Here is a 139,248-nt window from a genome sequence, read left to right as displayed (position 1 = left end):
CTTGGCCTTGGGGGGTGTCCTAGTTACCTATCACTGTGTAACAAATGATCCCGAAATTTGATGACTTAAGAGCAAGCCTCTATTTTGCTTACAGATCTGCAAGTGAGGCAGAGCTCGTCGGGGAAGGCATATCCCAGCTTCGGTGGCACTGGCTGGGTCTACTCAATGGGGGGGGGGGGGGGGGTAGCCAGAGAACCCGTTAGCTCTGTTGGGATAAAAGCCAGAGGCCTCTGTTCTGCTCTGGGTGGCCTTTCTGTGGAGCTGGTGGGTCTCCTCACAGCGTGGTGGCCGAGTTCCAAGAGTGAGCATCCTGGGAGGTGGGCTGTGGAAGCTGCCATTTCTCACCACCTGGGTGTGACACTGCATCTCTTCCACCATTTTGCCCAAGCGTCCGCAGAGCCCAGATTCAAGGGAAGGGGACGCGGGGAGTTCCCACTGTGGCTCAGTGGTAATGAACCCATGAGGATGCAGGTTCAATCCCTGGCCTTGCTCAGTGGGTTAAGGATCTGGCATTGCTGGGAGCTGTGGTGTAGGTGGCAGATGCAGCTCGGATCTGGGATGGCTGTGGCTGTGGTGGAGGCAGGCAGTCATAGCTCCAATTTGACCCCTAGCCTGGGAACTTTCATATGCTGCAGGTGCAGCCCTAAAAAACAAAACAAAAAAACCCCACAAAAAACAAAAAACAAAAATGGGGGGAGGAAGACACAGGACCTCCCCACACCTCTCATAAGAAGACAGTTAAATAATGGGGGGGGGGGAGGGCATGTTCTAAGACCCTAGCCCTCGAGGCAGGGCTAGCAGATCAGTCCTTGAGCAGGTGGCCTCGTTTCCTCTGTCCCCACCCTGCCCTCCCCAGTCATACCACCACGCACAGAGGCACCACTGTGTGTGGCTACAGAGGCCCAACTGGCCTGGGACCTCGGCTGGAAAGGGACAGTCTCAGTGACGCAGAGGAGCTGGGCGTCAGGTTGCAGAGGGGCCTCACTCCTGCCAAAACTGTCCCTGAACCCCCAGGGCCCCCCCAGTCCTACCTCCTCTGCTTTCTCCTTTCTCCAGGGGGACCTGGGATGTGGGAGTGGTTGCTCCCAGGTCACCCCAAGGGAGACTCCAGCATACGTGTCCTTTCCAAGGACCTCTCTGTAGCCAACACTATACACCCCTAAATTCTATTCCGATGCTTCTCTCCTTCTCGGGAATCTAAACTTCTAGTACATTTTGACTCAATTTGACAGAATCAATGGAATTGTAAATGGGCTTACCCTCTGACCCAGCAATTCTCCTTCTAAGGCATCTTCCATGCTCTGGAAATCTTCAGGCCTATGCAAAAGAGACACTGCAAAGATGTTCACCGCGGCATTACCTATCAGTGAGAAAAGCTGGAAACTACCTGCAGGTCCAGCAGGGGGGCCCCTTGAAGGAGGGATGCTAGCACCACAGAGCGGACTGCCTGCAGCCACTGGGAAGGATGATGCCGGCTGGAGGGGTGAGAATCTGGACCCATCTGCAGATACGCACGGGCCGAGGGCGACAGCCATTTACAGAACGTTACATGGGGTACGGGCCCATCTAAGTCTGAAAAGCACAACCCCTTGGATATAAGACAGTTCTGCGTGGGGAGCGGAGAGAAGCCCTGATGGACAGACAGGGATCGGGGAAGGGCCCTGGGGTCTGAGCGTGAGTTGGTTTCCTGTGGCTGTTGTAACAAATGACCACAAACCGAGTGGCTGAAATCAACCAACATGTATTCTCATGGTTTCAGAGGCCAGAAGTCTGAAAGCAAGGTGTCATCAGGGCCAGGCTCCAGCCCAAAGGCTTAGAGGAGACCTTCTCTCAGCCTCTGGGGGCTCCGGGCACCCAGGGCTTGTGGCAGCTTCCCTCCAGCTTTGCTGTCTCATCTTATCTCTACTTCCTTTCTCCCTTTTCTTTTTGCTTTTTTTTTTTTTTTTTTTGGCCTTTTAGGGACACACTTGCGGCAAATGGAAGTTCCCAGGCTAGGGGTTGAGTCAGAGTTACAGCTGCCGGTCTACACCACAGCCACAGCAACACCAGATCTGAGCCACCTCTGTGACCTACACCACAGCTCATGGCAAGGCCGGATTCCCCAACCCACTGAGCGAGGCCAGGGACTGGATCAGCATCCTCATGGGTATTAGCCGGACTTGTTTCCACTGCGCCCCAACGGGAACCCCCCTCCATTTTCGAATCCCTCTCCTTTCTCTTCCAAGGACACTGTCGTTGGATTTAGGAGCCACCCAGTTCCAGGTAGATCTTATTTTGAAATCCTCATTCTAATTACATTTGCCAAAAAAAAAAAAACACCCCCAAACCAAAAAACCTCTTATTCTAAATAAGGTCACAGTCTGAAGTCCTGGGTAGATATAAATCATAAATTTGGGGGATACTCTTCAACCCCTGCAGGGGGCAGGTGAATGTGCCTGCCTACAGTGAAGGTGTGTTTATGGACTTAGGTATTATTTGTGTTATTTCGTTTTAATTTTTAAGCATTTTTGGAGTTCCCTGGTGGTGCGGCAGGTTAAGGATCCAACATTGTCACTGCAGCATCTCGGGTCGCTGCTGTGGCGTGGGTTCAATCCCTGGCCCGGGAACTTCCACAATGCCTTGGAAGCAGCCAAGAAGAAAAAAAAGAAAATTCTCCAACTGCAGAAGACTAGATGTCTCCAAAGCTCCCTTGCCCCCCAGGGTCGGTGTGTCAGGTTTCCTGGGAGGCCCCGCCCCCGTGGCAAGGAGGTGAAAATGGTTGGCACAGGCAGGACCAGTGCCCTCCCACGTTGGCCCTGGCTGACCTGGGAAAACCCCCCAGATCATGAGCCACCCATGCAACTGAAGAGATGACCGATGGGTCCACAGACCAGCCCTTCCTGGGAATGAGCCGAGCACCCGGGCAGGGTGGGAGGAGAGGGGCGGGGGCACTGGGCTGGGAGCTCGGCATGGCCCCACCAACCCACGCACATTAAACGTCCCCCTGCTGGGTCCTGGGCAGTCACTGACCCCAGCCCTTCACTTTATATGTGGGGGAACCGAGGCTGGAGGGGAAGATGGGATCTGGCCAAGGTCCCTCCTGAATTCGGAGGCGCACCTGCCCCCAGCTCTCCACATGCACCAGCTGGAGCCCCCCGTGCTCCCACCGCAGAGCCATTCTTCCCAGTTTACCCCCATGAGGCACCCGGGACAGGGAGGGAGGTGAGGGAACCTGCAGCTCGGTTGGGTGAAGAGGCGGAGGAAGTCAGAACCCAGCTGGGCCACCCTGTTCCGGCAGCAGAGGCCCCAGAGCCAGCGTGGAGCTGGAGGCCGATGACAGAAATCTCCCACGCGCGCTGAGGGTCAGGTGACAGAGGCTGGGAGGAGGCCCCCACAGCCCCCCGGCCCTGCCTGGCCCCTCAATTCTGTCTTCTTTCCTCTGCCGGCCCTCGCCCTGCCCCTCACCCTCTCCCTGGCCAGGGCCCAGGACCGAGCAGTGTTTGCCAGCAGCAGTGACAAAGGCACCCCTACATGTGTCTAGGAATCTGGTGGGCCCTGTCTGTGTGTCCCTGCTGCCACTAGGGACTGGGGGTGCGGGGCATGGGGGGAGGGAGGGTGTCCTGCTCACAGGCCCCCAGTGCACGCAACGGAGCCCCCCTGGATCTCAGTAATTAATCATCAGGCTGTTTAAAGATTAACGACAGCAGGACAGTAGGGAAAGGAGGAGCTCGCCCCTTCCCAGGCGACCCCCAGACCCTGTGACACAGTAGGGGGTGTGAGGGGGCTGGCTCTGTACCCCCCCACCCCTCCCGGCCTCCTCTGGTCTCTAAGGTAGGGGCACTACTCAGTGAGGTCAGGGGTGAGATGAGGCAGAGATTTCCTCCGAGGCCAAGAATCCCGGGCTTAGGTCAGCCCTCCATCCACAGGCACCCACCTGGGCCGGCTGACTTTAGGTGAGTCACGCCCTCCCCTGTGCCTGTTTTCTCCTCTGAAAAACAAAGGCAGGGGAGTTCCCACCGCCGTGGCTCAGTGGAAACAAATCTGACTAGTATCCACGAGGACACGCAGGTTCAATCCCTGGCCTCGCTCATTGGATCAAGGACCCGGCGTTGCCTTGAGTTGTGGTGTGGGTCTCAGACGCAGCTTGGATCTGGCGTTGCTGTGGCTCTGGCGTAGGCCTGCGGCTACAGCTCTGATTTGACTCCCTAGCCTGGGAACCTCCATATGCTGCAGATGTAGCCTTGAAAAGACACACAAAAGAAAGAAAGAAAGAAAGAAAGAGAAAGAGAGAAAGAAAGAAAGAAAGAAAGAAAGAAAGAAAGAAAGAAAGAAAGAAAGAAAGAGAGAAAGAAAGAGAGAGAGAAAGAGAGAAAGAGAGAAAGAAAGAAAGAAAGAAAGAAAGAAAGAGGAGTTCCCGTCGTGGCGCAGTGGTTAACGAATCCGACTAGGAACCATGAGGTTGCGGGTTCGGTCCCTGCCCTTGCTCAGAGGGTTAACAATCCGGCGTTGCCGTGAGCTGTAGTGTAGGTTGCAGACGAGGCTCGGATCCCGCGTTGCTGTGGCTCTGGCGTAGGCCGGTGGCTACAGCTCCGATTCAACCCCTAGCCTGGGAACCTCCATATGCCGCGGGAGCGGCCCAAGAAATAGCAACAACAACAACAACAAAAGACAAAAAGACAAAAGACAAAAAAAAAAAAAAAAAAAAAAAAAGAAAGAAAGAAAGAAAAGAAGGAAACCAGAGCAGGGACAGCAGGTTGGTGTGCAGATTCTCTGAGCTAATGTCTGCCCAGCAGATGCCATAAGCCTGGCACTTCATAGGTGCTCAATGACATCCTGCCAGAGACCTAGCACCCTAAGTCTGTGCACTGAGTCCCTTCACCCCACCATGGCAGAGTCACTCCCTTCTGAGAATAACATCCAAGTTCAAGTTCAATTCTAACCTCCAGGCAAGAGAAAGTGGCCCTTTCTCCAGAGCCAGGTGGGGAAGATGAATCAGCTTCCTCACCTGGGCTGATTCACTGCTGTGCTGAGTGGGGGGCAGGGAGGAGACAGGTAGACAGACAGACAGACAGGGACATAGTTTTCCTTCACGCTCTTGCAGTCACATCCGCAGTCCTGAACCGGCCAGGTCCAGCAGGACTCATGCTGCAAGTGTGGGAATTCCCAATGAACCCCTCAGAGAGGGTGCTGGGTTCCTGAGCCCCAGAGAGGGGCACAGATGGCCCCCCAACACACACACAAGGGACAGAGGGTCCGGGGCTGAACCCCACCTTCTCCTCCCCATCTCCCCCTGCACCGTTAGCTAACAGAGCCCCTCCCCCACCACCACCAGCGAAGCCAGCTACTTTCTTGCCCTTCAAAGGTGCTCAGGGGGCAGTGAGTGACGTATGGGTGACTCAGGGATGGGAAAGGCCCATGAAGTCATCCAGCAGCCCCAGCCACCTCTGGAGTTCAGGAGGATGTCTGGCCCCTGGACTGACCTGCCAGGGAGTTCCCGTGGGAGGGGGCTGTCTGCTCCCCCTGGCTGCAGGGTGGAGACGGCCCTGGCTGGGAGGGAAACTGGCCTTGAAGCCTCCCAGCCCTTGACTCCACCGCCCTGACTCCAAGCCTCCTGGCCCCCCCAGCCTCCTCCCTTCAGAGCCCACGGAGAGGAGTGGAGGAGACGCCTCGAGAGAGTGGTTGGCCCGGGGCCCAGGGACTGAGAGTCAGGGAACACGACTGTGATTCTTTTTTATTACTCGCTGGGCATTTCACCCGAGCACACTAAGCCCCTAGCACTGTGATCATCAGAAAAGCTCAAAATAGGAGTTCCTGTTGTGGCTTAGCGGTAGTGAACCCAAATAGTATCCATGAGGACACGGGTTCGATCCCTGGCCTCACTCATTGGGTCAAGGATCCAGTGTTGCCATGAACTGTGGTGTAGGTCGCAGACGTGGCTCAGATCCTGCGTTGATGTGCCTGTGGCATGGGCCGGCAGCTACAGCTCCGATTTGACCCCTAGCCTGGGAACTTCCCTATGCCACGGGAGAGGCCCTAAAAAGCAAAAAAGAAGAAAAAGAAGAAAAAAGAGAAAAGCTCAAAATAAAGTGTTGCCTAGGACCAAAGTCCCCAGACACTGGAGTAACAGAGACGTGGGCTCAGATCCTGGCTCTCCCTGGCCACAAGGCTCTCCCTCACCCACAGGCCCTCTCTGGACCTCAGTTTTCTCATCTGTAAAATGGGGATCATGAAGCCACCCAGCACAAGGGGTCTGGGAGGATGAAATGGATGGGCAGGCAGGCAGGGTGCTGGCAGGACGGTGACATCGTGGGCTTCCAGAGAAGAAATCCTGGGAAGGGACCACTCTGAGCTGCGGGCAGACGAGATGTGAAGTGACAGGAGAGAGACAACCGTCGCGCAGTGACCATCCCCAGAGCCAAGGGGTGAGGAGGCGAGGGGGCCTGAAGGCCAATGAGGGGGAGGCTGAGAACCTACAGCCATGGTGGACCCAGCTGGCACCAAGGAGGAGAGCCAGGGACAAAGACCCCCCCCCTCCTCCAGCCCTCTCATCCACCAGTGCCTCCCTCCAGGTGAAGCTACTAGAAGCTGCTGAGGAGGAGACCCATGGCCCCAAGAACCCACCGGGTGGGGCTGCGGATGGGCAGGAATAGCAGAGCAGAGAAAGGCCTGGAGGCAGTGAGCAGAAAAGACTCCGAATAGCGTGAAAATGGCTTCACCAGCAAATGAGGCCTGAACCAGGCTTTGTTCTGGGCCTGGGCGACAGAGTGGTGACCAAGACAAAGTCCATGCTCCACGAAGGGGAGCGAGGGAGACAATTGGGCCCCAAGAGCTGTTTGTTTGTTTGTTTAATTTTTTTAGAGCCACACCTGCAGCATTTAGAAGTTCCCAGGCTAGGGGTCAAATCGGAGCTGTAGCCACTGGCCTACGCCACAGCCACAACAACACAGGATCCGAGCCGCGTCTGCGACCTACACCACAGCTCACAGCAACACCGGATCCGTAACCCACTGAGCGGGGCCAAGGATCGAACCCAGGTCCTCATGGGTACTAGTCTGGTTTGTTACCGCTGAGTCACAACAGGAACTCCCGCTGTTTTAACAGGAGGAAGTCTCTGTGGGGCAAGCAGAAACCATGCGGATAGGGAAGTGAGGCCTAGAGGGGAGGCAAGGACTTGCCCAAGGCCACCCAGCAAGTCAGTGACATAGGGAGCCCCCAGCCTCCCCACCACTGCCCCAAGGCCCAGGAGGCTGCTCGGCCTTCCAGGAGGTGGGGACCCAGGAATTCCCAGGCTGCCAGTGCCTCCCTTGGCCTTCCGCTCCCTCAGCCATTCTGGGCTCTAAACCTACTGTAGCAGGGTGGGCACCACGGGCGAGGGACACACCCTCCCCACCGTGGGGGAGCAAGCCACGAGGGAGGGAGCCACGTGCTTGCATTCCCAGACAGGCGGGCACATTCCTGCTGGGGAGCCACTGTGCCACCCGCCCCGCTCCCCGGCACACAGTGCCATTGTCTGCCCCAGACACTTTGAGCAGCCGCTGCGCCCGGCCTCTCACCCCGCCCCACACCCGCCTGTTGCCAGGTGGGACCCCGCAAGCAGAGCACCGCTGTCCCCGCCCGTAAGGGCTCCCCTGCCCTCTGTCTTGGAACCAAGCAAGGATCAGAGAGGAGAGGGGTCTTGCCCCCAGGTCACACAGACCAAAATCCAAATCCCTGGATCCCGAGTTCATCACTCTTCCTTGAGGACGCCTCCCTTAACCCCTGGACACCACAGCTCACGGCTCCTCCCACAGGCCAGGGCTGCGCGGGCCCCATACGCCCCGGCTCATCTGGCCCTGCCCGAGTGGGAATACCCCCATTTTACAGGCCGGGCAGCCAGCTCGGGGAGGCAGGAGTTTGCCAAGACCACCCAGCGAGCGGCAACAGAGATGAGACCTGGCCCAGGTCAGGAGCCCTGGCCCATACCCTCCTGCGGGAACAGCTCTAAGAAGCATCCAAGGGGGAAGTGCCCAAGCCCAGCCTCCCAGCGAGGTTAGGAGCCCGACACCCAAAGGCAGGGCGGCCTGGGAGGGACTGTTCGCTCGCCCGTCACACGTGTCCCCAGCCCACGTCCCAGGCATGCTGGGAGCTGGGCTGCGGGGTGAGGGCTCAGGGCTGCCCCACCCTGGGGGAGATGGGAGCCCCTTTGGGAGAAAACAAGAGATGCAGATCGGGTCAGATAATAAGTACTCACGGGGCAGTACGACTGGGGCTGCCTGTCTGAAATATCAACCCCTAGGAGTTCCCTGGTGGCAGAGCGGGTTAAGGATCCTGTGTTGTCACTGCAGTGTCTCCAGTCACTGCTGTGGTGAGGGTTTGATTCCTGGCCTGGGAACTTCCACATGCTGCAGGGATGGCCCCCCAAAATATATATATTTATGTATATAAATATATAATTATATATATATTATAGAATTAATATAAATATTTAAATAAATATATATATCCCCCCCAAACATATCAGCTTCCAATATCGACCCCTAAAATGACAACTTCCGATCCTTGTCCCGCGTTTCTGTTTCTGCTCGGGTCACTCACCAACCTCTTCTACCCCCTGCGGTAGAGCTCAGTGTCCTTCTTTGCTTCCTGAGAGTTCTGCACATGCTGTCCTCCCCGGACCCCTTCAGAAAGCCTCGAAGCCCCCGTCCCTCACGTCCTTTGGAGCTCATCTCGCTGACCTTTCATCCTTGGCTTCCTAGCTCTTCCCGCTCTGATTTATCAGTTTTACTTGTTTTCCTGCTAGGTCGGAGTTGGGATTTTCCCTCCTCCTGCAGGAAGGAGGATCAGTACTGCAAAACCAGCTCTAAGAACAAGACACAGGACTTCCTGTCGTGGCTCAGCGGAAATGAATCTGACTAGCATCCATGAGGATGCAGGTTCGATTCCTGGCCCCGCTCAGTGGGTTAAGGATCTGGCGTTGCCGTGAGCTGTGGTGTAGGTTGCAGATGCAGCTCGGATCTGGTGTAGCTGTGGCATAGGCTGCCAGCTATAGCTCCAATTTGACCCCTAGCCTGGGAACCTCCATATGCTGAGGGTGGCCCTAAAAAGACAAAAAAAAAAAAAAAAAAAGACACAGATCACTTCCGGCCCCCAGAAGCATCCTCATGTCCCTCTGGTCAGTCCCCAGCCCAAGAGGAACCATCCACCTGCTCATGACCTTTACGCGGCACAGGCCTCCTTCAAGCCCCAGATTTTGCCCCCGCCCCTGCCCCCGCGCCCTGTATGTGTCTGTGCAGCTGTCTGTGGGCAGCAAGGGGGACCAGGGGGTTTGGGCTTAGCTTGAGCAACTAGGTGAGCAAGGGTGCCTTTTACTGAGCTGAGGATGACCAGAGAGGAACAGGCTTGGGGTCCAGAGCTGTTTCAGGCCGTGGGAGTGGAGGAGGCGGCCAGGCCTGGGCCTGGGTCAGACAACACAGGCTCACCATGCCATTACAGCCTGAGAGTAGGGAATGTTCAAATGGGCCCTCCTATCATGGGAGGCACGCCTCTCTGCCACACACGCAGGGCCACCTGCTCGGGGTCAGGCCTCCCACCCACTTCCCCACTGGGAGACCCGGTTTGGAAAATCCTACTTCAGAAGAGGAGTTCAGGCCCCGCAAGGGAGAGTGACTCACCCAGGATCACACAGCTGGTTAGGGTTCAGCCAGACTCCTTGCTCGGCCCTGGAGTCTGCTGCCTGGCCCTCTAGGTGTGCCCGATCGACTGGGAGTGGCCAGTTCCCACTTAGGATCTAGCCCACAGGGAGGCTCTGGGTTAATGGAGAGGTGTTCAGAGTAGCAGCGTAACCCAGGAAGGCTCCCTGTAGGAAGCAGGCCTGGTATCGGGCCAGAGGAGCCGGCGGCGGGTAACCCCCACCTGAGGTCATCATCTTCCCAGCAGTGATGTCACCGCTCTGGCCCACACAGCTGGAGGACGAGGCTCGCTAAAGCAGGGCCAGGTAGGCAGCTCTACATCACCAGCCCCGAGGCCAACAGGGCACAACAGCCAAAGCCCCGGAAGCTGACTACCCCCCATGAGCCTTGGACACCAGAGCAGGGAAGATGCCCACCGCCTCTGGTCCAGAAGCCTCATTTTGAGACAAGGAGACGGAGGCCTGGAGAGGGCAGCATCTCTGCCAAGGTCACACAGCAGGTGAGGGGCAGATCCTGGGAGGAACCCAGCCCTCCTGCCTCCCAGCACAGGGCTACGTCCTCTGAGTATGTTCCTGGGACCCTACGCCTGAGGGCCAGAGTCCCCAGTGCCCTGTTGGGCTTGGGCGGTAGGGGAGGCGTGAGAGATGGAAGAGCACTGTGTTCACGCAGGGGACTCGGGAGCAGCAAGGCCGAGCGGTCCAGGGCCCAAGAACTCAGTCTGGTGGTGGGGGCAGGGGACACAACTCAGATCGTGTCTCACATAGAACGGAAGCCCCCCCATGGGCAGGTTCAGGCACTGGGATGGGGTGGGGGCTGGGGGCGGCCCAGGAAGCTGGAAGGAGGAGAGACATCTGGGAGCAGGGCCGCTGGGTGTGGGCACCCGTGCCCTCTGGGACTCCCATGTGCCCAGTGTTTAAAACAGACCCCCGGGTCTACCCCAAAGAAATAACCTACTGTGAGCTGGGTGTAGGTTGCATAGCTGTTGCTGTGGCTGTGGTGTAGGCCGGCAGCTATGGCTCCGATTCGACCCCTAGCCTGGGAACCTCCATATGCCACGGGGGCGGCCCTAAAAAGACAAAGAACAGGAAAGAAAGAAAGAAAGAAAGAAAGAAAGAAAGAAAGAAAGCAAGCAAGCAAGCAACAACTCCAAAAATATATAAAGGGGTATGCGCATGGCTGGACCCCGGCACCCAGTGCAATGTCTGGCACATAGCAGGTGCTCAATAAATTCTTTTTTTTCTTTCTTTTTTCTTTTCTTTTTTCTTTTTTTTTTTTTTTTTTTTTTTTTTCTTTTTGCCATTTCTTGGGCCGCTCCCGCGGCATATAGAGGTTCCCAGGCTAGGGGTCCAGTTGGAGCTACAGCCGCCAGCCTACGCCACAGCCACAGCAATGCGGGATCCAAGTCGTGTCTGCAACCCACACCACAGCTCACGGCAACGCCGGATCCTTAACCCACTGAACAAGGCGAGGGATCCAACTTGAAACCTCATGGTTCCTAGTCGGATTCATTAACCACTGCGCCACGACGGGAACTCTTCAATAAATTCTTGAATCAGTGACTGAATGCATAGAAAAACATAGCAGGACTAAAACTGTCGTCGTCCGCCCGCATCGTGGCTTTGAAGACAAGGGCTGGGGGCGTGGTCAGAACCCACTCCCCATGCTCCCCCCCCAAGCCTGTCTTATCTTGAGTGTCCCCAGACCTTGGCTCCCTCCCAACTCCCCCTCTGTCCTGACTTCCAGCATGTTCCCTGCCCCTTCCCACAGCTCCGCCTTCCCCGGGGGCTTGTTGGGAGCAAGCGGGAGGAATTCCTGGCCCCGAGTCAGGGGAGGTGCCCCGGCAGGCAGTGCGCACACGCCAGGGACCGCTCCGAATTCCAGCTCCCACGAGCCTGCTGGGAGCGCGCCAGGCGGGGCCACGGGGGCGCGGGGAGGCCCTTCCCCCAGAAGCCAAGAGGGCACAGGGGAGCCTGGGGAAGGGGCGGGGGGCCGAAGAAGCAGATGGTCCGCGTGGACGTGGGCAGGGCCCCGCAGGCGGCTAGCTCACCACCTCCGATGCCCAGACGGGAAGACTGAGGCCCCCTGGCGTCTACCTCTCAGCTCCTGATCGGGATGCCCCACCATGGTGTGGGGCAGGGGGTGGGGTTGGGGACAGCCTGTGACACCAAACTGGATTGGCAGTGGGCAGGTAGGGAAGGGTGGTGACCTTGGACTGCCCCTGTCCTCAGTGGGACCAAGAAAGCCCTTCCCCGCCCCCACCCCCGCCCCAGTCTGTGCCCAGGATCCCCAGGTGTTCAATGAGGACATGGCGTGGGGTGGGGGTCACCTTGGTGGGCCCAGCACTCCCAGTCACTGTGAGTTCAGAGGGCAACCAGAGGGGGTCCCAGCGAGGGAAGGAGGCGGTGGGGTTCATGCAAGGCCTTCAGCCTGGCCTCTTCTGGGTCCCCCTCCCAGTCCTGGGTCAGGGCCAGGTGCCATGAGCTCAGGTAGCAGCCCCTGCCCAGCTGTCAGCACCGGGGCTGCCGCCAAAACCCACATCAGCGCACCTGGCCTGTCACTGCGCCACCCTGCCACCCCCCCCCCCCCCCCGAGCAGGGGCTCCTCCCGCCCCACCCGCAGCTCCTGTGGCGCCCTCAACCCAAGGTATGGCATCAGAACTTCAGACAGCTGGCTCCAGACTTCCAGAACCACAGTACCTTGGAACCATAAAATTCCAGAACCATGAGTTCTTACAACCAGAAAATCCCAGGACCATCAAATTTATTGGAACACTTTCCATTCCGGGTGCCCAAGCCTCTTTGAAGCAAATAATTTCAGAAATACAGCATCTTGTGACCAAAGAGCAGAACCACGGAAACTCGGATTTCCATGGTTTGGAATTCTGGGAGCAAGAGCGCTTCAAAGCAGAAAATTCCCAGACAACCATCCCATTGTCCCAGAGGACAGGAACCTGGGTTCTTCCACCACCCAGACTAAGAGACATCCAGGAGCAGCACCAGCCAGGCCGTGGTCAGGCCATTCCGTGGGCCCCTGCCCCTGTGCCCCGGTACGGGGGTTGGGGGGGGTGTCTCTGCTTCTGGAATGGCAAAGTCAGGAAGGGACAGGGGAAACTTCTGAGCAAACCAAAGAGCTGGGGCCTCTCCTCCGAGGCTTGGGCGGCTCCCTTTGCCAAAAGGGAGATGGAGAAGAGACAGAAAGCCCTTGATGGCACAGGTTCGGGAGGCAGGTATGTGGTCACGGGGGGTGGCAGGAGCTACCCCTCCCTGGCTGCAGGAGCGTGGAATTTTCTCCTGGCAGGAAGGGCCCACCCTCCTAGGAATGGAAAACAATCCTTGGCATCTGGCCCCCCAGGCATACAAGGTTTTGACAATCAAGCATTATTCTCCTCGCTGCCTCACCCCAGCCCAGCGCAGAGGGGGAAACCGAGGCAGGCGGGGTCTCTGTCTAAACCCAGAACCCCAGTTGCCCCCTGGCAGATTCCAGTCATCCCCTTCCCTGACCGCGGAATGTCAGGGCTGAGACAATCACAGGGGAGGGGCCTGGGTCAGGCCTGGCAGGGCAGATGGGAGCTGAGACCAGAGAGGGCAGTCGCTTACCCGAAGTCACCCAGCACACTGCAGCAGAGTCTTCTCTCTGCCACTAAGGCTGATTTCTAGGCCACCTCTTCCAGGAAGCCTTCCCCTGAGCCTCTTTGCCCCTGAAGGCTTCACTGCTCCACCAAGCAGTGTGCTCTAATTATGCCGGCCTTGTTTCCTAAGTGTTTCATGCAAAAATGCTTCATCTTCCCAGACTATGCTCTGTTGGTGTCTCCCCACTGACTTGGAACCAGAAGCCTTGGGCTGAGGCCTCCACACCCCTGCTTCAAACACCTCCATGGCTCCCCACTGCCCGGCACAGACTAACGCAGCCTGGCACGCAGTGAGGACGGTGGGGCTACACTCCAGCTTCATCCCTTGATCCCACCAGGCCTGGGTCCCATCAAGCTCCTAGCGGTCCCTGCCAGGCTGTCTCTCTCCCTGCAGCCCCCATCCCTGCCCGCTTCCCCAGCCAGAGCATCCTCGTGTCTGCAGCCTCAACCGACATCACTTCTCTGGGGCCAGGGCCTCCTCTAGGCCACCTTGGGCTTACCCTCTGCAGGCCCACTGCCCTGCCAGTGGTGGCCTCTGCCTGGTCACCCCTCCCCAAGGCTGGGCTGGGTCTCACACAGGCCTCATCTTAACCAATAACAACTATGAGTCTTTTTTTTTTTTTTTTAAAGGGTTGCACCAGCTGCATATGGAACTTCCCAGGCTAAGGGTCGAATCGGAGCTGCAGCTGCCAGGCTACGCCACGGCCACACCAACGCGAGATCTGAGCTGAGTCTGCAACCTACACCACAGCTCACGGCAACACCTGATCCTTAACCCACTGAGCGAGGCCAAGGATCAAACCCACATCCTCATGGATACTAGTCTGTTCTCAACCCACCGAGCTGCAACGGGAATTCCCCAACTCTGAGTCTTGACTGAGGGCTCACTGCTGCTCTCAACCCCTTAAATGCTTTTGCTCATCAAACCCCAGCCATTGTGGCTCAGTGGTTAACGAACCCAACTAGTATCCCTGAGGACTCGGGTTTGATCCCTGGCCTCACTCAGTGGGTTAAGGCATAGGTCACAGATTCGGCTCCAATCTGGCGTTGCTGTGGCTATGGCACAGGCCGGCAGCTACAGCTCAGACTCAACCCCTAGCCTGGGCCTCTCCATATGCTGCAGATGTGGCCTTAAAAAAAAAAAAAGCAGCGACAACCATAGGAATGGATTCTTCTCCATGGCTCCCATTTTTCCGATGATGAGACCAAGGCAGTTGTGGCTAAATTGCTTCCTCAGAGTCACACAGTCAGTAGCAGAGCTGGGATAGGGACCCTGAAAGCCAGGCTCCCCGGCCTATGTGCTGTCGCATTAGGTCACCTCGTCCAAGGAGGCAGAGGACAGCAGCGCTGAGCACTGGCGAGGCTCAGGTCATGCAGGAGCCAGGGACCACCTAGCTTGACCCCCTAAGGCACAGCCCTTATTGCAGAATCCCCCCTCCTCACAGAGAGACACACACGCAGAAGCCATCGAACACACACGCACGCACACAGACGCAAGTCCCTGGCCCCAAGGACTGGCTGCAGGAAGCACTCAGCTGCCCAAGCCTTTTTCACTTCAGCTTTTCCTAAATTTGCTTTGAGGAAGTTGCCGTTGCCGGGGAGTCCTCCCGTCTCTCTCACGTGCTCCCGACCGCATCCCTCCCTTCCCACCCCGACTTCTCTGGAAGCCTGGGGGACCAGGGCTGGGGAAGACAAAGAAGACACATGATAAATAAGTCCAGTCTACACAGATGGTGGCAGGTGTAAAGGGGGACCAGGGGAGACGCGCCTTGAGTCCTGGGGGTGGGGGGGCATTGCAGCTGCCAGTAGGGTGATTTCCATCCTGGGAAAGCAGCAGCTCTCCAGATTTCTAGGGGAGGGGCGTCCAGCAAGAGGGGAGAGGCGGCACAAAGGTCCTGAGGCAGGAGTGAACCTGCCATGGTAGCGGAGTGGAGAGGAGGCCAGTGTGGCCGTGGGTATGCGTGTGGGGAGAGGGAGGGAGGTGAGGTCGAGGAGGCGGGGGCCTGGCCCGCCCGCTGGGCTTTTGCTCTGGTGCCTGGGCATCCGATGGGAGCTCTGCACAGTTTGGAGCAGAGGAGGAAAACCACTGTGTGTGTGTGTGTGTGTGTGTAAATACATATAACATAAAATACACCATCTCAACTATTTTATTATTTTATTTTCTTCTTTTTAGGGCTGCACCTGCGGCATGTGGAAGTTCCTAGGCTAGAAGTCGAATCGGAGCTGTAACGGTGGGCCTCCACCACAGCCGCAGCAGCGTGGGATCTGAGCCACATCTGCAACCTACACCATAGCTCACGGCAATGTCAGATCCTTTAACCCACTGAGCGAGGCCAGGGATCAGATCCGCATCCTCATGGATACTAGATGGGTTCTTAATCCACTGAGTCCCAGTGGGAACTCTGGATCTCAACCGTTTTTAAATACACAGTTCAGCAGAATTAAAAACATTCCCTTTGCTGGGCAGCCATGGCCACCATCCAACCCGGTCACTCTTCATCTTGTAAAGCTGAAACTCTATATGGAGGGACACAACCTGACGAGTTCTAACAGGGTCACGCTGGCCGCTGGGGGGCGAGTAGACGAGGGTCTCCAGACAAGCAGAGAACAGCCCCGCGCTGCTCTGACCACTTGAGGGAACTTGGGCCATTCCCTTCATTCACTCTTAAGTTTCTTGATTTGTGCTTTCAGTCATGTGGTCTTTCAAGAAATATTTATTGAACACCTACTATGTGCTCAGCATGCAAAGGGCACAAAAAAAGAGCAGAACAGACATAGCCCCTTACTCAAGGAGGTTGCCATCTGGCTGGGAGATGGACCCAGAGCCAAAAGCAGCAAACGTGTGATGATGCGGTGGTAGTCCTGGTGGGGGTGGTGAAGGAGAGACAGAAGAAGCAGAGGGCGTGAGCATCAGCAGGAAAAGCATTCCCAGCAGGGGGAACAGCCTATGCAAAAGCTCTGAGGCACTGGTCTCCTGTGTCTGGGAAAGACTTGCTCTCCTTTTCCTCCTCTACATATAAGGGGCCCAGAGGAGCCTGGGACTCAAGCCCAGATTCCTCTTCTGTGACATGGGGCCATCCTCCTAGGTCCCTAGATGTGAGGACTCCATGAGCCAATGGACGGCTAGCTCCAGACACACAGTGCCCCACCGGCCAGAAGGTCAACCGCCCCATCCTCACCCACCCCAGCCTGATCTGGAGCAGTGGGCCCCCTGTGATGGGGCACGACGGAGGGTCTCAGGGAAGCCTCCCCCAGCCCAACCCCAAATCTCTCCCCAACTCGCCTCCTGCTGTGTCCCACATCTCTCTATTACGAGCTCATTCCTTTGAAGGGTATTTTCCTACCCTTCCAGAACCATCCATTCCTATTCAGGTTAGCCCTCAGCTGGGTGTTGCTCAGCTGTCACATGTCAGCTCAAGCCTCCCTCTTTCAGGAAGCCTTCCCTGATTGCTGCTGCCCATGGAGTGTCTCTCATTCTCCCTCTCCCTCTCCCTCTCTCTCCCCTTCCCTGCCTCTCTCTTTCCTCATTCTGCCCTGGCCTGAATGAGGCTCTCACCATCCCAGCCTTGGAGGGGACAGGGCCCTGAGCAGTCCTCCAACCCAGGCCCCCCTGAACCCCCCTGAGCCCCACTGCCTTAGATGAGGGAATTAAAGCTGAGGCACTGAGGTCTCAAGGCAGCTGGGACAAGAGCCATTCTAGCCCCATGCCCAGTCTGGTCACCACCCCGTACACCATGCCAACAGCATGAATAAGACTTAGCACTTGGAGGGTTTTTTTTCTTTCTTTCCTTTTCTCTTCTTTTTTTTTTTTTTTTTTTTTTTTGCCACACCCAAGACATGTGGAAGTCCCTGGCCCAGGGGTCAAAACTGCATCACAGCAGAGTCCTGAGCCGCTGCAGTGATAGGGCCGGATTCCCAACCCACTGCGCCATAAGAGAAAGCCCTGACACCAGTTTTTACATGAATTAGAAAATAGTTCACACATCCCAAAGGAAGCGTGGAGGTCTCCCATTTGCAGGGTCCCTCCCAGAGCTTCACATGCAGCCAGGCATGCTCCGTCTGCCTGCTGAGGGGACCTGGCCCTTAGCGACTCAGGTCATTGCTTCCAGGTCTGTGCCATCCATCAGGCTTTAAAGACAAAAGCAAAGGTGGGAAGCTCAGGAGTTCCATTGTGGCACAGCGGAAATGAATCCAACTAGGAACCATGAGGTTGCGGGTTCAATCCCTGGCCTCGGTCAGTGGGTTAAGGATCTGGTGTTGCTGTGAGCTGTGGTGTAGGTCACAGAGGAGGCTCGGATCTGGTGTTGCTGTGGCTGTGGTGTGGCCCGGCAGCTGTAGCTCCGATTAGACCCCTAGCCTGGGAACCTCCATATGCTGCAGGTGTGGCCCTAAAAAGCAAAAAATAAAATAAAAGTTGGAGGCTCACTCCAAGGGCCAAACTAAACATATCCATGGGCCATGGGTGGAGATGTGTTCACAGACAGATGGGCAAAGGCATGGTGTCTCAATGCGCGTTGCCACACTGTGTGCTCACAGGCCCTGGGCCACGATGGAAATGGTGTGGTTGACGTTCCCATTGTCCATCAGCACTGGCAGGGCTGGGGGAGGGCACTTGGAGCCCTCGAGGGGCAGCAGCTGCCCACCCTTCCCCCACCCAGCCATCCCAAGGTGCGCTCCGCTGGCTCCAGAGTCACTGGCTCTGCCTTTTAAGGTGATGGTGGATCCTGCCACCTCCCTGTTTCCACTTGCTCGGAAATTCCCAGCAGGTTTTTGTTGTTTTTTTTTTTTTTTAGGAGGAATGGAATGAGGCTCCTTGTTCTGTCACCGCAGGATTCCAGAGGCCTGTCTGGGAGTTCTGGTGACAGGAAGCATACAGGACACGCACTCAGGGACTTGTACTCCTGCTCTCTGCGACATGCATGGGCATGGCGTTCACAAGCACAGGCCAACCCAGAGAAGCAGAGAACGTTTATGGAGCACCTACTATATGCGGGCCGGGGCTGTGGAGGCAGGGGGATCCGGCATCCCCTTCCTGGGAGCTCAGATCTGAGCCCAAGAGCCCCGTCGGCTCCCCCCTCTGGGGGCTTCTCCTTAGAGCTCCACCAGGCTGGATCCTTTACACCCTCGAGTCTCAGACAGCCACCCCCCCTTCACTCTGTTCCCCAGTGGCCTGTTTCACTTCTTCACAGACCCAGCACAGCTGAAATACTTGTTTATCTGCTGTGCCCTCCACACTAGAATACGCTCCTTGGGAGATGGGCCCAGCCCTGCTTCCCCAGCTCCTGAAGCACTGTGTCCACTTGGGCGCCCACCCAGGACTCCCGAGAGCGAAGCTGACCCCACACAACTACATCCTGACTACATTCGCCTTTGGCCTCAAACATTGGGTGGCAAGTCACCAACTAGATGATGCTGAGGCTCACCAACTGTCCTGGGATGTGCCCAAGGTCACTGGCCAGGGACAGGACAGAAATGATGGGAAATGAGGGGACGTCAAGAAAGCCTGCCTCTGAAAAGGGCTTTTTTTTCTTTTCTTTTTGGGGCCATACCCTCAGCACATGGCGGTTCCCACGCCCAGGGGTCAAATCAGAGCTGCAGCCACAGCAATGAGGGATCCACGCGGTGTCTGACCCACACCACAGCTCATGGCAGCGCCGGATCCTTAACCGAGTGAGGCCAGGGATCGGACCCGCATCCTCGTGGATACTAGTGGAATCCCCATGACAGGAACTTCCTGAAAAGGGCTTTCTGAGCACTGGGGACTTGAGGATGTGGCGTATCCGCGTGTTGGATGCCTGTGCTCATGCCCTCAGCCTGTTCTCTGGAGCCCCATGTCCCTAGTCATCCTGGCCACACCCACAAGTAGGAGCCCTGGTGAGGCAAAGTCTTTCCTACCTGGGCTGAGTGGGCAGCTGGGCTCCAGGGATGGTCTAAGGGTCAGTGGAGGCCCCCAGGCCATGAGGCAAAGGGCAACTGGGATGGTTGAGAGGACAAGGTGGGGCCTCTGCCCAGCTCGTTACGCTTCCCAGGACCTGGCTGGACATAAGCTCCAGACCATGGACCAGGAGCCCAGGTTCCACTGTCAGATGTGCCTGGTGGCTGCAGTCCTGACCCCCTCTGGCTGTAGGCTTGACTCCCAGCACTCTGGGACACCTTAAGAAGCTGTGGTTGGGCAGAGGACTGCCCCCAAAGCCCAGTACAAAGTCCTCCTTCAGGGCTGTCCAAACTGGCCCAGCTTACTCTCGCCCCCTGGTGGCCCCAGTCTGAAGTGCAGCTCCAGCCTGTCTGGGTCTGGATCCAGAGCTGATACGTGCTGCAGGGACAGAACTCATCAGTCTGGAAGTGGGCTTTAAAGCCCATTGTTTTGCTCACTCCAGAAAACTGGGCAGACACTGGGCATGTGCCCCAGGCTTCACAGTCTTGCTCAGCCACCCTAAACCTTGGCTGGCCTGTGGCTTTTCTAGTATAGACATTTTTGTAGGGCCCCACCCAAGTCACGTGGGTGCCCAGCTCATCAGCAATCAGAGGTTCTACAGCCAGACCCAGAAACCACACACCATAAACATGGGCCTTCTGTCCAGACCCAGCTCTCACTACCCTTCAGAGAAACTGCAGGCTCTGAACACGCTAGTACCCAGGTGATTAGTGGGCAGCAAGCTGGCTGTTAGAACGCTGGGCTGCAGCTATGGCCTCTGGCCTCCACCCTGGGTGGGGCTGAGGCAAACAAGCCACACAGGAAGGTTTTCTGTGGGGAGCAGCTGCGGTGGCAGGGGAGATCAGAGTTGACAATTAGCAGGAGCGGGGTTTGGGGTGGTGCCAAAGGGCAGGCCAGACATCAGAGGCCTAGGTGTTGAGCTCGAGCAGCCAAGCTGCTCACCAGCCCAGACGCCAGGTTCTCCACACAGCACAGGGACACTTGCATGGGCAGAGTAGTCACCCAAGCAGACCTAGCTTTAGAAATGGAGGTCGTGGGGTTCCATGGCAGCAGAGCAGAAACTCCAACTAGTAACAATGAGGTTGCGGGTTCAATCCCCGGCCTCACTGTGGTGTAGGTCAGACTTGGCTCAGATCTGTTGTGGCACAAGGCCTAGCCTGGGAACCTCTATGCCATCAGGTTGGGCCCTAAAGAGCCAAAAAAAAAAAAAAAAAAAGGCAGGGGGTTGTGATCTCCGGCCAGGTGAGCCTGGTCAATCAAGGCTGTCAACTCCAGCCTGTGTTCTCACCTCTTTAATAAGGTAAATTTAAACCGCCAAAGCCTTTGTCAAAATTGACATTACAGTGTTTTCTCCCAGTAGCACCCATGTTCCATCCCAGGTTCTGCTCAGTGGGTTAAGTGTCCAGCAGTGCCCTGAGCTGTGGCATAGGTTGCAGACAAGGATTGGACCCAGCATTGCTGTAGCTGTGAAGTGGGCCAGCAGCTGCATTTGACCCCTAGCCTGGGGACTTCTATATGCTGCAGGTATGGCCCTAAAACAAAACAAAACAAAAAATCCCTTCTGCAGGACTCTTCTCCCAGGGCCATGATTTGGCCCATGACTAAGAACCTCAACAAGCCCCAACTGGAACTCCTCCTGGTGGATTAGTAACTAAATGACATCTCTGTACACAGGGTCCGCCCGGCCACACCCAAAGCACGGGTCCTCACTGCCTCCTTCCCACTCTCCTGTGGGTGCTGCCACCCAGGCTGTGCAAACAATTTGCACAGCAAAAGCCAACATTCCCACAAAGCTCACCCCCCAGGCTGCCCTAGCCTCTGGCCTCCCCGTACACCCCGTCTGTTCCAGGATGGGGCCCAGCATGCGGAGAGGTGCAGGCAAGAGGCTGCAGGCCCAGAGCCGAGGGCCCCCAGAAGCAGCCAGGCCAGGTAAGATAAAGTCAGAGGCAGATGAGCATCACTGGAAAATAACTTTATTGAGACTCTACCAGCCTTACAATCTCTGTCATTAGGCCCCTTCTTCCTTTGCAATTCGGTCCTTCTTAAGTGGTCCCTGCAGAAAGAAAGGTAGCGTACAGGGTCAGGGGAGAAGACAGTAACACACCCACCCGGAGAGAGGGATTCCGGCCTTCTCCCCCGCACCCCAGCACAAGGCGGCCTTCTGTCAGAACCCCAGGAGCCAGCCCAGCCAGCGGGGCAGGCTGACAGGTGACAACAGCTGAAAGCCACCCCGACACCGGCCAGAGAGCAAGGCAGGTGCTCACCATGAAGGCCTTCTTCTCCTCCACAGTCTGGAAGCGGCCATGGCCAAACTTGGAGGTGGTGTCAATAAACTTGAGATCGATCTTCTCCAGGGCCCGTCGTTTGGTCTGTACCAGCAAGGACTGCGGGCGAGAGGGCAAGATTAGCTCCAAGCCATTCTCTGCACCATCTCAGTTCACAGGCCCCTCATCTTAGAGGGCAGAGGTCAACCCAATCTGAACCCCCCACCCGCAGCCAGCCATTACTAAGGGGCTTCCTTCTGCCGCCCAGCAGATGAGAATACACATCAAAACAGAAGCCAACAGCTGGGCCAAGCCAGACAGGGAACTTCCTCCTCCCAGGACTTCAAAGCACAGCAGCCCTTCCCTTTTCCCAGCACAGCTCAGGGGCAGGATCTCTAAAACCCTCCCTCCTCCAGAGGGCTGGCCACTGCCAGCCTCACCTTGCGAAGGGTGAGCACTCGCTTCTTGGTCCCCACGACGCAGCCTTTGAGCATGACAAAGTCATTGGTCACCTCACCATAGTGGACAAAGCCTCCCTGAAAAAGAGCAAGGGTCTCTGGTCAGCACAGACCAAGCCTGGGGCTGGTGGCAGGTCTGATGACACAGAATGCGCACCCAGGCCTGCACCGTGGCCCAGGTGCTGTGGGGTCCCAGCCCCCTGCCCCAAGCTGTTCTCAGAAGGAACACTCTCAGTCCGACTCAGGCGCCGTGCCCAGCGTTCATTCCTGGGCCTCTTCACCCAACAGCTGGGCCTGCCCCCACTGCTCACTCACCAGACAGCCCTGGTTTACGAGGAGCAGGCAGCTGATGCCGGGCAGGGAACCAGTCCCCACCCCAGAGGCAGCTCTGGACTGACTCACACACGAGGGGGACGTCCCCGGCCGGCCCACACACCACAGGCTTCGCAAGGAGCTCCCCCGCTCACCAGAGGATTGATGCTCTTGTCGGAGAGATCGTAATCCGTGGAGGCGTTGTTCTTGATCAGCTTGCCGTCCTTGATGAGGTAGCCCTGGCCGATCTTGTAGATCTTACAGAGAGAATGAGCATATATGCTTGAAACAAGACACCAGGCAGGGAGCCAGCCCAGGGCCCCAGGTGCCCCTAAACAGCAGGACCAGCCAGCCACAGCCAAGAGGATTGAACCCAACTTGGGAGCAGGCTAGGTGGCAAAGGACTCTGGGAGCACCAACAAGGCTTGTATCTTCAGCCACACACGGCAGCTGGACAAGCGTCACCTTCGTACAGCCCAGCAGCTTTACAGACCACAAACCCGAGCCGGTACTAAGGTACTAAACCACCAGACGGGCACACGCGATGCTCCACCACCAATGGGGACAGGGACTGGAACCCCGCCCTCAATCCTGGGACCACCTCTCCCCTCCCTCCTAGGGCTGTAGTCTCCAGAGGACCCCCCTGCAAGGCCTCACCTTCTTGTTGATCTCTGTGCGGTGATGGTAGCCTTTCTGCCCAGCCCGGGCCACGGAGAAGGCCACACGCGCAGGATGCCACGCGCCAATACAGGCAACCTTGCGGAGCCCCCGGTGGGTCTTCCGGGGCAGCTTCTTGGTATGCCAACGGCTGGTGACCCCTGGAACAGACACACGCTCTTACTGGGGTGCCCCTGGCCCTTTCCTGCATTGCAGGCCCAATTTCAGCCAGTGATACTCTGCCCGTAAAACATGCAACACCCAAACAAGGATGGCTTGATCTGCTTCTTTTCCTCAAAAACCTGTTGTTGTACTTCCACCCAAGCCCCACAAATCTTAAATCTGCAAGCAAGGCAGGACTTAGGAGAGCCCCCAGCCCCTGCCCCGAGCTGTTCTCAGAAGGAAGGCAGCGAGGAATACTTCCGCAGTCTGACTCGGGCGCTGTGCCCAGCGCGCATTCCAGGGCCTCATCACCGAACAGCCGGGCCTGAGACCCCCTCCGCCCCCGCAGGCGGGCCACCACGAAGCTCACCTTTGTAGCCCTTGCCCTTGGTCACGCCAATGACATCAATCATCTCATCCTGCCCAAACACCTGGTTCACAGGGACCTGCTGCTCTAGCCTCTCCCGGGCCCAGTCCAGTTTTTCAGCCACTGTGCCTCCGTTCACCTGGATCTCCATGAGGTGGGCCTTCTTCTGGCGGAGAGGAAGCAGGCGCATCTAGAAGGAAATGGAGGCTCCCATGTGAGAGCAACTCAAGGCTGGGCGCAATAGGCAACAGTTGGCAAGAGACAAGACCTTCTTGTGCTTGTGCTGTGACTCCCTGCAATGGGTACAATTCACCCTCCAATTCCGTGTCCCAACGTCAGAAGAAGCTGACCCTTGACACACAGAGCCCGTATTACCAGAAGTCAACATCACCAGACCCCAGGAGCAACTAGCCCCACGATCCTGGATCACTGTCCTCAGGGCCAGCTCCTCTGGGGCACTTGCACCTGTCCTGGCTTACACCCTGGCCACCCACCTTGCTCTCTTGACTATCAATAAGCCACTTTGGTGACAGGTTAGTATGGCACAGAATAAAGAACAGGCTACAAGGAAGATGAATTTTTTTTTGTCTTTTCTAGGGCTGCACCAACAGCACATGGAGGTTCCCAGGCTAGGGGTCTAATTGGAGCTACAGGTGCCAGCCTACACCACAGCCACGCCAAACCCAAGCCGTGTCTGCAACCTACACCACAGCTCATGGCAACGCCGGATCCTTAACCCAGAGCGAGGCCAGGGATCGAACTGGCAACCTCACAGTTCAAAGTCAGTTAACCACTGAGCCACAATGAGAACTCCAGGAAAATGAATCTTACAAAGCTTTTTAAAGTTATACCCAGTGCCATTCCACTGACCTATATCCTCAACGGACGCACTACCAATCTGGTAATGCCGTCACCACTAACCACACACAACTACTGATCACCTAGGAACAATCCCGATTAACTACCCAGGTGGCACCCACTCTAACCCAGCCACTGAGGGAGGGTTCGTTCAGCTCACAGGTCAGGTCTGCAGTGCAAAGAGCCAGCATCAACACTACCCGGTCAGCAGTGTGACAATTTTACGACTCACCAGTTCCTTCCACCAGTTTCCCTTAAAATGGGGTATGGGGTTCCTGAGAAACCATTTCTGAGAGAAACAGTGCCCTCTGCTGGCAACAAAAATCCCAACCCTTAATGCCTCGGCCAGCCACCACTGTCCATCTGGTCCCAGGTACCAAGGCCTTCGCTGGACTGGGCGGCTCTTAAGCCCCTCTTCAACAGGAAGCTGAAGGACCTTATGTCTTACCAGCCCTAAAATCCTGAAGCTTGGCATGAAACCAACGCACTGAGGATCGACTCCAGATAGTTAACTGTGCCCCACCCCTAAAGCAGCAAGGGATCTGAAACTATCACCTCCACGGACAAGACCCTGGGCCAGAGCTCACCTGGGTGTGGGCAATGACCCGGATGACCTGGCAGTACTTCTTCATGCTACTGAAGTCCCTCTCCAACTGCTTCTTGCCATCTTCATCCTGCCACTTCTTGCAGTATTTGGTGAAGGCCTTCTTCTTAGATTTATGCCTTCAGGAGCAGAGCAGAGTTGGGGAGGGGGCCAGGTGCCGGCCTTCATCGCCCCTCCAAGGGGTGAGCGGAAGGCACCCCAGCACCATGTGGGGATGGGGCTCATTGCCGGCTTCTAAGGAGCCTTTTCCACCGGCAAGCGGAGCCTGGATGGAGCTCATCGGGCAGAGCCGAGCGGAGCTGAGCAGAGGTCCACAAGATTAATGCATGTCACAGACAACCAGATACACAAATCCTCGCTCCAGGTTAGCCCTTAACCAGACCCCACACCCTGGGAGGACTGGGGGCGTTACTGCTCTCAGCTTCCCAGTGGACTACTTCCCCACAAGGAAGGCCAGTGTCTCACGGTGCTGCTCCCAGCTCAGGACAGTCTCTCCCCAGTAACTCTTCTGAATGAGGCAGCTAATCCGACACCAGAGCAGCTCCTCCCAGCCCAGCCCTCTGGGGCCCTGCTCCTTCTCCCCAGCCCAACCTGGGTGAGCAGCCTCTGCTCACTTACCAGTTCTTATAGAAGCGCCTCTTGCACTCATCGCTGATGTGCTCCGCGAAGATGGTCTTAAAGGTCCGGAGGCCCCGAGGGGTTTCCACATAGCCCACGATGCCCACAATCACCATGGGTGGCGTCTCCACAATAGTCACAGCCTCCACAACTTCCTTCTTGTTCACCTCTGCAAAGCAAGCAGGTCGTCAGGCTCACTCAAGTCCCCAGCAGTAGGGGTTAGAGTTTTGCAGAAAATTGTCAAGAGCCCATCCTGGCCAGCAAGACAGGTTGCTTCAGATAACAGGGAGTGTGTCTAAGCCCGCAGCAGCAGTCTCAACTCCCAGGACTATCCTACTGACCTCTTAGACTGCACAAATTTTCAGCTCATCAAAAATAACTGGACTGTTTCCTGGCGGCTCAGTGGGTTAAGGATCCAGCGTTGATCCATGGCCCAGGAATTTCTACATGCTTCAGGCATCAGCACTATTCAGTTAGGTGCCTGAAAATGTGGACTCACCAATTCCTTCAACCAATGGCACTATAATGTGTAATGATTTCCTTTAAACTGCTCATTAATAACATAGTGCCCTCTGCTGGCAACAGAAACTCCATCCTTGGAGTTCCCATTGTGGCTTAGCTGATTAAGTATCCATGAGGATTTGGGTTTGATCCCCGGCCTTGCTCAGTAGATTAAGGATCTGGTGTTGCCGCGAGCTTTGATGTAGGTCGATGTGTTTCGGACCCAGCGTTGCTGTGGCCCTGGCGTAGGCCACAGCTGCAATTCAACCCCTAGCCTGGGAACTTCCACACACCGTAGCCGCAACCCTAAAAACCAAAAAACACACACACCCAAAACACAAAAACAAAACCCCCCACCAAAAAAAACCCTACACCCTCATCAGCCATTCAGTTCTGGTCCATCATAACCATCCCAAGCAAATGCCTTACTACCTAGGTAATACCAAGAATACTAAGCATACTGGCGGCCTGAGCTTAAATCTGACAGTTCTGACTGCCTCACATCTACTGCCATTCAATAGTCACTGCTGTTTTCTGTGAATTTTTCGGCCCGGCCTGGGGCCACGTGGGAGTTAGCCATCCAGGGATCAAACCCTCACCAAAGCAGCTACCCCCCACCTGCTGCAGTTAACACCACATCCTTAACTATACAGAAACTCCTAGTGACTTTTGGCTTCGAGTTTCACAACCCAGAACACAAGTAGTGCTCACGTAAGGCTCACAGTCCAGTGCTGCCACTAAAAAACCGTGTGGTTTTTATTTGACCCTTGGCAGTGACAATATCCTAAAACAGCGTATGTATTTCTCTGCACTGTAGCTCTTACTCATCACCCTTCCCTTATGTCCCTCTGCCCAAAGCAAGCAGGGCCAGCCATCCGTACCCCGCAGCTTTGACCGGTCCTAAGGTATGTCATTTCCATCCCATTATCCAGTTTCCCCTCTCTCCAAAGCCTGCCCCGTTCCGACAGCTTGGCCCCACCTAGTCCAATCCCAACTAGGAGGACGTAGTGTGTACTTACTGGACCCAGGCCTATCGACCTCCCTCACAATGTGGGTCATGCCAGCCTTGTAGCCAAGGAAGGCGGTGAGGTGCACGGGCTTGGAAGAGTCATCCTTGGGGAAACTCTTCACCTTCCCGCGGTGCCGGCTGCTACGCTTCCGAGGCAGGAAGCCCAGGGACCCGTGCCTGGGAGCGGAGAACTTCCTGTGAGACTAGGAAAAAAAACCACCAAGTCAGCACCTTAAGTAGCTCACTTCTTCCCAGCTGCCTGGATTCTAAGAGGATTCTCAGCAAGGCTGAATCCAGACCAGCAAACCCAGAACTACATGCTGCATCAAGGTTTGTTTTGGGGACGGGATGGCGCGGATCACACACCCAAAGATCATGATTCAGCCAAACCGGAGCCTATCACTAACCTCAAACCCTCACCTTGTAACTTGCCGTGCCACCCACATTTTCCTCTAAAGAGAACCAAAGTACACCGGTACTGGCACTAAACTTCATAACTTAACCAGGAGCCGTATGTGCATGTCAGGCTCTGATTACAATAGGGTCTTCTGGTCAAATGGCTGGGTCGTGGTTCCTCCTGCTCCCAAGAGGGAGCTAAGCCGGTTAAGCAGGGACCACTAGAACTCGGCAGAGCCAAATCAGAACATGACAATCAGCACACAGTTTCTGTCCGCCCGTCAATAAGTTCATCATCTGTGGTTTCTGAGAAGTCTAGAGGCCCAAAGAGTGGCACCAACCGTCCCAGTCATTTCAGAGGCCCAGGAACCATTCCCCCAAAGTTCCCTCCCGCCTGCTTGCACCTCCCACTTTAACAGTGCCAAATCCTCCCGGAGTCCTGCCAGACAAAGTGTTCGTGATTCCAATCTTGCACGCTTAAGCTGAGACCCAGAAATAGTCCATGGCTTGAGGATTATCGGCCCAGAACCCCCAGGCCAGCTCCTGTGGCAAGGCCTCTCGCCAGCCGCTCGGCAGGCAGCAAATCAACCTCAGGCCTAGCATGTTTTCAGAAAATAGACCTGACTGCGGATTCCGCAGAGTGCCCTGGCCTCCTAAAACTGGCCCCCGGCGCCAGGCGAGCCGAGATGGCGGCGATGTGCCGCAGATTCAGCCATGCCACCCTGGCGGACAAGGAAGAATCCGCCATAACAACACATACCATCCCGCGGTCGGAAGCTGCCGATAGAGGTCGGGCTGGTCTAGGCGTGCGATATATAAATCCCAGACTGGCTCCGCCCCTTCCGGCGTGCGAGCGCGCGCCCGCGGCCGACGTCAGGTCACGGGGCTGGTACTGGGCGCCGTTTCTACGTAAGCTCGTAAGTTACGTAAGCTACGTAAGCCTTGTGTTCGTCTCGACCTTGACGTCAGCTTCTTAGGGCAGCTAGAATCTCTACGGCGAGCGGCTGGCTTCCAACTTAGGGAAAGCCTTGGGGTCGCCCGCTGAGAATTGGAATGGAACAACCCCAAGCAGTCCTGCTGCAGTCAGACTTCATGAAACGCCCTATTACGGTGAAGAACAACAGCTACGGCGCTGCTTTTCCTATAAAACGCAGTCACCTCTGGATGTTCCCTTGGGGTGCAGTGGGTTAAGGATTTGCCGTCGCCGTAGCTGTGGCACAGGACCCAGTTGCGGCGTTGGTTCGATCCCTTGCTAGGGAGCTTCCACGTGCCGCGAGTGCGGCCAAAATAGGTAAATTAAAACGCAGCAACTTCTGGAATTCAGTAACCCTGTTGGGGCTTCAGTTCCAAAGCGTTTTCAAAAAACTCCAAAAAGACAAGAAAGAAATGGAAGAGAGGGAGGAAGAAAGGAAGGGAAGGAAAACTTCAGGAAAAAAGCTTTCACCCATGGTGTCCCATATCCATCCCACACAGTGGATCGGCGTTGTTGCTATTTTGAGCCGCTTCCTGACACTAACTTGCCTTTTATTTTTTCATTTTTTTAACTCCGCTTGTAATAACGTCATTTTAATTCAGAAATTTAAATTCACACATTCATAGCAACTATTTTAAAATAACTTGCCTTTTATAATACGTCCTGATTTCTAGCCCCCGTCCCTCAAACCTTATCTCCGCCCTTCCATCAAGTATTGGGTGCGGGAGCCCCCGCTCGGTTCTGAAGGTCTGAGGCGGCGAAACCACCTCACGACCTGGGGTCCTGGGTCCAGCTGCCTGGCTTCACGAGCCTGACCCTGCCAGCCTCCCCGACCCTCTGTGTGAAGGGGGTCCTCGGTGACCTTTGCCTAGGCTCAGGGTCACCTAGGAGGCTCCTAGCTGCTCTCCCCTCTTCCAAGCTTGCCCCGCCACATCTTTCTAAGAATCAAATCTCATCTTGTTAGTTCCCGTGCCCTACCCCACCCCCACCCGTCCCTGTTTCCCTGGGATTAAACCTTAACTCCTGAGCCTGCCACCCAAGAATCTGACCTAACTAGCTACTCAAGCTTCTTGGCTGCCGGGCGCGAACACACACACACTTTTCTTGTATCACCTTCCACCTCCATCGCACCCCTTTGTGTTCTTTTACTCTGGGCCTGGCCATGGCTCACATTGTTGTGAAAAACAACAACAACAAAAACTTCCCATTGTGGCTCAGTGGGAATGAACCCAACTAACATCCATGAGGATGCAGGTTCAATCCCTGGCTTTGCTTGGTGGGTTAAAGAACCCAAATTGCTGAGGAGCTGTGCTGTGAGCTGTGGTGAAGTTCTCAGAGGCCGCTTAGCCGGCATTGTTGTGGCTGTGGCACAGGCTGGCAGCTGTAGCCCCTTATTGGAAATCTGTGGGACCAGATGTGTTTCCAAGTTCAGCATTTTTCATGTTTTAGATAATATCTTGCAATATGGTGCACAGACTGTACATTATGTAATCCTCCCTAAACCCGTTAATGAAACACGCTCATTAATTCTGTGAAGAAACATGAATATTCACATGGAGTGGGATTAAATATAAATAGCTTCACAGTTCAAGGCTAATTTAGCTGCCAAACAAGTTCAGGTTGGTTTGGTTCTTGCCACCAAATGACAAGGGGTGTGTGTGTGTGTGTGTGTGTGAGAGAGAGAGATGCCATTTACAGCAACATGGATGAACCTAGAGATTAGCATTCTAAGTGAGGTAAGTCAGAAAGAGGAAGACAAATACGTGCGAGGAATCTAAAACATGATACAAATGACCTTATTTACAAAACAGAAACAGCCTCACAGACATAGAAAACAAATTATGGTTACTAAGCAAAGGAGGTAGGGGAGGCATATATTAGGGGGGATCAGCAGATACAAACTACTACATATGAAATAGATAAATAAGGTCCTACTGAAAAAAAAAAATGAGGTCCTACTGTTTTGCATAGGGAACCATATCTAATATCCTGTAATAAACCATAATGGAAAAGAATATGAAAACAAACATATTTTGGTCTACACCAGAAACTAACACAACATTGTAAATCAACTATACTTAAATTTTGTTTAAAAAGTTTTTTTCATTTTAGAATTGCAGACAAGGGATTATAGTATAGGCCTACTGTCGCCTCTTACAGAAAAAACTAAGTTTCAGGCCAAGAGGAAATAATTTGGCAAAATTTATACAAATAATGAAGGCCAGAGGTTAAATCTGACTGGCTCTAGGTTGGGTTTTCATAACATCAGACTCAGGGTTCAGTAGCCCCTTCACTGGAAAAGGAACTTGGGGATCCTAAGTCACTCATTCAGTAAGAAATTCTTTTTTTTTTTTTTTTTTTCTTTTTTTAGGGCTGAAGGTGCGGAAGTTCCCAGGCCAGGAGTCGAATCAGACCTGCAGCTGCCAGCCCAAGCCACAGCCACAGCAACGCAGGATCCAAGCCACGTCTTCGACCTACACCACAGCTCACCGCAATGCCCAATCCTTAACCCACTGAGTGAGGCCAGGGATCAAACCCGCATTTTCATGGATACTAGTCAGGTTGTTACCACTGAGCCGCAAGAGGAACTCCAGTAAGAAGTTCTTACTGAAGGCCTGCTCTGTGCCAGGTACTGCCTGCACTAGGCTGTGACAATACAGAGGGGAACAAGACAGCCACCACTGTAGACCAAGTAAGGCTATTTAAAATTGTGAAGAGAAGGGAGTTCTCTGTTGGCCTAGCAGTTAAGGATCTGGCCTTGTCATTGCTGTGGTGCAGGTATGATCCCTGGTCTGGGAACCTCTCTGTATGCTGAGTGTGAGGCCAAAAAATAAATAAATACAAATAAAATAGTAGTCCTGTCATGGCTCGGCTGTAGCAAACTTCACTAGGATCCATGAGGACGTGGGCTGGACCCCCCGCCTCGCTCAGTGGCTTAAGGATCTGCCATTGCCGTGAGCTGTGGTGTAGGTTGCTGACGAGCTTCAGATCCCAAGTTGCTGTGCCTGTGGTGTAGTCTGGCACCTGTAGCTCCAATTCGACCCCTGGCCTGGAAACTTGTGTATGCCTCGGGTGCAGCCCTTAAAAAAAAAAAAAAGACAAAAATAAATAAAATAAAATTGTGATGAGGGTTGAAAAGTCTTTTAACAAACAACGTTACTAAAAGTCCTAGACCAACTATTCCTTCTAAAATAATTCCCTCTTTCCAATCATGAGAGCGTATCAGCAGGCCTGCATTGTCCTGCCAGCTATGCATATAGCTCTCTGGGATAACACCTTGGGCCTCAGTCTCCCCACATGTCAAATGAGGGATTCGTTCATTGATTGAATAAATGTATACCGAGCCTGCTCTGCCTAAGAATGACATTAAAGGGCCAACTAAAGGTGGGGATGTAGTAGAAGGGTTTTCACTATTCCAAGCAAGCCGTCAGGATACCTGACCTGGAAAAGGGCACCAGGTGACATGAAGGAGCAGAATCGGGATATTTAGGATGGATAGGATCCGGGGACTATTTGTGTGAGTCGCTGTGGGTGGGGTCAGGGAGAGGAAGCAGAGAGGGCAGGAGTCAGGATAGGCATTTGGAAGATTGGGTAGGTAGTGCTGCTTTTCAAAAGGCTAGATTAATTGATATATGTAGGTTTGGATTCATTCACGAGGTTAACTGTATCCTTTCTTCTGCCAGGAACATGTCTAAGGCTACACAGCAAGACATAGGCAACTCAACAAGAAAAAAGTAAAGACATGAGCCAAGGGAAGTAAGATGAAGCCAGAGAGGCATCACACACAAAACGCACATTACAGAACTCTGTTTATGCCAGAGTGGTCCTCCCATTTGATTTCAAGCCTCTGTCCAGCCAAATAAGAAAGATAAATATGATCAGTAGCATGATTCACAATATGCACATGATAAAAAACAAACTAATGGCTAAAGGAATCCAGTGTGCCTGAAATAAGCCTTGAAAAAAATTTCCCCGGTGCGGGGGGGAATTCTCGTTGTGGCGCAGCAGAATCGAATCCGACTGTCATCCATGAGGATGCAGGTTCGATCCTTGCCCTCAATCAGTGGGTCAGGGATCCGGCATTGCCATGAGCTGTGGTGTAGGTCAAAGACGTGGCTCGCATCCCACATTGCGAAGAAAGTCAAAATGCAACTTCTAGTAAGGAATGGAATGGGGGCCAAGGTTTCACTCAAATCCCTGAAGGGCAGCCGTTCTTTGCTGCCAGGTAATTCTCCAGGTAAAACAGGTGTGGACTAACCATGGCGGGAGGTTAGCGGGACTAGAGGAGCAGAATGGGGAAGCAGGAGGACTGGAGAAGAGCTGAGTCAGGCAGTTTGGTCATTAGGGCATTTCCATGTCCATCTCTCTTACTGGACTGGAAACTTCATGGTGGCAGAAACTGCAGGCCTAGCACAGAGGAGGCTCCGGCTCACATTAGTCAGTTGCAGGCACAAACACAGTGGGCCCAAACTAGAAATCACAGTTTCAGGAGCTCTCATTGTGGCTCAGCAGGTTAAAAACCCAGCTACTATCCATGAGGATGCAGGTTTGATCCCTGGCCTGGCTCAGTGGGGTAAGGATCCGGTGGTACCATGAGCTGTGGTGTAGGTCACAGATGCAGCTGTGGTGTAGGCTGGTGGCTGAAGCTCCAATTCAACCCCTAGCCTGAGAACATATGCCTCAGGTGGGGCCCTTTAAAGCATAAAAAAGAGAAAGAAAGCCCAGTTTCACTTTCAAAGGCTGCCTCCCTTGCCCACTGAAGCAATAATGTCATCTCTCTGAGATGAGCTCACATGCTGATCTTTTGTGCTGTCATTGATTGTTGCAAAACCACCTAGCCCAGATGGCAGGACATTTGGGCCAGAGGGTCCATTAATGTCACCTTGTGGCCTGAGAGCAGCCCCATGCCCCCAGAGTGGGAGGCTGGGTACAGAACCTCTAGGTCATGAAGGCCCCCCCTCCCTGCTCCTCCACCACCAGCTGCCAAGGTGATGCCCAGCAGAATGGGAGTCAGCTGGCCAGAGGTGCCTGGCAGCTCCTGCTCCTGGTCCGGTGTGGGCCGGGCCTGGTGAACTTCTCTGTACCCAGGCTGGGGCTGCGGGTGGCCACGGCCTCCCACTGCCTTTCTCTCTCCATGCTGAGCCTCTGCATCCTGTGGGGCAGGAGTCTGCAGGTGGGTGGGGGGCTTACTCTCATCCTGGCCCGGAAGCTGGGCACGGAGGTGCTGCTGCCTGTCCAACAGGCCTTGTGGCAGCTGCTGACCATTGTGCGGGGCTGGGGCCTGCAGCTGCTGGCCACTCTGATCCATGGAGCCTGCCGCTGCATCCTGTGGCTCCAACAGCGTGTGCAGTGGGAGGCACACCTAGCCTTGCTCTCCATGGCCCAGTGGGCCTACTACAGCCTGGCTGACTTCCATCACCAGAACAGCAAGGCCCTGGAGCTGCTGCTGCGGGCCGTGCTACAGCAGGTGGCTGTGTCTCTGCTGCTCCACTGCCTGAACAGGCTGTGGGCAGCCGTGGAACAGGTGGCCCGGGCCATGTGGGGCAGTGGCCTGCAGTCCCTGGGGTGGGCCAGGCTGTGCCGGGCAGCCTCCAAAGACCTGGATGTGGTCACCACCACCCTTCCAGCTACCAGCATCCCTTTTAGCCAGCGCTTCCCTGGACCTGACCCAGCCACCCTGAGCAGGCTCACAGCAGCCTCCATCAGCCTGTGCCTGGTGGTTGGGGACAAAGATGCCAGCAAGGGAGAAGGAGGCTGCGGTCTGGGGGCCAACAAGGTGCCCGTTAGCACCAGGTTCCAGAGCAATAGGACAAGCAGGATGGCCTTCAAGTCTTCATCCAAGCAGGCCCTGGCACAGCAAGTCAAGGCGACCTGTATTCTCATCATTCTTGTGTATATCTATGCCGTGTGTCTCTTCGTGCAGATCTTAAAATAAAGGACCAAGTGTGAGCCAGCCTCCAACGTGTCCATGGCTTGCTTTGTCAGTGACAGATTGAATGGCATCCGATCTGTCCACCCAAGCCTCTACTGGCCTGGGGGCAAGGGTAGGTGCTACCTGGTATGAAAGCCATGTTGCATACCAGAGACTGGGCCAGGGGACCTTGTCTCAGCTCTGTCACTTCTGTGTATCTTTGGAGAAGCTCCTTCACATCTCTGGGCCTCAGCTACTTTTTTGGTAAAATGCAGATATTAGGGCTCCGGGAAGAGGGATATATACCAACAAGCCATTTAGGGAGTTCCCTGGTGGCTCATTAGGTTGGGAATCCGGCATTGTCACTGCAGTGGCTTGAGTTGCTGCTTTGGCACAGGTTCAATCCCTGGCCCAGGAACTTTTGTGTACTGCAGGCCTGGTTAAAAAAAAAAAAAAAAAAAAAAGCCATTTGTAAATTGTAGAGTGTTCTTCCCACTCAATTTCTCTAAAAGAGCCTCCTTGCAGAGTTCCCGTCGTGGCTCAGTGGTTAACGAATCCAACTAGGAATCATAAGGTTGCAGGTTTGATCCCTGGCCTTGCTCAGTGGGTTAAGGATCCGGCATTGCCATGAGCTGTGGCGTAGGCTGGTGGCTACAGCTCCGATTAGACCCCTAGCCTGGGAACCTCCATATGCCACAGGAGCGGCCCTAGAAAAGGCAAAAAAAAAAAAAAAAAAAAAAAAGAGCCTCCTTGGAAAGACTCTGTACGTGGCCTCATTGGAGAATACTTTTATATTCTATTAAAGGATGTTAAAAAAAAAAAAGACCAGAATAAATGAAGGGACATAGTTAATTCATGTATGGACTGAACTAATGTCTTAAAATTGCCTCCAAATTAATCTATAAAGTCATTAGGATAGCCACAATCCCAAGGGATTTTGGTGGCAGGGTTGGGGGGGAGGGGAGAATAAACTCAGAATAAACTGATTTTAAAATGTATATGGAAAAATCAAGGGGGAGTTCCTGTCGTGGCTCAGCAGAAACAAATCTGACTAGCATCCATGAGGACACAGGTTCGATCCCTGGCCTTGCTCAGTGGGTTAAGGATCCGGTGTTGCCATGAGCTGTGGTGTAGGTCGCAGACGTGGCTTAGATCTGGTGTGGCTGTTGCTGTGGTGTAGGCCAGCAGCTACAGCTCTGATTCAACCCTTAGCCCTAAAAAGACAAAAAAAAAAAAAGAAAGAAAGAAAATCAAGTTCATTAAAATGTTAAGGCATTTTTGGGCATTCCCCTTCTGGCTCAGTGGTTAAAAAATCCGACTAGGAGCCATGAGGTTGCGAGTTCGATCCCTGGCCTTTCTCATGGGTTGAGGATCCAGCGTTGCCGTGAGCTGTGGTGTAGGTTGCAGACACGGCTTGGATCCCGCGCTGCTGTGACTCTGGTGTAGGCTGGTGGCTACAGCTCTGATTCAACCCCTAGCCTGGGAACCTCCCTATGCCGCAGGTGTAGCCCTAAAAAGAAAAAAAAAGTTATGGTATTTTTAAAAAAACAAAGTTATCCCACTCTTGGGCATCTATCCAGAGAGAACCATGACTCGAAGAGATACATGTACTCCAATGTTCATTGCAGCGTTATATACAATAGCCAAGAGATAGAAGCAACCTAAATGTCCATCGACAGAGGAGTAGATAAAGAAGATATGGGACATATACACGATGGAATATTACTTAGACATTAAAAGGAAAGAAATAATGGCATTTGCAGCAACATGGATGGACCTAGAAACTGTCATGCTAAGTGAAGTCAGTCAGACAGTGAGACACCAACACCACTTGCTATCACTTACATGGGGAATCTAAAAAAAGTACACAATGAACTTCTTTGTAGAACAGATACTGACTCACAGACTTTGAAAAACATGGCTTCTAAATGAAACAGATTGTGGGGTAGGGGGATGGGCTGGGGGTTTGGGATAGAAATGCTGTAAAATTGGGTTGTGATGATCGTTGTACAACTATAAATGTAATAAAATTCACTGAGTAGTAAAAACAAAAAAAGTTAAGTTGTGGAAGTTGCTCTAGCGAATATTAAGATGTATTGCCAAATCACAGTAGTAAGGATAATATGGCAGGAAAAATAGGCGGAAAATGGAATAGAATGCAGAGCCCAGTTATAAGCAGGCTGCAAATGGGAACTTGGTACACGAAAAGGTGACATTATGTGTGGGGAGAGCAGGGACTACTTAGCAAGTGGAGCTGGAGACACTGGTTCCCTCCATAAAAAATAAATGAATATGGGTCTTCTAGATGGTTGAATGGTGGTTCCCCCCAAGATGGGTCCACCTGGAACCTGTGAATGTGGCTTTATTTGGGTCTTTGCAAAGGATACTTTGAACTAAGGATCTATTGATTCAGTCATTTGGGATGAGGATGGGCCCTAAACCCAATGACATGTGTCTTTAAAGAGCAGCTAAAGGGAGGGAAACGCAGAGAAGGCCATGTGAACAGAGAAGCAGATTAGACCAGGAATGCCGAGGGTTGCCTGTAGCCACCAAAAGCCCGGAGGGAGGCATGAGCAGTTTTTCCCTCAGAGCCTCCAGAAGGAACCAACCCTGCCAATCCCTGTTCAGTTCAGATTTCCTGTCTCCAGTACCTGCAGAGTAAATTATTATTATTTTTTTTTTCTTTGCCACAGTGGGGACACGTAGAAGTTCCCAAGCCGGTAACTGAACCTCCACCACAGCAGGGGCCTAAGCCACAGCAGTGAGAACATTGGATCCTTAACCCGCTAAGCCACCAGGGAACTCCAAGTTTCTGTAGCTTTTTTTTTTTTTTTCTTTTTGTCTTTTTAGGACTGCACCTCGGCATAAGGAAGTTCCCAGGCTAGGAGTTGAATCAGAGCTACAGCTGCCAGCCTACACCACAGCCACAGCAATGCCAGAGCCAAGCAGTGGCTGCGACCTACACCACAGCTCACGGCAACGCCAGATCCTTAACCCACTGAGGGATGCCAGGGATTGGACCCATGTCCTCATGGATACTAGTTGGTTTCATTACTGCTGAGCCACGATGGGAACTCCCAAATTTCTGTAGCTTTAAGCCACCAAGTTTTTGTAATTTGTTACAGCAGCCACAGGAAACTAATATAGATCCTTGCCTTGTATCTCAACTCTATACTTAAGGTCCAAAAAGGTTTGAGGCACGGAATTCCCGTTGTGGCACAGTGGTTAGCGAATCCAACTAGAAACTATGAGGTTGCAGGTTCGATCCTTGGCCTTGCTCAGTGGGTTAAGGATCTGGCGTTGCCAGTGAGCTGTGGTGTAGGTCGCAGATGCGGCTCGGATCCTGCGTTGCTGTGGCTCTGGCATAGGCCGGTGGCTACAGCTCTGATTAGACCCCTAGTCTGGGAATCTCCATATGCTGTGGGAAGTCGCCCTAGAAAAGGCAAAAAGATGAAAAACAAAACAAAACAAAACAAAAAAACATCAAAAAGGTTTGAGGCACTATGCCAATGTAGAAGTTATTTTAGTGTGCTTGAGGCATTTATTATTCCTTGGGAAATAATATTAGCTGCCATTTACAGAGAGCAGAAATTTTTTACATTACTTACAGAGCAGAATTTTTTTTTTTTTTTTTTTTTTTTTTTTTTTTTTTTGCCACAACTGCAGCATATAGAAGTTCCTGGACCAGGAATCAAATCTGAGCTGATGCTTTAACCCACTGTGCTGGGCTGGGGATTGAACCCGCTCCTCTGCAGTGACCCAAACTGTTGCAGGTGGATACTTAAGAGGCTGCACCACAGTGGGAACTCCAAGAACGATCTTTTATTTCGTTGGATCATCCAATCAACTCTTTGAGGAAAGCACTGTTTTATCATGTCCATTTTATTTATTTACTTATTTTTATTTTTATTTTTTATTTACTTAATTTATTTCTTTAGGGCCGCAGGTGCAGCGTATGGAAATTGCCAGGCTAGGGGTAGAATCGGAGTTGCAGCCGCTGGCCTACACCACAGCCATAGCAACACATGATCCAAGCCACATCTGCGAGCTACACCACAGCTGTGGCAACGCTGGATCCTTAACCCACTGAGCAGGGCCAGGGATTGAACCAGCATCTCACGGATACTAGTTCGGGTTCATTTCCACTAAGCCACAACAGGAACTCCTAATGTGCCCATTTTAGAGTTATGGAGACTGTCTCAAAACAAATAAGTAGGGAGTTCCTGTTGTGGTTCATCGGATTATGTACCCGACTACTATCCACAATGATTCGGGTTCGATCCCTGGCCTTGCTCAGTATGTCAAGGATCCAGTGTTGCCGGGAGCTGCAGGGTCAGATCCTGTGTTGCCCTGGCTGTGGTGTAGGCCCGCAGTTACAGCTCCGATTCAACCCCTAGCCTGGGAACTTCCATAAGCCTCAGGTGTGGCCCTAAAAAGACAAAAACAAAAAAGAAAGAAGTAACTTTCTGAGATCACACAGCAGAGCTCATGCCTTCCACCACCACCAGCCTTCCCCTCCCTGCTCAGAGCTTCCCCGGCACCTTCACTCCCCGAAGCAGCAGGCAGGTGCATGCAGGTGTCTTGAGTCCCTTGCTGCGTTCCCTGGCCTGGAGCATTTATCCTGTGAATGAAATCAGAGGTGGTGCCCCCTTTTAGACTTTCTCCTAGGCTACCTGCCCCTCATTTGCTTGAGGTTCTGCTGCCTCCTCAACCCTCAACCCGCTTAGTCCCGGCCGCAGTCACCTCCCACCTGGATGGCCGAGCCGATCTCCAGCTGCATATTCCTCGTCCTCCTCCTGCCCCTTAGCTCTGTTCTCCACCCAGTAGCTGAGAATCAGACTGTTATTTCACTGACTGCCACCCTCCAGTGGCTTCCCCATGAAGGCTCCAGGGACATCCAGCTGGGTCCCAGCACACCCTTTGGTCGCCGGGGTCGCCCCTCATACCACCCTCTCCCATTCCACATGCAGGCCTCCCTGCGGCAGTGCCTCTGTACCTGCTTCTCCACCTGCCCAGAACATACGCTGATGTCTACTCTTGGGAAAGTGTGAATTTTAAACAGCGATGAAATCACGACACTTGTACAGATATAAAATGAACATATGTCAAAGATTTTTATTTAGCTCATTAATGAACAAGGGAACTAGGCAGATGCCGAAAGTGGTTCAAAGGAGAACATAGAACCATATAGTTATATGAAGGAAAGAAATGTTTGTTCCCTTTGTGGCTCAGGGGAAAGACTAGTATCGGTGAGGACGCGGGTTCGATCCTTGGCCTTGCTCAGTGGGTTAAGATCCGGCATTTCCATGAACTGTGCCAAAGGCTGCAGATGCGGATTGGATCTGGTGTTGCTGTGGCTGTGGTGTAAGCTGGCAGCTGTAGTTCCAATTAGACCCCCTACCCTGGGAACCTCCATGTGCCGCAGGTTTGGCTCTAAAAAGCAGAAAGAAAAAAAAGAAAGAAAGAAATGTTAGGTTGCTGCTGTTAGTTCCCTGCTGGCCTTAGCTGTAAAGGATCCAGTGTTGCCATTGCTGTGGCTTGGGTCTTAGCTGTGGAGCGGGTTTGATCCCTAGCCCAGAAAAAAAAAAAAAAAAAAAGCAACCGTGCATATGCTTTGGAGTTCTCTGGTGGTTCAGTGGGTTTAGGATCCAGTGTTGTCACTGCTGGGGCATGGATTTGATCCCTGGCCCAGGAACTCCCGCAAGTCATGGGCACAGCCAGAAAAAAAAAATGTTAAATTTGCAAGTGGACATAGAAGTGGCTTTTTCTGTTGCGAGGAAAGCATCCTTCCACGGAACAGGATTTATTGGCTTGTGTACAGATAAGGATTATCTGCATTGCTAACCTGTACCTACAATGTACAGAGCTGCAAAATCGTTTAAGGGCAAAGAAGAACCTTTAAACTACAAAGAGCAAGATAATCTCTGAGGCTTCGGTTTAGCCAGTTATCTCATTTGCTTTTTCCAAAAATCTTGAAATGCTCTATACTCTTCAGATCTTACCTTCCAGTTATCTCTTTGGGAGTCTTCTATAGTCACCTGATGTTGTAAACCTGTCTGTCTCCCCTCCTCAGACCTTATCCCCCGTTGCGGGGGTTTTTGTTTGTTTGTTTGTTTGTCTTTTGTCTTTTTAGGGCTGCACCTGCAGCATATGGAGGTTCCCAGGCTAAGGGTCTAATTGGAGCTACAGCTGCCAGCCTGCACCACAGCCACAGCGACACCAGATCTGAGCCTCGTCTGCGACCTACACCACAGCTCATGGCAACGCCAGATCCTTAACCCACTAAGCAAGGCCAGGGATCGAACTCACAACCTCATGGTTCCCAGTCGGATTCATTTCTGCTGCGCCGTGATGGGAACTCCAACACAAAAGTTTTCTGCTTTTTGTAAAGAGCCAGAGAGCAAATATTTGGGGTTTTGCAGACCACACAGTTGTAGGGATCCAAAATGCATTCCAGTGGCATTAAGATTTTAAGCTAAAAACATCTGAACAAACAGCAGCCACAGAAAAAAATCTTACCTAAATGTCATTGGACTGCCTGGATACAGCCACCATAAATCCCCAATCTGGTAGCTTTCCAGTTGAAAGGACACTAACCATGATAACCATCGTAACCTGAGTACTTTCTCCCCCTCCCCATCCCATTATTATTATTATTATTATTATTATTATTTACTTTTTATGGTCACATCATGGTACATGGAGGTTCCCAGGCCAGGGGTCGAATCAGAGCTGCCAGCCTACACCACAGCCACAGCAACTCAGGGTCCGATCCGAATCTGCAACCTACACCAGAGCTCATGGCAGCACCAGATCCTTAATCCATTGAGAGCAAGGCCAGGGATCGAACCCACGTCTTCATGGATACTAGTCGGATTCTTAACCCCCTGAGCCACAACAGGATCTCTCATTTGCTACATCTTAATTGCCTTCAGCTCAAAAGAATTCTTAGGTCAAAGAGGCATATTTTGGGTGACATATTCTGCTTTCCTTCAATGATATTTCAGGACTGTGAAATAGTTCGCAGCCTGATAAACAGAATTAGGTAACATCTATTGACAGGGATATGAGAAAACTTTCAAGACACATCGTCAAATTAAAAAAAAAGCAATTCACGGAACAGTACGAACGCTGTAATCCTACTTATTTAAAAACTAGAGGAGTTCCCTGGTGGCACAGAGGGTCAAGGATCAGATCCTTTCTGTGGCACAGGTTTGAGTCCTAGTCTGGGAACTTTCGTATGCTATGGGCACAACCAAAAAAAGAAAAAAAAAAAAAAGAAAAAAAAATAGATTTGGAGTTCTTATTGTGGCTCAGCAGAAACGAATCTGACTAGTATCCATGAGGACACAGGTTTGATCCCTGGCCTTGTTTATTGGGTTATGTATCTGGCATTGCTGAACTGCAGTGTAGGTCGCAGACATGGCTTGGATCTGGCGTTGCTGTGGCTGTGGTATAGGCTGGTAGCTGTAGCTCCAATTCGACCCCTAGCCTGGGAACCTCCATGTGCTGCAGGTGCAGCCCTAAAAAGACAAAAAAAAAAAAAAAAAAAAAAATTAGATTCCTGTCCATGCGCATATAGTGAGTAAACTCAGAGAGCGGACCGAGAGGTGGCTTTCAAACTGTGGATCCTTTTGAGCAGTGCCGTGGGCATAAGGGGTGGGTGGGCAGGTGGCTTTCCCAGATGGTTTTGTGTACCCAGCTGTATTCCTCACAAGAATGTACTTGTTAATTACTGATACAATTTTAAAAAATAAAAAAAGTAAGCTTCTGAGTAGAAACAAAACAAGAATCATCTGGGCTTGTTCAAAATATAGATACCACCCCCAGGCCTGCTGAATCAGAAGCTGGGGGAAGGGGAAGCACAGCCCAGTTCGAAAAGAACCCCAGGTAATTCTGATGTGCGCGCGCTGCTCAGCACCCCTCGCTAGGGAAAGCTTGGGCCAATCATTTAAGCTTAAAATCCAAGGAATTGTAAAAATCTTCCCTGTGCACCAAAAGCCTCCTGTGGGACATTACAAAGCTCATGTTGGGAGCCTTGGAGTCAATCCCATCCTGTCTCTGTGTTTGAGACCCCTCTGGAAAAAGGGGGGGTTGGACCTGAATCTCTTTAATGAATAATTTCAGGTCCCTCCATTTACGTTCAGGGTTCGCTGGGCTATTTCTAATCCAACCAGAACCTACCTCTGTGTCATTAAAAACAAAACACCAGGGAGTTTCCATCATGGCTCAGTGGTTAACAAATCTGACTGGGAACCATGAGGTTGTGGGTTTGATCCCCGGCCTTGCTCAGCGGGTTAAGGATCCAGCATTGCTGTGAGCTGTGGTGTAGGTCGCAGACACAGCTCAGATCCCACCTTGCTGTGGCTGTGGCATAGGCTGGCAGCTGCAGCTCCGACTAGACCTCTAACCTGGGAACCTCCATATGCCTTGGGTGCAGCACCAAAAAGCGAAAGAAAGAAAGAGACACAGACAGAGTTTTGGGTAAAGGAGGAAAAAAAATATGCTTTTTATTGCTTTGCCAGGCAAAGGAGGCCACAGCAGGCTTTAAAGACTGTACCCTCCTTTGGGAGAAATTAGGAGCTGGTCTTATAGTTTGTGAGTGGAAAATAGGGCCGCAGATAAGGATTAGGGTCGGTGCAAGCTCCCATTCTTTAAAGCTGGTGCTTAGGTGGGAGTTCCCGTCGTGGTGCAGTGGTTAACGAATCTGACTAGGAACCATGAGGTTGCAGGTTCGGTCCCCGGCCTTGCTTATTGGGTTAAGGATCTGGCGTTGCCGTGAGCTGTGGTGTAGGTTGCAGATGTGGCTGGGATCCTTCGTTGTTGTGGCTCTGGTGTAGGCCGGTGGCTACAGCTCTGATTTGACCCACAGCCTGGGAACTTCCATATGCCGCAGGAGCAGCCCAAGAAATGGCAAAAAGACCAAAAAAAGAAAAAAGAAAAAAAAAAGCTGGTGCTTAGGGGACCTAGGACTGGTCCTGGTGGCCCTCCTTTCTGGAACGAAGAATGCTTCATCAAGTAGTTAACACCTTTCGTTTGTTGGGGGTTTTGTTCTGCAGAAGAGCTCAAAGATAGTGTTATCAGAGATACTCCTTGGAGGAAAAACCAGGACCCTGGCCCAGGGCTGCACTGTGGTTTCTGGACTGCTCCTCCCTTGTCTCGGCATCCCCTCCCTTTCCTGATAAGCAACAGTCTGAGCCTGCCCTTTGGAACTCAGGGAAGGTCATGAAGGGCTGAAACTTATTCCCTAAAAACAAGAAGTGGGGGAAACAAAGCCTTCTTATTTTATTTATTTATTTATTTTTTTTTATGGCTGCACCCTTGGCACATGGACGTTCCCAGGCTAGGGGTCGAATTAGAGCTGTAGCTGCCAGCTATGCCACAGCCGCAGCAAAGCAGGATCTGAGTTGCCTCTGTGACCTAACCACAGTTCACGGCAACGCTGGATCCTTAACTCACTGAGCGAGGCCAGGGATCGAACCTGCATGCTCATAGACACTAGTCGGGTTCTTAACGACTGTGCTGCACAAAGGCTTTTTATCCAGGAACCCCACAGGGCCCTGCTCAGTTTCACAGCCATCAGTAAACTATACCAAAGCTTTCAATTTCTGTGATCATCCACTAACCTCACCAATTCATTCTTTAGCTGTATCCATCCATGCTAGGGTTTTCTCCACTTACTGGGTTCCTTATTTTATTTTATTAAATTAGATTTTTTTTTTTTTTTTTTTTTTTGGCCAAGCCTGTGGTATACACAATTCCTGGGCCAGGGATGGAATCCATACCACGGCAGAGATTTAAGTCCCTAGGGAATGCCCCATCACTCTGTGAATCAAAATTTGGCACTGCCATCAGCCTCGACATGGATTAAATCAGGAGCCACTGCAGCTGCAGACGCACAGCCCCCCGCTGAGAGGGAACTCAGAGTGGAGATCAGGAGTGAGGCACTCTGTGCTTTGGGAAAACTGGAAGAACAGGGCTTCAGTTTTTTTTTTTTTTTAGAGCCACACCCACTGCTTATGGAAGTTTCCAGGCTAGGGGTGGAATCAGAGCTATAGCTGCTGGCCTACACCACAGCCAGGGCAACAAGGGATCCAAGTTGTGGTGTAGGTTGCAGACACCGCTCGGATCCTGTGTTGCTTGACTATGGTGTAGACCGGTGGCTGCAGCTCTGATTCACCCCCTAGTCTGGGAACTTCCATATGCCGTGGGTTCAGTCCTAAAAAGACAAAAATAAAAAAGATAAAAACCACTCCAGAATTTGGTGGCTTGAAACAACACGCATTTTTTTTAGGCGTCATGATGTTGTACCTTGCGGCTGAGCTGAGTGATTCTTCTATTCCATGTGGCATCACCTGAAGTCATTCATATTCAGCTGGTACAGGGCAGCGGTGGTGATGGCCAGAAGGCTGGGCTCAGCTGGAATTCTTGACCTGAGTGTGGATGTGACATCTTAGTGGTGTCAACACAGTCAGACTTCTTACATGACAGCTGGGGACTGAGTGTTCCAGGACGTGGAATGTGAAAGTTGATACATTTTCTTTAAGTTCTGGGCCAGGAAAATGGCACCATGTCATCCATTGACCAACAAATCACAAGCCCGCCCATATTCAAGGCCAGGAGACACAGACTCCGCCTCTCTGTGGGCAAAGCATCAAAGAATTTAAGGCCATATTTCACTCCCCACCCTTGTTGAGTTTTATGCCTGGAATAAGAGCTCCCTTAGGGCAGAGACCATGTGCTATGTGACTGCTGGATCCCAGGGGTCTTCGCGACCTGGCACACAGGATGTTACGTATATGTGTCGAACAAGAGACCAGATGAATGCTCGATCTGCTTGCACGGCTTGCATCCCTCCCTGGGGAAAAGAATGGAATTGCTGTATCACATGGCACATCTCTATTCAACTGAAATGCAGTGCCAAACAGCTCTCCAGAAAGGTACCTCTGGCAAATTTTTAACGTTATAATTATGCTCTGGCTCATTCACTCACATACAATGAAGGCACCCCCCGCCCCTGCCCAGGCAACTCCACCCTCAGAGAAAACAAGACTGAACACCTTCAATACCAAAGTGGCCTCAAGGGGGCAGAAGAGAAGGCTGCGCTTGGGCTGGGAACTCAGCAGCCTGGCATGATCCTGGCAAAAGCTTGACCTGCAAAGGACAGCCAGCCATCTTCCCCCTTTGGCCTTGCGGCTAATGCAGAACATATAGATACGGACAGTAGAAGAGGAGGCTGTTTCTGTGTCGGGTAATGACAGCTAGAAAGTAGAGAGAGGTTCATGGGCGAGTCTGAGAAGGTCCCCACCATTAATAGCGCTGTGATTCTGTTTCTGTTTCTTTTTTTTTTTTTTTTTTTTTTTTTTGGTCTTTCTGACTTTTCTAGGGCCGCTTCTGCGGCATATGGAGGTTCCCAGGCTAGGGGTCGAATCGGAGCCGTAGCTGCCAACCTATGCCAGAGGCGCAGCAAGGCCAGATCCGAGCTGCGTCTGCGACCCGCGCCACAGCTCACAGCAACGCAGGATCCTTAACGCACTGAGCGAGACCAGGGATCGAACCCGCAACCTCATGGTTTCTAGTCGGATTCGTTAACCACTGCACCACGACGGGAACTCCGAATAGTGCTGTGTTTCTAAGAAGATGCCTACATACCTTGTTGTAAACGCCAACCTTGAAGACCAGTGGGGCTGGAGGGCCAATAACGTTTGCCGAGGTCATTCTTTGTATCAGGCCCCATTCTAAGTACATTTTGTGCAGTCTCGCATTTAATCCTGACAATTATCCCGATAGGTAAGTACTGCACTTATTTCCATTTTTCAGATGGGGAAATAAGCACAGAGAGGTGAAGCCATCTGCCCAAGGTCACACAGTGAATGGAGAGTGAGGGGAGCCAGAACTTCCACCCAAGAATCTGATGCACAGGTTCCTAGACTCTACTCTTTCTGGGATTTAATTCAGTAATGTGACCAAACCTTAGGGCTGGAAGGTCTAAGGGACCATCTCTAAATTCTTCGCCCTTAGGGCCCTATGCCTAACACAAAGCCTAATGCAAGATGGGCTTCAAATAAATATTTACTGACTGAATAAATGATGGAACATGACTCACTGATCTGAATTTTACTCACTGATTTAGCCTATCATCCTCGTACACATTTTTCTCCATTAAAAAAGAAAAAAATTAGGGAGTTCCTGTTGTGGCTCAGAGGTAACGAACCTAACTAGGATCCATGAGGGCACAGGGTCAATCCCTGGCTTTGCTCGGGAGGTTAAGGATCTGGTGTTGCCAGGAGCTTTGGTGTGCCAGACACAGCTTGGCTCCTGAGTTGCCGTGGCCTAGGCTGGCAGCTACAGCTCCAATTCAATCCTGGCAGCTTCCACATGCTGTGAGTTCGGCCCTAACCCACAAACCACCCACCACCCCCAAAAAATTAGATATAGGCATTCCCCTGTGGCACAGCAGATTAAGGATTGGACATTGTTCCTGCAGCGGGTTGGGTCACTGCTGTAGCTCAGGTTTAGTCCCTGGCCCCGGGAACTTCCACATGTGTGGGTGTACAATCACTAGGAAAATAACTTAGCAAGTTTTCATGGGCCAAAAAAAGTAGATATAACTTCAATACAATGAAAGTCACTCTTTTTCTGGACATTGTTGCAGGTATTAGCAAATCTACATTGTCACTGTGTAACCATCACCACAAACAAGATAAAGAATTATTCCATCATACCCCCCAAATTTTCCCATGCTTCTTTTTTTTTTTTTTTTCTTTGTCTTTTAGGACCACACCTGTGGGTCAAATGGGAGCTGCAGCTGCCAGCCTATGCCACAGCTCCCGGGAACATCGGATGCTTAACCCACTGAGCGATGCCAGGGATCGAACCTGCCACTTCATGGTTCCTAGTCAGGCTCAGGAACCCTGATGTTGCACATCTTTTCATGTACTTAGTTCCCACCTGTATATCTTCTTTGGCGAAGTGTGCTTGTTCAAATCTTTTGCCCATTAAAAAAAAAAAATGTGGGAGTTCCCTTCGTGGCGCAGTTGTTAACGAATCCGACTAGGAATCATGAGGTTGCGGGTTCGATGTCTGGCCTTGCTCAATGGGTTAAGGTTCCATTGTTGCCATGAGCTCTGGTGTAGGTCGCAGACCCAGCTGGGATCCTGCGTTGCTGTGGCTGTGGCGTATGGTAGGTTCCCTATTGGGAACCTCCAATATGCCTCAGGTGCAGCCCTGAAAAAAAAATTTAAAAAAAAAAAGGGGTGTCCTCACACCCACTCATTAAGGACCTGGTGATCTAGTGTCCTGTCATGATGACAGAATGCCGGATGCTCTGTCATCACCAGGGCTGCAAAGGCCTCTAGAGATACCGTTGTTCAACCCTCCTGGAACCAGTGGAGACACAGAGAGAGGCCCCGAGAACTCCAGGTCATCGTAAGAGCCAGACCTGGAAGGTGTTAGTCCCACTGTGGCGAACACTCCTCCAGCCAGCCTCAGTTTCCACAAAACCTGGAGCTCTTAGGCCAAGCTTTGAGGGGGTGATGGGGGTGATGGGGACGAGGATTTGTTATTGAGCACCTGCTGCGTGCCCGGCCCTCGGCTACTGCAGTGAACAAGGTAGATAACATCCAAAGACTAGCAGACAAAGATAATGAACAAATAATGCCATAATTACTGGATTAAGGAAAAGGGTGTTGTGCTGGGGGTTGGGGGAGGGGAGGGGAGGGGAGGGGGAGGGAATGGCGGTGGGAGGGGACGGGGATGGGGGTGGTCTCTTGAAGAATTTATTGCCCTTCCTCGGCCTCAGCCTCTCCCAGGTGTCTCGGGCCCTGCGGGCTGGAGGTGGGGGTGAGCAGATGCGGGGACCACATGACGTCAGTGTGAAAGCCAGGTGGAAAGGTCCTGGGGGCGGGGGGAGCTGCGCTTTAGAAGGCTCTGAGAAGAGGGTTATTCCTTCGTGGTTCATTCATTCCAGAAATCTTCCTGCGGCCTCTGCTGTGTGCCAAGCACCCCGTGAGGAGGATGATAAACTCGCCCCCCCCACCCCGCTCCCTATAATTGGGGACAGACAGAGCAACAGGAAACAAGGCACGGGTAGACTGGCCGCCCCCGGACCGTGGACACGTCCTGCATTGGCTGCACATAGCCCTCTGCACACACCTCGGCCCCCCTCGCCCCCGCCGCCCCCACTTAGCAAAGAGGTCACCGCGCAAGAAACAAGAGCGCCCTGGACCGGGTCCGCAGCAACCGCGCCCCCGCGATCGAGGGCGCGCGCGGCCCCCGCCCCCTCCCCCCGTCCGCGCCGCGCCGCGCCGGCCACGCGCCCTCCGCGCACGACGCCCCCTCGTGGAGCCCTCGGCCGCGCCAGTCGCCCAGCAGGGGACGCGGTGGGGGGGGGCCGCGCACGCGCACCGGTCGGCGGCGCGCGCCGAGCGGGGGGCACCGCGCGGGTGCAGCCACGATGGAAGGGGGTGCTTACGGAGCGGGCAAAGCCGGGGGCGCCTTCGACCCCTACACCCTGGTCCGGCAGCCGCACACCATCCTGCGCGTCGTGTCCTGGGTAAGGACGGCTGGGCGGCCCGGCCAGGCCGGGGGTGGGGCGGGGTGCGGGCGCTGGGAAGGGCGGCGCGCCCGGACAGACCCCGACCCCACCGACTGCGGGACAGGGGCGCGGCCGCGGGCAGGGAGCCGTCGCGCCGGGGTACTGGCGCCCACTCCTATCTCCTTTCCGGGCCCGCGCGGGGGTCCAGGCACTCGCCGGGGGTGCCCGCTCCTGCTCCCCGAGCCCTGTCTTCCCTGTGTCCCCCCATCGTGCGCGCCCCCCAGCGCCGTGACCTCCAGGCCGCGACCAGGCACCTCGCGGCTCTGGTTGCTCTGGTAGCGCGCGGCCGCCCGGGCGGACCGGCGACAGTGGGGACGAAACCCTGGTCTCGGGTGGCATTTTTCGGGGGGTGGATCAGGGCGTGATCGTCTCTCGGGGGGTACACGCGTGCTTGCCAGGGGCGTTCAGGGAGGAGAGGGCAGGAAACCGGGTTTTCGTGGCTTAGCCAGGACCGTGTGGGGCGATGCGGCGGCAGCTGGATACCTGGCTTCTGCCCGGGAACTGCCTCTCCGCAGCGTGACCTTGGGCTGGAAACCACCCGAGAAATGTTCACGGGAAACGAGGAGTTAAATTGCGAGGTGGGCAGCGCGTCATCTCCTTTCGCTTGCCTCAGTTTCCCGAGCTGTAGAGCGGTGGGAGGAGCCTCCTTGGGACCTCCTTGGGCTCTGCTATTTTGGGAATCCGTGTCAAAATCTAGATGCCAGAGGAGGGAGGGGCCCAGGAGAAGGGTCCCCTGCCCACAGTGCGGAGCTGAGGGGTCGGTTCAGGCAGAATTGCCCCCAACCCCCCCAGTACTGAGTAGGATCCCTGTTCAAACCTGGGGTTGGGAGAGGAGGCGCGAGCAGTCAGCACAGGGGGTGAGGGGTTTCACAGGGCCTGGGCTGCACCCCAGGGGAAGGAGGCTGGCTGCTGCCTGGGGAGGGGTACCTGGGGCTCCCTAGGCTGGCTGGCCATTGCCCAGACACCCTCAATAGAGGGTCTTGCCCCTACAGGCCTGGGTCCTGGATAAGGGACACTGGGCAGGGGTACCATCGGCCACCCCAGGAGGCTATGCGTGAAGCCAGCTGTGTTTGGTGGGGTGCTGAAGCTCCCTCACTTCCTGGGTTTCCAGGCCCGTATTAGGGTGTGATGGGTGGGACAGCTTGGATGTTTATCTCCCACCTCCCCGAGGAAGAGGGGAGCTACCTTCCCTTTATGTGCCACAGGGAGTGTGGCCCCATTGAAATCCTTTCCTCCAAGTGCCCACCAGGTAGGGAGCCCTTCGAGGGCTTCAGGGAAGCCCTGTTCTTTAGTCTTTGGGTCCCCAGGGCTGGCACAGGGCCTGGCACCTTGGGTACATCCGGGAGGGTTTGTAGCGCTCAATTCATTCATCTTTGGTGTCTCTAGCTCCCCAGAGACCCTGGCAGGTTCTTGGCAAAGGTAGAGCTACCTGCCTGGTCAGGTGGGCTGGCTCTGTGCTCTGCTCCCCTTTGCCGGCCCCTGGGCCACTGGCCCCGGAGGGTGAAGTCACTGGCTTTGCGAGGAGGTGTGGGCGTTCCGTCTGCCCGGGTCACTTCTTCCTCTGATGGCTTCATTTAGCAAAGCTTTATTGAGTTGGCTAGGCCTGCAGGGAAGGCAGTATGACTCAGACGCAGCCCAGCCCTCGGAGCTCAGGGAGCCTATGGTCCCGCTGGGAAGGGAGCCAGGTACCCCCAGGCAGAGGCCGCAAGAGCCAGGAGAGGAATCAGAAGCTTCCTGGAGAAGGTGATGTCACATTGGGCCTGGAAGGACAGGGACATATACACACATCAAGGTGCGGGAGGACGTTCCAGGCGGCAAAGTAACTGAGCCCTGCTGTCACCATTACTCAGCTGGTTCCCCCAGCAGCTTGTGTCACCCTCGAGGAACCTGAGGCTAAGAGGTGCCCAAGGTGACGGAGCGTGGAAGGGGCCAATGGAGGGTTTGAGCCCACATCCCTCTCTCCGAAGCACAGCGCTTTCCCCGGGTCAGAAGGAGTGTGGCATCCTGGGATTTCAGGATTGGAAAGGATAAGGGTTTTTGGGGTCCACCCCCATCCAATGCCCAAGTCCCCCCCACAGCCCCCCAACAGTCTCCCAGTCCTGCTCGTTACCTTTGGGTGAGCAGAGGCACCCGATACAGGCTGATGGGCGCTCTAAAAAAAAGGTAGGTTTTCTTCTGATCGTAGAAGTAATATCTGCTGATGACTGGAAAAACCTAAATCACCTGTGATGGTTGTACACCAATACGTTTGTCCTTAACGCCCCTGAACCGCACTTAAAAATGGTGAAGATGGTAAATTTTATGTTGTGTGTCTTACCGCAAAAAAAAAAAAAAAAAAAAAAAAAAAAGCACATGTGATCCCACCACTTAGGGAGGGGCTACTCCCTCCTTCCAGTGTTTTTCAAAAACAAGTGGCGCTGAGACCTTTTAAGACGTTGGGGACACACAGCAGAGGCACGTAAAGACCTGCGGTTCGCCCTCCTGCTCCCTGCACCCACCGCGGGGTCTGGCAGGCCTTAAGCTTCACCTTCCAGCTAATAGAGCCTGCGCATCATCGAGTCCCAGTTCACCCTGGTTTGCCAGAACTTTCCCAGCTTCAGCACTGAAAGTCCCATGTCCTGGAAGTCGTCCCCCTGTCCCGGACAGACAGGCTGCTGCTTCCTCTCCAGGACGCCTCCTGTGCTACCCAGACCCCTTCCGAAGCGCTGGAGGGGCCCTAGCAATGTGTGCACATGGGCTCGTGGTCTTGTACCATTTGCAGAAGAAAGAGCTTTTTCTGTTATGTCTGTTATTTTTTTGGGAATTGGCCCCCCAGACCACGTTAGCTTCAAGGACTCACCAAGCCTGGACCCACCCTGGAACCTGAGCCCCCCCCGAACCACCAGACCTGGCAGGACCCCCTTGTTTCTTGCCTGAGGCTTTCTTAGCTCCTCTCTGCCCCAGTGCATCCAGTGCACACTGTGTGCCCCCCCTTCCCCCCAGTTCACCTGGGAGGGTGAAGAAGTGAGGAAGGAGGAATTAGCCCCTGGGTTAAGGTGGGGAGGGAGCTGGCGAGCCCTCTGGCAGATTCCAGCTTGGACCCTTCCTGCCCTGGGCGAGGAGATGGCTGAGTTGGGTCAGTGTCCAGGGCAAGCTCAGAGCTGCTTCCTCTGACCGGGGCTTGGCGGGCAGGTGGGCTCTGCTGGCTGGGCACCAGGAGATCTGCCGCAGCTCCCAGCTTCCCCAGGCACCAGCCGTGGCTACCCCCCCGCCCCCGTGCCTCTCCATGGAATGGAAAAGCTGGGCGGGGTCAAAAGGGCCCAATCCTGCCACCTGTCAGTGACCCCTTTCTCTGGAGCCAGGGGGGGAAATGGAGTTTCAGCAGGGAGCTCACTGATTTCATCCAAAGGACCACCTGCTATGTGGAATTTATATCCTTGCTTTGGAATGTTGAAATCACCTATGGGAAAAGAATATTGGGGCTGGTAGATGAGGTGATTTTTTAAAAAAATTAATTCTCTGTGGAGTTCCCATTGTGGCTCAGCAGGTTAAGGACCAAACATTGTCTTTGTTTGGATGTGGGTTCAATCCTTGGCCTCAGACAGTGGGTTAAGGGACCAGTGTTGCCACAAGCTGCGGCATAGGTTGCAGATGCAGCTCGGATCTGGTGTTGCCATGACTGTGGTATAGGTCGCAGATGCGGCTGGGATCTGGTGTTGCTGTGGCTATGGTGTGGGCCACATCCGCAGCTCCGATTTGACCCCTAGCCTGGGAACTTCCATATGGGATTGAGCTCTTAAGGGCTTTGGCTATAACACTTAGGGTGCTGTAAGTAGGGTGGGTGTCATTCCCCTGATGACAGAAACAAGGGGCAGGCTGGAGATGACTTGTCTGCTGGGCTCTGCACTGCCAGAGCCACTGTTTCAACTCGGTCCGCTGGGCCCACATTCAGTGTACTCCCTAGGGCTTGCCTGTCTGAGTCACAATGGCGCCAAGGGGTGGCTTGAGGAAACAGTTTTACACCTTTTTTTTTTTTTTTTTTTTTTTTTTTGGTTTTCAGGGCCGCACCTGCAGCGTATGGAAGTTCCCAGGCCAGGAGTGGAAATGGAGCTGCAGCTGCTGGCCTACACCACAGCCACAGCAACGCGGGATCTTTGACCCACTGAGCGAGGGCAGGGATCAAACCTGCATCCTCATGGATCCTGGTCAGGTTTGTAAGCCGCTGAGCCACAACGGGAACTCTACGCCTTCGTTTTTATCCGACGCCCTTAACCACCCCAAGCGCACTGAGTATCAAAGCTGAGTTTGCTTTGCAAAGGCGGGCAGCTCAAGATGAGACCCCCTTGTCTCTGTTTCTAACCAGATCGCCACACCCTAGTGTCCCACCTAGAAATTCGGCGCAGGGGCTCTGGGTGAAGCGGGTCCAGGGTGGAGACAGAGCCTCTGGCCAACCCTGACCCTTGTTCATTCATTCCACAAATATCAAGTCACTGCTCAGTGGCAGCCTGTGTCCCACCAGAGATGCTCTGGGTCCAGTGAGAACAGGATTGAGTCAACGGGCACCATCCCCAAGGCTTGGGACACTCCGAGAAGGAAATCCAGTGGGGAGTAGCTACCTCTGCCAGGGGGTGTGGAGGGCTTCCAGGGGGAGGTGACTCCTGGGTTTTCATGGGGGAGGGGCTTCCAGGTGGAAGGAACGGCAGGTGCAAATTAATATATGGGGCACAAGGTCTGAGTGGGGTTTAGCTCTTGGGGGCTCCAGGTGTGTGAGTGAGCGGGACAAGAGGCTAAAAGGGCAGGCAGGGTGGGCAGCCCAGCATAGGCCCTGGATGACAAGCAGAGCTGCATCTGAGCTGCGGGGAGCTGCAGAGAGGGGTTTTGAGCTGAGAAGAGGGGTGTTTGGGATGCTCCCTGTGGCTGCCCTGTGGAGGTGTGCCTTGGGGATGGCTCTGGGGGCTCTGGGAGCAAGAGTCCTGGCAGGAAGTATGTGGTGTCGTCCAGCCTGTCCTCTCCCTGTGCTGGGAGGGCCCTGTCACTTACTCAGGGAGCTGGGTCCTCGGAGGCAGGTCCAGCGCTGCTTTGGCATTTATAGCTGATGATCTTGGAATCTTCGTCGCCGCTTCGCATGCCTGGGGCTGACTGTTGGCTGGTCCCTCTCGCTCGGGCCTGGGAGGAGGGCAGGGCAAGGAGCTAGGTCTTCAGGAGACATTGGCTGGTAGGGTTCTGCCTGTCTCCTGGGCTTTTCCTCATGCCCTGGGGCAGTGCGGGACCTTGCGGAGCCTGGGGCTTGGCATAGAGAGCAGGGCCAGCAACGGGACCTTGGAAAACCCTAGCCTCTCACAGCCTCATCTGTCCCGTGGGATTGGGGTGCCTGGATTTAGGGTGGACTCGGTTTGTGAAAGTGGATGTTTAAAGGGCCTATCGTCCAGTCTGCTCCTCTCAGCACATGCGTCCTTCTCCAGTGGGTTTCACCACCCCCACTCTAGGTGAGACGCAGAGGCCCGGAGAAGCTACTGGAGCTGCTGAGATCGCAGCCCACGCCTGGCTTTCTGCTTCCTAGAGTGCCTGGCCACACAGACGTCCCACATGGCCACTTGTGTGGAGCTGTTAGGCTGGCCTGAGCCTGGGGAGAAGGAACAAAGGCTGGGGAGGGAGGACGGACGAAGAGGAGCAAAAGCTGGGAGGAGGAGGGAGGGAGGGAGAGGGCAGATGGCAGAGCTGGCACAGGAGCCACATTTGGCACCTGCGCTGGAAGAACCAGCCGTCTGGTGGGAGGAGAGGCAGGGCAGAGCTGCGGGAAGTGCCCTGGGCCTGAGGCCGCATCCTGCACTCCCTCCAACCCTCACAGGTGGCAGGACTTGAGCAAGATGCCAGGGCTTCTGGGCCTCAGTTTTCTCATCTGTCAAATGGGAAAAGAGTGGTCAATTGTGGCTGGTGTTTCCCAGCCTTTCCACCCTCAAAGAACCCTACTATCACTCTTAGTGGGTTGTAGGTTGGGAACTTTGGGACTAGACAGTGTTTAAAGAAGTGATATCAGAGTTCCCGTTATGGCTCAGTGGGTTAAGAACCTGGCTAGTATCCAGGGAGCTCCCACTGTGGCTCAGTGAAAACACATCTGACTGCATGTGTTGAGAATGCAGGTTGGAGTTCCCGTCGTGGCTCAGTGGTTAACAAATCTGACTAGGAACCATGAGGTTGCGGGTTCGATCCCTGGCCTTGCTCAGTGGGTTAAGGATCTGGCGTTGCTGTGAGCTGTGGTGTAAGTTGCAGATGTGGCTCGGATCCCACATTGCTGTGGCTCTGGCGTAGGCCGGTGGCTACGGCTCCGATTAGACCCCTAGCCTGGGAACCTCCATGTGCTGGGGAGAGACCCAAGAAATGGCAAAAAGACAAAAAAAAAAAAAAAAGCAAAAAACAAAAACCCACAAACAAACATGAGAACACAGGTTCGATCCCAGGCCTCCCTCAGTGGGTTAAGGATCTGGTGTTGCTGTGAGCTGTGGTGTGGGATGCAGACGCAGCTTGGGTCCTGCATTGCTATGGCTGTGGTATAGGCTAGCGGCTACAGCTCCCATTCGACCTTGAGCCTGGGAACCTCCATATGTCGTAAGTGTGGCCCTAAAAAGACAAAAAAAAAAAAAAAAAAAAAAAAAGGAACCTGACTAGTATCCATGAGGGCGTGGGTTCGATCCCTGGCCTCACTCGGTGGGTTAAGAATCCAGCAAGTTAAAGTTATTGCAAGTGGTGTTTTAGATCGCAGATGTGGCTCGTATCCAGTGTTGCTGTGGCTGTGGCACAGGCTCGCCGCTGCACCTCTGATTCAACCTCAGCCATAGGCCGCAGGTGCAGCCCTAAAAAAAAAAAAGTGATGTCGAGAACGACCCCCAGTGCTTTTCTGGGCCTGGGCTGCAGGTCCTTGCTATATGAGCAGAGCAGTGTCGGCTGGCGCCGGCAGGGTGCCCGTGGCCGTGTGTTTCTGGGGAAGCCCTCCCTTTCGGAGGGAATTTTGCTCAGCTCCCTTCTGCTGGGGATGCTGGTGTGAGGGCAGGGGAACTGTGGGGGGAAAGGGTGGCCTTTTGGCTGGGGCAGTCCCAGGTTGTCAGGCCCAGACTGTTTAGAAAGTGATCATCCAGGAACCCCACCCATCCCAGGCTCCTCCAATAACTCGGTGTTCAGGGGTCAAGAGGCCACGGTCTGTTCCCTAAGTCCTCAGCCCCCCTCTGAACACCCCCAACACCTTTTGTAAATTGCACTGTAACTTGGCCTCCCCCAGGACCCCGCTTCCGCAACAGCCTTCTCAGTGGGGGCTATTCTTTGCCTCATGTCCTCCCTCTGCCAGGCCTGAGCCTGGGGCAGAGTCCTCCTGGCTCCTGAGGCTGCTTCCAGAGCATTCTCCCCCAGCTTTGAACCTCAGACCAGCCCTGGACCAGCCACTCCACTCATCGTGGGCCAGCCCCAGTCACGTCCCTTATTCCTTGAACTTTCGGAACCTTGGCGCCTGCCCTCTGCAGCGCCATCCTGCCTGCCTTCCTGGTCACTGCAGTTCCCAGCTCCATGATCCTTCGCACAGCCTGGCCTCTCCGTTCCTTGGCCTCCTTCCTCCCACCAGCTGACCTCGTGGCCTCAGCCACTCCCCCGGGTATGCCCTGGGCCTGGCCATTGTGCCCAGGAGGTGTGCCTGCAAACTCAGGTGCCAACTCTTCCATCTTTCCATCCCTCTCCCTCGACACCTGCCCTGACTCCGTTGGTTCTCGGAGACCCTCCCCCTGGCACCCCCCCACCTCCCGCCCCGTCCCTCTCTGCAGCTCAGGCCCCCTCTGGGTTTCGGGCACCTGCACCTGGTTCTAGCCCTTCTGCATTGCGGTGCTCACCTGGTAAAGCTCTGCTTGCACCCACTCTTGGCCTCCTCCCACCTGCTCTGATGGCCAGGCCACCTGGCAGGGGCCGTCCTCTCACCTGCTCCAGGACTCTGCTCCCCTCCCTCCCTCCCCTCCTCTGCTCTGGTCTGGCTCTTTCTCGGCAGCTTACACGTGTGTGGTGCCCCTTTGCCCCCTCGCCCCTCCCTCTGGTCCTGCAGATTTGTCTGCGGTCACCGTCTCCCGTTTTTCTCCTCCCGTTTTCTCTCATATGTGCCCCCCCCCAGGCTCTCACCCTCACCTCTCCACCTTGTCAAGATCACGCATGACTGTCACGTTGCCAAAGCCCGTGGCCAGTTGTTTTTAAAGGCTCTCTCAACCGCATCTGGCGAAGTGAGGGGTTCACATGTCCCCCTGTTGGTTCCAGCAGCCGCAGGACGTGGGCAGCCTGTCGCCTTCTCTTTGACCTGCTGTATCCTCGCGAGGGCTCACAGTCTAGGGGAGGGAAATGGGGCAGAGAAACCACTTAAAATATGGAGATGAGCACAAGACCCAGGGCTCGGGACAGTGGAATTGGTGAGGGGATGGGGCCAGTCAGGTGGAGCCGGGGAGGTGCCAGGCAGAAGGAACTGGGGGGGGGGGGTTCCCACTGCGGTTCGGGGAAAATGAACCCAACTAGGATCCATGAGGATGCAGGTCCCTGACCTGGCTCAGTGGGTTAAGGATCCGGCACTGCCGCCGTGAGCTGTGGGGCAGGTCACAGATGAGACTCAGATCTGGCGTGGCTGTGGCTGTGGCATAGGCCGGCGGCTGTAGCTCCAGCTCAGCCTCTAGTCTGGGAACCTCCATGTGCCGCACCTGCACCCCCCCACCCCTGCCAAAGAAAAAGAAAGAATGGCAGGGATAAAGGCCAGGGCCGAGCCGCATGCCACCCACAGCAGTGATGAGAGGCTGCTGCCCCCATGGGCTGTGAGGTCGCTGTCATATCCTGTCATATCCCCAGTGCCAGACAGCGCCTGGCATCTTGTAAGGGCTCGACGTGTGGGTGAGCGAGGCGGGGAACTGCGCCGCTCTGCCTCCCTCCGTCCACCCACCGTCCACATTTGGGTCTCCAGTCCTCAGGTCTGGGTCTCAGTTCCCCCATTTCTCAGCAGGCCCCCTGCCCCCTTGCGGTTCTGCAGTCCCAGGAGGGAGAAGATGGGGACGCCTTCAGATCCCCAGGCCGAGTCTCAGGCCCTCAGGGACAGGGCCCCTGCCCCGCAGAGCCCACTCCCCACCCCCACACAGCGACAGCTTTGCAGGAAGATTATGGCCTAATCCCCAGCAGGTCGCTTCGAAGGCTGGGGAGCTGGCTCCTGGGCCAGGGAGGAGAGATGGGAGCCCCACCTGCCCCGCCTTGGCCCCGAGGCTCTGCACCAGGCTCCTAGGGAAGTCCAGCGCCCATCACGCGCCCCTGTGTGGCTTCTGCTCTTTCCTTCACGTGACCAAGGGAGGCAGGGCCTGTTCCTGTGAAGGGGGGGCCCTTGCAGCCTGGCTCATCCCTCCAACACACGGCTGCCTCTTCATCCACTCTTTCCCTGGGGCCCAGGAAGCAGGCTGAGGACTACACGGGGACATCGGCAGGAAGGCAGGTTCAGCTTGCCGTGCAGGAGGGGACTTGGTAGCCTTTTGTTATGGAATGAGCTCCCCGTGGTCAGAGGTGTGCGAGCAGAGGTGCAAGCCAAGGATGCTGAGGAGAGAATCGTCCTTCTCCCGACTCTGTGCTGCCTGTGTCTGCCCAGCTATCAGGCTTGCTGTTCACTCCCCCTCGAAGCCTTTCCTGGCCCTCCCTCTGGGTCTGGATGGGAGACATCCACCTGAAAACGGAACCAATAAGTAAAAAATATGTAATGATGTTATCAAGAAAATAAATTGGGATATTGGAGAATATTGGGAGCCAGGTCTGGAGGGCTTCTCTGAGGAGGTGACTTGCATTGAGATCTGGATGTTGAGAAGGAACCAGCAGGAGCCAGCCTGGAAGATGTGGGGAACTCTAGGCATCCCAGGCAGAGGGAACAGCCAGTGCAAAGGCCCTGAGGCAGGAATGAGCTTAGGAGGGAGGTGAGTGGCAGGAAAGGAGTCTGAGAGGAGCACAGGAATCCTGGGGATTGCAGTGGGCAGGGGGATTTCACCGTGGGGGATGTGGTGGGATGGAGCAGGGGGTGACATGATCTGAATTTGGTTTAAAGAGGCCTTTGCAGCGGCAGTGAAGGGGACAGTGCAGGGAGTGGGATGGGGTACATAGAACCTGGGAAGCTGCTGTCATCACCTCGCAAGAGGTAGTGTGGGGGGCCTGGAGGAAACCGAGAGTTGGGGGAAGGATGAAGAAATAGGCCTGGAGTTCCCATTGCGGCTCAGTGGAAACGAATCTGACTAGCATCCATGAGGACGTAGGTTCGATCTGTGGCCTCGCTCAGTGGGTTAAGGATCCAGAATTACTGTGAGCTGTGGTGTAGCTTGCAGACGCGGCTTGAATCTGGTGTTGCTGTTGCTGTGGCTGTGGCATAGGCCAGCAGCTATGGCCTCAATTGGACCCCTAGCCTGGGAACTTCCATATGCTGTGGGTGCAGCCCTAAAAAGCAAAAAAGAAAAAGAAAGAAAGGCCCGACTGCCACGTCGGGTGAGGTTCGAGGATGAGCCCACTCTGGGATCTGAGCCAGCGTGCAGGTGGATGAGGGGCTGGAGGCCGCTGGACGTCAGTCAGGAGAGGCCAGAGGTGAGACCAATGGCTCAAACAGGGGGACCTCAGATCCGCCTTAGGGGATGGAGCTTGCCCTTCAGCCCAAGGAGGGCCTGGTGAGAACTGGGGTGGTGGGCGCCCCCTGGCAGCTGTCTGGAGGTGGCTTGGAGGAGGCAGGAGAAGGGGCTGTCCTGGGCCAGGCCAGCAACACTGCAGCCTGGAAGTGGGCAGCAACAGAGACGGAGAAGTGGAGAGCTGGTGAGCAGGTCAGCTGGCTCAGGGGGGTGAGGCAGGGACCAGGGGCTCCTCCCAGTCACCTGGCTTGGGAACAGGTGTCCTTGTACAGGATGAGATAGAGGGTGCAGCTCAGAGCTGGCAGGACTGGAAGGCCATGGGCTCCCGACCTCATCTGTCTACAGCTTATCTGGGGGAAGACTCAGCAGGTGCCTAAAGCCAGGCCTCTGGGAAGTTCCCTGCAAACAGCAGTGAACTCTGTCCCCACCCCCCCACCCCCACGCTGGCTGGGCCCAGCTCTTCCTGGAGCCCGAGTTAGTCTGATGCCCAGCAGCGGGCCAGGCCCGGCTGCCAGCTCTGTGCACCGCTGTGGAGAAAAGTGGGCCAGGCCCTCCTCACTGTAGGATGGTGACCTGGCTCAGCACAGCAGCATCGCTCCTGGTCTCAAGCTGATCCTAGAGTCTGGGATCTGGAATTCACTTCTTCACGGAGAGGCAGCTGAAGGTTGAGATTCGGCTCACATTCTGGAATGGGTTGAACAGGAGGCCCAGCGCCGTGCTTACCTGCTAGGGGTCTGCCTGCTATGGACTGGCCGGAGTCCAGGCCTGTGGAGCCTCAGCCTTCCTCTCTGTGAAATGGGCTAAGTAAACCTGCTTTGTGGAGATCTTTTGCTGTTGATTTCCCTTTTTTTTTTTAAATTGAAGTGTAGTTGACCTCCAATGTTGTGTTAGTTTCTGGTATGCAGCAAAGTGATTCATTTACACTTATATGTGTATATATTCTTTTTCCGATTCTTTTCCATTATAGTTATTACAAGATTTTTTTTTTTTTTTTTCTGGCTGTGTCCATGACACATGGAAATTCCCGGGCCAGGGATTGGATCCAAGCCGTGGTTGCGACCTGCGCCACAGCTGCAGCAACGCCAGATCCTTCAACTTACTGTGCTGGGCCGGGGATTGGACTTTTGTCCTGATGCTGCAGAGAAGCTGTGGATTCCATTGCCCCACAGCGCGGACTCCAGGAACCCATTTTTTAAAAGACCCAGGATTGGAGTTTCTGTTGTGGCGCAGTGGTTAACGAATCCAACTGGGAACCATGAGGTTTCGGGTTTGATCCCTGGCCTTGCTCAGTGGATTAAGCATCTGGCGTTGCCATGAGCTGTGGTGTGGGTCTCAGATGCAGCTTGGATCCTGCGTTGCTGTGGCTGTGGTGTAGGCCGGTGGCTACAGCTCCAATTAGACCCCTAGCCTGGGAACCTCTATATGCCGCGGGAAGCAGCCCTAGAAAAGGCAAAAAGACAAAAAATAAAAATAAAAAAAATAAAAGACCCAGGATTGGATTGATAAAGATGGTGGAAAAAAAAACAGTTTTGCCCCGGTTTACCTTAGTGCTTTGAAAAAAAACCAAAAAAAAAAACCAAAAAAAACCCACTTCTGTAGTGCAAGGGAAAGAAGTTGTTTCTCTTGTTCCTGCCATCAACCAGCGGCCCCTCTGAGTCCTCCCCCAGGCCAGCCCCCCCATCCTCTCCTGTTTCCGGGCTGCTGGTTCCGCCTTCCCAGGCCCGTCCCCCGTCCCGCAGCAGATCTGCTGTTAGGATGAATCCCTTCCTCCCGGGCCTCTGCCGCTGTGGCCAGCGAAGAATTTCATCCTGGTGTAACTTCCGGTTCTCCGGTGGCTGCTCGGTGTGCTCTTGGCGGTCCCTGCAGATCCGGCCTTAGCAAGTCACCCTGGAGGCCACCTGACACAGAGCACCAGCCCTCCATCCATTCCCTAAGCAGCGGGGTGCCCTGGGTAAGGACGTGGACCTTGTGGAGTCAAGAGCGTGGGTTTCAGTCACATCGTGGGTCTGGAGGGCGACCCCCTCCCTCCTGCCTCAGGCTGTGGGACAGAAACCAGAGACCCGTGCCTGCTGCAGGGGAGCTCCTTCCCACTTGGGGTGGGGAGATGCAGCTAAAGGGTCCTGCGGGAAGTGTGGGGAGACCGCGAGGGTCCGGTGTCGGGTTGTGTGTCCTTGGCAACGCTTCTTCCCTTCCCCGAGCCGCGGTTTCTCCATCACTAACTCTCAGCCTGGTCCCCGGGAGGCTCCCTGTCCTGGCCCAGCCCTGCGACCTCTGGGGCCCCTGGCACACACACCTGCCTTCCCGGATTCTCAGCCTGATCTCGCCCCGACCTGCTCGACCTGCTCAGGCTCTTCCCCTCGCTCCCACAGCAGACCTGTGTCGGCAGATTCTGGTGGCTTTACCTCCAAAGTACACTCAGCACCTGTACTTCTCACCGTCCTGCCACCCACACCCCCCAGCCCCCAGCCCCCTCAACCCTCACCTGGGCTCTGCATAGCCACCCCCCCACACCTCCCCACTTTAACCTTCGCCCCCCTGTCTTTTCTCCACCTTGGCTGGGGAGAAACCAAAGTCTGATCAAGTCACTCGCCTGCTCTTAACTCCTGAACTCAGCCTTCCCCTCCAGTCCCTGGGGGTCAGCTCCTGCCTCCCTCGGTGACCTCGCCTTGCTCGCTCCGCTCCAGCCACACTTTGTCCGCCTCCTCAGTGCACAGAGCTTATTTGCACCCCAGGGCCTTTGCACCTGTGCTTGCTTCTCCCAGGACCATCTCCAGGTATCTGCATGGCTCTGTCTCCCTGCAGCTGGGCTGCTGCTCAAAGGTCACTCCATCAGAGCTCCCCTCCCCCCCAGTTCACCCAGTCTCTGTCCTCCTGCCCTGCTCTGTGCTTCTTGTCAGGACTTTTGTTCTTATTTGCCGGCTCTTTGTCTCCTTGGTGAGAACAGGACCTTGCTGCCTCAGCCTTGCACACTAGGTGCTCAGAAATACTGTCGAATGAATGAACACCCGAGGGCAAGCCCCAGTTCGTGGGCCTCCGAGATGAGGCCGCCCAGGCCTGGGGTGCGGGAGCGCTGGGGGTGCAAGGCAGTCAGCTCCCTGGATAGCACATGCCAAGGAGAGGGGCCATCCGGAGCATAAAGGGAAAAGGGAACAGTTAGTTCTCACCCACGACCTGAGGGTGGGTGTGGCAACCATCTTCTGGGAAGAGAACAGTGGGGGCTCAGGGTGTGAGGCGGGCAGGCAGGTGGCCGGTGGGAAGCAGAGGGAAGGGCGGCCCCAGGAGAGGTGGGCGGGCTGGGTACTTGGACGGCGTTGACCCACAGCCTTAGGAGCTGCGAAGAGGAGGGCAGGTCCCTCGGAGGCTGTTTTGATCTTGTTCCATCCCCTCGTGGGGACACGTCCTCGCCAGCACTTTCCTCCGGGCCTCTCCGAGGACTCCCTGCTCCTCTCCCCCAGGAGGGCCCGTCTTAATGGTTCCTCCTCTTCTGTCCCCACAGCCCCGGGACTTCCACCTGCCTCCTGCTCCCCCTCCTCCCCCAGCCTGCTTCGGGGAGGGGGTCCACCCTTGTTCCCACCTCCAGCTCCCAGGGAGCATGCGTGTCAGGAATTGCCGCTCCAGAGGGTCTTCCTTGTGCTCTGCCTTCTTTCCTGGGGCTTCTGGAGCTGGGAGTTAACCTTCACTAAGTCCTGAAGGCTCTGCTCTGGGTACTTGCGTGTAATTCTCCCATCAGCCCTCTGACAGAGGACCAATCTGAGGCTCAGAGAGGTTAAGTCATTTGGCAGAGGCCACACAGCATGAGCAGCAGGCCTGGGATTTGGGGGGCGCAGCATGGACTCCAACATTGACCCTTTGTGTCTGGCTTCTTTCACTTCTGTCTTCACGTGTTTTTTGTTTGTTTGTTTCATTTCGTTTTTTAATTTTTTTTTTTTTATCTTTTTTACGCCTGCACCTGCAGCATATGGAAGTTCCTGGGCTAGGAGTTGAGTTGAAGGTGCTGCTGCCAGCCTACACCACGGCCACAGCAACACTAGATACAAGCCACATCTGCGACCTAAGCCACAGCTTGTTGTAATGCCGGATCCTTAACCTATTGAGCAAGGCCTGTGATCGAACCCTCATCCTCACAGACGCTATGTTAGGTTCTTAACCCACTGAGCCACACGAGAACTCCTCTTCACCTGTTTAAAGGTTCATCCAGTTACAGCATGTGTCAGAACCCTGTCCCTCTTTATGGCTGAATAATATTCCACTGCATGGCCGTGCAGAGCTTACTTCTCCATTCATCCATTGGACATTTGGGTCAGAATCCTTCTTCACACACAGTGTTATGAACCAGTGGCCTCCAAACCTTGGATCATGCACTCCTTCTGGAAAAATTTTTGAACCAATCCTCCCATTAGATGTGGATTTGAAACCCGTGCCCTATGGTCTGTTGATCTGCAACAAATAGGTGAGACTATACAATGGAGAAAAGACAGTCTGTTCGATAACTGATGCTGGGAAAACTGCACATGTAAAAGAATGAAATCGGAACATTCTGTAATACCATATACAAAGATAAAGTCAAAATGGATTAAAGATCTAAATGCAAGACCAGAAACCCTACAACTCCTAGAGGAAAACATAAGGCAGAACACTCTAAGACATAAATTGTGGCAGTATTTTTTTGGACCTGCCTCTCAAAGCAAAGGAAATACAAGCAAAAGTAAACAAACGAGACCTAATTAAACTTAAAGGCTTTTTGCACGGCAAAGGAAACCATTGACAAAAATGAAAAAACAGGAGTTCCAGTCGTGGCTTGGTGGTAAACGAATCCAACTCAGGAGCATGAGGTTGTGGGTTCAATCCCTGGCCTCACTCAGTGGGTTAAGGATTCGGCGTTGCTGTGAGCTGTGGTATAGGTCACAAACGTGGCTCAGATCCCTCATTGCTGTGGCTGTGGTGTACGCCGGCGGCTACAGCTCCTATTGGACCCCTAGCCTGAGAACCTCCATGTGCCACGGGCGCGGCCCTAAAGAAAGCAAAAAAAAAAAAAAGACAGCCTATTGAATGGAAGAAAATACTTGCCAACGATGTGAATGATAAGGGGTTAATATCCCATGTGTATAAACAGCTCATACAACTCAACATCAAAAACAAACAAACAAAAAACTTAATTAAAAGATGGGTAGAAGAACTGAATAGACATTTTTCCGAAGAGGACATGCAGATGGCCAACAGGCAGATGAAAAGATGTTCAGCATCCCTGATCATCAGGGAAATGCAAGTCAAAACCACCATGAGGAGTCCCTGCGGTGGCGCAAGGGGATCAGCAGCATCGCTGGAGCTCTGGGGTGCAGGTTGGATCCCAGGCCCAGCACAACGTGTTAAGGATCCGGTGTTGCTGCAGCTGCAGCATGCGTCCCAGCTGCGGCTTGGAGCAGATCGCTGGTCTGGGAACCCCATGTGCCACAGGGTGGCCAAAAAAAACCCCCAAACAAACAAACATGAAACAAAAAACCACAATGAGATAATCACCTCCCACCTGTCAGAATGGCTGTCATGAAAATGACAATAAATAATGACTGTTGTCGAGGATGTGGAGAAAAGGGAACCCTCATATACCATTGGTGGGAATGTAAATTGCAGCCACAGTGGAAAACAGCATACAGGTTTCTCAAAAACAAAAAATAGAAACTTTTTTTTTTTTTGTCTTTTTGCCTTTTCTAGGGCTGCTCCCTTGGCATATGGAGGTTCCCAGGCTAGGGGTCGAATCGGAGCTGTAGCCACCGGCCTCCACCACAGCCACAGCAACTCGGGATCCGAGCCACATCTGCAACCTACACCACAGCTCACGGCAACACCGGATCCTTAACCCACTGAGCAAGGGCAGGGATCGAACCCGCAACCTCATGGTTCCTAGTCAATTTATTAACCACTGAGCCACAACGGAAACTCCGAAACTTTTAAAAAATATAATTACCATATGACTCAGCAATCCCACTCCTGGATATTTATCCCCCCCAAATGAAAACATTAATTCCAAAAGATACATGCACCCCAGCGTTCACAGGGGCATTATTTACAATTGCCAAGATATGGAAACAAACTAAGTGTCCATCAACAGATGAATGGCAAAGATATGGCATATATATACAATGGAATACTGCTCAGCCATAAAAACGGGAAATTTTGCCATTTGCAGCAACATGTATGGACTTGGGAGGGTATTATGCTAAGTGAAATAAGTCAGACAGAGACAAATACTTATGATATCACTTATACATGGAATCTAAAAAATACAACAGGCCAACAGGAGTTTCTGCTCTGGCACAGAGGGTTTAGAATCCAACTGTAGGAGTTCGCGTTGTGGCGCAGTGGCTAATGAATCCGACTAGGAACCATGAGGTTGCGGGTTCGACCCCTGGCCTTGTTCAGTGGGTTGAGGATCTGGCGTTGCCGTGAGCTGTGGTGTAGGTTGCAGACACGGCTTGGATCCTGCATTGCTGTGGCTGTGGTGTAGGCCAGTGGCTACAGCTCCGATTAGACCCCTAGCCTGGGAATCTCCATATGCCGAGGGAAGGGCCCTAGAAAAGGCAAAAAGACAAAAAAAAAAAAAAAAAAAAGAATCCAACTGCAGTGACTATGACTTGGGTCACTGCAGAGACGCAGATTTGATCCCCAGCCCAGTGCAGTGGGTTAAAGGATCCCATATTGCTGCAGCCATGGTGTAGGTCACAGCTGCAGCTCAGATTCAGTCCTTCACCTGGGCACTTCTGTATGCCATGCAAACTTCCGTATGCCATGCTTGCGGCCATAAAAAAAATTAATTAATTTAAAAAAATCAAAAAGCTAGTGAATATAACAACAACAAAAAACAAACACAGGAGTTCCCATCATGAAACGCATGGCAGTGAAATGAATCTGATAGTAACCACGAGGATGTGGGTTTGATCCCAGGCCTTGATCAGCAGGTTGAGGATCTGGTTGCCATGAGCTGTGGTGTAGGTCACAGATGTGGCTCGGATCCTGTGTGGCTGCGGCTGTGGTGTACGTCAGCAGGTGTAGCTCCGATTCGACCCCTAGCCTGGGAACCTCCATATGCCACAAGTGTGGCCCTAAAAAGAGAGAAAAAACACAAAAACAAAAACAGACTCACAGATGTGGGAAACAAACTCGTGCTTACCGGTGGTGGGGGGCAATTAGGGGTAGGGAACCATGAGGTTCAAACTATTATGTATAAAAGGAGCTACAAGGATATATTGTACAGCATGGGGAATATAGCCAGTATTTTATAATAACTATAAATGGAGCAGAACCTTTAAAAATTGTGAATCACTGTATTGTCCACCTGGAACCTATAATGTTGCACGTCAACTCTACTTCAATAAAAAGTGGCGATTGGTTTTATATTTATTACCACACAAATATATCCAGTTTGTTATAAAACCCACGTAAAGTGCAGACATCTTATAAAGAGATTTTTTTCTTCATTTTTAAATGATTTTTATATTTTCCATTATAGCAGGTTTACAGTGTTCTGTCAATTTTCTACTGTACAGCAAAGGAACCCAGTCACAATATGTACACATACATTCTTTTTCTCACATATCCTCCATCCCTCTCCGTCGTAAGTGATTAGATATGGTTCCCAGTGCCACGCAGCAGGATCTCGTGGCTTATCCATTCCAAAGGCAATAGTTCGCATCTCTTAACCCCAGATTCCCAGTCCATCTCATTCCCTCCCCTCCCCCCCCCCCTTGGCAACCACAAGTCTGTTCTCCAAGTTCATGAGTCATCTTTTCTGCGGAAAGGTTCATTTGTGATGATAAGATTTTTTTTTTTTTGTCTTTTTGTTGTTGTTGTTGCTATTTCTTGGGCCGCTCCCACAGCATATGGAGGTTCCCAGGCTAGGGGTTGAATCGGAGCTGTAGCCACCGGCCTACACCAGAGCCACAGCAACGCGGGATCCGAGCCGCGTCTGCAACCTACACCACAGCTCACGGCAACGCCGGATCGTTAACCCACTGAGCAAGGGCAGGGACCGAACCCGCAACCTCATGGTTCCTAGTCGGATTCGTTAACCACTGCGCCACGACGGGAACTCCTTTTTTTTTTTTTTTTTGTCTTTTTGTTGTTGTTGTTGTTGTTGTTGTTGTTATGATAAGATTTTTTAAAAGATGCTGCTCGTATTTTCTCCCATACCTGCCCTGAAACCACTACTCATCCTGCATGTTGGCTAAGGCGGAAAATGTGTCTGGTTCATGTTGAAATTATAGTTTCTTTCTTTTTTTTCTCTCTTTTTTTCTTTTTTGTCCTTTTGGGGCCGCACCCATGGCATATGGAGGTTCCCAGGCTAGGGGTCAAATCAGAGCTCCAGTTGCCGGCCTGCACCACAGCCACAGTAATGTCAGATCTGAGCCACATCTGTGACCTCCACCACAGCTCACAGCAACGCCATATCCCTAACCCACTGAGTGAGGCCAGGGATCGAACCCGAAACCTCATGGTTCCTAATCAGATTTGTTTCCGCTGCACCACGACGGGAACTCCAAAATTATAGTTTCTTATTGTGGGAAAATTGGAAAGAAAAGTGAAGTGGAAAATGGACAATAAAAATCCTCTGCAGCCTGCACCTCGGGCTCACTGCAGGCCACACCCGAGGCTCTGTCTTCCTGTTCATGTGTTTGTCTGTTGGGTGTGGGCCTCTTTGTCCTCACAGTTTTAGGGGAGGCAAGAGGCAGGAGGAAAAAGCATGAAGCCAGGTCCCTGGGTTTGAAGCCAGCTCAGCCACATGCCAGCCATGTGACTCTGGACACATTAACCAATACCTACACCTTCCCTGCCTCATCTGCAAAATGCCAGTGATACTGATTGTGTTAGCCAGCTGCTGCCATGTAAGTAAAAAAACATAGTGGCTTATGTATTTTTTATTATCATAGTTTTTATGGCCGCATCTGCAATAGATGGAAGTTCCCAGGCCAGAGACTGAATCTGAGCCACCACTTTGACCTACCGCACGACTTCCGCCACACCAGATTCTTAACCCACTTTACCAGGCTGGGATCGAACCTGAACCTGTGCAGTGACCCAAGCCGATGCAGTTGAATTCCTTTTTTTTTTTTTTTTTTTTTTTTCCCGTGATTTTTAGGGCCACACCCACAGCATATGGAAGTTCCCGGGCTAGGGGTTGAGTTGGAGCTGCAGCTGCTGGTCTATGCCATAGCCACAGCCACAGCCACTCAAGATCGGAGCCACATCTGTGACCTGCACCACAGGTCACTGCAACGCCAGATGCCCAACCCACTGAGCGAGGCCAGGGACCAAACCCGCATCCTCATGGATACTAGTCAGATTCGTTTCTGCTGTGCCACAACAGGAAGTCCCCATAATTGTGTTCTTAACCCACTGCGCCAAAGTGGGAACTCTGAAAATGTAGTGGCTTAAAACAACCAATATTAGTTTTCTTAGTTTCCCTGGTCAGCAGTCTGCTTGGCCAGGTGCCCTACCTTACATCGTGATCTCAGCCAGGGCTGTGGTCTCATTTGGAGGCTGAGGCTGGATCCACGGTCAAGGTCACTTACATGGGGCTGGCAGGACTCAGCCTTGTGGTTTGAGGGGCTCAGTTCCAGACCGCATGTTTCTCCGTAAGGCAGCTCTAAACGTGGGAGCTGCTTCCACCCGATCGAGCAAGTGGCAGGGGCTGAGAGAGGGTGAGCATGACAGAGACCGGAGTCTGTAACCTTCTCCCAGCAGAAGGGACATCTGTCACTGTTTGCCGTATCCTTTTTTTTTTTTTTTTTTTTCTTTTTTGGCTGCCCGGTGGTATATGGAGTTCCCGGGCCAGGGATCAGATCCAAGCTGCAATACTGACCTGCACCTCAGCAACCCTGGACCTTTGACCCACTGGGCCAGACCGGGGATCAAACCCATGTTCCAGCACTTCTAGGAGGCTGTTGATTCCATTGTGCCACAGCGGGAACTCCTGCCATATTCTGTTTAGAAGCAAATGGCTGGGCTCAGCCCACAGTCCAGGGGAAGGAGATTGCACAAGTGCATGAATACCCGGAGGTGGGGTCGTGGGGACTGTCTCTGCTGGCTGCCACCCCAACTGAAATAGACATGTCCTGGGGGCCGTTGGGGGCTTTAAAGGAGGTACCACCTGTAATGCACTAGGGTTGTGCAGCTTGCCTGGGATTGACCGAGTTGTGACTGGTATCTTTTTTCATTGATCGCTCTTTCCACCTGTCAGGGCCTGGGCAACAGGGAAGGGTGGGACCACGGACAGGGCCTGAGACCCCAGAACAGCCCACAGCTCCGCAGAGGGGAGGGAAGCACAAGATGAGGCCAGGCCCGTGCCAGCTTCTGGGGGAGTCATGCTGGGGCACGGGGGCTTGGCAGACTCACCACCCAGAGGGCATGAGACCATTTGTTCTGGGAGGCCGGGTCCAGACCCAGAGTAACCTTGGTGCCAGAGCCCAGGAAGCCCTCTCTGCACCCGACTGGAAGGGGTGCGAGGCCGCACATGCGGTGGGAGGGTCCTCCGTGCCTGCCGCTGCAGAAGGAAGGGATTGACTCCTCCTGGGCTGTGTGACCCTGAGCAAGTTCCCCTCCCTCTCTGGGCTTCCCCTCTGAAATGCCTGTGTAACAGCGGGCCTGTGGCTTTTGGGGGAAGAGGGCTCCCAGAGAGGCAGGCGACAGACCGAGGGCCTAGCAGCCCTCCCCTCCCCGGGGCCGGGGCCTACGGGGGGCTCACACGGCCCCCCCCCAACCCCTGCAGGTGTTCTCCATCGTGGTGTTCGGCTCCATCGTGAACGAGGGCTACCTCAACAGCCCCTCCGAGAGCGAGGAGTTCTGCGTCTACAACCGCAACCCCAACGCCTGCGGCTATGGCGTGACCGTGGGCGTGCTCGCCTTCCTCACCTGCCTGCTCTACCTGGCCCTGGACGTCTACTTCCCGCAGATCAGCAGCGTGAAGGACCGGAAGAAGGCCGTCCTGTCGGACATCGGCGTCTCGGGTGAGCCCCCAGCCCAAGCCCCCCCCCCGCCCCCCTGGCACAGCGGAGTCGGCAGGGGGCTGTCCCGCGTGGTCCCGCTCGTCCGCATCCTCACACACACCTGCCAGGCGGCTCCCGCCCTTCTTCCCATTTTCCAGATGAGGAAACTGAGGTGCAGGCGGGTGAAGGGACAGACTTGGGGTCATAAGGCTGGTAGCAGGGAAGGACGGGCCCAGCGCTGGGCCCGAGACCCCAGAACAGCCCATGGCTCGTGGCGGGGAGGGGAGCACAACGCCCATGTCACCTCGCCTTTCAGCGGCGTCCTCTGGCCCCTGCCTTGGTGGAGCCCTGTGAGAACTAAACAGGCGGTAGCTGAGGGCCCGGGCACACAGTAGGCATCGCGGGAGGTCAGGACCTGGAGCTGGGGAGCTGCTGCCCTTGCCCTTCAGAAACGACCTTCGCCAGAGGTCGCCTGGCCTCTGTCCCCATGAGTTCTGAGGGACTGATTGGAGGATGCTTGGGTTTGGAGCCCGTGGCCTAGAACTGTGGTCTCTGGTCTGTGGCTGGGACCTCCCCCCACTTCCAGGCCCAGGACTCTCAGGATGTGCCAAGCTGCCCGCCAGGGGTGAGGCCTGGGGTCCCTCAGAGTCGAAGGAACTAGAATGACATAAGTGCTTCTCAAATTGTGTTCCCTGGAACCCCGGAGCTCCCCAGCAGAGCCTCTAGGAGGGTCTGGGCTCTAGGCACTGACCACTAGGCACCTGGGCTCTTTATCCCAAGCAGCCTTGGACTTTCTGGGCACACAGAAGTCTTGTGGCTACAAGGCTCGCAATCCCGAACTCTCCAGACCTTGGTTCTGCAAGGGCCCCGCACTGAGACTGCAGACACCATAGAGACGCAGACCCACTGGCCGTGGCGTGCCCTCCTCCTTCCTGGCCTGTTCTCTGGGAGGCAGCAGCGGGCGGGGGTTGGGTGGACGCTCTTCAGCGAGCTGCAGGCCTCAGGGTGGACCACGGGCCAGGGGGGATTCAGCTGGGAGGTCTGTGTTTGGTTGAGGTTAGAGAAACATGGGCCTAGGCTGACGGGGTTTTCTCCCTCCCTCCCTCCCTCCCTCCCTCTGCCCCCCCCCACCCCTGCTCTGGCCTGGCTGGCTCTCTCCCACCCTGCATCTGACCTCTGACTGGCCTCTCTGTTCTCTGCATCTTCCCTGCACTCCCCCCACTCTGATTCCCCCCCCCACCTCTTCCTTGGGGGTGGGGGCATGGGAGACTCCCTCTTGAACCTCCCATCTCACATTTCCTCCCCACTCCCCCGCTTGCCTCGTGTGGACACCCTAGCCTTCTGGGCCTTCCTCTGGTTCGTGGGCTTCTGCTACCTGGCCAACCAGTGGCAGGTCTCCAAGCCCAAGGACAACCCACTGAACGAAGGGACGGACGCAGCCCGGGCCGCCATCGCCTTCTCCTTCTTCTCCATCTTCACGTGGGTGAGTACGCCGCCCAGCTGGCCCCCACTCGCCTGCCCAGCCGGGCCCCCGGGGCTGGTGGCCTTTCAGCAGAACCAGGGACTCTGTTCTCCCTCCCTCCTCAGTGCTTACAGGGTGAGGGGGGGAACTGCTCCCCGAGGAAGAAGACAGCTGCCATTGCCAGTGGGGACAGGCAGGTGGTGACGACAGACCCTGCCTTTGGTGTAGTAACAGGCTCCCCTCCCAGCCACTCCAGTATTTGGGTGGTAGAGAGTTGCTGTCCCCTTTTACAGATGAGAAACCTGAGGCCTAGAGGGCAGGATAAGGCTTCGAGATTCTACACTGGGAAGGAGCCCAGGCTGAGAGGAGACCTGGGTCAAACCTTGGGGCCGCCTCTAATTTTCTGGGCCTCTATCTGCCCGTCTGTAAAATAGGGAGCTTGGATTTGCGGTGGGGCGTGCCACAACCGCAGATGTCCACAGGGCAGGCAGGACCTGAGAAGGCGTGAGTGGGCCAGGTGGCACGTGCACGCCATCCTAAAAGGGCACCCTTTGCCCAGCAGGAAAGGGGACCCACAGAGGCCAGGTCTTCCTGTTTCCCCAGCAAAGCCAGAAATCTGAGTTTCTCTGTATACTCTGATCTTTATGTGTCAGCAATTTATTCAGGTTAAAAAATACATACTGTGCGGGTCAAAAAAAGCCTGTGTTTGGCCCCTCTGGCCAGAGGTCACCCCTTTGCAGGCTCTGGACCCGGTGATCTCAAGCACCCACCTGCGTGACAGCAAGGCTGGCCCCTCTTTCCCACTGGTTCCAGGTCCTCTCGATTTAATTTTTCTCCCCTCATCTCCCTCCTGCAGAGACCTGGGGTGACATAAACCCAGAACCTCATCCCCAAGGTTCTCCCCTCCCCTCCGGCAGCCCCCTCCCCTCCAGGCTTTCTGGCTGTGCGGCCCCAGGCTTCGGCAAGGAGGAGCCCCCCCGGGGTGGGGCTCTCTACTGGCAGCCCTGGCCCCTCCTGCGAAGCCGTGCTTCAGCCAGCCTTCGCTGTCCTCCTGCCTTCCCAGGCCTGTCCTGGCCAGGCTTCTTTCTCTTTTTTGGGACCCCGTGGACCTCCGTTTTCTCCCGAGGGAGGGGCCCGCAGAGGAGGAGGTGGGTGATTGGACCTCAGGACTTCCGGGGGCGGGCCTGAGGGTCTGACTGACAGGTTCCTGATGAAGCCCGCCTTCCTGCTGGCAGCTCTGCCTTTCCCTGTTCTTGGAGGCTGGCCTCATCCCTGCTCTCTTCTGGCAGAGCCTGACCGCAGCCTTGGCCGTGCGGAGATTCAAGGACCTTACCTTCCAGGAGGAGTACAGCACCCTGTTTCCTGCCTCGGCACAGCCGTAGGCCTGCCCTAGTCATGCCCGGTGGCTAGGCTGGGGGGCACCTACTGCCCACTGATCCGCCAGGATGCCAGGCATGCTGGGCAGGGGCAGGCTGGCTTGAGAGGCCGTTAAGACTCACCACCTATTCACTCATTGCCTCCTTTGTGTCCGTTCATTCAGTAAACATTTATTGAGCAACTGTTTTGTGCCTAGTGATGAATCAGGCGTGCCCCTGGCCCCAGGAGCCCGCAGGCTGGGGAGGGAAAGACAAACTGAAATTTTCCCCAGTGCACAGCCGCAGGATGCTGGAGGGTTGAAGGTGGCTCCATACATGGGCCGCTGGGGTGCTGAGCTGTGGGCACAGTGTGAGAGCCTGTCCCACGGCTGCAAGAGCAAAGCCGATTTTATAGTCCCCATGGCAGGTGGCTGCCAAGGGAAGTTCTGGCCAAGGACATCAGAGGACTCTTGGTCTGGCTCTGCTCTCATGGGCAGTGTGACCCTGGACAGACCCCTGCACCTCTCTGAGCCTCAGCCTGCTGGATTGAGGAGTGATAACGGACTGACGTCTCAGGGCTGTTGTGCAGATGAACCAAAGGTTGGCATGGGGCTTGGCACAGAGATGCTCAATAAATGTAGGCTCCCTTGTTCATCCATCCATTCATTCATTCTCTCCAAAGAGGACACCTTCATAATCTCTGCTTTGGGAGTAATTCTACACAGGCTCCCTCCTTGGGGCTCTCAGCTGCCTGGGCGGGAGCCCACCTACCCCTCCTCTACTCTCTGCAGGAATGGAGGAGGTAACGGAGCCCAGACCCCAGAGCAAAGTGTCCCAGGTCCTTGCGCTCTGAGCAGAAGCCCCAGCCTCCCCTCTGCACCTCAGTCCAACAGGGGCTCACACTTCTCCGTGGCTTCTGTCTGTGGCGTCTGGAACTGGATGGCTAAAGGACACCTTGACTCAGTGGGGACAGAGGAGTGACCACAGAGATAGCACTAGGTCTGGAACTGCTATCCCTGGAGGGGTCGCTGAGGTCATCTGCTCCAGCCCCCTGCCTCTGTGCGGGACACCAGCCTGGAGTTATGGGAGGACCACGTCTGTAGGAGTTCCTGTTAGGGACTCATCCTTTCATTCCCAAAGCTCTTGGGGGCTTGCTGATGGCTCAGAGGTGCTAAAGATGTGGCCCCACTCCTGAGGAGGCAGGGGCTTTCCACCCCCCTGCTCCTCCAGGCTCCTGCATCTGAGGCCCCCCCCCCCCCCCCCCGCCCCGCAGCAAAGTGGAACGTACAAGACAGCCACTCCTGACCTCCTCAGCTCACCTCCTTGAGTCCTGGTCTGCCTTTCCCAGGCCCCTGGCACTTTGCTTTAAATAGCCACTTTCCAGGAAGGGCTGCCCCTCTGAGTTTTCTCCAGTGACATAAATCAAAAGGTAATGCCTAGTCACTGGGTTTCTGGAACTTTCTGGAATAAAACACCAAGGGCACTTTGCCCCCTGTCTCTCACCCGTTGACCCTTTTGGGTTCCTGGTTGACTTACGGCCTTGTCAGCTGGCGGATCAAAAGGAAGGAGGTGGTGAGGGCCCTGGCCTGGGAAGGAGCAGGACTCCTGTGTTCCAGTCTGGGTTCTGGCACTAACTTGGCCATAAGGCCTCCCTTTTCTAGGCCTCAGTCTCCCCAGCCCCCAAATAGGGGTGTGTAGAGCATGTGCATCTTTCCATCACAGCCAGATTACCTGGGTTGGGAAGATCTCTGGAGAAGGCTTTCAGTGTAGACCTATAAACATTTTCTTTTAATGACAGATTTAATTCATTCCCTAGCTTGATGTGGTCCGTGTCATTGTCCTTATAACAATGTAATTGCTTTTACTGAAAAAGAATTTCCCACCTATGTATGTATGCTGTAGACAAGTCTTTCCCAACTGGGCCCTATAAAAAAAGAGCTTCTGTGGTTAGAAAAGGTTGGTAAATGCTGTTTGCCATAGTTTCCCCTTGGGGATCCCAGCATACATTAAAGAGACAGGGCTTTGACAGGTCCTATGGTCCTGAGACTTGTTTTACTCTGTTTAACTCAGTTTCCCAAACTCCTTTGATCAAGAGTTTCAGTTAGAATGAGGTTCAGAAGCAAATGACAAAACTCGTAAATAACAGCGGTTGAAACAAACTCTTAGATAGTCTGGGGCTGACATAGTGGCCTCAGAACTTGTTAGTGACCCAGGCCTCTCCCATCCCTACAACTGGGCTCATAGATCTCATGGTCCAATATGGCAACTTGAGCACCAGCTATCACATCTGCATTCCAGGCATCAGGTCAAAGGGTGGGACAGAGAACTTGGGGGTGATCCATTGGCCAGAACTTAGTCATATGGCCATGCCCAGCCACGTGAGAGACAGAATAGCCTTTGAGATGCTGACATTCTCTGTCACACCAAAAACCTGTTTTTTCCATTCCACGTAAAACCCTGAGAACACAGTTTTAGAAGGATGCTGTGGGCCTCTGAGCCATTTTAACGCTCCTCAATGAAGGCTCTGAAGATTCTAGATTTTTTTTTTTTTTTTTTTTGGTCTTTTTAGGGCCGCACCCACAGCACATGGAAGTTCCCAGGCTAGTGGTTGAATTGGAGCTATAACTGCTGGCCTACACCACAGCCACCACACCTACGCCAGATCCAAGCCGCGTCTTTGACCTACACCACAGCTCATGGCAACACTGGTCCTTAATCCACTGAGTGAGGCCAGGGATCAAACAAACCCATGTCCTCACAGATACTAGTCAGATTTGTTTCCACTGAGCCACAGTGGTAACTCTGTAGACTCTAGAATTTTTTGATGACCTAGAGTGATCTCTGGGATTAGGGGATACGAGGCAGGCAGGTGCTTTCTGAAGGTCTTTCTGGCTCGACAGTGTGGTTCTGGGCTGGCTGCAAGGACAGCCTTCCTTCCCAGTCAGGCTTGGTCCCATCTTTGGTGTTTTGAGGATATTTAACCCTCTTTTGCCTGCGTCCTGTGGACTAACCTCTACTAACCCAGTGCTCTTGTCTGTCTCTCCCTTAACCATCCCCTCCCTCCTGTCCTTGTCCCTGCCGGCCCCCGTCCCCAGGCGGGCCAGGCAGTGCTGGCCTTCCAGCGGTACCAGATTGGCGCCGACTCGGCCCTCTTCTCCCAGGACTACATGGACCCCAGCCAGGACTCCAGCATGCCTTATGCCCCCTACGTGGAGCCCAGCACCGGGCCAGACCCCGCCGGCATGGGCGGCACCTACCAGCAGCCGGCCAACACCTTCGACACCGAGCCCCAGGGCTACCAGTCGCAGGGCTACTGAGCTGCAGTGACCACCTGCCCCCGCCCCGCCCCAGTGGCCCCCCTGCCCCTTCCCTCCACACCCAGCGCCCCCGCTCCCCCCCAGGCTGCCCTGCCCGGCACCTCCAGGTTGTTGCACTGAGGCCCAGGGCAGCTTGGGCGGGATGGGGCAGTAAGGTGCTGGGGCTGTCTACACGTGTGTGCAGGTGTGTCCAGCAGGGCTCTGGGGTGTTTGTGTTCATTCCTTGTATCTTCGAGCCTTCGTCAGGCACCTCCTGTATGTCAGGCCTGTGCTTGGCACGAGTGCTGAAGGACAGATGGTCCCCAGAAAGGGGGATGAGCGGCGGAGGAGGTCCCGCTGGTCCCACAGGTGGGCACGGAGGGAAGGATCCCCCAGAAGATGCCGGGGAGGTTTGGCTGAGGGGTGTGAGCACCCACAGGACCCTGGGGGCCGTCACCTGCTAGGAGTGACACAGCCGCCCTGCTAGGAGGGTTGGGGCTGTCTGCCTTTTATGGCCGAGGAAACTGAGGCCTGGAGAGGTCCGGGTCACTCGCCCAGGGTCATGCGGCCAGCCAGTGATGGGGGTGGGGCCAAGCCCAGGCCACCTGACGACAGAGCACCTGCTGTCCCCGTCCTCCCCGCCTCCCCTGATCCCTGGGCGGGGGGCTCCACCGTTCAGTGCTCCTGTCACTCTGAGAGGTCTTGGGGACCTCAGCCCGTGAGACACCCTGATTCTGCTGCAAGCCAGGGGCCTGCTCTGCCCCTGCCCCGCCTGTGCCCCCTGCAGCGGGACAGCCCTGCCTCCAGGCCCCTCTCCCCACACCCTGCCGGCCCCTCCCCGGCCTTATCGGGGCAGGAGAGCCTTGAGGGCTGCCTCACCCCGCATACTGCTCTGAGCTCTGCGCTGTGCGGGTCCCCGCAGGAGCGCCCGCGCCCCTTGGTGGCTTCCCAGGGGACTGACCACTGTCCCTGCCTCTAGGAGAGGCCCGCTAAGTCCCTACCTGGAACTGGGTGGACAAGGAAGCCCAGAGGGGGAGCACCCGGCCCAAGGTCACAGTGAGTGAGTGGCAGAGCTGGGCTTGCTGCCTGGGCTTCTTGGTCCCAGCCACCTAGCGATGCCCTGTTCCCTGCCCTTGTGACCTCCCAGGAAACAGAACTGATCTGGGACACTGTGTCATCTTTCCCTCCTCTGGGATGGCCAAGGACATGGAGCATCCCTCCTCTGGCCTCCCAGAAGGCCTACCACTCGGCCAGTCCCTCTGTGGGGAGACAGGGGCTCTAGATCCAACAGGGCCAGCCTGTGAGCTGCTGCCATGGGACAAACTGTCCCCAAGATGAACGGTGAGAGCCCCTGGGGCATGGAAGGCTTGGGGAGATGACAGGCTCTAGGAGAGAGGATGGCAGGTGTTCCCAAAGGCATAGGAAGGGTTGTGGGGGGAGGGGGGGAATCTTGCACAACATGGGTGCTCTGCTGAGCCTTAAGCAACAGGGAGGCCTTGAAGGGAGAGAGGCAGGGGCGACCTGGGGCCCAGCAGCCACCAGCCGGTGCCTCGGGGAGCAGGCAGCAGGGTTGTGGGCCGCCTGGTGCTGGATGTTCCTACCACCGGCCCCCCCAGGAACCCCAGGGCAGGTAGTGTTTGCTCACTTGTCTCTTGATGCAGCAATTATGAGGCATCTGTGCCCGGAGTACAGAGGGTGGGATCCCTGCCCTTGAGGAGCTGGCAGGCGTCAGAAATGAGCACTAAACCAGCAGCTGCACCAGGGTCCATAACGGGGCGATGCGCCATGCGATTGCCAGACGGGCCAAGGCCCTGTGAGGAGGGACCCTGAAGACAGGCAGGAGTCAGCAGGGCAGTGAGGGGAGGAGAGGGAATTTCCTAGGCAGAGAAGTAGCATCACTGTCCCCACTTAACAGAAGGGGAAACTGAGGCTCAGAGAGTGCGAGTGAATTAGCAGTGGAGTGTGGATTGGGTCTTGTCAAGTCTTCCCAAGGGACAGCAGTGACAGGAGAGGACCCCAGATAATTGAGTGACAGCTGCACGTTGCTGGCTTCAATTTTCCACATCTGGGCAAAGGGCTCTATCTGGTTCTCTCCCCCGGGGGACCCAGGTGGGGACAGGATGGGGTCACGGTGTCTGCCAGGCTGAGCAGTGGAACCTGTACCAGACCAGAGGTTGGCAAAGCAAGTAAGGGTGGGGGTGGGCGCGGCTGCATTTCTAGCAGAGAGAAGTTCTGTGCCCACACAGCATGCTGGGAGAAGTCCTCCCCTTCACCCACTCCCCACCAAAACCCTCCCTTTCTGATGGGCACTGGGAGACCTCAGGGTGCTGCCCATCTGTTCCCCTGGGCACCAACCAGCTGCTGGTGATGCTGGGCTAGAGGGCAGGATACCATTTAAGCTTCACCCAACCCTTGAGTATTTAGTACAGAAGCTCCTTGCCCCCCATAATGGGAACGTTTACAAGACTGTGCCAGGGGCAGGGGGTGCTGACTCTTGCCACTTGGCACTCCCCGCTCGTCCTGGGGTGCCGTCCAGGCAGGATCGCGTGGTCAGGCTGTGCGGTGGTAGGAATGAGAAACAGGATGAGAGATTGGAGGGCAGGGTTTGACTGAGACCCAGAGCTCCTGACTCCCCTGATGGGTTGGAGGCCCTGTGCCATGGCTTCACTGAGGACAGCCCAGCTGGGGACCCCCAGCTCAGAGCCTGTGCTCACAGGCCAGCGGGATCCCCTTTTCCCTCCCTGCTGCTCCGCTCTGCCTCCCCTTTGCTTCCAAGCCCTTCCTTGGAGAAGGGCACCCCTGCACTTTGACCTTGCTGAGTTGGGGCTCCCTTCTCTCATCAGGCACAAGAGAGGGCTGAGGAAAACTGGGTTCCACACAAGTGAAGAGCTGCAAGGACCCTTAGGGGCAACAGAACCTGGGCCGGGAGACAGTGACCTGTCCAAAGTCAAGCCCAGAGCTAGGGGTTCCTGATCCAGGTGTCCTGCTTCTGACGTGACACTGACCCTGCACCGTTACAGGACACCTGCCCGTGTATGGCTCCTAGTCCACCTGGGGGGGGGGGGCGTAACAATTGAGGGACTAATTCCCAGGGTACTGGCATCTGCTCCCCACTGCAACCTTCCCTGGTGATTCTTGATCTTCAAAGACTATTGGGGGTCCCGGGCTTCCCCTATATAACCAAGAGCCCCCACACTACACCTCAGGGGCCCCTAAGCTTGGCCCAAGACCCCTTTGATTCTCTAAGGAGCACAGAGGGGGAGCACCTCTCCCCAGAGTTTATGGGAGGATGGACTTGTCCATCTGTCTCCTGGCGCTGCCCCTTGATGTGACACTCCCATCCCCTGGTGCCCACAGCCCTGGTCTGGGTGGCCCGGCCCTTCCCGCAGCGTTACTGCCTGTGTATAGTATAAATATATATATTTTCTACATATAAGATGTATAATATAAGGCTCCACAAATATATCTCTGTGTGTGCGTGTGTGCAGTGAATGGCGGTCCCCATCCTGGGCCCCCACTCTGGACTCCCCCCACCACCTGGTTAAGTCTCTCAAGAGTGAATCCAGTGGCCCTGTGGCACCCTTCTTTATGACATCCGTCCATTTGTGGTGAACCAAGTGAAGGTGGTGACTTCTGGTGACATAGTAATAAAGTGAAGACTCAATCCCACCAGTGGATTGCAGAGTGTCACGGTGTTTTTTTGTTCTTTGCGAGTGTGACTTGGCGTTGCCCATTCCCTCTGTCTCCCCTGATCTGGAACAGGCTTTATTTGTTCATTATCATTTAGTAAAAAGTAAAATCATTACAGTTGAAGCCAGGGCTGGCCAACATCCCATGCCACTCCCTATCCTGGCCCCCTCCCCAGCCGCCAGAGGCAGCCAAGACTGAGAAGTTGGCCTTCTTGCTTCCAGACCATTCCCATGCTCTTAGGTACACATATGTTTGCAGGACGCTGTTTTAAAAATCAGTGGCCCCGCAGTTCCCGCGCAACAGGATCTTCGGTGTTTCTGCAGCGCCAGGACGCAAGCTGGATCCCTGGCCCAGCACAGTGGGTTAAAGGATCCCAAGTTGCCACAGCTGAGGCCTAGGTCACAGCTGCAGCTCAGATCTGATCCCTGGCCTGGGAGCTCCATATGCTGTGGGGTGGACAAAAACAAAATAAAATAAAAGTTGGTGGCCCTGAGCTGGCACACTATTTATCCAGACCCTGTGAAGTGCCAGACACTGTGCTGGTTCCTAGGAGTTCGACACTGAACCAGGTAGACAGACCCTGTCCTGGCGGGAGTGGTCATCCAGCAGGGGAGATGGCGGGTAACCGACATGGAAGCAAAAATCCAAATTAAGTGCTGAGAGAATGTCAGAAGATGCCATTTAGACCTGGGCCCCTTTGACTAGATGACCCTTAACCCGAGCTCTCTAGAATGAGCAGGGGTTCCGTGGCAAGAAGGTGGGCTGCTGAGCATTCTGGCAAGAGGACCTGGAACGCGGAGGTCCCTGGCTGGCGAAGAGCTTGGGAGGGGCGGACACTCAGGAGAGAATGCGGAGGGATCTGCCCACGGTACTTGAGTTCTATGGCAAAAGCCTGCGTAGGGGCTTGGTTCATACTGGACCCACTGGTGGGTGAGTGATCCTGGTGTGTGCTTTGAAAAGACTACTCTGGTAGTGAGATGGCAGTCAAGACATTGCCGCCCATTGTGACAGGAAGGTCACCATGGCGATGAGAAGAGTGGAAGAAGTCAAGATGCATTTGACGAAGGGGCAGATCAGTAAATGATGAACTGAGTAAAGTGGGGTTAGGTAGGTGTGAGAACGACTCAAGTCCTAAGAGGAGCGCTGGAGGGTCAGGCTCGTGGGGAGGAGCAGGGGAGCACGACTCTGTACAGACCCGGCAGTCAAGGTGCTGGCCACCCGATCCCCTGCTGTCTGCAAGTCCTGCCTTAATCGCCAAGGAAGTGGCTGCTAGGCCTCCAATTGGACAGAGATGAGCACCTGATCCACTGGCCGTCCTTTCATAGGCCGACACGTATTATAAAGGGGATGGGCGCCATGACTAAGCCAATCAGATTGCTTCCCTCTGCACTGGGCCAGAGGGATTGGTCAATGGGGAGTGGGAGGACCCCAGAGGAGGCCGGCGGTCTAAGAGAAAGTGGAGACCTGCAGGTTCCAGTTCGCCGGGGTTCCGCCCGCCTTTGCTTTAAGGAGGCCTGCGGACAGCAACTGCTGGAAACCAAAAGACTCCAACCATCCCTGGGAGGGCCGCCCTTAAAGCTGCTGTCCCCTGAACCCCACGCGAGCAAGCGGACCCCTGGGACACAAACCACTGGGCTTGGCTCTACCCCAGGCCTCACAAGTTCCAAGATGGATGGAATTGTGATCACTTAGTAGTCATACCATACTTTGTTTGCATTTTCTCTCCCATCGTCATTATTTAGGTATCCCCTCCAGGCATTATAGTTACCAAAGCACTTGTCACATACCCATCAAAGGACTTCAAAAATTGACATCAAAGGTCTCAGATCTGCCACACGAGGTGGGGATGGGTGAGAGATTTAGAAGAATGACTCTCAGATCGAGAAGTTGGCTTCCCAAAAAGGATGAATAGGACCTTACAGTGGAGAGGGTCAGCCTTCCAGGATGACTAACCCTCCACACTGTGATGTGGGTTTTAAAAAGTTATCACATGGTGGGCATTCATCGGCCTTGAGCGAAGTCTGTAAAAGCCTGAAAGAGTTGTCATGGAGTCAGGGAACTGTGAAGATCCTTTTAAAACAAAACAAAACAAAACAACAACAACAACAAAACCTAGGAGTTCTGGAGTTCCCGTCGTGGCGCAGTGGTTAACGAATCCGACTAGGAACCGTGAGGTTGCGGGTTTGATCCCTGGCCTTGCTCAGTGGGTTAAGGATCCGGCATTACCGTGAGCTGTGGTGTAGGTTGCAGACGTGGCTCGGATCCCGAGTTGCTGTGGCTCTGATGTAGGCTGGAGGCTACAGCTCCGATTCGACCCCTAGCCTGGGAAACTCCATATGCCGAGGGAGCGGCCCAAGAAATGGCAAAAACAAAACAAAACAAAACAAAAAAAACCTAGGAGTTCCTGTCATGGCTCAACGAAACGGATCTGACTAGTATCCATGAGGACGCAGGTTCAATCCCTGGCCTCGCTCAATGGGTTAAGGATCCAGCATTGCTGTGAACTGTGGTTGCAGATGCGGCTCGAATCTGGCATTTCTGGGGCTATAGCGTAGGCCAGCGGCTACAGTTCCGATTGGATCCCTAGCCCGGGAACCTTCATATGCCTAGGGTGCAGCCCTAAGAAGACAAAACAAAACAAAACAAAAAAAAATCAGTTTTCAGGGCTGCTACATAATTTACAGAGCATGGTTTAAAATTAAATACAGGGCCTCTTGTTCAAAAAACACTTTAAAAACATAGAACGGTTAGGAGTTCCCATTGTGGCTTAGTGGTAATGAAACTGACTGGTGTCCTTGAGATCGCAGGTTCATTCCTTGGCCTCGCTCAGTGGGTTAAAGGATCTGGTGTTGCCTCGAGTGATGTAGGTCACAGATGCAGCTCAGATCCAGCGTTGCTGTGGCTGTGGCGTAGGTCTGCAGCTGCAGCTCCCATTCAACCCTAGCCTGGGAACTTCCATATGCTGCTCATGCAGCCCTAAGAAGTAGAAAAAGAAAAAAAAGCAAGACAAAACAAAATAAAAAAACAAAATAGTGCAGTCAAAGGTACTACAATATAAAAAATTTTCCTTTCGAAATATTTTATTACTTATAATGATAAGTAAGGGGTAATAGTAATACATAAATAACCCATAAACCAAAAATTGCAAAAAAAATTTTTGTCACAATTTTATATAATACAGTGAAAATAATACCTTATTAATAAGATGTCATTAATCATTAGACTTTGGCTCAGTTTTTTGCAAACTCATTTATTGTCATCAAAATGTATATTTTTGCCGACTTCATTTCAATTAACATAAATGAAATCTAGGACAATCATTTCTGGCAAATAAGGCTCAGGTGTGATCCCTGGCCCGGGAACTCCATATGCTGCGGGGTAGCCAAAAAAAAAAAAGAAAGAAAAGAAAGAAAGAAAAAGAAACTGAGAATGACTTCATGATTTGTATATAAGTTTAAGAAACTATTTATGCGTTTGCTTGCTCTATCTTTGATTACAAGGAAAAATTAATTTTAAAATTGCCTTCCTCATTAAAAATGAAACTTCAGGAGTTCCCATCGTGGTTCAGTGGTTAACGAATCCGACTAGGAACCATGAGGTTGAGAGTTCAATCCCTGGCCTTGTTCAGTGGGTTAAGGATCCGGTGTTGCCATGAGCCGTGGTGTAAGTTGCAGACGTGGCTCGGATCCCGCATTGCTGTGGCTCTGGCAGAGGCCAGCGGCTACAGCTCCGATTAGACCCCTAGCCTGGGAAACTTCATATGCCCCAGAAGTGGCCCTAGAAAAGGCAAAAAGATAAAAAAATAAATAAATTTAAAAATTTTTAAAAATGAAACTTCACAGGAAAATAGAATTCTTTTCTATAGAATATGATTTTTTAATTTCTATTTCTAAGCCTGTGAATTCTTGCTTTGCAATGTTGCAGCAGTTTTCAAAACCGGAGGTTCTAGCTCTGAAGAATTCTAACGACTCCCTCACAGGCTTTATTGCATCATCCATGTGCATGCTTTGGTTCTGTAATAATTTACTGATAGTTGTAATAATTTACTGACAGTTTACTGCGTGAGGGCCAGCAGTTCCTGTCCCAGATTTAAGCCACAGAGCTTCTATTTGTTAGACGCTGCTGAATGGGCTCTTCCGTGTGGGGTCCCTTCTCTCACCATGGCCTTGGTGGACTGCAGCCACCTTTGGCTGCTACAATCTGGGCACAGATCCTGATGCCTTGCAGCCCCACAGTCTTGCAGATTGCCCAGACATGTGGGTGCACATCAGGTGGCCAGGCCAACTGCTCAGCACCCATGCTGCCTGCTACCCGCCATTCTGGCTGGCCAGAGCCTGCTTGTTGCCACCTGCTGTATATCTTCTGTTCATGCACATACTTCATCGTCTCCTTGAGCTTCGCTTACAAAACAAGTTCAAGGAAAAAATTTTAGAGAATTTCAAGATGGGGAGTTCCTGTCGTGGAGAGAGGAAATGAATCCGACTAAGCCCTTAAAAAAAAAAAAAAAAGAATTTCAAGATGGCACACACAGAGCATTAACCCAAAAGCTGGGTCCATTCTGAGCGCAGGTGCCTGTGTGACTGTGCTGATCACATGCCCATGAGTTCAGCCCTGCCCAGAATACTGATTCTGGCCCCCTCTCCATTTCCTCTTTATTCTGAATCTTTCTTCTTCTTCATTTAGTCTTCTTGTCAATTAGATAGCTACGCTTTTCTTTTGACCGTGCCCATGGTATGTGGAAGTTCCCAGGCTAGAGACTGAACACTCACCACAGCAGCAACCCAAGCCGCAGCAATGACAATGCCAGATCCTTAACCTGCTGTGTCACAAGGGAACTCCCGAGGTAGCTACACTATAATATAGTACTATGATATTTGGTCTTTATCCAGTCCCAGTTCCTAGCACAGAGCTCCTAAAATCCTTGGAATTTCCCGATGATATAGATAAAAGAAATAATTTTTATTATTCATAACAAGGTCCTTTCAGCCACACCTGTGCATATGTTAATGAGATGACCTTATTTTTAGTGTCTTGAAAAAAATTTATTTTAAATCTATTTCTTTACTTTCCTTTTTCTATGCTTGATTTAGAAAATTCCATCTATTGGTGTGGTTTTAAGAGCCACAATTAATAATATCCTGATGTCAGAGAATACATAATTGAGGTGACTTTGGGAAAGTGCCTAAGGATGGGGGATTGACTGCAGCAGCTCCAGCTGTGTGATCAGAACTTTCAGCCCTGCCCTCTGACTTCTGCAGAGGGGAGGGCCTGGAGATTGAGTTTGGTCACCAATGGCCAATGTAATGAAGCGCCCATTAAAAAATCCTAACCAAAGGGGTTCTGAGAGCGTCTATATTGGTGCTGGGAGGATGGCACGCCCAGAGAGGGCATGAAAGCACTGTACCCCTGTCCACACAGCTTCCTATTCATCTCTTCCATCTGGCTGTTCCTGAGATGTGTCCTTTTATTTATTGCTTATTTATTTATTTATTTTTGTCTTTTTGCCATTTCTTGGGCCACTCCCATGGCATATGGAAGTTCCCAGGCTAGGGGTCTAATCGGAGCTGTAGCCACCAGCCTACACCAGAGCCACAGCAACGCGGGATCTGAACTGCGTCTGTGACCTTTACCACAGCTCACAGCAACGCCAGATCCTTAGCCCACTGAGCAAGGCCAGGGATTGAACCTGCAACCTCATGGTTCCAAGTCAGATTCGTTAACCCCTGAGCCACGATGGGAACTCCGAGATGTGTCCTTTTATAATAAATAGGTCATAATAAGTAAAGCACTTTCTGGAGTTCTGTAAGACATTCTAGTAAATTATTAAACTTGAGAAGGAGGTCACGGGATCCTCTGAGTTATACCGAGTAGGTCAGAAATAGTATGTGAAGGGAGGGCAGTCTGTGGAACTGATCCCCTAACTCATGGGATCCGATGCTAACTCCAAGGACTACTGTCAGAACAGAATAGGGTTTGGCTGAGACACCAGCTGGTGTCAGAGAATTGGTTGCTGTGGGAAAACCCCATACACTTTTGGTGTCAGAAGTGGGAGTGGGAGTAGACGAATAGAAGAAAACAGTGTTTTTTCTTCTGGGGCCTGTGCTTTGCCAGGCACTTCGTATTATCTATTTCACTTCTTCAGCGCCTGTGGATGGAGGAGCTAAGCTGACCCCATTCTGTAGAGGAGGAGCTGAGCACCGTTAGGGGCATTGTGGGGCACAGCCTGAAGCACCACAGTACATCCACCTTCAAAACCCATGCCCTCAGCCACTTGGCTGCCTTTTGTTGAAATATTTTTATATACTTTTTGGGAATTCACATATCCTTCAAGACTGTTCTGTGCAACAAAAAATAAAATAAAATAAAATAAGGAGTCCCCGTCGTGGCGCAGTGGTTAACGAATCCGACTAGGAACCATGAGGTTGCGGGTTCGATCCCTGGCCTTGCTCAGTGGGTTAGCAATCCAGCGTTACCGTGAGCTGTGGTGTAGGTTGCAGAGGCGGCTCGGATCCAGCATTGCTGTGGCTCTGGCGTAGGCCTGTGGCTGCAGCTCCGATTAGACCCCTAGCCTGGGAACCTCCATATGCCGTGGGAGCAGCCCAAGAAATAGCAAAAAAAGACTGTTCTGTGCAAAAATTCCCCCAGCCCTGAATGTTTCTGGATCCACAAAGGCTTCAGCTTTGGTCACCCATTCATCCTGCTCTGAGCTCAGCCATCTCTGTTGTCTTCCCAAGCCCATCCCAATTACATGTCCTAGAAATGCTACTTCAAGCATTTGAGAGAGCTCTGACAAAACCAAAAGCCTGTTCCTCAAACTGTTTCCAAAGTCTGCAGGCTTTTCAAAAGTCACATCAGTTGGGTGGTGGCATCGGTTGAGCCCTAGCTGTCAACCTGGCAGACTCCCAGGGCCATCCTTGGCCCTCTTCCCCAATCACAATGGCTTCCCCCGTGAGCCCATCTGGTTTTGTGGCTTTATGGGTCCACTGTATGGTGACCACACCCAAGTGTACAATTTGTATCTCCAAGTGCCTTTACAGCAAGATACCTCAGCAGCATCTCCCGGTTAACATACGCAAAGGCCAGCTCCTGATCTCCTCCCCAAAACAACACTGGATCCTTAACCCACTGAGCAAGGCCAGGGATTGAAACCGCATCCTCATGGATACTAGTCTGATTCATTTCCACTACATCACAATAGGAACTCCCAACTAAGCTTTTAAAACACAGGTCAGCTCATGGTCCTCTTCTGGTCAAAACTGTCCAGAAAGTTTTCCTGTCGTTCTCAGCGTAAAAGCCAGGTCTTTACAATGGCCCTCATGGCCCCATGGGATCTCATCCCATGTTCGGCCACTCTCCAGCCACACCAGTCCCCTCGCTGTTCCTAGGACACAGCTAGCACATTCCTGCCTAAGGGCCTTTGCACTTGCAGTTTCCTCTTCTCCCCTCCAAGTCTCTGCTCCATGGCGTCTTCTCAATGGGATCTTCCGTAGCCGAGCCTTAAAAAGCCACAACCCCCATCCTCTCTCTTTATTTTCCTCCACTGCACTGTTTTATCACTTAACATACAGTTGCTTATTTCTTTACTGTCTGGCTGTCCTCACTGAACGCACATCTCAGAAGGGCAGCGATTTTGTCCTTGCTCCCTCCCAAATACAAAAGCACCTGGCACAGAGTGGGCAGGTGCTTGAGAACTGTAGAGTTCCCGAATCCATCTTCCCACCAACCCTCCACTTTTCTCTGTTCACGTCTCAGAAAAAGGCACCACCAGTCTCCAGTCCTCCCCCAGGAGCATTATCCGAGATTTAGCCCTCTCTGCAGAAATTAAAGCCTCCGCTGGATCTTATTGACTCAATTTCCTAAATGTTTTTCAAACCTCCACTTCCCACCATCCCTTCTGCCGCTTCCTTGGTTCTGCCCTCCTACAACAGATGCCTGGAACGCACACAAGAATACACTGAGTTACTTTCAAAATACTTTGAATTTTGCAGTCTTATCCATCCTCAAGCTCTCCCAACCCGGGCCCCAGCCTGCCCCTCCTCTAGTGCTCCTGCCTCAGGAAACCCTCCACCCTCAGGAGTCATTCTCAACCGCTCTCTGTCAATATGCTGCCAGTCTATTTTACCTATTTGGATATTTCTGAAAACTGCCTGTGTCCTTTCTTCTTCATGGCCACCACTCAGTCCAGGCCACTACTCCATCCTTTTTTTTTTTTTTTTTTTTTTCTTTTTTGGCCACTTTGTGGCATATGGAGTTCCTGGGCCAAGGATTGGATCTAAGCCACAGCTGTAGCACACTGGATCTTTAACACGCTTTGCAGGCCAGGAATTGAATCTGTGTCCCAGCGCTCCCAAGATGCCACCGATCCTACTGGGCCAGAGCAGGAACTCCAGCCACTAGCCCATCTTATCTAGGTTTTCTTGACAGCCTCCTAGTCCTGGTGGCCCTGCCTGATGCCTGGCCTGGGGCGACCGTCTAAAAACACAAGCGTGATCGTGTGACTTGCTCATTCGAATGAAGCTCTAATCTTTAACATGCACCCTCCCTGACTTGCCAACTGCAGCTTCCTGCCACATTCGACTTCAGCCACTGCCCAACACCCTCCAACCCATCCCTTGGTCATGCGGTTCCCTAGGCCAGGACTGGCCTTCCTCCCTTCTCTGTCTGCGCAATTCCTTTCCCATCCTAGACCCAGCTTCAAGGTCAGCTCCCCTGTGACGTCTTCCCTGACCACCCCCTCCCACCACCCCCAGCCCTGTGTAACAACCATCTTCCCCAGGAGGGCTCACCCAGCCAGTCCCCAGGAGCAAGGTCACCTTGGCTATGACGCTAACAGGCCAAAAATCAATTTGGAGGCCCAAATGGCAAAGGCCTCGGTAAGCCCCTTCTGTAGACCTGGAATTATTCCCAGAATCCCAAGGTCAAATGGTAGATGCATATGGCATGAGACTCGGGGATGGGTCTGGGGAAGAGAAGGAGAAGACCCGAGAACCATCCTGTTCGGAGCAGAGTCTATGTTCTCGTGCTAACGGCTCTGAAGAGGCTACCTCATTTAATCGTCATGACATCCTGGGAGGTAGGGATTTCAAAAACAACCGGACTGGTGTGTAGGAGTTACGAAACGAAAGGTAGCATTTCCAAGCGGTGGGGGAAGGAAGAGACTATTTAATAAAAGGCTTTCCTATGAAATCGGCTACATAGATGGAAACAGTCAAGCTGGATCCCTTGCACGGCATGACAATTCCAAAAGGCGAAAACACAATCATGAAAGTGACTATTTATGTGAACTTGAGGTAGGGGAGGTCTTTCTCAACATAACACAGAAGGCAGAGACTAGAAAAAGTACTGAGACCTGACTAAGCAAAAATGTAAATGTTTACTACGTCAACAAAGTTAAAATGAAAATGGGAAACAGGAAAATACATCCAGCAGACAGAAATACAGGTTCATCGTCTTAACAGACAAGGCACGTGGGAAGGAAGAACAATGGGCCAGAGGTCAATGCTTCTAGTAATCATGGAAATATAAATTAGATCAAATTGAGATACCATGTTAGATCTGCCAAATGATCAAGTATTCATTTTAATCTAATGATAGTTTCATGAGGTGCCACGGGAGCATGCATCTTAAAACGGCTGATATCGAAAAAACACATGATATTAGAAACTGTCGTTCTAGGAATTCCCGTTGTGAACGAGACTAGGATCCATGAGGATGCATGTTTGATCCCTGACCTCGCTCAGGGGGTTAAGAATCCAGTGTTGCCGTGAGCCGTGGTGTAGGTGGTAGATACGCTTGGACCTGGCGTCTCTGTGGCTGTGGTGTAGGGCAGCAGCTGTAGCTCGGATTGGACCCCTAGCCTGGGAACTTCCATATGCCAAGGATGTGGCCCTAAAAAGCCAAAACTTTTTAAAAAAGAAAGCAAGAAAAAGAAAGTGTCCTTGTAAAGGTTGTCAACAGCTCTTGCATTCTAGGGCCGAAGAAGAAATCTGTTTACAGAGAAGACCCTCCCTTTGTTCTGGAGTCTTTGGGAAAGACCATTTCTTTGAGAATTCAAGCAGCTGTGAAGTGAGAGCCTCCTGCCGCTCTTGGGAAAGCCCAAAGCCAGCTGCTTTAGACTCGGGTGCTCAGTATTCTATTCAGTTATATAAGCTGGGTCTGCCTGTTAGAGAACATTTTTTCCCCTAACCTTGATTGTGGACTGTTCTAGGCAGGGCAGCGCAGGAGCAGGAGCTGTAGCAGGCTCTAGATGGGAGGCCAGGATTTCTTCTCCGCTGGGGAGGGTCTGGGGAAGTCTGCCCACTAGACAACAGGGGCCCAGTCAAGGGCACTCAGCGCCTGCACAGAGGCCGGTGGGGGCTAAGAAAAAGCAGCCAGGAGGCCCCCATGAAGAATCCCAGACTGTAGACTTCAGCAGCAGTGACCTCCAGTTTTTGTTTTTTGGTTTTTCTTTCTTTGGCTGCACCTGAGGCATATGGAAGTTCCCAGACTGGGGGTCACGTTGGAGCTGCAGCTGACAACCTACGCCACAGCCACAGCCATGGCAACGCGGGATCTGAGCCACATCTGTGACCTACATGCAGCTCGCAGCAACACCTTAACCCACTGAGCAAGGCCAGGGATCGAACCTGTGTCCTCGGAGAGACAGGGTTGGATTCTTACACCATTGAGCCACACCGGGAATTCTGCGACCTCCAGTTTAAATCTGCCTTTTGTTCTTCCCAAACCTGCAGTCGGCTTTTGTCAGGTTGGTGGTAGCTGTGTTTTAGGAATTCAGGGGAGGGTGGTAAACCCAGAGAAGCCATCCTGGGAGCTGAAGCCTGGAGATGCTACCAGATGGCAGGAGTTGACTCATTTCTGGGAAAAAAGGGCAGTTGTCCAGAAGGAGGAGGTGGCTGAGGTGACGAGTGGCAGCCAGGTCAGAGCAGGAAACAGGAAGCAGTTCTTGGAAGTCACCTCGTATAGCGGACCTTGGAAGGCTTGGTCACATGAGCTGACACTTAGGTGATTTTGATTCCAGTATTAAACAGCAGAGTGGCCCAGAAGATGCAGAATTCCAGGACTCCTGGCTGCAAGTTGGAGGCAGGGGAAGATACCCTTTTATAAGGGTATATAAGAGATTTCCCTTTATATGGAAACTCCAACAGAAAGCTGGAAGGCAACTTTGCAATTGCAGCAAAAATGTTAAAAATGTGCATACTCTGACCCAACAAAACCATTTCCTGGAGTTATCCTAAGATCAAGAAAGGTTACTGCACAACAGGGACCTGTGAACCTGAATGGGGAAGAAAACATGACACCTTTCTCTCCAGGGACCTCTCAATGAAAACTAGCACTTCCTTCACGTGCATAGGCAGCAAACCACAGTAGAAACAGCCACGCCTGCCGCTTTGCTGTCAACAGAAGAGCACAGGTCACAGAGCTCTTGAACCCTCCTCACCATTTCAAAGTTCCATCACTATTAGATCTTCCTACTTTTTGTTTTTCTTTTCTTTTCTTTTTTTCTTTTTACGGCCTCACCTGTGGCATATGGAAGTTCACAGGCTAGGGTTCGAATTGGAGTGCAGCTGCCAGTCTACACCACAACCACAGCAACACGAGATCTCTCTCTCTCTTTTTTTTTTTTTAGGGCTGCACCAGGGGCATATGGAGGTTCCCAGGGTGGGGTAGAATCGGAGCTATAGCTGCCAGTCTACACCACAGCCACAGCAACACAGGATCCGAACCACGTCTTTGACCTACATCACAGCTCACAGCACCGTCGGATCCTTAACCCATTGAGCGAGGCCAGGAATCAAACCCACAACTTCATGGTTCCTAGTCGGATTCATTTCCACCACGTCATGACAGGAACTCTTGTTTATTTCCTTTAATGAGTAATTAATTCTTAGGCAAAACCATAGTGACCAAAACACATAAAATTTTGATCTCAGAGTTCCCGTGGTGGCACTGTGGAAACGAACCCAACTAGGAAACATGAGGTTGTGGGTTCGATCCCTGGCCTTGCTCAGTGGCTTAAGGATCCGGCGTTGCCGTGAGCTGTGGTGTAGGTTGCAGACGTGGCTCGGATCTGGCGTTGCTGTGGCTCTGGTGTAGACCGGCAGCTGCAGCTCCCATTCGGGACCCTTAGTCTGGGAACCTCCATATGCTGCGAGTGCGGCCCTAAAAAGCAGAAAAAGAAAAAGAAAGAAAGAAAAGAAAAGAAACAATTGAGTCAGTGCTTTCACCGCTGTGGCCCGGGTTCAATCTCTGGTCTAGACGCTAAGGACACACGTTAAGCCACTGCACGCTGCAGACAAAAAAAAAAAAAAAAAAAAAAAAAGCAGTTGACACAATGCATAGAAAATTTAGCTCAGTTATCCCAGGTTGGGCACCTGCTCTGGGGAGCCTTTCGGATTTCCGCCTCTCCATCTTCCTTCCTCCCCGCTCCCACCCCGTCCAGCGTGACGGCGGTCCTTCTATGCCAAACCTGTGGTGTGTTTACTAATCACTGATTCATATTCACCTTTCTCTTCGTTTGCTTCTCAAGGATGGGGACTCCACACTCCTCACCTTTCAACCTCCAGCACCTGCCATAGCAGCGTTAAGGCCATATACAGAGTACTCGCTGAGTGCCCGACGCATGTGAAACTCTACTGTCTATACCCACTCTATCTCCCCAGCAGTCCTGAAAAAAGGCTACTAAAATCACTTCCTTTTAACCAATGAGGCAAAAGAAGCTCAGAGAGGTTAAGCAACTCCTCTAAAGTCACACAGTAAAGGGCTGAGCTGGTCCCTCTGGGGCAGAGTTGTGCATATTCTGTCGTTTCTAAGGGTGTGATGCACTGTAGGTGCCAGGTAAGTGTTTGTTCAATGACTGGCTGAATGGAGGGCCACAAGCTAGTAGAGCTCCAGCTAAAACTCTCTTTTTTTTTCTTTTTCTATAGCCTCCTGGATGCTCAGGAAAGATATCTTTTTTTTTTTTTCTTTCCTTTTTTGGCCTCCCACAGCATATGGAGTTCCTGGGCCAGGGATCAGATCTGAGTTGCAGTTGCAACCCACGCCACAGCTGGGTTCATTCTTTAACCCATGGTGCCAGGCAGACATCAAACCTGTGTGCTGGTGCCACAGAGACACCACCCATCCTATTGTGTCAAAGCAGGAACCCCAAGATATCTCTTCTTTGTCCATCTCTTGCCCATCTTCCAGCAAACTCCCTTTCCTTTGGGCTCTGGAGTGGGCAGCGGGGGCCTGGGGAGCTCAGGGAGGGGCCTGGGGAGCTGGAAAGGAAAGGCCTGGTCCCCAGGAGCCGCCAGGTGGGAAAACAGCCTGCCTGGCACAGGGGCAGCCTGGTGGCACCAGGCTGGATTCAGGAACGACCTGCTTCCCTTGGACCCCTCGGAAGCCGGGAGCCTCCGCAGACAGGGCAGGGGCAGGAGGGGAGGTCACGCCTGGGCCCCGGCAGTGCGTGGCCAGAGGAGAACCCCACACGGATCTCCTCCAGAGGGTTGAGCCACAGGAGAAATGGATTTTCACAAGACGGGATGTTGCCCGGGAGCTGGAACGGAGCCTAGAGAGGATCCCTTCCTGGTCGCCCTGCTGGGGGAGAGTGGGGGGGACACAGGGCACCGTCCTGCTGGAGGGGGTTTCCTCGTGTCGCGCTGGGCCATTTCCGGGGGGTTGGCAGGGACGCAAGGAAGTCAGAGGGGCCTGGGTTCACATCATGGCTGTGCCACATTCTCGCTGCCACTTGAAGCCCCTGGGCCTCAGTCGCCCTCTGTACTAACGGCACCCCCTTGCCTTTAAGGTTGGGACAGCTCTGCATATATCTCCCTGGTTGTGTGAGCCCACGACAGCCCTGTGAAGTGTTACAGCGTCACTTTAGAGAGGAATTCACACAGCGAGGAGACTAGGAAAGGGGTACAACGGGATGCGAGAAAGGCTGGTCATGGAGTTCCCGTCATGGCTCAGCAGTAACACACCTGACTAGGATCCGGGTTCGATCCTAGGCCTGGCTCAATGGGTTAAGGATCCGGCACTGCCATGAGCTGTGGTGTACACTGAAGATGTGGCTTGGATCCCACGTTGCTATGACTGTGATGTAGGCCAGCAGCTGTAGCTCCGATTGGACCCCTAGCTTGGGAACCTACATATGCCGTGGGTGCGGTGTAGCCAAAAAAAGAAAAAAAAAAAGAAAGGCTGGTCAGCACTTTTCCTGCTGAGCCTGTAGCTGCTTCTCCACCTACGACCTCAAACGTCTTTGCATGTTTAGCTGCTGCTAAGGATGAGCGCGCTTGCATCCGTTTCCTAGGGCTGCTCTAACAAAGTCCCACAAGCCGGGTGGCTCCAATAATAGAAGTGTGTCGTCTCACAGTTCCGGAGGCCAGAAGTTGAAGATCAACCCACTGCGCTACAGTGAGAACTCCCTGTTTTTAATTTTTTATTGTGAAAAATTGCAAAGCATGTACGAAAAAGGGAGAGAACAGCACCATGAAACCCCATATACCCATCACCTCAGATTACGCTCATTTTTGTCCCATTGGTTCTTTCTCCCCTCTTCTTTTTTTCTGTTTTCCCTTTTGCTAAGGTTGTGTAAAGCAAATTATTTCTCCCCTCTGTATTTCATGTGCTTCTCTAAGAAATTTAATGACTTGTCTTTTTTGTTTCTTGGGTGGTTTTTTTTTTAATTTTTAATTTAAAAAAATTTTTTTTTTTTAGAGCTGCACCGTTGGCATATGGAAGTTCCCCGGCTAGGGGTTGATCTGGAGCTGCAGCTGCTGGTCTACACCACAGCCACAGCGACGCCAGATCCAAACCACATCTGTGACCTACAGCACAGCTCACAGCATTACCGCTGAGCCACAACAGGAACTCCCTCAGTGAATAGTTTTTAATCACATGAACACTGTTGCAGAGCTGTATATAACAGCCCCCAACTGGAAACAAGCTTATTAGCTAACATTTGAAAATGAGGGGGTACCCAGTCAAAGGACTCTAAGGCATCCATTAAGATGATCAGTATAAGAGTTCCCTGGTGGCTCAGCAGGTTAAGGACCCAGCATTGTCACTGCTGTGATCAGATTCGATCCCTGGCCCGGGAACTTCTGCATGCTGCAGGTGTGGCCAAAACTTTTTTTAAAAAGATGATCAGTGTGAAGACCACACAGCCCTATGGCAAAACGCCTGTGACCAAGAAAAGCCCAGAAAGACAAAGCACACCCCCCAAGGTGGTCTCTCTGCACTCTCCTTTGATCAAGATTTTTGTCCGGGTTCCTGGCCAGAATGGAGAAGACAAAAAGGAAGGTGAGGATGAGGATAGTGGGATGTGGGCGAATATGCTTTTCTCCCTTCCAAACATTCCTCAGTGTCCTTACCGTCATCTTCCCAAGCTGTTATCTGCAAACAAGATGCTGCGGGGCTGCGTGAGGCTGAACAAAGGACTGATGGCATCTGTGGGCTCCGTGGGCAGCTGGCTAGAGGCACAGAGAGACTGGCTGCAGACCTTACGACAAAGGCTGGATCCAAGCTCCCGGCACAGCCTGTCTCAGTTCCCAGAAGGTGGCTGGCTCTATCTGTTCTTCTGCAGTCGGGGCTTTGGAAAGGCCACAGTGTGGTGGCATGGAGTTATCTGACATCCCAGGCCATGTGTGTGCTTTTTAGAGCATCAGATAGCCTGGCCCTTGTCTCCGCCAGGTGGCCTGCCCACCTTGGTGCCTGGAGCTTGATGCCTGGCTGTTTAAACAGACATCAAGGTCAGTGGTTGTGGTGTCTTTGTTCCACTGGCAGAAGCATGGCATGGACTGATTGCAAACCCTGACCCAGAGGGTTGTCCCGAGGAAAACAGGATCCACTTTACAGCTTGGTTCCCAGGCACCGCGTCCCCAGAAAAGAAGGGGGTGTGTCCACAGCAGAGGTCCTTGTATCCGCCCCACCCTTCGGAGCTCAGTGCCAGGCAGGCATTGTCTTCATTCTTCTCCCAAGTGCCACGCTGAGTCTTCCTACTCCCTAGAAAATCAGACCCACGGAATTGGGCAACGAGGACCCATCACAGTGCGTGGGTCAGGGGGCCAGGGACGGAAAGAGGCATGGGCTGGGGTGTCTGGAAGTCCCAGGTCCCAGTTCCAGCTGCCCTGTAAGTCACTTGGGGACCTTGGGACTGCCTGTCCTCTGGGTGCCTCATCTATCAATGTACCCATTCATCTCCCACTCTTCCCCCAGTTTGATGCCACACACATTCACTGAGCAGCTTCTCTGGGGCCTGTGAGGAGACCTAGGGCTGAACTGCCGCAGTTCCTGCCCTTGGAAAGGTCACTCCAAACAGTAACTATGGTTTTAAATGACCAAAAATGACTGAAGGGGAGTTCTCTTGTGGCTCAGCAGGTCAAGGATCTGGCATTGCCACTGCTGTGGCTTGATCCCTGGCCCAGGAAACTTCCGCGTGCTGTGGGTGCAGCGAGAAAAAAAATGACTGAGGGAGTGATTTTTTGTTTGTTTGTTTTTGTCTTTTTGCCTTTTTCTAGGGCCCCTCCCGTGGCACATGGAGGTTCCCAGGCTAGGGGTCTAATCGGAGCTATAGCCACCAGCCTACACCACAGCCACAGCAACGCGGGATCCGAGCCGCATCTGCAACCAACACCACAGCTCACGGCAACGCCAGATCCTTAACCCACTGAGCAAGGCCAGGGATTGAACCCGCAACCTCATGGTTCCCAGTCGGATTCGTTAACCACAGAGCCATGACGGGAACTCCCGGACTTTTTTTCTTACACATCTCAGAAGCACCTCAAACTCAACATGTCCAAATGGAAATTTCTCCCTATCCTCAAACCTAGCTGGTCTTGCTAGAAATCCAGAAGAATCTTTGGAGTTCCCTGGTGTCTCGGCAGGTTAAGGATCTAGTGTTGTCACAGATGTGGTGTGGGTTTGATCCCTGGTCTGGAAATTCCACATGTCGTGGCCAAAAAAAAAAAAAAAAAAGGAAATCTGGAAGAAACTTTGACACATCTCTTCCCGGCACCCTCCACAAGCAATCCATGATCACACCCTGACAATTTCATCTCCTAAATAAAACTCACCCACTGCCTAGATCTAGAACAAGAATCTCCTAATTGGTCTTCCTGTCCCTCCTCCAAGCCTCTTCTGAACACCAATTTTGTACACAGTAGTCAAAGGGATCTTTCTACCAACAGAATGATGTCAATAGCTTGCTCAGAAGTCAACTCTCCTTTGTCCTCCAGATGAATAGCCCAACTCCTGCCTGGGGCGGCAAGATCAGAGCCTGCCCTCTACCCCCTTCACCTCACTCTTTCCTCCATCTCTGTTCCAGCAGCAGGGCCTTCTGTGACACGCGGGCTTCCTGAACCCACCCTGCTCCCTTTCCTCGTGCCCTGTGCGCTAGCTGTCCCCTCCCGCTCTCCTTGAGGCCCGCTACCTGCCTACCACATCCATAAACTCTCTTCCTAGCAAGCAGCACCACTCGAGACGCCTTACCCATGTAAATGCTGTCCTCCCCAATTAAAATGTTAGCTTTTTGAGGGCCTGTCTGGTTTTGCTGCTTCACCCTAAAGGGCCAGACACAGTTACCCAATTAACATTTATTGAGTGAATACTAATTCGCCCTCCCTCGCTCCCATAGGGCTCACAAAGCACCCTAATCCAGGGCCTTAGGAGTCCCACCGGAAAGGAACCCTGGAGGAGGCGCTGAAAGATGGACGAGAGACAACACAGAAAACCTTTACCTACTGCAAAATAAAGGCTGGAAAAGCGCGCCTGCGCACTCGCCTTGCGACGGCCGCATCCCGCTTCGGCCTTGGGGTGGCGCTGGGCGCATGCTCCGTGGCAGCGCGGTCCTCCCGGCCGGCTCCGGGCCGCTCTAGCCGCCCTTCTCGCCTGCTCTGCGGGAGGCGGGCGCGCCAGCGGGGGTCCCTCCAAGATGGCGGCGCAGAGGAGGAGTCTGCTGCAGAGTGTGAGGAACCGACCCGCTCTTCGGGCTGGGGGTCGGGAGCCCGGGGCAGGGAGGGGGGAGCCTGTCGGGTGCAGGCGCAGCTCCCTCTCCGCCTTTGGGCCGCCTCTGCGTCTTTGGCGGGGTCTGGCCGCCATCCTTTCCTTTCCCGGGCCGGCCCCCTTCATTCCCAACCTGGGGCGCGTGTGGCCCCGCAAGGCCTGCGCGTGCGCGCTGCCTGCCGGTCCGTGGGGAGCTCGGATTCGCGGTGCGGCGGCCGGGAACGTCAAGGGCCCGACGAGGGTGGGAGCGCTTTGAGCCCGCAGGGACAGTGGCGCGCGACAGCCGAGGAAGCTGGGGGTAGCGAGGCAGCCCGGCTCGCTGAGCCGGTCGTGCGAGGATAATAATCAGCAGCAGCCACTTGGGTATCCCTTATTGAATCCCACGCTTTGTGCCAATACATTTTCATTTGTAAGTTTAATTTTCCCATCATCCCTTGAGATAGGTACGGTAATTCTTCCTGTTTTACACATGAGGAAACTGAGGCACAGAGAGGTGGTCATTTGCCCAAGGTCACGCAGCTGGTAAGTGGCAGAGCTAGGAAATCAGTGATTCTGATTCCAGAAACCTTCTTAACCTCTAGGCTTTAGAAAGGAGTGACTGGCAGCCTGGGTTCTGGTCCCGGCTCTAATTAGCTGTGCCTCCATTGGCCTCAGTTTCCTTATCCTTTAGGTAAGCAGGCAGTGGGAAGATTGTCCTGAAATTCATCCCTCTCCCTGGCCTGAATCCTCCTGGGTTTGTCACTGATGTCTTCCAGCCCCTGCATCCTTTTGACACATCTGCTCATAGATGCACACACACATGTTGGCACCATGGAAGTATTCTGACCAGCCAGGGCAGGTTGCAGGACCCTCCGGGCCCTTCTTAGATGTGGCGATCTGATGTTCTTTCCTGTGGACTTGTCTGCCTCTTTTACTGGAAAGTGAACTTGAAGAGAGGGACGTGTGATCTACAATGAATAGTGTCGCCAAGCATGTACCACACTGGTAGGTGCCAGGCATTCAGTAACTTCTTTGTAAAGGAATGAGTTAAGCATTTGAAGCAGATCCAGTGCTCAGCCTTGGCCTTACAGAGATGCAGCAGGCCTTGGCCTTCCTGCCCTTGGGGGTCTTAAAGCATCAGAACTGGAGGGAAAGGGGTGACCTTCGTGGCTGTATACTAATGAGAGGCTTTATGTGGGTTCCCGATGAAATTGCTCTTCCAGGACAGCAATTCCCAGCTTTCCCTGGTGGGGTTAGCTCTCTTCCCCTCCACTTCTCTGACTGCCCCTTTATTTTACTACTGCCTGGCAAGTCGGCCTTAAACTTGAGTGGGTTAGGTAGGTCTGGCCCTCTCTTCTGTAGAAGGGCAGGGGCCCTAACTAAGTGTCCATGGTGTAATAAATACTGGCCAGATGGTGGCAGATGCTGGATGTGGTAACTCTTGTGGGCTGACTCAGCGTACTGAGGAGAGTGGCTACCAGCTTCCCTCCCTTCTAGGTGTGATGGAGCCCAAGGGACTCAGGTTAGACAGAGGCAAGCTTTGCTAGCTCCTGACTGTGTTCCTGAGTGGTGTGGAATCTTTCAAAATTGGATAGTTAGCTTTAAGCACATAGCTCTGTGTGTGTGTGTGTGTGTGTGTGTGTGTGTGTGTGTGTGTCTGTCTGTCTGTCTGTCTGTCTTTTTAGGACCACACTTGCAGCATATGGAAGTTCCCAGGCTAGGGGTCAAATTGGAGCTGTAGCTGCCAGCCTCCGCCACAACCACAGCAACCCGGGATCCAAGCTGCATCTGCGACCTACACCACCGCTCACAGCAACGACAGATCCTTAACCCACTTGAGCAAGTCCAGGGATTGAACCTGAGTCCTCATGGATACTAGTTGGGTTTGTTACTGCTGAGCCACAACAGGAACTCCGAGCACATGGCATTTTGATGAAAGACGAAGGGATGGCAGGGGTGTCCACACCAGGCCCTTCCCACCCTAATGATGATCAAGACGTCCCTGCTCCCAGGATGTCCAAGTGTTCATGCGATGTGCTGGGCCTTGCTGACCTTCTCTCCACTGTCCTGAGTCAGGTGAGGGTATCTCAGACACCATCCTTCAGCCGGTAGCCGTGAGGGCTGCTGGTCCCTAGTTACTGGGCATGGGGATGCCAAGATACATAAGGCAGGTGACCACGCTCACTGCATTTGCGGTCCTGCTTGGGAGGAGGAGCTGTATATCACAGTACGATGTGTAAGACACTCTAGTGTCTCTGTGGAGGGGGGCTGCAGATGGCCTAACGGGACCATCAGTGGTCAGGGGAGGCTTGCAGGAAGGGCTGGGAATTTGCTGATGTGGTGCTGGGGGGAAATGCTGGGGCCAAGATGGCAGAGCACGTCATGGGATGCCATCCTGAGGCGTTTCAGCTCCTTCCCCAGACAGTGTGGTACCTTAAGAGGTCTTTTGAAGAAAAGGTGAGCTTTTGAAGCAGCTTCAAAAGAACATAGGCCCTTCAGAGCCTGAAAAAACAGCTCCCAGATGGCCTTGAGCAAGTCACTTAACATCCTTGAACCTTGGCCTATCTCTTCGCATTCCTAAACCTTGGTTTTCCCAACCAAGAGGACTCCCAGGAGTCGTGTTAGTATTCAGTGAACACGGGCTCCGCTCCAGCCATGCGTCCACCTTCAGTTCTGCTGGGAATGAACACCTGTGCTTCATTCCTCGGATGTCAGCCAGTGCTCTGGGTGGCAGGCACTGTGTAGGCACAGAGGACCCAGCCCTCGTGACGCTTACGTTCTAGTAAGGGACACAGGAAGCAGTGAGTGAGTACAGGTTGTAAATGGTATAATAATTCCTGGAACATACCATAGGTGGTGCTGCAAGGAGGAGTAGGCGGGAGTCACAGACAGGCTGGGGGGCAGCTGTTGTAGATGGAGTGGTGGGGGGTGACTGTTGAACCTTTTTTTTCCTCTTCAGGGCCAGGAAGTTCCCAGGCTAGGGGTTGAATCGGAACCCCTACACCACAGCCACAGTCACAGCAACGCGGGATCTGAGCCTCGTCTGCAACCTACACCACAGCTCTCGGCAACGCCGGATCCTTAACCCACTAAGTGAGGCCAGGGATCGAACCTGCGTCCTCATGGATCCTCGTCGGGTTTGTTACCACTGAGCCATGACAGGAACTCCCCGTTTAACATTTGGTGAGGTGAAGTGGGGTTATGAGCGGGAGGATTCTCCCTCTCAGAAAGGCTCACCTGTTCTGGGACCGTCACGGAGGCCAGTGCGGCTGGAGGGGAGTGCGCTGGGCAGTGTGGTAGCCGAGGTCCCAGGGAGCCTTGTGGATCCAGATGTACACTGTGGATTCTGGGCTAAGTGTGGTGTGGATTCTTGGGTGGATTTGAATAGGGCACCAAGTGACTGAGTTGTGACGGGAGAAAGGGCCTTCCGTCAGGAGGCCTTTGAGCGACGAGCTGCTTGGGACCTGCTGAGTGGCGCTCCCCGTTGTCCAGGCGTGGGACAGCAGCGGCTTGGCCAGAGTGCCGACAGCGGACTGGTGAGAAGTACGGGGTTCCGGCTGTGCCGAGGGAAGAGCTGATCTGATTCGCTGACGGATCAGGTGTGGGGCTTGTGACGGACGAAGGGTCCAGGAGAATGAGCTTTTGGTTGGAACCCCAGTGGTGCGGTTTCCTGAGGCAGGGAACGTCGGAGCACCCTGGGAGGCAGGGAGAATCAAGCGTTTGATTTTGCCCCACCTGTTACTGAATTATTTAAAAAGTCAACTTGCAATCACCGTTTTCCTCCCGAGCACTTGTATCTGGGAAGTCACAGGTTCTAGCCATATGTATTTTTTCTAATGTATATTCAAATAAACAGAGCCTTAAGTAAAACCCTCCTTAGATCGTCCTCTCCAGCCAGCTCATCTCACACGTCATCCGAGCGCGGTCCAGCTGCTCTCACACACAGCACGCGCCACAGTGACTCGTGGCCCCGTTAGGAATGCACCAGGGCATTTTGCGATGAAAACATAGAGCCGCTTTGATGGAAAGCCTGGGGAAAGAGGTGGGGGCCAGGAGTGGAGCGGGTCCCCGAGAAGTGAGGAAGGCAAAGGGGGGCATTCAGAAAGACGGAGACGGCAGGAGGCATTGGGGTGTTTGAAGCTTTTCGGAGAGAAAGAACTGCCACCCCCACCCCGAGCCGTCTTCCCGAGGGCATTATTCTCCCTTTCTGAGCTTCCTTTTTTCCTCTAAGGAATCCGGGTGCTTTTTGCCACAAAAACACTCAGCCTTTTCATACTATAATTTGATATTCAAGCTGTGGCCTGAACTTGGAATCATGCTTTTGTCCATTTCTGTGGCCCAGGAGTTTGCGATGAGTCTCTGCGGGGACTTTTATGGACTCTTTTTATGCAACGTGATCACACATGTACATGAGGTGCTCCTGCTTAAATACGTGTGCACAAGGCGTAACGCCCTTAATGGGTTAAGTTCAATTGAAGCGCTAGGGAAGTTTATACCCAAATATGAATTCGGAAAGCTCCCTCAGGCATTCAAGTCAAAATTAGGCTTTTTGAAACCGATTCCTTCTTGTGAGAGGTTAGCTTGTAACCCATCAAAGGGAAATCGGCCACGCTCACTATTGTAGGTGTTTACGTGGCTCTGTGACAAGGCTGTGCTGAGCCTGAGACACCCCCTCCTCGGCTTCTGGGGACTCCCATTCTGGGCGCTCAAGCCCCGCCTGTCCTGGTGCCTGGGGCCTGGCATCTGTGGGCGCGGGAGAAGGAACGTGTCACTGCGTGCAGAGCGGAGGGTGGGTGGTGCGTGTGACTAGAAAATACACGACCTTTCCCGAAAATGTTCAGCAGTGTGGAGGAGGGAAGCAAGCAGGTGGGCGGTCTAGTGGGTTTTAATAGCATCGGCAGTGCATGCTCGGGATGAATAATCCCTTGTGGAGGTGGAGAGCCGGCGGGGGGGGGGGGAATACAACTGAATCTCACCCGGCCGCGGCGGCGGCGTGAGAATGATTTGGGGGCCGCTGCTGCAAGCAGGGCAGGCTGCATCCTCTCCCACGCGGGGAGCACCTCCTGGAATTCTCAGGCCACTTGCTCTTGAATGTTCGCGCTGCCATGGGGGCGGCAGGGCCGGCTGCTGAAGCAGCGCTCGTGAGTATCCGAGAAATGGCCCATGTCATTGGATCGAAAACACGACTGAGTATAAGGACGCATTATTTTATATACTGTAAAGAAAAAAGCGCACTGCTAATTAACCTGTCACACACCAACTTTGGAGATGTTGAGAAATGTTGAAAACACGCGTCTTCGAATCAGTTGAAGTAAGTAGCCAGTCAATACCAGGCGACAACCTGAGAGCTGCCACGAGGGCAAGTGGTTCATGGCCAGTAAGCAGGTGCCCAGTAGGTACGGTGAGGCTCAGGCATGGATTTCTCAGGCAGGGGCCCCGTGGCCTTGGGCGGTGTCTCCCGAGAGTCCGGGACCTGGACGTGAGGTGGTTGGTGTGTGATGCTATCAAACTCATCGTTCCATATGGAGATGATTTGCTTTATGGTTTTCTTTGAGACTTTCTGAAGATGTCAAGAGAGAGACTTGGTTTGACCTCTTATGCACCTAACACCTCTCTGATTCTTGCTCATCTCCCTTTTTTCAACGGAGAGAGCAGGGCTTCCGTGCAGAGGGCGGCAAGCAGACCGCCTTCAGCTAGAATTCAACAACCTCGTTTTGTTTTCCTTTTTATTACCTTTAAGATTTGGCAGGTAGTAATGGTTTTCCTGCTATAACACAGAAAAGTTTACATTCAGAATGAAATCATTCGGAGTTTCCTGGTGGCTCAGCCCGTTAAGGATTTGGCATCGTCAAGGCTGTGGCTCATTTTCATTCCTGTGGTTCAGGTTTGATCTCTGGCCCAAAAACTTCCACGTGCCGTGGGCACAGCCAAGAGGAAAAAAAAATTAAAGGAAAAGTGGAAGTTCCTTCTGTGGTGCAACAAGATCAGCAGTGTCCCTGGAGCTCTGGGACACAGGTTCAGAAGCCCAGCACTGTGCGTTAAGGATCCAGCATTGCAGTGTAGGTCACTGCTACGGCTTGGATCTGATCCCTGGCCTGGGAACTGTGTATGCTGTGGGGCAGCCAAAAAAGAAAAAGAAAAACTAAAGAAAGAAGAGGTGAGAGAATAAAGCAAAAACATGAAGTGGATAATGAGTTGGTGAGCGGGTGGTTGGAGTTTGGGAAACAAGGCCTCTGGCACCAGTTGGATTTGAGCAGCGGGCCTTTTGGGGGTGGACAGGACTCGGAAAGACGGACACAGGGAGGTCCTTAACCCACTATGGCAGGCTGGCGATCAAACCCGTGCCTCCACAGCAACCCAAGCTGCTACAGTTGGATTCTTTTTTTTTTTTTTTTTGTCTTTTTGCCATTTCCTTGGCCGCTCCTGTGGCATATGGAAGTTCCCAGGCTAGGGGTCTAATCGGAGCTATAGCTGCCAGCCTATACCACAGCCACAGCAGTGTGGGATCCAAGCCACATCTTCGACCTGCACCACAGCTCTTGGCAATGCCAGATCCTTAACCCGCTGAGCAAGGCCAGGGATCGAACATGTGTCCTCATGGATGCTAGTCAGATTCGTTTCCACTGAGCCATAGTGGAAACTCCCATAGATAGTTTCTTAATATGCTCTTTGGGTAATTTTTTTCCTTATTTCTTATCTGTTTAAATAGCAGGCCAGGTCAGGTTGGCTAGAAACTCAGTGTTTAAATAGCGCCAGTACGAAATAAGGAGAACTTTGATCATCAAGGTTCTTGTATTAACTGGTTGATTTGTTTTAAAACGTGTGCTTGTTTTTGTGACTGTACCTTTAGGGTCAGTAGTCTCGTCACTGGAGGCCCCAAAAATATGGCTTTTCAAATATCATAAATCTTGGGTGAAAGTATGACTTTCCTCCTGTGTTTGGTGTGGACACTTCCTGTCAGAAGTGGGTCAGCTTCCCGTGCTTTTTGTTCTGTTCACGGTTTTTTAGAAATCATTTGGAACGCTCTCTAGCAGGCTTTGTCTGTACAAGATAGACAGCTGAGTGAGCTCGTTAATCTGTCAAAGGGTGAGATTTGAAACCACGTCAACAGGCTGGAAGACTGAGATAAAAGCATCAAGGTATAATCCAGCAGATATAAATTTAGATTTTAAAAGATCCTCTACCAGAGTGTGGTTGTTGGGGATCAACTCAGGAGGACTTTAGAGGAAAAAGACTTCGTTATTTTAGTTGACAGGAAGGAGGACTTTTCACATGGAGGCTAGATGCCCATCTTTTCTTTAAGTATATGAAGGCTACAGAATTTTTTTTGTTTTTGGCTGGGCCCACGGCAGCATGTAGGAGTTCCCAGGCCAGGGTTCGACCCTGGGCTGCTGCAGTGACAGCGCTGGATCCTGTGCTGCTGCAAGGGAACGCCTAAAGGCTGTAGATTCTTCGGGTTGATTTTCCATCTTGCCCCCCTCCTGTCTTACCTGCGTTAGTTTATCATGCATTCTCTAGGGTTTCCAGGTACTGTCATGTCAACTGCAGATAGAGATGACGGTACTGCTTTCCCAGTCCTGTTGCTCTGCTTCTTTTCTCGTGTCTAATTGCATGTGCTGACAGCTCCAGTATCCTCGCCGTGTTCCTGATGCTAATGCCAGCGCCTCTCGTGCTTCCCCACTAGGGAAGATGCTGGGGTGAGGGCTGACTGAAGCATACTTAAAATGGCACGTAAGAAAATACCCATCTGCATTCCCGTCGTGGCTCAGTGATTAACAAATCCAACTAGGAACCATGAGGTTTCAGGTTCGATCCCTGGCCTTGCTCAGTGGGTTAAGGATCCGGCGTTGCCATGAGCTGTGTTGTAGGTTACAGATGTGGCTTGGATCCCACATTGCTGTGACTCTGGCATAGGTTGGTGACTATAGCTCCCATTCGACCCCTAGCCTGGGAACCTCCATATTCCACCGGAAGCGGCCCTAGAAAAGACCAAAAAAAAAAAGAGAGAGAGAAGATATCCATCAATTAACTGCTTTCTTAAGCGTTTTTATCAGGAGTGGACAGGCTGCCCTTAAAATAAAAGTAGTACTAGAGGCTTCACCCCTTGACCTAAACTGATTGCCAATGAATAAAACAGGGTATTTCCAAATTACTAGCTCAACATTGTGCAAATAAAATTTCAGGAAAAGCACTTAACATTGTAGAAGGATCCAGACACTAGGCATGAATACTCCTTGGAGAACAAGGTACTCGTTAAGTAGGTTGACCACTGGCAGGCAGACAGTTCTGGTTTGCGGGAGCTTGCCCTGCTCACGTCTGCCATCAGTCAGTGCGGCGTCAGCCCACTCCTGCCAGCAGCGTCGTGAGCGCCCATCGTGAATGCTTTTAATGAGTTGTTCCTCTGCCGTGACGCAGTGACTCGGCAAGTTCCTCGGTCATCCACTCGAGTTTGTTTCCTTCCTTGTGAAAGACTAACTTACCAGTCTTTTTCAGAGTCTGTGTCTCGGTGTTGAGGGGGCCCTTAAGTTGCTTGGGTGATATTTATTTTTTGCTGGAAAGTATGAATTTGTTGGGAAGATTTGAGTCCCTGGAAGCCTGCCTCTGTCCCTTGTGGGAGTTAGATAATGGCAGAGGAAGCACTGTGATTGCAGCATCGATGACACGTTTTGTGTTGTGGGCGACACATTTGTACTGTTCCTCTCATATTAGAGGATGAGTTCAGTCCACCTTAATCTCAGTTTTAATCACAGACAGGATTCTAGAAAGTATCAATGTCTTTTCCTCCCATGCTTTAACGCAGCTGTGGCATTTTGGGTTGCTTAATATTGGCTTTTTGGCCATCTTTTCAGGAGGACAGTGGACACTTCTCATTGGGGAGATGCTTTTGTGCTTCTGCTTAATCTTGTGCTTAATTTCACCCCAGTTGGAGGCAGGAGACGGATCCTAGAAAAAGGAGCTTCTTCGGGAAATTTGCTTGCCAGGTCGCCCAGACCTTTGTGAAGTCCTTGGTGCTGGAGGTATATTGATCAGATCTCAAACATAGGGATGGAGTTCCCGTCGTGGCTCAGCAGGGTAAAAATCCAACTAGTGTCCATGAAGCTGCGGATTCAATCCCTGGCCTTGCTCAGTAAGTTAAGGATCCAGCATTTCTGCCAGCTGTGGTGTAGGCTACAGACGAGGCTCAGATTCCGAGTTGCTGTGGCTATGGTGTAGGCTGGCAGCTGCAGCTCCTATTTGACCCCTAGCCCGGAAACTTCCATATACCACAGGTGTGGCCCTCAAAAGACAAAAAAAAAAAAAAAAAAAGAAAAAAGAAAATCGTGAACCATGGAAAATTTTAAAAATTATTAAATAGATTCCATCGAAACTAAAAGTTTTTCCTCTGCAAAAGACACGAGTAAGTGAATGAAATAGCAAGCTACAGGCTGGGGAAAATATTTGCAAGTCACATATGCAACAAAAGACTTTTATCCAAAATATGTAAAGAACTCTTCAAACTCAACAGTTAAGAAAGCAAACAGCCCAATTAAAACATGGGCATGAAACCGACACTTCACCAAAACGCCATCTGGGGATGGCAAATAAGCACATGAAGAGACGCTCAGCATCATTCTTAGCCCTGAGGGAAATGCGGGTTAAAGCCGTGAGGAGCTGCCACTGCACACTTCTTAGAGGTCTTTTTTTTTTTTTTAATTGCTTTTTTTAGGGCCATACCCACACCCATAGAGGTTCCCAGGCTAGGGTCGAATTGGAGCTGTAGCTGCCGGCCTACACCACAGCCACAGCAACACCAGATCCGCACTGAATCTGTGACTTACACCATAGCTCACGGCAATGTCAGATCCTTATTAACCCACTGAGCAAGGCCAGGGATTGAACCTGCATCTTCATGGATTCTAGTTGGGGTCGTTACTGCTGAGCCACAAAGGGAACTCCAATATAACCGTATTTCATACCAGTAAAATGTACACTTAAAAGTGGTTAGAGTTTTGTCCTGGGTATTAACCACAATAAAAAGAGGGGGAAAAGGGGTTACGTGCCGCATAATCTCATTTTGGGCCTTCTTGAAAAGACTGTAGGTCAGTGGTTGCCTGGAGTTAGCAGAGCCTGTGGCTCAGAGGGGACAGCATGACGGTGTGTTTCGGGATGACGGGCTGTTCTGTATCTTGATTGTGGCAGTAGTTACACAAATCTCTGCAAGTATTAAAATTCATAGACCTGCACATCAGAAAGGCAGTTTTACTGTATGTCAATTTAAAAATAAAAACAACCTCCCACACCCGGCTGAAGTTGCTCTAGGGTGCAAAGCACAAAACCAAAGCGCTAGAATAAATACAGCATAAAAGCAATTAAAATGAAAAAAAAAAAAGCCATAAAAGTCACTCCCTGTCAGTAAGTAAATAAACAAACGATGAAATTTGCCACAAGAGGTAACCACAGGTTTTCACATATCTGATTGCAAAAGCCTGTTGAAGTGGTTTTCACATCCTTTTTTGAAGACTGTCACTGCTAACTTCTAAGGAGTTGTGCACAGTATTCCTGCTTGTTTAATGTTTCAATAAAGCTTTCAGTCCAGGTTTTACCCTCCTTACGGTTGAACCTTGATTTTCCCCGTTGTTGTAGTTCGCTGTAGTTCAGCGTGTGGCACGAGAGAGTCTTTGTGAACCAGGCACAGGTCTCGGGTGAGGCCAGGTGTAGGGGAAGCTTTCAGGGCAAGGCAGTGGATCGAGCCCGGGCCTTGTGTCAGGGCTGTTTCTGGGGCTTAGAAACTGCAGGTGCTCAGAATGCACCCCGAGGAGATTGGGCAGGGGCCGGGACAGCCGTGTGTGTGTGTGTGTGTGTGTGTGTGTGTGTGTGTGTAGCTCCGTTGTGATTGTGTGTGTGAAGCTGCCGTGTGTGTGTGTGTGTGTGTGTGTGTGTGTGTGTGTGTGTAGCTCCGTTGTGATTGTGTGTGTGTGTGTGAAGCTCTGTTGTGATTATACTGAACAGCCTGCTTTGAGATCTTGGGGTAGAATGGGCATCAGAAAGGGGCAGGAAGGAGTCGGGGGCCAGGTGTAGGAGGGGCACACGAGAGGGCTGGCACCCAAGCCTGGAGAGGGGCTTCCCAAAAGAAGACTTCCTGGAGGAGGTGACTCCTGAGCCAGAGTCCCAAAGGACATGGAAAGTTGCTAGACAAGGACAAGGAGGGAAAGAGGGGGTGTGGACAGGGCACTGCAAGCGTGTGGTACTAGTGGAGGAGGAGGGCAGGTGGTAGAGGATTCTAGGGTGGCAAGGGGGCCAGGAAGAGTGACCGAGGCAAGCTTTAGTAAGTTGCTTTCTCAAGGTGGGGTCCTGGGCTGCGTGACTCACCCCCAGCCTGCAAAGCAGATGTCCTGAGCCCCGCAGGATCAGCCTTTCTGGAAATCTGTGGTTGTACCAGTGCCAAGGGATCAGAGTCAGAGCCACTGCACTGTGAGATGGGGAGCCAACGAAGAGTTTATACCAGGAGCGTCTCTCTCACTCGTGCTCCACGGTGGAGTGCTCACCTGGAGACACAACTGAGCCTTGCATTTGGGGACTCTGGTCGTTTTCAGGTTTCCTGGGGAAGAGTTTGCAGAGTAGCCATGGAGCCATGCAAACCTTTCTGCAAGTGTTTGTTCATACCCCCCCCTTGTCATCTTCCAGGAGGCAGTGGAACCCTGCGGGTGGTGCTCGGAGCCTGCCGGGTTTGGGTTGGGGAAGAAGACGCTGAAGTGGGGTCTGCTCTGGGCCAGACGGTAATGCATTGGGGTTTCCTGGTGTCCCTCCAGGAGCAGCAGCCGAGCTGGACGGATGACCTGCCGCTCTGCCACCTCTCTGGGGTTGGCTCAGCCTCCAACCGCAGCTATTCTGCTGATGGCAAGGGCACCGAGAGCCACCCACCGGAGGACAACTGGCTCAAGTTCAGGTGAGAGTGCCAGCAGTGCTCTCCTGGGCATCAGAAAGAGGTTTGCAAGCCAGAAAAAGCAGTTTTGTAGAGTCTTGCATGGGACTTGCTAGCGAGACGTGGCCCATGGGAGGTGTGTCTCCTGTCGCTGCCACGTCTAGACCTCAGACCGGCTGAGGGCCTGCTCTGGGGGGAGGGGGCAGTCCAGGAGGTCACGGCCAGAGTGAAATGATGGCCCAAGTGGGGGACCCACTGGGCCCCTGAAACCACTGCTGCCGCATCTTCTGTTTCCCCAGTTCCTTCCCCTCCCCACCCCCCTCCCCCTGGAACTGGCGTCGCTCTTCTGTGAGCCCCTGGTCTCAGGCTGCCACCCACCCTGTCCTTCTGTCAGGAGTGAGAACAACTGCTTCCTGTACGGGGTCTTCAACGGCTACGATGGCAACCGGGTGACCAACTTCGTGGCCCAGCGGCTGTCCGCGGAGCTCCTGCTGGGCCAGCTCAGCGCCGAGCACACTGAGGCCGACGTGCGGCGGGTGCTGCTGCAGGTACGGGTGCGAGGAGGCTGCCCGTGACCGGTTCCCTGACGGTGCAGTCGGCCCTGCAACCGTGGAGCGCCGGGTTAGCCCGGGCTTGGTCTCAAGGCCCTGCCGGCTCCTCGGCTCTGCAGAGGAAGCAGCTCTGGGAGGGCGCCCACGTCCCAGGGCGCAGGGCTGGGCAGCCAGCAGCGGTCCTGCCCCACGATGGGCTGGCGGGGCCCTGGAGGAGGGGCTCCCGGGGAGGGGGAGGGAGGGCGGTCACCTTGGACGGGGGGTGCCCGGGCTGGGCCTCCTCACTCATGGTTGGCTGGCGCCCGATGCCAGTTCCGCATGTTGCTCTTGTTTTGGACGTTTCCCTCCTGGCATCTCCACTTGGAAGCAGGTCCGGAAGCACTTAGCTGTAGACGAGAAGGGTGGATTCCTGTTCCTCGAAAACAGCGTGTCCGGCCATTTTCTTGCCTTGTCCCCGGTCTCAGGGCCCCGTGCCGGTGATTCCCAGCCAGTGCCCCTGGGGGTCCCTCAGGATGTGGCAGTGACACTAACTCTGAGCCACGCTCTGGGTGCCCAGGGCGGCTTCTCTCAGTCACCTGTGTCTCACAGATGAGGAGGCTGGGACTGCCCAGCCGGCAGGTGCAGAGCTGGCCATCACCCCGGGCGGCCTGACTCCAAGCCTGTGCGCTTACCTCTCTGCCGTCCCTGCCTCTCTGGTCACTCTGCAGTGCCACTGGGAAGGCAGCAGTGCCATGGGGCCACGTCGTTGTCAAACTTTGCAGGAGCAGCAGTGCCCAGCGCTGCCGTGTATGAATCCCTCACCACCTGATGGCCCGCAGTTGATACAGCTGTCGCTATTCATAGCGGGTGTTTCAGCATCAGGTGACAGCAGTGTTTGAACTGGCCTCTGCCCCCCGTCCTGTGCCCCCAGGCCTTCGACGTGGTGGAGAGGAGCTTCCTGGAGTCCATTGATGATGCCTTGGCTGAGAAAGCGAGCCTCCAGTCCCAGCTGCCTGAGGTAGCGTCCCCAGCCTGTGCCCCAGGAGGAGCAGGTCACGGCCTGGCTTTGCTCGGAGCAAGGACTCCCCTGCCGTGTCACTCCCAAGTCATTGACAACTAGGCCAGAACAGCAGGTGTCACGGGGACAGCTCCTGACTGGGGATGCGGATGGTATACCCTCCTTGGCCGGCTGTGAGCAGCCGTACTCTGAGGCTCCGCGTGGGCAGGGGGGTGAAAGATGGCCCTTCTAGGTCAGCCTGTGGCCTGGATCTGTCCACAGCCTCGCCACCTACCTGCTCATCGCACGTGACGGCGCCCTCAGGGCTGACGGGACCAGTTAGGTCCTGTGTGGCTTTCCTGGAAGGAGCCTGCCTGGAGCTGTGGCCAGCCTCCCTCCTGGCTGGGCCCCAGAAGCTCACTCTTCAGGGGAGCGGAGCTTGGGGAGGTGGCCGCCAAGGCCCCAGGCCTGCTCTGACCCCCGACGATGGCTTCTAGGGTGTTCCTCAGCACCAGCTGCCTCCCCAGTATCAGAAGATCCTTGAAAGACTCAAGACGTTGGAGCGGGAGGTTTCGGGAGGAGCCATGGCCGTCGTGGCAGTCCTTCTCAGCAACAGGCTCTACGTGGCCAATGTCGGTGAGCTGCCTCCCGTCCCGGGGCGGGGGCGTAGGGGGGAGGTCGGCAGCAGGCTCCCCGTGTCTTCTGGGCGGTCTGCTTCCCAGACACAAGACCCCAGGGTCCTGAGGCCATGGCGCGTTTCACGTTACACCACAGGACGTCTCCGTCCCGGTCCCGGGCCCAGTTCCAGGCCAGGGCGTTGGAAGTACCTGCTGAGAGGCGGGTCTTGGGGAGCTGCGTCCCCTCTCTGGGCTGCCTCAGCGACTTCCTCTGGTGCTTGAGGTTGCCTGGCTGTGGAAGACCCACGTGGCCTCCTCTAAAGGGCAGCAAGATAGGCTGAGGGGGGCTGGGGGCTGAGGCAGAGAAGAGGCCACATGGGGCCCTGAGAAGAAGGTACCCCCAGGGGGGACAGATTACTATAGGGACCCTGGAGACACCCCACTGTCAGGGTCCCTCTTCTTTCTTTAGGATCTCATTATGGACAAAACATAAAAATGTAAAAAAATAAGGAGTGAATAACATTTAATAGTCTCGCGTGCCCATCCCCCAGCCCCCCCATCATTCCTCCCTGCCAGTCTCATTCTGTCTACAGCCCTCTGTCCCGTGTGGCTGTGAAAAAACCCAGACGTTGCACGTGTTAGTGCGTCTCCTTAGACAACAGGTCTCTTGTTAAAATCATCCTCAGCCATCCTCGGATGACACTGGAAGGTTTCACCGAATCCATCCCTTAACACCATCCGCTCTCCCTGCCTGGTGATCGCTCCCGTGGTCTGAGCCTGTCCTCTGAGTTCATTTCAGGGATTTCCACGTGTGAGATGCCTGTCTTTCCCTCTTCTCGACGTGTCCTGTCTGCCCTGTGCTCTCAGTCTTTGCTCAGCTGCTCACATGCTGCTGCAGGTACGAACCGGGCGCTTTTATGCAAATCCACGGTGGATGGTCTGCAGGTGACGCAGCTGAACATGGACCACACCACCGAGAACGAGGATGAGCTCTTCCGGCTCTCGCAGCTGGGTGAGCGGGGCGAGGACGACGCAGGCCGGGGGGCGAGGGGGGGTGTCGACCCCACTGGCTCGCCCTTTGCCTTCTGCTGGTGGCCGTGGAGAGGGAGGCATGGAGTGGACGGGCTGTGACCTTGGGGCTTGGGACCAGCTTGCCAGGGGTTGAATCCCGGCTCTTGCCACTTCCTAGTTGGCGATTTGGGAACTTACTCGAGTTTTCTGTGCCTCAGTCACCCTTCTGTGTAATGACGATAACAGTAATGCTTACCCCAGGGTATCTCGAGGCTTGAAAGAGTTAAAACGTGTGAAATGCTGCCAAGAGTCCCTGGCACGTGGAGGCAGGCACTCACTGTTACTGGTGGGGACGGAGAGGCCAGAGGAGGCGTGGGGTTCTGGCCGCCGCACCACCCTGTCCCTCCCGGAAGCTTGGGCAGCAGAGGGAGCCGGGCTGAGCCGTGTCGGATCTGCTCTCACGTGGGGTGGGGGGTGGCTCTGAGCGAGGAGTGTTCTGATGGGGGTAGGGGCTTAGGGCCCTGGCGGACTTGGGGTGAGCCGCCCTCCAAGGCGCCCTGCTACACCCGCACTTCCTGTTCAGTGGGTCCTGTTGCCTTGTTTTTACTGATATGTCTGTAGCACCTTCTTTCTGAACAAAGGCTGCAGTTGTGTTGCTCTCCCTCTAGGTTTGGACGCAGGGAAGCTCAAGCAGGTGGGGGTCATCTGTGGGCAGGAGAGCACCAGGCGGATTGGGGATTACAAGGTCAAGTACGGCTACACTGACATCGACCTACTCAGGTAGGGGCTGGTCCAGCTGCCCCACGTGTGTTTGCAAGACCAGAGGGCCTGGGGCGGACACAGACGTTAGGCTCTAGGACAAAAGGTACAGTTGGAAGTTCAGAGCCCAAGGGGATGCTTTTGTCCTTCCAGAGAGGTTGGTGTGGGGCAGGCCCTGGACCCAGTGGGCCAAGGAGTTGGGGTCCTCTAGAGCTAGGCTGGCAAAAGGTCAAGTTGGGGCTCTGGGCCAAAGCCAAGGACAGCACCCAGAGTCACGGACCCAGCAAGAGAGGCCAGAGTTGGCATGAGCTGCCCGGTGTGAGCAGAGACGGACCAAAGGCCTCTTGGTCAGTGTTGTCATGGCTGGGCTGGGGCGGGGGTGCCAGATGAAGTGTCCTTCTGGGTGCCACCCAGTGCCACAGCAAGCGAGCCTTTCATCAAGCCTGCGCGCAGGTCTTTTCATCCATTCTCTTGTTCAGTCTTCCCTCGGGCCTATGAGGTAGGTGCCGCGCTTACCCGGAAGGGGTCTGCACGGGAGGAAGCTGACACATGCAGGCGTTGGGCCGCCTCCTGGTCTCGGGGTAATAGTGGACTGAGGCCAGACCTGAAGCCAGGCAGTCTGCATCGGAGCTTGTATGCTGAGCCCTGGCCACCCTGTGTGAGATCGCTGATTGGGAAAATGGGTGTGTGTGCACATGTGTGCACGTGTGTGTGTATTTGGTGGGGGCGCTCCGAGCCTAGTGTTCTGCACGTCACTTTGTGCTCACAGGGCCCGTTCCCCCATTCCTGCACAGCTACAATGCTGGCACAATACAATTCAGCATTCTTGGTAACAGTGGCCACACCTAACCCGCCCTGCCGATGGATTCTCAGGGTGTTTCCAGACTTGCTCTTTCAATTCCCACTGCTGGGACATCCTCTCTGTCCGGGCCCTGCGTGCGTGTGCGCATGTTGGAGCTTCCTGACATTGACTGGCTCTGACAGGGCGTCAGTAAATGAACCCTTTGCAGCTGGATTGGGGGCGGGGGGTGGGGGGCTGAGTCAGCTTGGAGGAGCCCAAGAGCAGTGTCTTGTGCCTTTTATTTTATTTTTTTTGTTTTGTTTTTTGCCTTTTCTAGGGCCGCATCAACAGCATGTGGAGGTTCCCAGGCTTGGGGTCTAATCAGAGCTATAGCCTCCAGCCTTCCGCACAGCCACAGCAACATGGGATCCGAGCCGCATCTGTGACCTACACCACAGCTCTTGGCAACGCTGGATCCTTAACCCACTGAGTGAGGCCAGGGATCCAAACCCAAAACCTCATGGTTCCTAGTCGGATTTGTTAACCACTGAGCCACAATGGGAGCTCACGAGCAGTGCCTTTTAAAAGCGAATCCGGGAGTTTCCGTCATGGCTTGGCGGAAACGAATCTGATTAGTATCCATGAGGACACAGGTCCGATCCCTGGCCTTGCTCGGTGAGTTAAGGATCCGGCGAAAGCTGTGGTGTGGGTCACAGACGCGGCTTGGCGTGGCTGTGGCTGTGGTGTAGGCCGGCAGCTAGAGCTTGATTGGACCCATAGCCTGGGAACCTCCATAAGCTGCAGGTGAGGCCCCTAAAAAGACAAAAAAGATAAAAATTTTAAATAATAAATAAAAGCGAACCCTTCCCTCTTTCCGTCCCACCCTCCCTCTGTCACCCCTGGCTCTGTGAACAAGCTCCATGGAGTGGGGCCAGGATTAGGCATTTGACCTTGGCCATTCTGAGCCCCACTGCCCACTGGCCCTCTCAGCTTTATTTTAGCAGCTGCTCTCAGAGAGGACAGGTCTGTTTTTCTGATTTTTTTTTCCTTCCTCTCTTCCTTTTCCTTTTATCAAGATGTGTTTTATTTTACATTCTGGGTGCATATTCTTCTCACCAGAATAAATGTCCCCAGGGGCTGTTCCAAACATAGCTCTCCCCTCCGCTCTCCTCCCGCAGTGCTGCCAAGTCCAAGCCGATCATCGCAGAGCCGGAAATCCACGGTGCACAGCCCCTGGACGGGGTGACCGGCTTCCTGGTGCTGATGTCCGAGGGGCTATACAAGGCCCTGGAGGCAGCCCACGGGCCTGGGCAGGCCAACCAGGTGAGCCAGGCCTGGGCGGAGCACGGCTGGCCCGTCTACAAGGTGTGGCACCCTCGGGGACTCAGCCAGCCCTCCTGTTCAGCTCCTAAGTGTCAGGGACCCAGAGCACTGCACCAGATATCTAATCTGCGCTCAAAGTTGGGGGAAGATAAAAACCAGAATTCCAAGAACACCCATCCCACCCAAAGCTCTGCTCGTCTGAGCTTGAAGCAGTATCAGTCCCCAGGGCCCTGAGCAAAGCCGACGGGAAGAGGTAAGAGAAGTGAATTTCCGTAGGGATGTGTGGCCTTGGACGCTGTCCCGGAAGGGCCCAGGCCGAGGAGGGAAGCCCAGAAGGGGTGCGGCCGGAGCGCAGCCTGGTACACACGGTCCCGGTGGAGGAGTTGCAAGGCCCGTCCAGGTTGTGCTCCACCGCATCCTTCACTTCCTTTTTGAGCGGCGGATACTTCACCAAAATAAAGATGCCGACAGCGTCCTTTGTGGGGTTGTGATGAGGGCCAGGCGTGGTAGACATAGGTTCTTAGCCAGTGGGAGCTGCTCAGTTTTCCTACACCTCGGATTGTCGTCAGACTGTCGTCACTCAAGCAGGACCTCAAGGCCGTCACTTCAGGGATGACCTTGAAAGGAAGCTGCCTTTACCTGACCTTGGCCGGCTGGGTTGGTCAGACAAGTTCAGGTTGTGTTTCTCCTTCCGTCTCTGATTCTGGCAGGACAGTAATCTTTCTGCTCTTTCCTAATTAAAAAGAATAAGGGGGGAAGTTTTCCCACTGTGGCTCAGTGGTAACTGGCTGAGCTGTGGTGTAGGTCGCAGATGAGGCTCAGATGGTGCCTGGCTGTGGCTGTGGCGGAGGCCGGCAGCTGCAGCTCTGTTTTCACCCCTAACCTGGGAACTTCCAGGCTCTAAAAAAACACGTAATAATAATAACGAAGGGAAAATAATGAAAGTAATGAAGGGAAGCCTTTTGTGCCTGACTCTTGTAATAAAAGGTTTTTCACCTGTTTCATCTCGTTCCTTCCAGGAGCCATGTAGGAGGGAGGGGCAGGGGCTCGCTGCCTTGTCAGGTCGGGGAGCTTGGGGCACACAGAGCGAGCCTGAGGTGACGTCGCTGGTCAGCGACGGAGCTAAGTCCTTCCTGGGCTGGGCCTAGGTCATTTTCTGTCACCTGGCCCTGCCCTCCTACCTCCAGGAGACTCCGGCCAGTCATCGCGTTGAGGATTTTGTATTCTTTCTGACTGCCATAGCCCTCAACCTGTAGAAGTTCCCAGGCCAGGGATCGAACCTGCATCACAGCAGCGACATCACCCAGTCCTTAACCCACTGAGCCACAAGAGAACTCCCCGAGTTTTATATCTTAACACCAATGTGATTTTTTTCCCCTTTCTTTGGTTTTCATGATAGAACCATCCCAGGTTAGTTGGGTTCTCACATACACTGGGCAGGGGCTTCTCCAGAGCAGGGCCCCCGTCTTCATCCTGTAGCCTGGGTTTCTGACGGAGTCGGTGTATCATCTACCACCGTAAGTTTGTTCTAGGAAAGAAAGCTTAATGGTAACAATTTGTCCTGGGGTTTTTCTTTTATTTTTATTTACTTATTTTTATCCCAGGGTTTTTGTTTTTCGTGGTCTCCAGAATGCCCTCACATCCAGTATGTTACTTAATCCTCATTATGATGCAGTAAAGTGGGTATTTCCCCCCCCCCATTTTGGGGGGGGGTTGTTTTTTTGTTTTTTGTTTTTTGTTTTTTTTTTTGGTGTGGAAGCCAGAAATCAGATCACAAAGTCACACCTCTTCTAAAGAGAATGTTCCAGAAGAATTAATCCTGACTACTTTGAGAAGCTCGGATTGCAGGCTTGGCTGGTGGAACGTCCACCTGCTTGGCGGGTGGCCCCTGAGTGTCCTGGTTAGGCTGCGAAGTCGTGACCTACAGTCCCTGGGGCCCCTTGTCCCTCACCGGGTGTGTGTTCCCTGCCCCCAGGAGATCGCAGCCATGATCGACACAGAGTTTGCCAAGCAGACCTCCCTGGATGCCGTGGCCCAGGCCGTGGTGGACCGGGTGAAGCGGATCCACAGTGACACCTTCGCCAGCGGCGGGGAGCGTGCCAAGTTCTGCCCACGGCACGAGGACATGACCCTGCTGGTGCGGAACTTCGGCTACCCTCTGGGCGAGCTGAGCCAGCCCACGCCGGCCCCAGCCCCAGGTATGTGGCCTCGCGCACGGGAAGATGCCCGAGGATGCCGTCCAGGGCTGGCCTGGGGCGGAGCGGCTGAGGCCGTGGGCCTTGCTGCCTGCGGTGGAGTCGAGTCCGGAGGCTTAGCTCGGAGCAGTTCCAGGCAGGGCCCTGACTCGAAGCTCCCTGAGCTGCACTGATTTTTCCCGTTCTGTCTGTGAAATGAGGACAGCACCACCTGCCCCAGCCTCCTCTGAAAGGCCTGAGTGCGTGAGAAGCATTTTGCAGCGCCACCGGCCACATGGCAGGGACCATGGCAGGTGCTGGCTCAGTGCCTGCTGTGTGCCTGGCCCCTCACCCACGTGTTTCCTCTTGTTGTCAACAGCCCTTTTACCAAGAGGGAAACTGAGGCCCTGGGGGGCAGAGACCTCATGAGCCTGGGCCTGTCGGGCCTGAGGGCGATGCTTTATTCCTGCCTTTTTGATTCTGAAGTCCTGTTGCCCAGGGAGCGAGGTGATTGTTCTTTTCTAATCCCTCCCGGAGCTGCTTCGAGGCAAGACCATCCATTCCTAGGGTACATTTCTTCTTCTTTTTGCAAACGAGCAAGCCTCGCACTCCAGCATCCACAGATGGGTTTGTTTTCCCATGGACACCGGGGTTACTGGAGTTTCTCTCGCTTGTTATTGCGACCATATTTTTGTTGGGCCAACCTCAACTAGGAGCGTACTTATCCGCCTGGATTCAAGCACCGTGGGAAGCCAGGCAGTAACCCTTTCATTGAGGCAGCTCAGCCCTTGTTTCTTTTCCTGCTTTGAGCACCAGCGCTGCATTGCTCTGAGGGGAGGCCCCTGCCTGGCCAAGAAGAGTCCCGGGGCAGGGGGCCAAGCTGGGGGCACCGAGCCGGCCACGCCTACCTTCTCAGGCCCTGGAGCAGCCCTGTCCCCGCCCCCTCCCCTCTGTGCACCCCTCGGCCGCTCCCTGGGACCCACCAGTCTCTTCCTCCCAAAGCCGCAGGAGGACGCGTGTACCCCGTGTCTGTGCCGTACTCGAGCGCCCAGAGCACCAGCAAGACCAGCGTGACCCTGTCCCTCGTCATGCCCTCCCAGGGCCAGCTGGTCAACGGGGCCCACAGTGCTTCCACCCTGGACGAAGCCACGCCCACCCTCACCAAGTAAGCGCGCCCACCTCCCCCCCCTTCTCTGCTTGCTTCCTGGGGACAGCCCTTGGTACCTGGACGGCAGTGGCCACGAGGCCATGTCCTTCGCTGGAGAAGTCAGGGTGGGATGGCCTGAGGTCGCATCCCTCCCACCCCCAGCGCCGGCCCTGGGGAGGCCACCCCAGTGCTGGGGCAGGACTGCAGCTTCCGGCGTCTCCCTGAAGCTGGACTCCTGACGGCTGGAGGTGCGGCCGAGCAGGCGAGGGGGAGACCACAGGTGCGCCGACAGCCTGCTGCTTGACCGTTCCCGCAGGTCCCCCGTGGTAGCTCTCATGTGATGGCGAGTTCTCCTCCGCTCTTTTCTCCTCTCCCGTCGTGGAGCGTGTGACTCCGTGGCCTCCCTCGTGGCGTCCATGCTCATGGACGTTGTTGGGCCCGTGCTGGCTTGTGAGAGCCAGTGCTCTCTGACTAAAGTGTCAGGCGGGTTGTCTAGTTTCAGGCAGCAGGGGAGGGGTGGAGGCCGCAGGGGTCTGGGGCCTGGGGGTGGGGTAGGCAGGCCCCTCCTCCCTACAGACCTGCCTGACAGGTCTGGTGTCACCCCCACCCCACCTGCCACCCCAGAGGGCCCGGGATCTGTTTTCCACATTCCAGCCCTGCCAGGAAGAATGGGGTGCCACTCCCAGCCCACTCAGGATGTGGCCAATTGGAAGGGCCACCAGGAAGGGAGTGGCACGGTTTCCCTCTGCCTCGAAGGAGGCCTTTCCTTCTCCCTACCCCCAGGCTGCTGCTGCCACCGCCACCACCACTGCGGACCGGAGGGCCCGGCTGGCAGCTGGGCGATGGGCATCTTAAGCACAGTAGGGGTGACTCCACCCTTATGGGGCTCCCCAAAGGAGCCACCAGCTGTGTCCACAAAGGCAGGCCCTGGCAGCAGCTGTCCCAGGCCAGGAGGACCAGCCATTCTGAGTTTGCAGGATGGCGTGGCTGGAGCAGCGCTGGGAGTTTGCAGGATGGTGGGCTCGCGGGTAGTTTCCCGATGTTGATGTGCTCTGTGACGGGAAGCGGGGGCTGCCCAGAGAGCTCTGGGCACACGAAGGGCCTGAGGGAGGGAGGGAGGCGGTTTTCTGGGAGGCGCCCTAGCCTGCTTGTGATCAGAGGGGTGCGGACTGGGTGGACTCGGAGAGGCTGGGGTGGCCGACCTCTGGGGGCCGCATGTCCCATGTCCTGCACAGTAGGTACCACGGGCCACTTGAGCGCTGAGGCGAGTGGGCCATTTGATTTAATTCTGGTTGATTTAAACAGCCACGTACAGCTGAGGCTCAGAAGCACACTTTTCACCTGCCCAGGAGCCTTGGCCGGGCTGGCTCTCGCGGTCGCCTTTGTCAGAGCAGCCTGCGCCCTGAGAGGCTGGCGGAGGCAGGCGCCTGTGTGGCCCTTGACTGACGTGTCCCGTTGTGCCCCCAGCCAGAGCCCGACCCTGACCCTGCAGTCCACCAACACCCACACCCAGAGCAGCAGCTCCAGCTCCGACGGGGGCCTCTTTCGCTCCCGGCCCACCCACTCGCTCCCGCCCGGCGAGGATGGCCGCGTGGAGCCCTACGTGGACTTCGCGGAGTTCTACCGCCTGTGGAGCGTGGACCACGGCGAGCAGAGTGTGGCGACGGCGCCGTAGCCCGGCCGGGGCGCGCGGCCCACGCAGGACCTCGCCGGGGGGACGGGCCCACCTCTGGGCTGGACGGGCCCTTTCCGGCCCTTTGCCTGTGCTCGGGGGCTGGCGGCCGCCCGGTCCTCGTAGCTCTCAGCCCCCAGCCTTCCAAGCCGTGGAGAATATTCTCTGAAGACGCCAGCGCAGGCCGACCCCTTGCCAGTGCGGCTGTGCGGAGGCTGGAGGCACTCCCCTGGGTGACCTCAGCCTGGACCAGCACCGTTTCTCAGAAAAGGGCACCGGTGCAGCTGCCCACGAACCCACCGAGTGAGCCGAACGTGAGGAGCTTCTCCTGTGACCCTGCATGCCACAGGCCCAGAGCCGCTGCTTCCTCAGGGCCACCCCCGTCCTGCCACCACCTCCCCTGGAAGAGCTTGTGGCCACTGCTAGCGCCCCCCTCACCGCTGGGCAGTGGTTCCCTCCTTTCTTCTCCGGCCTCCAGAGCGGATCCCCAGTTGGTGTGTACATCTTCGGTGCTTGCCTGGACTCACGGGGCCTGGAATGGGTGCAGAGGGGCCAGGTCACATGGAAAGGAACTGGAGGGGACTGGCCCAAGGGGAGCCCTGGTCCTAGAGCCCCAGAGGAGGGCAGGCAGGCCGGTGCAGGGCCAGCTTCCAAGGGGAGCCGCAGCCAGGGCAGAGGACAGGCAGATCTCAGCACAGGGCCCTTCCGCCCCCTCCACTACGAAGCCATCTCCATTGTATGGGTGAGAGGCTTTAAAATCAGTCACAAAGGCTTGGGGACAAAGGGGGTTCTTTTCCAAGGAAGTCTGTGATACTGTTTGGTCTCTAGAAATAGAATCACTTTTTTACCACAGCAGTAAAGAAATAATAAATGGTGGTATTATCCGTCATGGCGTTAACAGAGCTTCTACTCGTGTCTCGTAACTCTTGGGGGGGCCCCAGGAGGGGCTGCCTCCCTGTCCTGCTCAGCAGCTGGGCAGTGGCCGCCTCAGCGCCCAAGGGGAGAGCTTCGGGTTGTCCTGCGTCCTCCCAGGTCCCTGCCCATCTGGAGAGGTTGACAGCCCTCCTGCTGCGGGCCAAGTCCTCCCGGCCCTGGGCGGTGGCAGGGCGCTTCCTGACCGGGAGCCCGGTTCTTGGTGTGCGAGAAGTGGCGTGGCTCTTGGGCATCAGGTCACCAGGACACAGTCCTGCACCCTCACCGTGAGTGGGAGTTGAGAAGCTTCCTTGGCTTTGCCTTGGTTTGTTGGCGTGGAGGGCCTTCCATGAGTACAGGCTGCAGAGGGCCGCCTCCCGCTTCAGGAGACTACGCCCTCACCCCTCTGACACTGTAAAGTCACATAGGCTCTGCCTGGGGCCCCGCATGTAGCAGGTGCTACTTGCCGCTTCCTCTGGGAACCCAGATGCCAGGGCCGTGGGTGCGGTTCTTGCCTCTTCTCAGGGAAGCCCAGAAGGGGCCGTCCGCCAGCTCCCTGACATTTCTCCCAACAAAGGCATCTTTCATGATTCTTCTCCCCGGGCCCCCTGCTTTGAAACCAAACAAGGACACAGATCACTGCCAATCCCGACGGCCCAGCATGAGCACGCGTTTTGTTCCCACGCAGAGGTGGTGTCAGCCCGGAGCAGAGATCGGCGTTTCCAGGAGCCTGGGCGGCCTCCCTGAGGACAAACGCAGCATCCTTTGAAGGAGGATTGATGCCACCAATTTCACGGACTCCATTTCTGCCTCTGAGACAGCCCTGCCTTCAGGCTGTGTGGACCAGCTGTCCCATCCAGCCCCTTCCTGCCCTGTTCTTCAGGTCACACTGGCGGGAGTGGGCCTCAGCCCCTGCCTGTTTCCATACTCTCCTGAAACTCGCTTCAACAAAGCCTTCGTGTTGTCTGGACAGTGCTGAGCTCAAGAACCTCCATAGCTCCCTCCTCCTGGCACCTGCTGTGTTGGAGTCATTATGTTCTTGCTCGTTCCTCTCCCACCATTCCACCCCTCCACCCTCGACCCTCTCTGAGTGGCCTGGGATGAGGCCCTCAAACCCTGTTTCATCTCCAGATGAAGGTCTGCAGCTCAGCTTTTTGTCAAAACCAAAACCAAAACCCACAACTATCATTGAATGAGTTGTAATCATGAACAAGGCAGGTACCTGTGACATCTCACATAGTGGCTAACGAGGTGTCGTCAACCCCACCATAGAGGTAAGGGATCCAAGGCGCAGAGAAGCTAAGCCTAAGCTGGCTGTCCAAGGTCACACAAGGACAGGAATCTGAAACTCCTGACCTTTTCTCTGTGCCCCACAATGTTTCCTTAGGATTTTTTGTTTTTCTTAGGACCACTCCTGCAGCATATGGAAGTTCCCAGGCTAGGGGTCGAATCAGAGCTGCAGTTGCCGGCCTCCACCACAGCCACAGCAACGCAGGATCCGAGCCGTGTCTGTGACTTAGGCTGCGACTTGCAGCAACACCAGATCCTTAACCCACTGAGTGAGGCCACAGATCAAATCCACATCCTCACAGATGCTAGTTTTTAACCTAACAAGCCGCAGCGAGAACTCCTCCTTATGATTTTCAAAGGCCTTTCCAAGACTGTGAGGGGGGATTTGAGAGCAATCCCTCGATGCTACTTTAAGCTGCTGGAACATCCTGCCTCTCCTGGTGCAGGAGGGAGACTTGCCCAAGGGCCCTCTGAGATCAGAGATCACACTGGATTTCTGTCACCTGGTCTGACACGTCCACTGGGATTGGGGGCAACAGAGGTCCCAAGCTTTGCCCACCATGGCGACCTGACCCTCAGCCGCAGACCAGGGAGGACGCAGCCATGACCCCATCCTAGCAGAGCTCGTGTCTGGGGGGAGTAGCTTGAAGATCTGGGGGCTCCTGGAAGGCTGCCTGGGGAAAGCCGGGTTGCAGCGTGATGGAGAAGGAACCATCAGCTGGGCAAAGGAGGGAGCGAAGGCAGCAGCAGGAAGCCAGGGGCACAGGCCTGGGGTGTGGCGGCCCCGTGGGGGTGGCAGCGGTGGGCCTGAGGTGGCCGTGAGGGACAGGGCAACTTTTCTCATGAGTCCCGGAGGAGACTGCATATTTCTGCAAGGAGTGGGGTTGTGCTGACAGCAGGTGGCAGGAGGCTGGGATGAGAGTCAGGCAGGGGTGGGAGTGGGGGGCAGGGGGTGCTGGTGCCTGTCTTTCCCAAGAGGCCCCAACCCCTGAGGCTCTGGGTCGCACATAATGAGATCAGCCCTGCCTCTCGGGGACCAGCAGGGCCTCAGTTTCCTTTAGTGGGGTGGCCTGCAGTTGAGGGCCCTGTCCCAGCCTTCCTGAGCTGCCAAGCACGCCTGGGGTCTCAGAGCAGGAAGAAGATCCAAGAAGCGTTCCAAGACCCAGAAATGAAAGCGGAGGAATGTCCCCTCACCCTCTGCACTTGTCATCTCCCAGGCTTTGCCCGTCTGTGTTGTCTTCACTTCGGCTCTGCCCTTTTTTCTCCATGTACAGACGAAGCATGCTGAGCGCCAGCTGTGTGCAGCCCCGAGCAGGGCCTGTGGGTGGGAGGGGGAAGAGAGAGGAGGGAGTCGGTGACCCAGTTAAGGCTTCTGCCCTGGAACCAAGATACACCAGCACCTGGAGCTCCAGCCAGAATGGGCCCGAAGACTCGGGCTGAGTGAGAGACTCTTCTAGGGCTAGAATATTTCTTTCCATTTTTCTTTTTTTTTTTTTTTTTTTTTTTTTTGCTTTTTAGGGCTGCACCCACAGCATATGGAAGTTCCCAGGCTAGGGGTTGAATTGGAGCTACAGCTGCCGGCCTACACCACAGCCGCAGCAATGCGGGATCCAAGCTGCATCTACGAACTACACCACAGCTCATGGCAACGCCAGATCCTGAACCCACTGAGAGAGGCCAGGGATCGAACCCAAATCCTCATGGATGTTAGCTGGATTTGTTTCTGCTGCGCCGCAATGGGAACTCCCTGAGGCTGGAATGTTTCGGAAGGATGTGGGCTTCCTGACGACTTTGCTATAGATGGCAAACGAAACATGTGCCAAATTTCCTTCCCCTCCTAAAACCCCGTGAAGACTACAGAAAGGAATTGCTTTTCTTTTTCTTTTTGTTTTTTTGCAGCTACACTCATGGCTTATGGAAGATCCCGGGCGGGGGATCTAACTGAGCTGTGCTGGAGCTGTGGCAACACCAGATCCTTTAACCCACTGTGGCAGGCCGGGGATTGAACCTGTATGCTGCTATGGATCCCGTTGTGCTGTAGCAGGAACTCCCCATGCAATGGTGAAGCTGGAAATTAAACAGAGCGGTGGCTGACTTAAGGGACTCCTAAAAAGCCACATGCCAAGGGAGCAGGGTGGCACCTGAGCCACAGTGTGGTTAACCCTTCAGAACCACCAAGGCCCCTCCCGAGCTGGCAGCCCCAAGGGGGGATAATGGGAGGGGGCGAAATAAGGAGCAGTCAGACTCCCAAGTCCCCTCCCAGAACTGCTAGGCAGTCACCCTGCCCAACCCAAGCAGGACACCAGTTATTTTCTGGCGACTGTAAACCAGGGGTCCCTGCCTGTGGATAGAAACATCTTACTGAAAAGAGGGAGCCGAGAGCCTAGGATCCCGGTGTTGTCCCACATCCTGCTCCAGGCAGCAGCTGGGCGCATACCCTCCAGGCAGGACACTGAAGGGTCCTCTCTGGAGAACTGGACCCTCCTATGAACAAAGTCCTGAAAAAAATCCTGACACGGGGGACCCAGCAAGTGCACCCGAAGCCTCCCTTAAGGAAGCTCAAGTGTCTGTCCTAACATACTCTAAGGAGGCAGTCAACTCCTCTTTTTTCCTTTCCTTTTACGGCTGCACCTGCTGCATATGGAAGTTCCCAGGCTAGGGGTTGAATTAGAGCTGCACCTTCTGGCCAACGCCACGGCCACAGCCATGGCCACATCAGAGCCGCATCTGCAACCTACGCAGCAGCTCATGGCAACACTGGATCCTTAACCCACTGAGTGAGGCCAGGGATCAAACCTGCATCCTCATGGTTTCTTGCCTTCTGAGCTACAGCAGGAACTCCACGGTTGACTCTTTGAGGATGTGTATCTAGGATTTCGGTAAATAAGTAGGGAAGTTTTTAAAAAGACAAACAGAACCAGCCGTTGACCCTATGACCCAGCAATTCCACTCCCAGAAAATGAAAACATGTCCACAAAGAATTTATACACAAATGTTCCAGCAGCATCACACCTAACAGCCAAGAGGCAGGAACAACCCAAACATCCCTCAGTGGATGAGCGGGTAGACAAAGGATGATCTGTGCCTGCGATGGAATATTGTTCAGCCATAAAAGGAACAAAGCAACGATATTCTCTAAAATGGAACCTCGAAAACATGATGCCCAGTGAAAGAAGAGACACAAAAGGCCACATATGGCCTAATTCTTTTTTTTTTTTTTTTTTTTTGTCTTTTTGCCATTTCTTGGGCTGCTCCCGAGGCATATGGAGGTTCCCAGGCTAGGGGTCGAATCGGAGCTGTAGCTGCCAGCCTATGCCAGAGCCACAGCAACATGGGATCCGAGCCACATCTGCGACCTACACCACAGCTCACGGCAATGCCAGATCCTCAAGCCACTGAGCAAGGCCAGGGATTGAACCCGCAACCTCATGGTTCCTAGTCAGATTCATTAACCACTGCGCCACGACGGGAACTCCATCTAATTCCATTTTTATGAAATGTCCAGAATAGGCAAATCCATAGAAATAGAAAGAAGATGAGTGGTTGCCGGAGGCTGGGGAAGGGGAGAATGGGAGTGCTTGCTCAGTAGATATAGGGTGTTTTCGGGGTGACTCCAAAGTCTGAAACTAGCAAGAGGTGGTGGTTGCAAGTGAATACACCCCGTGCCACTTAGAACTGTACCCTTTAACACAGTTAAGTGTGTGTTATGTGGACTTTACCTCAATTAAAAAACTAAAATAGGAGTTCCCGTCGTGGCTCAGCAATTAAGGAACCTGACTAGCATCCATGAGGACAAGGGTTCGATCCTTGGCCTTGCTCAGTGGGTTAAGGATCTGGCATTGCCATGAGCTGCGGTGTAGGTCGCAGATGTGGCTCCGATCTTGAGTTGCTGTAGCTGTGGTGTAGGCCAGTGATTATAGCTCCGACTTGACTCCCAGCCTGGGAATCTCCATATGCCGCTGGTGTGGCCCTAAAAAGACAAAACAGACAAAAATAAAATAAAAAAATGAAGAGAACCAGCCAAGGCTTCCGAGCTCCAAGCTGTTCCTCTCGACTCTGAAAGCACCTGGATTAACCCCAAGTTTTATGTTCCCAACAGAGAGAGAATTCAAACCATAAACACTGTGCCAGATTCCCTAGTGGTCACACTCAAAAAGTGAAAAGAAGTGACATTAATTTTCACACTCTATGTCCTTTAATTCCACAGAGGCAAAACGTTATCATTTCAACATGTAATCCGCATAAAACTTAGTAATGAGATTGCTCTTTTTAAATTTTATTTTTATTTATGTATTTATTTTTGTCTTCGTAGGGTCACACCGGAGGCACATGGAAGTTCCCAGGCTATGGGGTCAGTTTGGAGCTGCAGCTGCCGGCCTACACCACAGCCACAGCAACTCCAGATCCAAGCCACCTCTGTGACCTACACCACAGCTCATGGCAATGCCTACTCATTCCTAGCCTACTGATCAAGGCCAGGAATCAAATCCACATCCTCATGGATAGTAGTTGGGTTCATTACCGCTGAGCCACAGTGGGAACTCCCTGAGATTGCTCTTTCATGCCAGGCCTTTGAAACATGGGTGTCTTTACCCACACAGAGCACTTGATCCAGGGCTGGCCACGTTCCTGCACTTCAGAGCCACTCGTGGAGCATGGGCACCCCACGGGACGGTGCAGCTCTGGAGAGTCTCAAACTGGAGTCTCAGGGTAATCCGCAGAGTATGAGAGTTTTATTTTCTTATTTTTATTCTTTTTTTGTTTTTAGGGCTGCACCTGCGGCATATGGAGGTTTCCAGGCAAGGGGCCTAATCGGAGCTACAGCCACCAGCCTACACCACAGCCACAGCAACGCCAGACCTGAGCCTCATGGTTCCTAGTAGGATTCATTTCCTCTGCACCCTGATGGGAACTCCATGAGAGTTTTAAAATTTAGGGGGTTTTGAGTCTATGAATTAAAAACAAATTGGCCACAGTCTTAATTAGGGTCATCTGAACTGTCACCTAAAAATAAGTCCTGAATTAGACACAGAATCACCGTATGATCCAGCAATTCCATTCCAGGTCTACACACACCCAGGAGAAGAGAAAGCAGGGGCTCGAACAAATATTTGTACACCCGTGTTTGTAGAAGCATCATTCACAGCAACAGAAGGTCAGAATAAACCTTGGTTGGATGAAATGCCTGTCAAGGGGTGTACAGATTCACAAGAGGCATTATCTTCCTACGGTGATCTGAATTCATCACATTATTCAACCGTGAAAAGGAAAGAAATTCTGACACGTGCTACAACACGTGAACCCTGAGGACACTGCACGGAGAGAAATACGCCGTCCCCAAAAGACAAATGCTGTATGACCTACACTCACGTGACCTACTTAGAGGCATCCTGGAGACGGAAAGCGGAGTGGGGTTTGCTGAGGGCTAGGAAGTTCCAGCCCTTGACTCCACCGCCCTGACTCCAAGCCTCCTGGCCCCCCCAGCCTCCTTCCTTCGGAGCCCACGGAGAGGAGTGGAGGAGACGCCTCGAGAGAGTGGTTGGCCCGGGGCCCAGGGACTGAGAGTCAGGGAACACGACTGTGATTCTTTTTTATTACTCGCTGGGCATTTCACCCAAGCGCTCTAAGCCCCTAGCACTGTGATCATCAGAAAAGCTCAAAATAGGAGTTCCCGTTGTGGCTCAGTGGTAATGAACCCAACTAGTATCCATGAGGATGTGGGTTCGATCCCTGGCCTCGCTCAGTGGGTGAAGGATCCGGCATTGTGGTGAGCTGTGGTATAGGTCACAGACGAAACTGGGATGTGGCGTGGCTGTGGCTGTGGCGAGGGCCAGCAGCTGCAGCTCCATTTCAAACCCTAGCCTGGGAAATTCCATATGAAAAAAGAAAAAAACAAAAGTCCTGCCACTCAGTGTGTTTGGATTTGTGTTGCCTGGGGCAGTTGAGAGCTTATAGTCACTGGTGGTTAATGAGAAAACATGCGGAGAGACAGTGCCCAGTGAGGACTGGCTGCCCAGACTGGGGGTGAACAGAGGTAGTGCAGGGAGCAGGGACAACCGCCCCCCACACTGCGGCCACCCCCTCTGGCCCCAGAACCGGCTCCTCCTTGAGCCCCTGGACCGTGGACCTTCTGTGCTAAGAGCTGGCAAGCTCCCTTCCTTCCTATTGTCAATTTCTATTTTTATCGGTTCTGCTAATATTCTTTTTATTTGTTTGTAAATTTGCTTTGCTTTTAATGTTGGAGGCAAACGTAAGCACAAGAGGTTTATACCCGGCTGGGTCTGTGCATGGTTAAGAAACACCGTAATAAAAATGTTTGAAGACCCCCCAGGGCCCACAAGAACATACATTTTTCTTTTTTTTTTTTTCAAACATACATTTTTTTTTTAAAGAGAGCTTTCACCGGTTGTCGCCTGGGTTGGGGCAATGCTGTGGTTTGGGTTCTGGATCTGCCTCCCTTGAAACAGTCATCTCTGTGTCCCCACAGCACAGAGCCAGCACCCAGGCCAGTATCAGAATTTTTCTGTGTGGAGTTCTTGTTGCAGCTCCGCAGCAACAAACCTGATTAGTATCCATGAGGATGCAGTTCGATCCCTGGCCTTCCTCGGTGGGTTAAGGATCCAGTGTTGCTGTGAGCTGTGGTGTAGGTCGCAGATGCAGCTCGCTCAGATCCCAAGTTGCTGTGGCTGTGGTGTAGGCCAGCAGCCATAGCTCCAATTCAGCCCCTAGACTGGGAACCTCCATATGCTGTAGGTGCAGCCCTGAGAAAAAGAAGACAAACTTGTTTCTGCGTGAGTGAGTGATAGAGGGAGTGAATAAATAGGGAGTTCCCGAGGTGGCTCAGTGGATTAAGAACCTCTCTAGTGTCCACGGGGATGTGGGTTCCATCCCTGGCCCCACTCAGTGGCTTAAGGGTCCAGTGATGCCGTTGCCACAAGATGCTGTGCAGATGGCAGACAAGGCTTGGATCTGGTGTCGCTGCAGCTCCTATTTGAGCCCTAGCTGGGAACCTTCCATAGGCTGAAGGTGCGGCCTAAAAGGAAAAACAAGGGGGGAGGGAACGAATAAATGGATGCAAGTGCAGAGGGAGGAACTCATTGAGGGAGGAGGCAGGTGGGGGAGCTGGAAGGCCGGGGTGGGGGGCATCCCAGGTCTTGAAGGGGGTGTTGGAGGAGTAGGAGATGAGGGTGGAGAGGGGCCCCTCTCAGAGTAAGGGTGGCAGGGGCACCAGCTGCCAGCCAGATGGTGTCAGGACTTGCAAACAAACCCCCCCGCTATGCCCTGGCATGTCACACCTGGGACCCAGCCTATGACAGGTAGGTGACCAAGGGGCCAGCCTTCCCCATCAGATACCCCACCACTCCCTCCTCCTCCCCATTCCCTGGGTGTTACCTAGTCTTGTGGGTCTCACGTGCTCTCTCAGCTCCAGCTCACCTGGCCCGCCCTCACCCCTTCCCCGCATCATCTTTGACCTGCCCTGCCAGGCAGGGACAGACTCGGCCCAGCAGGCATTAACTCCTTCTCTCGGTAAACAAGCACGGATCAGGAAAGCCCCATTGAGGAACAATGCAAAGGCCCTGCCCAGTGGGTGATAGAAAACAAACAAGGAAATGGTAAGCGTATCATAAGTCAGCCTAAGAGCCAGGAGGAAAACATGAGAATGCAGGGGAGAGGGCCTGTGATACGTCCTCTGGACCCCTAGGTAGGTCTCCTGCTGTGCTGTGGGGACACAGGGACGACGGTGCTTCCAGGGAGACAGACCCAGAAGCCAAACCCACAGCGTGAGCCCAACCCGATCAACGTGGGCAAACACTCTCTTAAAGAAAAAATATGTTCTCGTGGACCCTTGGGTGGTCTTCAGTCGTCTTTGTTATGGCGTTTCTTTTTTTTTTCTTTTTTTGTCTTTTTAGGGCCAGACCCGCGACCTATGGAGGTTCCCAGGCCAGAGGTTGGATTGGAACTGCAGCTGCTGGCCTATGCCACAGCCACAGCAATGCCAGATCTGAGCCTCATCATCAGCCAACACCACAGCTCATGGCAACTCCGGATCTTTAACCCACTGAGCAAGGCCAGGGATCGAACCTGTGTCCTCATGAATGCTAGTCAGATTCATTTCTGCTGAGCCACAACAGAAACTCCTTTTTATGATTTTCTCAATGATGCACAGACCCAGCCAGGTATACACCTCTTGTGCTGGGTCCTCCCGGCCTCCCCGGAGAAGGCTGCCATCATCCAGGTCCTGCTTCTGGTGGGTCTGGTAGAGCCGGTTGTGAGCTGCGAGTCTGCCCCTGGCCCAGCAGCCCCAATGAGTGCTCCAGCCACAGTGGTGGGCAAGCTGACTTGGTGTGGCCTCGGGAAAGGGGGGTTCGGGGAAGCCGACAAGCCCACTGCCACACAGCTTAGGAGGTGTGGCCCTGGGGCTGGGTCCAGGCCTGACCCCACTTAGCCATCACCTAATATGGCTGTGTGACCTTGGGCAGGCGAGATCCAGTCCTGGGCCTTAGCTTCTCCACTGCCAGCTGGTCGCGGGGTTGGTATGTGGGAGCAGCCCAGGACCAACAGAGCCCGGAAGCCTCCTGGGAGGCGGGAGGGGAGCAGCCTGGGCAGGAATGAACGACCCCAGCTCTCTTTATTTATTAATTTATGGAGTTCCCATCGTGGTGCAGTGGAAACAAATCCGACTAGGAACCATGAGGTTGCGGGTTTGATCCCTGGTCTCACCCAGTGGGTTGGGAATTCAGTGTTGCCATGCGCCGTGGTATTGGTCGCAGCTGCGGCTTGGGTCCTGCGTTGCTATGGCTGTGGTGTAGGCCGGCAGCTGTATCTCCGATTCGATCCCTAGCCTGGGAACCTCCATATGCCATGGGTGCGGCCCTAAAAAGACAAAAGACGAAAATAAATAAACAAGCATAAAAACTCCTTGCAGCATAAGGAGGTCCCCAGCCAGGGACCAGATCTAAGGGGCCATTGTGACCTAGGCGGCATCTGCGGCAACACCAGATCCTTTAACCCACTGTGCTGGGTCAGGAATTGAACCTACATCCTGGCGATCCAGAGACGCCGCCGATCCCATTGCACCACAGCGGAAACTCCCCCAACTCGATTTAGAAGCAGCCCATCTCCTGGCTCCAGGGCTGGAGACACTAGAATCTCGGGGTTGTTGGCCAACACAAGGGTAGGAGGCCTGGGAGTTCCCGTCGTGGCGCAGTGGTTAACGAATCCGACTAGGAACCATGAAGTTTCGGGTTCGATCCCTGGCCTCACTCAGTGGGTTAAGGATCTGGCGTTGCTGTGGCTGTGGTGTAGGCCAGGGGCTACAGCTCTGATTGGACCCCTAGCTTGGGAACCTCCATATGCCATGGGTGCAGCCCCACAAAAGACAAAAAAAAAAAAAAAAAAAAAAAAGGGGTAGGAGGCCTGGCCAGCTCCCGGCTCCCTTCAGGTCCCCAGGTAACAGGTGTCCCCTCCTGCAGCCTCAGGGTCTGCTTTGTGCCCATCAGTGTCTCCTGGGCCCAAGGGCGGGTAGGCCTAGGAGGTGGAGGAAGCGCGCTGGGAAAGCAGGAGCTCTAAAGGTCCCCTGACAGCTCCGGGTTCCAGGCTGGCTCTGCACAGCCAGCTCTGGGCTTCTCCGCCTCTTTTGGCCTCGGTTTCTGCACCTAGAGAGGAAGGAAGGTGGTGGGAGCAGCAGATGACGAGCAAATGGTCCTATGCTGGGAAAGAGTATTTTCCAGCCACACCCAGGGCACGTGGGTTCCCAGGTCTGGGATGGAAAAAAGGCCACAGCTGTCACCAGGGCCACGCAGTGACCATGCTGGCTCCTTAACCCTCTAAGCCATGAGGGAACTCCTGGGAACGAGCGTTTTAAGCTGGCGAACCTCTTCGTGGCAAAGGAGCGAGGCTCACCCGAAATGGGGTCGGGGCGGGGAGCTGTCCTCCCTTCAGCCCCAGAGGAATCATGTCCCGGGTGCTGCAGCGACTGTGGTCAGGACGCTGGGGGCTGGGTGCCATTCCAAGCTCAGCGCCCCCCCACCCCGCTGTGTGACGTGGGCAGGTCACTCCCCTTCCCTGGGCCTCCGCTTCCTCTTTGAAGATAGCTGCAGGGCGGGGTGGGGCGGGATGTAGTCCCCAGGGGGCAGCCCCAGGCCCCAGCTGCTTTGCATCCCCTCCCACCCCTGCCCCGGGCAAGCGACCTGATCTGCTCAGGAGGCTGTGGCACCACCCCCCTTTCCTGTACAGAGATGACCCATGAGATAAACTGGCAGGAGTGTGGGGACATGGCTTTCAGGAAGCAGCAGGCCTTGAGCAGCGCATGTGTCCAGGCCAAGAGCAAGGGGGGTGGGGGTGGGGAGGGCAGAGTTGGGCAGAGGGGGTCTGGGGGACAGACCCCTGCAGATAGACGGCCCCAGGGTGGTCTCGGCCACCCCAGGCTCCATCAGCCCAAGCAGCTCTGCTGGCTCCGGAGCAGGGAGGACACATCCCTTCCGCCAGACCCCCCACCCCGGCACAAGCCCCTTCTGTGTAGAAAGTGGTCCCACAGCTCCTGCCGGGTGGGCTGAGAGTCCCTGTTTCTGGCAGTTTCTCAGACAGGAGAACCGGAAACGGGCTGGGCTGGGCTGGTGGCCCAGGGGAGGAATGCGGTAGGCAGCCGGAGTGGGTGGGGGAACGCGTGGGCTGGGCCGCCACTCTCACTGTGTGGCCTGTGGACTCAAGGCCATCTCAGGGCCCTGGCAGCTCAGCCCTCCCACAGCCGGCCCCACAAGAGTGACCCCAGTGGGGGACACGGTTAGCAGGGGCTTGGAGGGACTGAGAGGTGTGGCTGTGGACAGCCTGTGCTGTCCCTCAAAAGATAGCCTCGGCTGGGGGCCCCCAGCTCATCTCTGTCTTTCCCCAGAGCAGGAAAGGACAGGGCTGGGGAGAAGGGACAGGAGCAGTGCCACAGGTCTGGGTGGCCGCGGGGAGTCACTTTGTCTTTCGGCCTCAACCTCCTCTTCTGCCACTTGGGGCTGCATGGTCTGCCTCACAGGATGGTTGAGACTCAGAAGCGGTGGCATCCCTGTGCAGACCTGGCACCCTGGAGGGCATCCTGGAGTCTTCAGGTCCCCGGAGGCTCCGGCCAACTCGCCTGACTCATTCCAGTAGAACTTTTTTTTTTAATTTATTTTTTATTTTTTTATTTTTTGCTTTTTAGGGCCACACTCGAAACATACGGAGGTTCCCTGGCTAGGGATCTAATTGGAGCTACAGCTGCCGGCCTACGCCACAGCCACAGCAATGCCAGATCCGAGCCACGTCTGTGACCTACACCACAGCTCACAGCAACACCAAATCCTTAACCCACTGAGCGAGGCCAGGGATCAAACCCGCTACCTCATGGTTCCTAGTCAGATTCGTTAACCACTGAGCCATGACCGGAACTCTACTAGTCAGGTTCTTAACCTGCTGAGCCATGATGGGAGCTCCAGCTGAAGAGTTTTTTTCATTAGAATTTTTGTGAGCACCTGAGCCTCTCCAAGTGCCAAATCCCTGGCCTTCAGGTAGCAGCTGGCAGGAAGGGTACACAGCAGCCAGAAACCTGCCCACAAAAGGAGGCTGCCCATACCCGAGGGATAGGCCCTCCGCCTGGGTCTGCACTAGTCAGGCCATGTCTGGAGAAGGGCAGGGGCAAGAGGGAGAGTGGCTGAGATGGAAAGCTCCAGAAACCCTGTCATAGGAGGAGCAGCTAAAGAATCTGGGAGAAGTGGTACGGGGACTCTGGCCAAATTTCTGAAGGACCGTGGCATCGACGAGGAAGCTGACTCACTCTGACCAGTTCCAGGTGGCAGCATCTAGGATTTCCAACAGCCAAAGCTATTCCACAGAAAAGAGCTGCGATGCACCAGAGAGTGAGGCCTGTGGGGCAGAGGACATGACCTTGAGGTGTGGGGCTCAGATGAGCCCCGTCCAGGCGGCCCCAGCAGCCTCAGGGTGCGCATGGGTCAGAGGTCCCTGCTGAGGCCCCTGCTTGCTGCTCGGCTCCCAGGAGGTGAGCCAGCCCCCGCCCTGTGGGCCTTTCTCTGTGGCCGACCCACAGAACAAGTATCATGGGTGAATTTTTCTCTTTGTCCACTCCCAGCTCTCAGCCTGGCTCCAGCCAGACTGCCAGGGCTCCCCTTGGCACCCCGTTATTTGCACTTCTGGTCATCAAAAGGACCAGAGGCCCTGCTGACCCAAAGGCCCTCTGAGGCCCATGGCTTCCAGGCTCCGATAAATGGAAACAGACTGGATCTTCCGAAGGTCACCTTCCAGGCCTAGGACAGGTGACTGACGGGCCGCAGGCAAGGTCTTGCTTGGCCCAGCAGCTGTGAGAAAGGAACTTCACTGATGGGACCCGGGAGCCAAAGCCGCCCACTGAGTGGGCCAGACTGAGCCAGCATCGTGGGCTTGTGTCCCCACCTCTGTTTATGGCGTTTCAAGGCACCTTTGCCAAATCAGGTGCTGGCGGTGTGGCTAAGAGTGTCAGTTGCAAGCAGGAGGGAGCTCTGGGAGGCCCGGGCCCCGTCCTGCCCTCCCGGTGGTGGTGGGGCCCGCGGGAATGTGGTCGTGCGAGTCTATGGGGAGTGCCCAGCAGGATTTGTGGCTGCACATGGGGTGTGTCTGAGTGTCTCTGTGGACAAAGGATTGATGTGTAAGTGTGAGTGTGTGGGAGCGTGTGAGTGTGACACGCGGGTGGGGGGTCTCTCCGTGGGTGAACCTACTATGTGCACGTGCCAAGTGTAGGCACACAGGTGTAGTTGTGTCCACTCCTCTCTCCTGGCATGACCCGGCCCCCAAGCCTTCCTCCTGGGCTGGCATCTGCTGCAGTGGGTGTGAACTGCTCAGCTGGTGACTCAGCCCAGTTCTGGGCGAGTGTGGGGTCCTGGGAGCATGTGAGGGTTCTCAGGCTGAATCACTCCCTCCGTGTCCCCTTCACACTTTCTGGCTCTAACTAGCCCCTTCCCTGTCCATCCTCAGCCTGGATGCCCTCTTCCCTCCTTTATTTATTTTACTTTATTTTTAATTTCAGGGCCACACCTGCAGCATATGGAAGTTCCCAGGCCAGGGGTCGAATCAGAGCTGCAGCTGCAGCCACAGCAACTAGGGATCCGAGCTGAGTCTGTGACCTACACCACAGCTCACGGCAACACTGGAGCCTTCACCCACTGCGCAAGGCCAGGGATTGAACTCAAGAAAAGAATGCAGGTGAAAGGGCAATTTGGAAGCTCACAGGATCCCCCAAGTGTGGAAGGGGCATGGAAGAACTGGGGGAGGGGACTCCAAAAGGGCAGGGGAGCCCACGAGTCCCCCAGCTGGGCCCCAACCCTTTGAGAATTCTACAACAGACATGGACCCTCTTCCAGAAAAACACGCAAGGGTAATGCACCTGTCCACACATGCCAGGGCGTTTTCACATCCACACCTGCATATACCCGCACCCGTGTTTACACATGGATGTACACACTCACGCAGGCCCACAAACAAGCACACCCAGCCACAGGGGATTTTAGAAGATTCCTGGACCCCCTAGCTTCCCTGGTAATGGACTCCAGTCTAACCCAGCCCCTTCAGCTGACCAGTGTGGAAACGGGCTTTGCAGAAAGGGACTTGTCCAAAGTCACCCAGGCAGAGAGGGCCTGACCAGTAGGATATGGCCCAGACAAGCCTGGAGTATCAGGCGACCCCTGCCTCGGGACTCTCTGTGCCCCAGAACTGAGCAGCGCACCAAAGAAAATCCCCGTCTCCTCCTTGCACCCAAAGAGCTCACAGAGAGGCCAGGATACCAGACAGGAAGTGCTCAGGCTCCTAGGAGGGCCTCAGGCACCTGTAGGGGTCCGTGAAGGTGGAAATTCAGGGGGAGGAAGGCAGAGGAGACACATGGCACTGCACCCTCGATGCTGGGATGGATGGAATAAATCTTTGGAGATGAGGCTGGGAAGGGCTCTGAAGGCAACATCCAGCAGCAGCAAAGGCCTTGAGGTGGGAACTCTCCAAACTGGGCATGAGCAAGGCCTCTGGGAGCCAGAAGTCAGAGTGGCCTTCAGGGGTAGGGGGTTTGTGGGTAGGGTCTTTTTTTTTTTTTTTTTTTTTTAATATAGTTGATTTACAATGTTGGGTTAGTTGGGTTGGGTCTTGAAGGGTGAGTAGGAGTTTTTCCAAAAAAGCTCTCTGAGCATGACTAATCATAAGCAGCCAGAAGTCAGAGTGGCCTTCAGGGGTAGGGGGTTTGTGGGTAGGGTCTTTTTTTTTTTTTTTTTTTTTTTAATATAGTTGATTTACAATGTTGGGTTAGTTGGGTTGGGTCTTGAAGGGTGAGTAGGAGTTTTTCCAAAAAAGCTCTCTGAGCATGACTAATCATAAGCATTTCAGAAGCTGCTTGCTGTGCGCCTTGGGGAGGGGATCAGTAATAAGGGAATGGATGGATGGATGGACGAATGAGTGGAGCACATGTGGGGGAAGGCGGGAGAGGATGCCAGGTCTGGTGACTCCATCTGGCAGGTGATGAGGTAGGAGGGGGATTAACATGCATCGAATACGTCAGCTGCCAGCCCACACGGGGTCAGGCAGCCACCTCATGCCCACTCTATAGATGAAGAAGCCAGAGCTTTGTGCCAGCTCATTCTGCTCGTGGCACCTCCAAGGCCCCTCCCCTCGAGGAGCCTTGGCAGGGATGCTGCTTGGCCCTCATCACGGCTCGGCTCAGGGGACTCACCACCTGGAGACCCAGGCCAAGCATGAGATGACCCAGGGAGGGCGGAATGTAGCTCCCGCGGGCCAGGCAGCAGCTGCCAAAAGGGATTAACAGACCCAGCGATTGTTTCCAGAGGCCAATGGGCCCCAGGTGAAAGGGGACAGCAGCTCGGTAAGGTGACACTCGCCTCGGGCTGGCTAATCTTGTATCTGGGCTTCTCTCAGCTCCAGGCTCCCACTGCTGCCTTGTCAGGTGGCCTGGCCCCAGAGGAGGGCGTGGAAAGGGAGGACCACCTGCAGAGCCTCTGCCTGCCCGGGATCCCCCTTGATGGTGTGGAGACAGGATGGGAAGTGAGCAAGGGGGGCGGAGGGGGTGGAGCCAGGGAGGGGGTGGAGCTGTCCAGGCTCCACTAATATCACTGTGATGACTGGGCAGGATTATCCCCATTTTCCTGGTGGGGAAATGGAGGCCAAGGACACTGAAATGACTAAATATGCAGTGGACCTGGATTAGAGCCCAGGCCTTTTTTTTTTTTTTTTTTCTCCTCTTCTTTTTGCTTTTTAGGGCCGCACCCACGGCATATGGAGGTTCCCCTGCTAGGGGTCAAGTTGGAGCTACAGCTGCCGGCCTACACCACAGCCATAGCCATGTAGGATCCGAGCTGAGTCTGTGACCTACACCACAACTCACGGCAATGCTGGATCCTTAACCCACGGAGCGAGGCCAGGGATCGAACCCGCGACCTCATGGTTCCTAGTTAAATTCATTTCTGCTGCACCACAACAGGAACCCCTTTTTTCTTTTCTTTTTTTCTTTTTTGGCTGCCCCATGGCATGTGGAGTTCCCAGGCCCACAATCAGATCTGAGTTGAGTTTCAACCTAAGCTGCAGCTGCGGCAACAACCAGATCCTTTAGCCCACGGTGCCGGGTCGGGGATTGAACCTTTGTCCCAGGGCTCCCAAGATGCTGCAGATCCTATTGCCCCACAGCGGGAATTCCTAGACCCGAGGTCTTCATCACACAGCTTCTTGGCCTCCTGGGTGCCAGGTCTCTGTACACACTTGGAGGGGAAGAGACTATGGCCTCGGGAGTTGCCTCGGCAGCTCCCTTAGAGGTGGGCTCCGGCCTGCAGGGCCTATACTGGAAGGGTGGAGAGGGGTGGCCTGGT

The 139,248-nt window shown here is 54.0% G+C and overlaps 3 protein-coding genes, 1 long non-coding RNA gene and 4 other non-coding genes across 18 annotated transcripts; 2 read left to right on the top strand and 6 right to left on the bottom strand.

The window, feature by feature from the left end:
• Positions 1-21,161: 21,161 nt before the first annotated feature.
• RPL3 (ribosomal protein L3) lies at positions 21,162-28,233 on the bottom strand. Its single transcript, NM_001244063.1, has 10 exons — positions 28,177-28,233; positions 27,031-27,223; positions 25,511-25,679; positions 24,876-25,011; positions 23,434-23,620; positions 22,902-23,062; positions 22,400-22,501; positions 21,915-22,010; positions 21,475-21,594; positions 21,162-21,263 (listed from the first exon to the last, which is right to left on the bottom strand). The coding sequence occupies exons 1-10, from the start codon at positions 28,177-28,179 to the stop codon at positions 21,219-21,221; spliced, it is 1,212 nt and encodes a 403-aa protein (NP_001230992.1). The 5' UTR covers positions 28,180-28,233; the 3' UTR covers positions 21,162-21,218.
• LOC146403125 (small nucleolar RNA U83B) lies at positions 22,142-22,221 on the bottom strand. Its single transcript, XR_014804681.1, has one exon. It is a non-coding gene; the product is annotated as a small nucleolar RNA U83B (small nucleolar RNA).
• Positions 23,290-23,383, bottom strand: LOC146403124 (small nucleolar RNA U83B). Its single transcript, XR_014804680.1, has one exon. It is a non-coding gene; the product is annotated as a small nucleolar RNA U83B (small nucleolar RNA).
• On the bottom strand, positions 25,012-25,066 carry LOC146403123 (small nucleolar RNA U82P). Its single transcript, XR_014804679.1, has one exon. It is a non-coding gene; the product is annotated as a small nucleolar RNA U82P (small nucleolar RNA).
• Positions 27,655-27,718, bottom strand: LOC146403122 (small nucleolar RNA SNORD43). The gene has a single exon (XR_014804671.1). It is a non-coding gene; the product is annotated as a small nucleolar RNA SNORD43 (small nucleolar RNA).
• A 20,495-nt stretch (positions 28,234-48,728) lies between the features above and the next one.
• On the top strand, positions 48,729-80,290 carry SYNGR1 (synaptogyrin 1). 6 transcript variants are annotated; one of them, XM_021091099.2, is made up of 4 exons: positions 48,729-48,854; positions 70,284-70,521; positions 71,838-71,983; positions 76,479-80,290. In XM_021091099.2, the coding sequence occupies exons 1-4, from the start codon at positions 48,756-48,758 to the stop codon at positions 76,632-76,634; spliced, it is 639 nt and encodes a 212-aa protein (XP_020946758.1). In that variant the 5' UTR covers positions 48,729-48,755; the 3' UTR covers positions 76,635-80,290.
• A 9,367-nt stretch (positions 80,291-89,657) lies between these two features.
• On the bottom strand, positions 89,658-98,443 carry LOC146403121 (uncharacterized). Of its 3 annotated transcripts, none has more exons than XR_014802997.1 (3): positions 98,018-98,443; positions 95,654-96,284; positions 89,658-91,369 (listed from the first exon to the last, which is right to left on the bottom strand). It is a non-coding gene; the product is annotated as an uncharacterized LOC146403121 (long non-coding RNA). The 3 variants fall into 3 exon arrangements; XR_014802996.1 differs by having other exon boundaries at positions 89,658-92,589; positions 98,018-98,152; XR_014802998.1 differs by lacking the exon at positions 89,658-91,369 and adding an exon at positions 94,214-94,425 and having other exon boundaries at positions 98,018-98,152.
• On the top strand, positions 98,122-122,072 carry TAB1 (TGF-beta activated kinase 1 (MAP3K7) binding protein 1). Of its 4 annotated transcripts, none has more exon segments than NM_001244067.2 (11): positions 98,122-98,244; positions 110,051-110,187; positions 110,558-110,711; positions 111,625-111,711; positions 112,188-112,326; positions 113,206-113,319; positions 113,987-114,098; positions 116,037-116,181; positions 118,157-118,379; positions 119,358-119,520; positions 120,970-122,072. In NM_001244067.2, coding segments are annotated over 11 exon segments (1,515 nt in total). In that variant the 5' UTR covers positions 98,122-98,211; the 3' UTR covers positions 121,178-122,072.
• The last annotated feature ends 17,176 nt before the right edge of the window (positions 122,073-139,248 follow it).

This window comes from Sus scrofa, chromosome 5, assembly GCF_054392235.1.
Source record: "Sus scrofa isolate SSC_HxYL_T2T_F1_AM1 chromosome 5, Sscrofa_HxYL_maternal_Yorkshire_Landrace_v2.0, whole genome shotgun sequence".
Classification (NCBI taxonomy): Eukaryota; Metazoa; Chordata; class Mammalia; order Artiodactyla; family Suidae; genus Sus; species Sus scrofa.
This window is presented reverse-complemented; position numbering and strand designations above follow the sequence as displayed.

Coding starts and splice junctions, on each gene's coding strand:
- TAB1 (XM_021090931.2), top strand. CDS start 98,212: ATGGCGGCGCAGAGGAGGAGTCTGCTGCAGAGT. Junction 111,712..112,187: donor TCCAGTCCCAGCTGCCTGAG/GTAGCGTCCCCA, acceptor GATGGCTTCTAG/GGTGTTCCTCAGCACCAGCT. Junction 116,182..118,156: donor GGCCTGGGCAGGCCAACCAG/GTGAGCCAGGCC, acceptor CCCTGCCCCCAG/GAGATCGCAGCCATGATCGA.
- SYNGR1 (XM_021091099.2), top strand. CDS start 48,756: ATGGAAGGGGGTGCTTACGGAGCGGGCAAAGCCGGGGGCGCCTTCGAC. Junction 48,855..70,283: donor TCCTGCGCGTCGTGTCCTGG/GTAAGGACGGCT, acceptor CAACCCCTGCAG/GTGTTCTCCATCGTGGTGTT. Junction 70,522..71,837: donor GTCGGACATCGGCGTCTCGG/GTGAGCCCCCAG, acceptor TGGACACCCTAG/CCTTCTGGGCCTTCCTCTGG.
- RPL3 (NM_001244063.1), bottom strand. Junction 23,063..23,433: donor CAAGGGCAAGGGCTACAAAG/GTGAGCTTCGTG, acceptor TGTCTGTTCCAG/GGGTCACCAGCCGTTGGCAT. Junction 21,595..21,914: donor GAGTGCTCACCCTTCGCAAG/GTGAGGCTGGCA, acceptor TCTCGCCCGCAG/TCCTTGCTGGTACAGACCAA.